Source organism: Thunnus maccoyii, chromosome 11 (assembly GCF_910596095.1).
Source record: "Thunnus maccoyii chromosome 11, fThuMac1.1, whole genome shotgun sequence".
NCBI classification, from domain to species: Eukaryota; Metazoa; Chordata; class Actinopteri; order Scombriformes; family Scombridae; genus Thunnus; species Thunnus maccoyii.
The window spans coordinates 9,554,586-9,664,024 of NC_056543.1; the positions used below are offsets into that span (position 1 = coordinate 9,554,586).

At 38.9% G+C, this 109,439-nt stretch overlaps 4 protein-coding genes across 8 annotated transcripts in view; 2 read left to right on the top strand and 2 right to left on the bottom strand.

The window, feature by feature from the left end:
- Positions 1-2,394, top strand: part of map3k19 (mitogen-activated protein kinase kinase kinase 19) — a 14,530-nt gene extending 12,136 nt beyond the window's left edge. The window contains exons 14-17 of the mRNA XM_042425967.1: positions 596-834; positions 959-1,211; positions 1,306-1,514; positions 1,695-2,394. Of these exons, the coding sequence (XP_042281901.1) occupies positions 596-834; positions 959-1,211; positions 1,306-1,514; positions 1,695-1,827 (834 nt within the window). The 3' untranslated portion in view covers positions 1,828-2,394. The remainder of the gene's footprint in view (positions 1-595; positions 835-958; positions 1,212-1,305; positions 1,515-1,694) is intronic.
- Positions 2,395-3,799: 1,405 nt separating this feature from the next.
- On the bottom strand, positions 3,800-13,663 carry ccnt2a (cyclin T2a). Of its 5 annotated transcripts, XM_042425968.1 has the most exons (10): positions 13,461-13,663; positions 12,727-12,808; positions 12,482-12,610; positions 12,113-12,173; positions 10,526-10,588; positions 9,847-9,892; positions 6,760-6,923; positions 6,530-6,600; positions 4,587-5,928; positions 3,800-4,437 (listed from the first exon to the last, which is right to left on the bottom strand). In XM_042425968.1, the coding sequence occupies exons 1-10, from the start codon at positions 13,616-13,618 to the stop codon at positions 4,364-4,366; spliced, it is 2,190 nt and encodes a 729-aa protein (XP_042281902.1). In that variant the 5' UTR covers positions 13,619-13,663; the 3' UTR covers positions 3,800-4,363. The 5 variants fall into 5 exon arrangements, 4 of the variants coding, with proteins under 4 accessions (XP_042281902.1, XP_042281903.1, XP_042281905.1 ...); XM_042425969.1 differs by lacking the exons at positions 12,113-12,173; positions 12,727-12,808; positions 13,461-13,663 and having other exon boundaries at positions 12,482-12,568; XR_006098740.1 differs by lacking the exons at positions 3,800-4,437; positions 4,587-5,928; positions 6,530-6,600 and having other exon boundaries at positions 6,836-6,923; positions 9,452-9,892.
- Positions 13,664-15,250: 1,587 nt separating this feature from the next.
- acmsd (aminocarboxymuconate semialdehyde decarboxylase) lies at positions 15,251-21,930 on the bottom strand. The gene is made up of 11 exons (XM_042425379.1): positions 21,845-21,930; positions 20,557-20,708; positions 19,227-19,271; positions 18,320-18,416; positions 18,164-18,213; positions 17,605-17,841; positions 17,318-17,411; positions 16,806-16,901; positions 16,542-16,714; positions 15,863-15,961; positions 15,251-15,404 (listed from the first exon to the last, which is right to left on the bottom strand). The coding sequence occupies exons 2-11, from the start codon at positions 20,611-20,613 to the stop codon at positions 15,342-15,344; spliced, it is 1,011 nt and encodes a 336-aa protein (XP_042281313.1). The 5' UTR covers positions 20,614-20,708; positions 21,845-21,930; the 3' UTR covers positions 15,251-15,341.
- Positions 21,718-89,902, top strand: tmem163a (transmembrane protein 163a). Its single transcript, XM_042425382.1, has 8 exons — positions 21,718-22,324; positions 30,751-30,870; positions 71,225-71,268; positions 72,500-72,591; positions 76,131-76,227; positions 83,872-83,983; positions 85,278-85,419; positions 85,649-89,902. The coding sequence occupies exons 1-8, from the start codon at positions 22,123-22,125 to the stop codon at positions 85,707-85,709; spliced, it is 870 nt and encodes a 289-aa protein (XP_042281316.1). The 5' UTR covers positions 21,718-22,122; the 3' UTR covers positions 85,710-89,902.
- Positions 89,903-109,439: the final 19,537 nt, after the last annotated feature.

Consider the following 109,439-nt stretch of genomic DNA (forward strand, 5'->3'; position numbering starts at 1 on the left):
AGGGTGGTGCAATTTGGTAACATTTTAAGAAAAAACAAAAGCGTTGAATTTTTGTTAATGTGCAAAAATTACATTAGCATATTAGGATGTTTCTTACAGTATTTAATTTAAATTCTCATGCTAATATGTAGTTTGACACATACAAATAAACACTGAAAACTAAGAACATTTTTGTCTGGTAAATAATGGTTAAAAGTCTATTTTATTAAGAATTTTGGTAAATTAACAACTATGTATGAACCCAAATATAAGGAGTTTGTGTGCCACAATCATTGAAAACCTGCAAATTACTCCAGAAATGTGCAGGAAATTAGAGAACCTGTAAAATAAAGCGTTACCTGCTTTCTTTTTATCACAAACTTTGCTAATGTTAGGCCATACAAAGCCATTAGTGAGTGCTGTTCTGTAGGTCTGTTGACTATCAGAAGTCCTGCTGTTTAAACCTTTCTTGAGACTTAGGAGAACACTCACAGCTGCTTAGTTACATGAAATTTTGTTATGTATTCCTGCAACTATGCACTGTGGACTCAAAGGCATGTAAAGCAACAGGCGTAGATGCTTGACTAACCCTGGCAAACTGCTGCCTTCTTACCAGGTGTACTGTGGCCTGACCAGCCAGGGCCAGCTGATAGCCGTGAAGCAGGTGAACTTACACGCCTCTGACCCAGAGGCTGCAAAGAGGGAGTACAGTCGTCTGCAGGGGGAAGTGGAGCTCCTTAAAACCCTTAGACACACCAACATTGTGGGCTTCCTGGGGACATCACTCTATCAGCATGTGGTTTCTATCTTCATGGAGTACATCCCTGGAGGATCCATCGCCAGCATCCTCCACAGGTTAGCCTGATTCGAAATAAGTCGACCACTTACCCACGTGAATCTGTTGAGGAATTGAGCTGTAGCAATGCCTCATGTGTGACAAAATATAACAAAAATTGTCCCCTTTTTTTCCGCCCCTTAGATTTGGTCCTCTGCCCGAGCGTGTTCTGGCTCTGTACACCCATCAAATCCTGGAAGGAGTGGCCTACCTTCACCTGAACAGGGTGATTCATCGTGATCTGAAAGGAAACAATGTCATGCTGATGCCCACTGGTATCATCAAACTCATAGACTTTGGTTGTGCACGCCGCCTCAGCTGCCTAAACCACACTGCAAGCAACAGTGGAGACCTGCTCAAGTCTGTCCATGGCACACCTTACTGGATGGCACCAGAGGTAGATATAGAGTTCATTTTGGGGGTCTTGTCATCTGTTTGTTTGACTGGTTGACTGAAGTTTTCTATTCTGACCTTTATCATTGTTTCCTCAGGTTATTAATGAGACAGGGTATGGCAGGAAGTCAGATATATGGAGTGTGGGTTGCACAGTGTTTGAGATGGCCACAGGGAAACCACCACTGGCACACATGGACAAGATGGCTGCCTTGTTCTATATTGGGGCTCAAAGAGGGTTGATGCCCTCCTTGCCGGACACGTTCTCAGACAGCGCCAAGGACTTTGTAAAAATCTGCTTGACAGGGTGAGACCTTTTTTCTTGTTCAGTTCAAGCTCAAATGTGTCTTCTCTTGTTTAATATAGTTAATTCCTTTACCTAACTCACTTTCCCTTTAAATCTATACCTGTTGATGAAAAAAAAATGCTTTTAATGTGAACATGGAGGTAGGTTTCCTAATTTTTATTGATTTTCTCTTAACTCCAGTGACCAGAGACTACGGCCATCTGTGGGACAGCTGCTGAAGCACTCATTCATCCCCAAACATGAGATTGGAGTGAAGTCTTGGGAAACACAGAAAAAGAACTGTTGTAGTCACCCAGATGGGCTGTGTGGTTAACAGGAGTTCCACCATGAGGGACTCAGTTCAAAGGGACATTTAATGACTTAATCTAGACCGCTGACTCCAAGCACAAAGTATTCTTCTATGACCCTCCGTGACCCTAGTGATACAGCAGTAGTGTCAATGACACTTCTGAACACAACACGAAGTAAATCAAGGGTGTAAAAAATTAACATGAGAAGCACTTTAATATATTTCACCTGGTACATTAATATAACCTGCAAAATTAGGAGATAGATGCCAGATTTTATACTAACTTTGGGTATTTTCTGTCATGATTTGTGCCAATCATGTTTTTTATTTCTATAGTGTCACTCCAGGTCTTCGTCCTGTGTAATATATGTGTTTTTGGTAAGATCTGCTCCTATTGCAGCATACATCATTCTCAATTAAGAGCAATTGCTTATGTTTATCTACATGTTTCAGTGCTGAGAATGTGAACTACTTCCTTTTGGCGTCAACTGACATGTTGCTGAGAGGGATCAGTGTGTTAAATCATGTTTAGAAGACATACAGCTGATGACAGTTTTTTCCCATTACTAGGTTATTGCAGAGCAACATCTCTTCATATTCAAATTAGCACATCTGTTAGTTTCTTTACTCTTAGAATCTAGCAAGAAGGATACATGCATAATAAAATGACAGCAACAATCAGAATTTATACTGTCAGGGTAGTAACATCTTTGAGGTTTATTTTTAATAATAAGAGGGGAAAAAAAGGATGTTAAGGGTGGCTTATGCTTTTGTCCACAACTGCTGTTATTCTGACTGCCCAACTGTGAAATCAGGGTACAAAGAAACCAGCCTCACTAAGCATTTTGCACACTAAAAAATAAATGAGTAACCCAATCAAGGACAGAGTGGACTGGGTCATGTCAAGATTTTTAGAACAATATAGTTTAATGTAGGTAACTGATGTAAAGATGTGTTAGGTCAAGAACATGGTTGTAAACGTAAATTCAACTAACTGGACGAGGATGTGAGTGAAACAAGACCTATCAGGGATGTCAACACTGCGGATACTTCCAACATATCCAGCAGGTCATCTTGCATATGGCCTATTAGTCACTGTTCTGAGAACTCTTGTTGTGATTGGAACTGAGGGAACAAGTGTTTCTTTTTTTTTTTTTCTGAATAGTACCCTGTTAATGATTGATTGAATACTTACGTGTATCCCCTTTCCAAGCTATGAAACTATGTCCAATGCACTTCAAAGTAAAAAGGGTTATGTAAACTTTTAATAGCACACTACTACCGTCTTTGTCAGGTTTCTGTTTTCTTTTTGAGGCACAACCTTTGGCATTCTGCTTAAGGTCTACTTAGAGGTCCAAAAAAAACAAAACAAAACAAAAAAAACAATTTTTGGTGAAAATCATATCGTTATGATGATGTGTTGAGTAGGTTTTGGATGTGCCCATGTTGCTGAGGGCATCAACTGACGTTTCCTGTGATGGAAAAGTTCAGTGCAGCACCCTCTGTAGGAAGGCTGTAAGAAGCACACACCACTGGAATGCTGCAATCATTCACCCATGATGATGCCCATATGTTGATCAACAAAATAAGTACTTTATAGGTTTTATAGTTATCTTGTTATACTTACAAGCAGCTCCAAACCTGAGTAGTCATGGTATAGCTTTTTTTTTCTTTAAACATACAAAAACGTATGTACATTTATCTCCACTTTCTGTAAACAGCAAGTGTGTTCTCCTTTTAAATCCCTTTGATGATTGAAACATGCAAATCTTACGCACAGTACTTAAGTATAAAAAAGAAATCAAGACAAGAAAGTAATTGAGGAGATGAAACTTTACACCTAAAAAAAAAAAAAAAAAAAAAAAAAAAAAAAAAAAAAAAAAAATGCATCCATCAACAGTGCTAAATGGAATGCCAGCAAACATAACTTTAACTCATCTCCATCTGGCCACTGGCTTCCTCCATACAATCGCGGAAATGTGATTCAATTTTTGAAAAAAAAAAAAAAAATTAAAAAAAAAAAATAGAGGAAGAAACTGAAGAAAGACATAGAATATGCACTATATCCCCATGTCTTTTATAGTACTTGTAATACTTATGTTTTCTCATATGGAGATCTGAAATACAGGGAAGGACTTCCCTTCGATGTAAATACACACTCATTCCCTCCCCACCACACACACACGCACGCACACAAACACACACACACGCACGCACGCACGCACACACACGAACACACATTCCTAGACCCATTTGAGGAGAAAGGAGAACCAAGCAGCAATTTGACACCAACAGAAAGATGGGACTGAGCATCACAGCCCACAGGTCTGACAGTCAGGAAGCATAATTTTTCACCTTTCTTGTCTCTCAGAAACTGAGAAGTCCAACAATACATTTCATTTTTTGCAGTTTTTCTGCCTTTCAGTAAAGGGTTTATCATCACATAAAGAGTTATTTTCCTAGGGCACTTAACAGGGAGGTGAGCATAGTCTTTAGTTTCAACTGTGGGTAGTTTGTTGCCATTTCCATGTGATGGCCATGGCTGCAGAGTGTGGTGGACTCAGTGTCTCTGCTCTCCCACTTCATGTGGCGATTCACTAGGAGGAAGGTACTGCTGAGAGGTCCGCAGCCCACCTGGGTGTGACAGGAGGGGAGGAGGAGAAACAAGAATAAGGAAGAGGAAGAGGGGGGAGGGAGGTTAGCCATAGAGCTGCAAGCCAGATGAGACACACTGCAGTACAGGAGAGGAGGAGGAAAAAAGGGGGAAGAAAAAGATGAGATACCTGCAGCACCAGTGCCACCCTTGGAGATTTTGCTCAGTTTGGAGCTAGAAGTGGAGGATGAGGAGGGAGGGTGGTGGTTGTGGCTGGCCTCGGCGTATGCCCTCTTACGCGATGAGGATGAAGACAAAGAGGTGGATCCGGGATGACCGAGCGTCGTCACTTCCATGCTGACCAGTCCTGCAGGACCCCGCGGCAGGCTTCCCCCGCCACCTGGCCCCTCTGGTCCTCCTCGTCCGTTTCCGCTGTGTGTGTGGGGGTGACTGTGCTTGTGATGGCGGTGAAGGTTGTGATCCGCTCCACGATGCTGTTTGTCCTTGCTCACCAGCGGGCTGGAATGTTTATTCTTGTTGTTTGCTGCCATGCCTTCGTCTGATGAGCTGTGGCGCTCAGATGATGAAACCTTTATCTTCATCTTAAGCTCATCTTTGCCTGATGGTCCACTTTTATCTAGCTGGGAGCTGCCGCCAGACCCAGGGACAGCCAGGCGGACTTTTAGTGAGCCTTTGTCCCGTTTGTCACTGTGATGACGTCTATCTTGCCCTGAAGCTGAGGAAGGAACTTTACTTTTCATTGGGGAGGCAGTGGTACTGCCAGCACCACCATGGACATGCAGGGACACTTGGTAGGGCTGTGAATGTTTTCTATGGTCTACTTGGCTCATAGAGGATGGTGCATAGGTAGAGGAGGAGGAAGACGATAGATCCACCCTCACATCGCTCTCCATTACTCCATGCTGCTCCTGCCTGCGTTTCTGCCCAGACACAGCCAGCTCTGCAGCATGTTTCTCTCTGTATTTATCAAGAGACAGTTTCTGAGCTGGAGAAGGTTGTGGCAGAGGAGGCTGAGCTGGTGGAGGGTAGGCAGACTGAGGTGGTGGCGGATGCTTGCCTACTCCGCTCCCACCAGCTCCTTTTTGTTCCTGTTTGACGGGGTTGAAGTCTACTGTTTTCTCAGTTCTGTACACCGGTGGATGCTGAAGCAATGAGGAAGCGGAGGTCTGCAAGGACAGTGTCTGCTCTTGATGAGGGATGCTGAGGGGTTCCGTTTTTATACAGGTGGAAGAGTACCCTGCTTGGCTCTGGTTGCCCTGGGGCCACTCGCTGTGGCTGGCTGGATTGTATGTGCCAGCCATGGCGTCCAGAGATAGAGATGCACCTCCAGACTGGCCAGGCATTGGGACAGTGAAGGTGGCGGCCGCTTTGGAAAAACTTGGGTTTGAGGATGGGACTCCGAGGAGCGAGGCATCACCAAGGGAATGGTCTTGGAGCATGGAAGGCCCGGCAAAGGAATTATCTGCCAACTGGTTGCCCTCAGACTTGGGCTTTTTGGCAGCTTGTGTTGCCTAGAGGGGAGAAAGAGGATATTTGTGAAGTTGTGAAGAGTCTGGTTTCAGTAAGCAGTAAGCTCCCTGGGCAGTGGCAGTGGGACAGATAATCATTTCTCTTACAACATCAAATCCTGTTTGAATTAATATATGCGATATTAACACTGGCACCGATATTGACATATGGTTCTTTCTCCATACTGAGGTGTAACATTTATAGTTCCTTTACTACAGACTTGAACTGTCTTCAAAACTGGATCCTGACATGTGAGCTTTTTGCTTGTTTAAAAAAAAAGATGCTGCTTTGGTACCACCGTCTACTTTTATCACAGTTGTCTATAAAATTCTGTGAAACTGAAAGCATTTCATAATGCAAGAAAAAATTGTTTTAGAGAAAAATAACAAAACATTTCTGCCTTTTGCCTTCTTTTTTCATTTGGATAATGTGGCATTTTAATTTTGGATGTGCCCACTCAAAGATTAACAGCTGGTTTTTTTATTGTTATTGTTTTGACGTCGACACTGGCACTATATGAGCATGAGCAAAACAAGCACTGATAAAAAAAGGTTTATTACAGGCTAATCTGTGCATAAAGAGCAGAGCAGCGATGTATCTTACCCTCCAGTTGCGTATTCTCTTTAACCGACTGGGCGTCTTCTCCAGAATCTGCAGAAACTCGTGGGTCAACTCTATAAAACATGAATGCGGTCGTCAAACACCCTCAAATTGTGCTGCTAAATTGACACAACGCAAGCGCATACATAGGAAGAACATTAAGATATAAGAAATCGCTGCAAGGTTAAGTTATTCACTGTAACAGCTTATGGCAAGGTAAAATTCAAACTCACCATCAAGCAGCTCAAGTGTGACAGAGCTGTCCACATACTCCCACCAGTGTTTGCCATCAGTGGAAACTGGGATCTCCCAGTTGGACCACTTGCATGCCAGGTGGATGCACACGCAGGCGATCACCGTGGGCTTGTACTGGAGGCAGAAGGTAGTGAGGTGTAGACTGTGTAGTGTGTGTGAGGGTATGCGCAAGAGGTGTGCGTGCGTGCGTAAGTGGATGTGTCACATATTTTGGATATGGGAATGTGAGTGAGTTGATTCAGGCCAGGCGTGGTCAGGATTGGTCCCACATGTGGAGAAAAGAGAAAGAAAAACACAAGAGGGAGCAGACAGATTTAATTCACTGTTAGCAAAGATTGGGGGAAAAAAAACAGAATTGTTTAAAAGAGAAGCTATTTGCTTTTGTTGATACAGTAAACTCTGTTTGACCATGTATCGTGTGTCTTTCACGTCAAACACAATTCACACTTGGGCCAATTACAGGTGACATTCTCTACCAAATTTATGATTCAGGTATTGTAAGGACACCATTCCCATAAAATATTCAGTTGTATCATGACACAGCGATTCATCTTTTGAGGAACTTTGCTGGTTTAAATGGGTGGGACATACAAACAAAATTGAGGAACATCATGTGGGGCCGGGAGCAGAAGCTAAGTGTGGTCTGCCCATTGTGAAACGCACTGAACCCTGAGGCCACTTGTGACACTTGCATCATGGTACGGTTTCCTCATGAGGAGCTGCTCAGTTTCACTTTCTGCATTAAGAAGGACAAACGCAGTGGGTGCTCCAGATCCGTGAATATGACTCGGCATCAGTGCTGCCGGTGTTAGGGGTACGTGAAATATATGCCGTCAATATTGAGAGATTTTCGTTAACTGAATATCATACCTAATCTGACCACTGCCTCATGGGTAAATCAGCATTTAATGTGTCTAACATGTACCAGTGCAGTTCTGCACCAGTGGAATTGCAAGAGCCAAACGTATCGCAAGTATAGATCATGATTAGACAGTACAACAGGTTCATATCACATCACAAATAACAAATAAAAAGAGACAAATGCTACCATCCAAGTATTCACAGCTGAAATATCAACACATACTGCTACTAAAACATTTCAAAATTACCACTGAAAGATTGGGTCAGTTGTTATTAGGAAGAACAGGTCAACCTTGGGTCAACCTGAGGTAAACATAATATAACTGTCTGTGGTGCAATATTCTGAATGCAAGGTTCACTTATTTTGCTTTTAGCTTTCGACTGTATGCCAGGGTTTTACCTAGGTTGGTGGTTGGCTCTGTGTATGTGTGTGTGTGTGTGAGCTGAGCCCCGCCCTCGGTCAAAGACTGCAAAGAGCAGAGGAGAGGACAGAGAAGCTAACGCAACCATAAATGACAACAAAACACGAGAGATCTCTCAGCATGTTTTTTTCTGTTCATTCGGCTTCGGCGCTGTGAATAAACGCTTGGGCGCTACACCTAAAGCTTCATTTATATGCCCGAGCGGACACGTACACAGACAGCTGCGGACACCAAGGACGAGTGGTTGTTCTGTTTATACTACCTTGTTGGGTCCACTCGGAGGACGCGTTCCACACGTGTGCAGTAGATCACCGTCTACAGGAACACAGCGTTTTGACCCGCAATTTGTTGTGTCACGCAGACCCTCACGGACGCGGAAAATAAAATTTCAGCTTAAGTGTTATAAAAGTAGGGAAAAACCCTGTATGCCATCACCTCTAGAGAAGTGAACCTTGCATTTAGAACAGATGTGTGCTCCCAAGGTCAAGAATGAATCTCCACAGTCAGATAATCTAAATCTGGTAAATAACGGTAAGCGCTGAAGTTGTTCCCTGTTTGCTGAAGTTTGGTGCCACCGAATCAAAGATTCTGAAGGAAAGCCTTGTCCATGTTATGGCTAGATCAAAGTGTTCTGTGATTTTACTATCACTATGTTTCAGCATGCAGCTTTAGAAAAGCCAACTAGCGAAAAAGTGGCAGCACTGCATTTTAAAACATATCTGGTAAAGGCTGGATGGTAACCTTGTACTGCGAGACAAGTACAATGTCTGGAGTGTGCTCTGTCAGATTGCAGCAGCCTTAAACAAAGCTTGCAGTTAAAGCAAATATTTGAAAGGATTTGGCTAATGACTACATTTCAAATAATTTCATATTATACATCTAAAATATTTTAAAAACATGGGTGATGCCTGTCACCGTGATTAAATTAAAATAAATCAATCTCAAAAATCAAACATCCAGACATTGTCAACTGATCTGAAGTAGCTGAAGACAAAGTTAACTACATTAATACCAATTCCTTATGGCTACTTTAAACAAACCCTTTAAGGACCCAGTTTTCAGACTAAAAGACATGTCAAGGAGGAAATTAAGTCCTCACTTTATAATTAATCATGATCACCAAATTCATTTTGATCCAAACCCAAGAGATACTCAATAGCTTAGTGATACGCTTAATATTCTAACACTGCAGGTCCTTAATGGGTCACGATTACGTTTTTCTTGTAACATCTTTTACATTTATGAAAAATATTGAACAGCTAGAAAAAAATATGCATTTAAAAAGACAAGCATACTGCAAAAAGGTGACAAATATTTGAGGAGATAATGCATTTTGAACAAATGGATATGAAAGAGAGAATTTTAAAAATGAATTTGCGGTACTTACCGGAAGGACCTCTACGAGAAATGTTTACATCTCTGATATCTTTAGCTGCTATTCAGGCTACCAAAGTGTCTTTCTTTTAGAATTATGCACTTTTTCGCAACCGAACAAACATGTGGGTTTCAAGCGCACCACTACACTTCACATCTTGCATTCAACCCATCTGTGCCAACACGTGGTCCCTTGTACAATACACCGCACTGCGACTGGGGCCGGTAACGCTACAAGCCACCCTGTCCCGCTCCCTTTGAACAAGGGAGGGGAGCTGAGGGGAGGAGGCAAGCGTCCCAACAACCACCAGCGCAAGTAGGGCCCGTTGGACACTGAAAGGGTACCCTGCATTACAGGAAGCTATGGTGTGCAGTCAAAGTGCAACAAAGGAGGGGCAGGATAACAACCTGTTGGTAGCCATGAAATAGGAAGTCTGTGCCAGATCCTTGCTTGCTGTAAGAGAGAGAGAAAGAGAAAGATATGGAAGGAAAAAAAGGATTAGCGTTGCTGCAAACCAAAAGCATTTCTATCATTAGGACAAGAACTGCATGTTTAGTTTATTTTCAATGCGCTTATTAAGCCAAGGCCAAGACTGAAGACAACACATAAAATGTTGCTGCATTATGAAATTTAATGTACGCTGAAAGATTTTTATGAAGTAAGCCTGGAGATAATTCTGTATTATTGACAAATAACTTGTAGTGTTACCGTATCACGATCATATCTTCATTTTACAAATATTCAGTTTAGCTAATTAATAATTCCAAGTAAATTCAAACTTAAAAGAGGAGTAACACATCGAAAACATGTGATATACAGAATAAGATGGCAAAATCCGGGTCACAACATTTAGCAATAAAAAAAATAGATGTATACAATTCAGTCTGGGACTTGGCTCAATGAGCCTCAGTACATGTTTTTTATGTGCTATATCATATAATGAACTCAAAAGATCATCAAAAAGAACAAAGGTGTGTGTTCAAGTAAACATTAAATCATGAGGATTTTTCACCCCCCTCCCCACCCACATCTGAGGTGGGACAGACAAGAGCAGAGGGCACAAAGAGCAAAGAAGGAAGCCTCTACCTCGCACTAGCTGGGAACATTTCACCACATCAGTGTGTGGGTGATCAATAGTAATTTCAAAGCCTGGAACAAAATACATGACAGGTGAGTTCAACACAGACACAGTTGGGAGGTGACATGTCATTTTATGATTAAACAAACAGATCTATCACTCAATTTTACGACTTTCCATTCAGATTCTAGTAGGTATTTACACTCCGGTTTATAAGGAACACCTAGATGAAACTAATGCAGTATAACCGCTACTATCTAATCTCCATCGAGAGTGTGCTGGCATACTGTCTGTACTCTGTGTGGTATGCCATCTGCTCAGCAGCGGACAGGAGAGCCCTTCAGAGGGTCATCGGAAGATTATCGTCTGCTCGCTGCCCTCTTTGGGGCACTTATTCAGTCACTTATTCCTCAGTAGAGCAGCCAACATGCTGAAAGACCTATCCCACCCTAGACATCATTTGTTTGACCTGCTGCCCTCTGGTAGATGCTTCACGTCCATCAAATCACGGACAAACAGACTTAAGGACAGCTTCTACCACAGAGCCATATGAGAGCTGAACACTGTCTGTCTGTGACTAGTCAGTGCTACAATACTAACAATTACATTTATAGAACACTGCACAGATGTCTGCATGCCAACTGCGCATTTATATGTATATATTCCTAACTGCGCTACTTGTATATAGGGCCACTGCAATCTAGGAAATGTGCAATATCTCAGTTGCAAATAATTATATTTTATTGTCTTGTTTTCTACGTTACAGCAAATATATATATTTTAAATATATTAAACTAGTTTGAACTCTTTTCTAATTTTAATTGCTGTTTGTTATATGTGGCTACTTAATTTTGTTGTACCCCACGCAATGACAATAAAGGAATTCTATTCGAAAGAAATGCCTCTCAGTATAAATCAATACATTTCCAACAGCACTAGAAACTACAGCCTCCTAACTGGCCATAAAATACACACAATCCATCTAAAACAAACTACCTAAAGACGGAATATTATAGCCTTCATAGAGAGATGATATAATTGAGGACTGCTGTATTATACTGCAATAGGTTTATCTAGGTGTACCCAATAAACTGGCAAGTGAGTGTATATGTTAAATAGGGATAGTGGAACTTGATCTTGGTCGGGCAGTTCATTTATGTACGTTCTAAATTAAGTGCAATCAAATCAGCTCTAACCACTTTCACTCTGGATGGCAGGCATTTCTCAGTATTGTATGTAATCAATACATGAGCACAAATTGTTGTGGCCATAAAGTTAAAATGAATACGAGATCAAATTTGCAAGATATTCCAGTGAATAATTCCATAAAGCCTAATCAATAATATGTTTCATGACTAATGTCACCATCAAGAGAATGACATGTCACCTTAACATGACTTATTGAAAATATCTCACAATATACCCATACAGCAGCTGATAAAACATTCCACTCAACAGGCTGTGATGAATAAATTCAACAGTGATCAATAGCACTACTCCCTTACTGATAATGATAAGCCAATGATAATGATTATGATAAACAAAGCGCTCGCTCTCTCTCTCGCAAGTCATCCACTCCCGTCACCACTACTTACCCAGGGTCTGCAGCACTATGGATTCAAGTATCACCAGCTCTTGAGCTTGCTGGAGGTATGCCTGAAGTTTGATAGACAGTCATTACATAACAATTGTAATGAGTCTATTAATCTTACCTAACAACTGATTTCAAATGGCCAAAACTCCAAACAGAGAGGCTCATTTCACTATTAATGTAAGTGTTGGTAGGTGTAGGTCTGTGTTACACACCAACAGCAGGCCAGAGCCGGAAAAATAAGCCCGTTGTACAGGGCATGGCACAGCCAGTTATACATAGGGAAACCATGACCAATGAGCGAACTGGAAAGACAGATGTGGAAAGGGAAAAAACTTACAACCATACAATGTGTGCAACTACCCGAACTTACATTACTTTTTGTGTCTAGAGGCGATTCTTGGGGATTCAGGCAGGCATGTGCAACTTTGATCACATGTTCGAGTTTCCGAGGTTGCTCTTCCACTTTTGCGGCCAAGAATAAGGTGGTTGGAGATATTGTCTGTATAGAAGCATCGACACATTTAAATACAGACCCAAACTAAGCAATGTCCTATCTGTCACAGTCACCCCAACAGGTTACGGATCCATTGTAGTGTTATGTAAAAGAATACTTACATTCCTGTGGAATTTGGTGAAAGAGTGGTGCATATAAAATCTATGCATGTAAACAATAGCTGTATTTATTGTTAATTGGGAGCTGGAGGGTGTGTCAAGGAACATTTTGAATTGGCTGAAGTGAACAATTTAGCTATATTCTATTATACCACGCCACGCCTCATTATGCAGTTTTTTACACATTAAAAGGACTGTTCACAATGGGCAAGGACAGTGAGAGTAAAGAAACGTGTTTAGTTGCGCTCACGACACGATTTATCAAGCCAGGTGACTTAGCTTAACTACTGCTGCGTCGAAATAGCAAGAAAAATGTCAAATGACAGGATTCTACACCATCTTACGCGGTCTAATGGAGCATGTCGTTGTTTGACAAACTAAGCTTTATCGGGAAGAGAGAGTGAGACATTTTTATTAGTTGACAATCGGCTGGAACTGCTGCAAACTCGCTTTAAGGCCTTTTCGCCGTCGACCCTAAGCTAGCTGGTTAGCATGCTACATTAGCGCGTGGCTAAACATGAATCTAATGACATTGAGATTCCAGATTATGATTATTACAGCATGGCCATGTTGCAATCAAATACGAAAATAAAACCATAAAAATCGAAAAGTCACGAATCTTGCTCCCTAAACCTCAGCATGCAGTTTAAAATGAGCTAACGGTGTCGGGCCCGTAACCCCGGTTAGCGCCATGTCTCACTTACTGACCGAGGGAGACGTTTGTTTACAAAGGATACACGTTGAGTCTCTGACCCATGTCTTGGATCAGATTCGCCGCTTGTTGTCGGTAGGACAGCTCCCGGTCTGGTTCTACTCCAAATCGGCGGGACGGTGTGTTTTCGAGTTGCTCCCGGGTGAAAAACCATTTCGACGAGGATCCCCGGCACGCCGCCATTGCTCTCCAACGTTCACTTTGGGCATCGAGAAAGCGGATGTGACGTTTCGGTGTCGCACAGGAAAACCACTTCTTCATGCGGCTGTTAAGCGTATCCATGGAGATATGGAGCTTCATATGTGAATATATCCAAATAAATCAGATAAACTTGTGCCGTTTTATAATAATAATAATAATAATAATAATAATAATAATAATAATAATAATAATAATAATAATAATAATATTTTGTACCGCACATTTCATAGTGAAACTCAAACTGCTACAGTATTATTGACATAGAACACACAACAAATTATAATAAAAAGAGTTAAGATGAAAAAGGTTTTTAGGCCATTTTTTTAAGGGTCTGTGCTGCCCTCACATGGTTAGGAAGGCTGTTCAACAAGTGTGGTGCAGCAGAGCAGAAGGCTCATGCTAGGAGATAGCACTTCACTATGAATTCAATGTATTCACAGTTTTAACATTACATTTAGCGTAGGTCCATTTGCAGGACTGATATTAGATAGCCACAGTTACAATGAACTAAATCGAGTCCGTGCAACTTAAATAACAGAGAATATAATTTACTTCTCTTATCCAGTTTTCGTATTTCTTTGTGTGTACGTCTGAAGCAGGTAAGTAAAGGAGTTTAATTTTCAATTCTGCAAAGAGAGGGTAGGAGGTCTTTTCCTCACAGGACAAGTCATTATGCATAATTGTGTTTGTGTTTCATTTATCTATCTTAAAATTGTACCTGTTGATGCATCTTACCTGGACTTTGTCCATAATCTTGTATTGCATATTAACTGGATATTGTGCTCACTTGTTTGTAGTGTGTGACAGTTGTATTCATCTGTTAATGTTGTTTGTATTTATTGTTGTAAGAATGTTTATGCTGCTCTCTTGGCCAGGTCACTCTTGACAAAGAGAATTTAATCTCAATGAGACCTGTTTAAATAAAGGATAAGAAGATCCTAACTAGACAAGGAAGATAAGAGAATGGTTTATCTCTAAGAGCTGAGTTAATCCTTGCATAACCCGTTCTTTGAAGCAGAGAACATAAATCTATTATTGCAGCTTTTATTGAGCAATTCTCTATTTGCTGCTAAGACGTGAGGGATCACTTTAACAGGGAAGGGTTGAATTGTGTTGTGGATGATATGTACGGCAGCTGTAGCAGCCCTGTATACTTTTGGGTACTTTAACAATTGGATTGACTGCAAATGTAGCCCCATAAACATTAAGCGTTAAGAGTTCTCTCTTTCCAAACCAAAGATTTTGGTGTGGATCGCAATGACTTTGTCGTTCCATAACATGTATAGGAATAATAACAACGCTGCATCTCTGAAGGTAAGTGGTAGCAAATTGGGCAGCCTATCATTATAACTTTTCATTTATGAGCTATAGGATGTGTTCAAGCCAATGGTTTACACACGGCCATAAAAGGACTTAAATAAAAGAAACATTACATATACCATTACAAAACAAAATCTAATTGTGAAACAAAACTATAATTAATGTTGATCACATGCCATTCTAACTGCTTTTATTTAGTTCAAATAAATGAGGCAATTCACAAATTATTGACAGTTAAATATTTAATTACATAATTACATCAAACAGTGATACAATTGCTTAAATCTACTATACAGACTAATCCAAAATATTTTTTTTGAAATCATCCAACATGTGACTAAAACATTTGCACTCGAGTGAAGCAGTCAAATCTCAGATTTTCATGTCACTCAAATTGTTCTTGCTTCAGGCCCAAAAATTCCAGTGCATTTCCAGCGAGCAGTTTATCCTGCAACACAAAAGAGTACACACCGTATCAAATAAGTGAGGCTCATTGACATGTTTTTAATAGTTTTTGGACAACAACAGAGTTCTACGGCACTGAGGAATATGATATATCAGATTTAGATACACACACAATATTTATAAGTAGGATGTGGTCATTGTTGGTTTTGCCGACATTAAGAAAAATATAGAAAACCTTTTTTTTTTTTTTTTTAACAAATTCTGTCATTAATTTACACAAAAACATTTTAAAGGTAGTATTTATGCTGAATTTATGTTATACTCTTTGGGCTACGTCTAACTAATCTTTCGATGACTAATTGTAAAATCTCCATTCCACTGCTGCAAATGAAAGATAGCTTCTTTTCTACCTAGCTATTTACTATTGACAATGTAGAGACAATTCACAACAGCAATGTTGAGGTATCTACATTGCCTAAATAAAGGCAAGGAAAATGTTACCTTCAGTTCGTCATCAAATTCATTCATTGACTCGATCAGGGCTCCAGGCTGCAGCTCACCCAGCGGGAATGGATAGTCTGTTCCCAGCATCACTTTGTCCTGAAAGGAGAATACATTGTGAAACATTTAATGAGCATGTGCTAATATGCACATGACATTGCTGACTGTATGAAACAGTGTAAAATAACTGTTTCTGCTTTTTAACAGTCTCATAGTCGAGCAGTTGTGGGCTTGGTAAGAGTGCTACACATCAGATGAGCACTCTGCAGCTTTAATTAGCCTGGATACACAGTTTTTGGTTCTCAGGTTACTGAAGGTTATTTTGCCTATCAACCCAGCTGGGCTAGCAACAGTAGGTTAGCTCAAGCTCCCAAGTATCTGGTCTTTGAATGAGTAAGAGTAGGATTTAATGGCAGCATACTTGTATGTAATGTCAGCATTAGAGTATGGTGTCACCTGTCAGAGGGATCAGTAGATTTATGAAGGCACAGCCTGATACCCACTGCAGGGCCTAATGATAAGTCAAAAAATAATTTAACATCAATACCGGGCTTCCGAGTGTTCACCAAACTTTATTAACTATTAACCCCAGATCTGTTAAAACTCCCCACATACTGCTCAGTATGTAGGAGCCCTTTCTGACCACCCATAAGACATGAAAGATGAATGAGCAGCTTACTTTTCCAATAATATCAATAAGCAACTTCAGGGCAATGGGATCATGAACAAGGGAGTCAGTGTAGAAAGAACCGAGGTATTTCCGTGGATTGATCTTGTTGTCCACAGCGCACAGGTCAGGACGAACATTGTGGCCATGTTCAATTCTGCCAATGGTGAATGGGAAAGAGCCACCTGTAAAAGGATTAACAAATATCATTAGTGCTTATAATTACTCTGCTGTGACTTTAATGTACTACATTTGAAAAGCACATCTGGTGTTTACCTCCATGAGCAAAGCAGACTTTCAATTTAGGAAATGTCTCCAGGACACCTCCAAATATCATTGAACAAATAGCCATGGTTGTCTCTGACGGCATGCCTTTGAGATGGAAAAGACAGCAAAACACAATGTTTCTTTTCATGCTGTATTTCAATTAAGCGTCTTGTTATTAAGATGATATATGTGGGTTAATATTTTAAGTGGCAGAAGGTTAATCAAAACACAAAATTAAGCAATTAAGCACAAAATTACTGGTCACCATTGACAAAAATCACAATGCATCATGCAATAGGATGTTTAAGCTAAAATACTGGCTTCATCAATCATTTTTGGAGATAGTTGGTACAATTTTAGCTGTGCTTTTTTCTACTGGTTTGGTTTGTTATGTGCTGATTAAATATAGAGCCATTTCAGACAAAAATACTGCTGTTTCATGCAAAAGATGTGATTTATTCTCTGTTGACTAGACCAGGGGGAATATTCAAAATCTCTTCCTCCTATTCCATCTCCCTCACCCACCAGCCAGGGTAGCCAATACTTAGCCATCCTCCCATCTGTCTGCATGTCCCAGGGGTGGACAAATATGGAGCAGCCCAGCTCCTCAGCTGCCTGCATGGAAGACACACTGCAAGGTCAATATTTCTCAATGAATGAGAGCTTGACTTATGAATTTAGAGAAATGTCACTTTAGTATGGCATTAGTCTAACCAGTGAGTTGTTAATACTGGTACATTTTCTAATACAACACACAAAGTTCCACCAGGAACATTATAAGTATGTACTGCAGTATGCAATGTCTCACAGCATAGAAAGGATAGAGTTCAGCAGCGTTGAGGTCCCAGTTGTTTATATGTGAGCCAATCTGCACCCCAGGGAAGCCCAGTTCCTTTACGCAGCGCCTCATCTCCATCACGGCCAAGTCAGGGGCTTGCATGGGCAGTGTTCCCAGGCCCACAAACCTCTTGGGGTGGCTATGCACTGTCTGGGCCAAATCGTTATTTAAAATGACACAGAGATCCAATGTGTCATGAGGTTTGGCCTGAAATGACAAAATAGGATTAAAATGTAAAAGGTGAAATGTATTTTAGTAATATATTCTTTGTTTTAGTGTTGATGCTTTTGAGTTGTGACTGAAGTAGAACAAAGATAGATGCAGTAAGTAGCTTTGCAGGCAAAGATATAAGCTGCTGTAGTATCACACAAAAAAGCCCAACATTTAATTTTCTCACTTTTTTTAACAGGATTGTGTAGGTGCAGCTCACAGTTATTTTTCACACAGTGAACAACACTATATCATTTCACATCTCAAGTATACCACAATGAAAATTGATCAAATTTGCTCTGACATGAAGTGCACTTACCCAATAACTGAACATCACAGGAACAGTAGAAAGGGCTTGGACTGTAACACCTGAATGTCATAATCAGACACATGCTTTTTATGCATTTATAAGACAAAACTTTGTTTTTGTAGTCTAACATTGTTTTCATCTTTAATTTCATGTCTGTGCATATACCATGTTGATCCATGTCTCGTATGCGTGCGTTTGCATCCCAGCAGTTTTCTTGGATCACTCGAAACAGCTTCCCATCTTTCATCATGTTTGCTTCACCCTGAAACACAACATCCGCACCAGTCACAAACAACTACAATTAAAATGTTGCTTGTCTCTTCATTACAGATTTTGTAGTTTGTTTCTCTGCCATGCAGACATGTTCTTGTTCATTTTATCCATTAAGTGTTAGAGTTTTCAAGCTCCTCCTGAGCTTTTTGGATTTCATAACACTTTCACAACCACATGATGGCACCAGACTGCTGGTTCCTGTTTCATGGAAACCCTAAAAGATGTAAACTTGCATTTATACCTGGCATTAAAATTTCATGACAGACAAAATGTTTCTCGAGGTATATTAAAATGCAGACCTTAATACACAAACAATATCTGAGCAGTGTTTTTTTCCCCAGTTAAAGGCTGTTATTGAGTCTCTCATCTTGGGTAAACCTACACTTGCATTACAATGTGGCTTGGAGTCCTGTCAGATTCTTTTTTAACATTGGCATCTGGACTTTAACAGCTGTTCATCACCAGTCTCTGCATAATTTGTATGCATCAGTGTGACACATTTAACTATTCATTCTTATGTACAGTTTGCTGTACATAATTGTATTGGCTACACAGTTGCCAGGCTGTTTTGCATTCTGCTATGTTGCAGCTGTGTTTGAAGTGGATCTGACCACTGATGCAGTGGCACCGTGCTGAGTTCTGCAGCTGCTCACGTACTATACTGAAGACTAGCCTGACAGTGTTCACAGACTGAGGTGCTGCTGGGAGAACCTGCTGCGTATACATAGTACACATCCTTCAGTTGCATAAGTGCTCCTATACCCTGTGTGTACACTCATGCAAAAAACATGTGACTCACCTTGCAGTGATGGTGAAGCTGGACAAACCCATCATATCCATACCTCTGAAACACATGAAAACCACATGATTATGCTTAATAATTGTAGGTTTTTAAAATATCACATCCTGGAAGACACTTATATAGCATATCTATGGTGTATTTGATTTAGAAGTAAAATCTCTGTATAAATGTGGTCATGTTCTGGTATGTCCTATGCTCCCCGCTGTGGAAAAGCCTCTATTGATTGTGTTATCCCATCTGCAGTGGTGGATGATAGTCTAAAGGACTATCCACTCCAATGCCTTGGATAACTCAAAGTCAATGCCATCTGAGGCTGTTTACTCCTTTGCATACAGATGAAGTTGCAAATGATCTATGTGAGCAATATAACCAGTAAAGCCTCATTTCATATCCTGGCAGATCAGCAGTACAGTGTACTTTGTTGATGCCACAAGCTCCTGCTATTCGAAATGCAAAGTATGTTTTACTCTCTTCTTATAAAAGTGTGAATCTATATATTGCTGCAGAAACAGGGGAGTCACCTTCATTAAATGTGCAAGTTCATTTAATGGCAAATAATACATTTTAAGGTAAAAAGAACAGAAAACATATCTAATAGAAAAAAAGTTATTATTTTTGTGGGGTGTGTTGGACTGCTAACAATGAACAAGTAAGGCTAATGTCAACAAAATACAGGGGTTAAAAATGTGTGAGTGTGTTGATTTCTATTTCTTCAAATTTACCACCTGGTCAGAATATCTTGTCCTAAAGTTGTTTCTGTTTGACTAGTATGGCAATAGAGCTGATATACAATACTATTTCAGCTAAGCTAAGCTATTACTTCTCAACTCAAAATACGCTTACATAAGTAAATAAGTAATAAGTAATATAAAAGTAATATACATTTCCTCACTTATCAAAGGAGGAAGAGTGAGGGCAGAAGAGGCAGGTCATCTCCTGTTCAGCACTAAACATGGACAATCATTAGCTAAGGCCAGGCCTCCATAGTGACAAAGACATAAGAGCGGGAACAGATAAGACAGGGAAAAGCAAGGCCAGTGCCACCTATTGATTAAAGTTTAACCACCCATAGAGAGCACAGATTTATGGAGTAAACTGTTAACCTCCTTGCTGACATTCCAATGGGAAACATCTGTACATTTTATTTTACTGGCATTCAGTAGTATTGAATCCAAGGATAGGCTTTAAGCCACAGAACTGACACAGATAAATGTTTGTTTTTTTAACCCAGTGAACTACACAAAATGAGTTCCAGCGTATAGATTGTGAGCTCCAGGCTGTTACAAAATCTCAGACTCTTAATGAGGTTGTGTTTCTCATTGCCTACCTGCTTCAAATCGGGCCATTCCTTTGGTAAAATGTGATTATGAATATCAATCTTCATCCTTCTGATTACCCTCAGGGAACGTGGAGGTCTGCTGCCTGAGATCTCTCGCAGTAACTATGGGGAAATCCAGCAAGTTCACCCTCCGCCCTCAGCTAGAAACCAATAACCAACAGGTGAATGACTGCTGTTGAGACACTCTGGTCATTTATTACATAATCTATAAAACAAGCAGAAATTAATCATTAGTCTGACTAGTTTATTTAAAGCTGTAAGTAGTTGATATTCTTATATATTATTGCCTCAAATTACATTATTTACACCCCACCTCACTACAACCAGCACACACACACACACACACACACACACACACACACACACACACACACACACACACTATAAACAATATGTTAAAGCAGCATTTCCGTGCAGCTGACTGGCTGCCAGCAGTTAAGTTTATGCTGAATCAGAGTGACTTTGGTGCTCACAGTTTTATGAGAGGAGGATGTTTGGATGTTTCAAGATGATACAGTTACATTATGATTAGACCTGACTTTTACTTGCCATTAATTTGCATATAGGCTGAGGCACAACTGAAAATCAGTGACCCACAGCCTGTACAATAGGTAAGTGCCAAGCTGATTGAGATTTTACGTAATTGCTTCTTCATTAATTTATGCCCTCACTTGCCCACAACCCTGTGTTTCGGCGCCACCTAGTGGTTAATTGATGTAGCCTACTAAAGTAATGTACTCTGTGAGTGACCACAGCAGCCCAGCAGGCACGTTGTTTCATTAAAAAGGCCAGTGAAGGTCTGAAAATATATTTCACTAACTTTGATACCCATGTAGTAAATCAGGTGATTTGATTTGTGGCCAAATGAACGAGTTACCATCTCTAATCAGAAAATTGTAAGGTAATCTATAATAACAACGTAACATTTATTTTTGGCATTGTATGTTGCTTTATATATGACTGCTATCTTAAGATCTATCTAAGCTTTGTTTTGTTTATAGATCAAAGCTAGTTTATGGGGAAATTATCATATAATGATATATTATGAGGGAATTATGATGCTTGAGTGATTCAGGACCAATGTCACTCAGTATTTCGACTATATGGGAATTAGGTGCTGAGTTCTGAGAGGAGGAGAGAAGGAGGAAGGGGAGGAGGAAAAAAAAAAACTTGCTGGCACCGCCTGCCAGATTCATAGCAGATCTCAGCAATCTATCGCATCGCCGCATCTAACCCTAAACTGTTTGTAACTGGCTCCGTCGGACAGGGTATTTACATTCAGGCTGCAGAGCTGCCCCTTGCAGTGTAGAGTTGACAGAGAGGGAGTTGTTTCGCTGCTGATGCTGGGGAGATAAATCCTTTATCTCACATCTTCTCTTATCGCCATCTCTTCACCCCCTCCACCCCCCTGCGCAATTGAGTCGACACCGGTGGCATATTGGACGCGCTGGATGGCTGCTGCACTTATCGAACCGGTGTGAATCTTTTTTTTCCCCCCATCATCATCTCCTCCTGCTTCTGATCCTGAAAACAAAAACAACAACTGCAGCAACAATGACAGACCCGGCGACCCAAGAGTCCTACCCTGTCCCAGACCCGACTATTGTGGATCCCTGCCCGGCCCCCATGCGGAACGGCCAGTGCGCCCCGGATGGCTTCACCAACAACCATCACCAGCAAGCCAAAACCCCCGGCCAGACTGAGACGTTCACCACGGGCCAGGAGATGAAAATCACAGACAGTGTAGAGGGAGAAGGTAACTTCATCTATCTCTCTCATGTGTCATTCTGTTGTTTTTTTGTTTGTTTGTTTGTTTTTTAAAAGAAAAGTTATACCCTAGATGTTCATGTTTATGTCTGTGATTATGTGTGCCCGCGCGTTTATGTTAGAGATATGGAAGGGTTATTTTTACCCATGTAAGGTATTTTTAGCCCGCTGTCATTTGAATAATTTATGATAGTCCTACATCAGCAGGATTCAGATTAAAGCAAAAGTTATCAGTCTCATATTACGCTTAAAACATATCTGATATCCCCAAACTTATCCAGTCATTCATTCATTGTCCTTTCCATCCCCTTAGTGGTAGACATAGTTGTGATCTCAGATAGGCTTGCCTCAAGGGAAAAAGCTGCATACTGGAATTCAGTGTTACTTAAAACATGCTCTTAGTGACACATAGACTCAGTCTGCTTTAAAGTTACATTCTGGTAATAGTCACATGAATACCTTATAAACCCTTAAGTGTAGTCTTGCTTGGTTTAGCACATGTGTGTGTTTGTGTGTGGTTTTTCTACTAATATAATCCCATTCATCATCTAATGTGCATAAAACCGGTGACACAAAACATTCCACAGTGGATAATAAGAGGGCCTCAGTTATTCAATCAGTCCTGAGCCTGTTGCTTATAGCCGTTCACTTGGTTTATTTAATCTAATGTATGTTTACTGGATGTGATTTTGAGGGATTACTGACATGTTAATTACACTGTGTGGCTTCCAGTAGCCTGCTAATGATATATGAGTGATTATTAAGTAATGAATACAAAGTGGAATGGTTATTGTAATTAGTGTTGTAACAGCTATATTGTTATTGATATGTACTGGAAAAGAACCAAACATCTAAAAGAAAAAAAGAGACAAGGAAAGGCAGAGTGAATAATGATTTTTGTCTGCTTTATTAAATGTGTAAAAATGCTCTAATTGCATAAATGGCTTTAATGGGAAGATCTGAGCTTTTAGGAGGAATATTGAGCCAGAAGAGATACTGTGAATTAATATTGCACTTTCATAAAGTTTCAGGATTTGTGAAAGACAAGAAAGAGTTATTTTTAAATTGTAAAAATCAAAGCACCAGTGGCTGAGATATCCAGACTTTTTGTGTGGGTCCAACTCGAAAAACAATGGATCCTCCATTTCCCATAATGCAACTCAACAGCATCTTTCATTAGACCTTCCCTGCCTGGTAAACTTCACATGAAGGGATTTCTGTTAAAAAGTTGCCAAACCAAAAACCATGATAACCCTGATGACATCACCATGACATCAGCAAGGATTATTTTCTCAAGACTTGAAAGAGCTCCTGTTTCCTAGTAAAGTGAGTTTTTGTGTGTAAAATTGGTGGAGTGCCCCTTTAAATGTCTGTAACCGGTTGTGTCATTTTGCCTGTGGTGTCAGGTAATTTAAATATCTCGTCTCAGAATGAGGGCCGCTGACAGAGATATTAAAGGCCATATGAGCTGCAATCAAGGAGGAAACTGTACTTAAAAAGTCAAGAAAGTTAAAAAAAAAAGAATCAATCAAGATGTGTAGCAAAAGAAAGCTGCTGGCAAACATTCACACATCAGACATCTCTCTCTCTGTCATCTTCCCCCGCTTTCCTCATCTCTCTCTTATTTACATAAATGTCCCTGCCATCGCTCTTAGAAAACCTTGGCAGTCTTATGAGTATGATTATCCATGTCATCTATCTTTCTAGTCTATTCCTCTCTTCCCAGCAGTATTATGATATATAGTCATGTGTTTTCTGGTCTCTTTTTTTTAATGTAGCAAAAGTTTTTTTTGGCAAGTTTGCAACCGGCCTTTTGAGCTAGATGGTTATGTTAATTATTTTTTGCAAAGGAAGGTGTGACAGAGAGAGAAAGAGAGAGAGAGAGAGAGACATGCATACACCCACCCAAACTGTGTGTGTGTGTGACAGAGAGACGTATGAGGAGATGTTGAGCACATGCCTTCTGTCTGATCCCCCCAGCCACGGATCATGTGAGCAAAGTGATTTAACCATGCTGTCTCACTTCCCCCTCTGCCACACACACAGACACAGACACATGCTGGATTGCTAGTTTAGCTCATATGATTTTACTCTAACTACTTTCAGTTTATTTCCAAATATATACAGTATATTTTATCCAAATATAAGATTATAAATTAAAATAAAATTATATAAAGTTTTTATGGAAACCATAGTATACATTCTTAAAAACTTTTTGTGCATACCCTCCTTTAGGTTCTGTACTGTAATATTTTGAGTTTTTGTGCCTTGTGCTATACATAAAAAGATAATACTTTCATTTAACTTCATTTTGCAATTAATGGGGGATAGAGTGTTGTAAAATTCAACTCACTTAAGCTTCATTTACGATCCTACTATTTCTGGGTTGAAAACTATCCTAATATCCAAAGGAAATCACTCTGGCTTCTGGCACCTGGTTCGGTGTTATCAAAACACAGCTTGTTCTCACTCCCAACCCGTCACATATCGAAGCTTGGTCAGGACCCTGTGGTGTCACTTTTTAATACACTGGGTACTCCTTAAGCATCATTTTTTAACTTGCAGGGTAGTCCAATAGACTTCTGTTGAGCTCCCACAATGTCTGAAATAGACGCTATGAGACCGATGACGTCTATATAAGGGGACAAATTTCAGCCTGGTCGCCAGAATGAAACATTGGCATTGTACGTTTTTGCAAACCACAGATACGTTGAATATGTACATTTCAACACCTGTAATACTGAGCATGTTAACATTTCAACAATACGTATCATATCAACATTTCTGAAGTGACGTACTTCACATGAGCTGACTTTCTTATTAGGAGGTGGAGGGGTTGGTGGATGGCTTGTAATGTTGTTGGCAGAAAGTTGGAAATCAGCACAGAGTCAGTACAGAGCACAGTTCCAAACCTTAATGTTTTTATTTCATTTTTTATTTTGACCCAAATCATGATCTTTCCCTAACCCTAACCAAGTGGTTTTTGTGCCTTAACCTAACCAGACCTTAACCACCGTATTGTCACACCATAAAATATAATTAAAAAGTGATGCTAGGGGGTCCTGACCAAGCTTCCATATGTGACAAGTTGGGAGTGAGAACGTGTTGCAAAACATCACAAGTCATGATATGTGTGTTTTGCAATCAGGAAAAAAAACAATATATCATGCATGTAACATGATTTGTCACTGCTATTTGAAGTCATGCACATTTTGTCATATGCTTGTCTTTCCTTGAATCCAACAAACTATAGACTCGTCGATGAGCACCTTGGTTCCTCAATAAGTAAATGATCCAAATATAAGAGAATTAGTCTTATGATTTGAAGTGTGTCACTGCAGCTAAAATGTTGGACCTTATGACTTGCCCTCACAGTTTATACACACACACACAATACGTTGCACAGTGTGACAGCTGGCTTAATTTGCCAATAATACAACAAACTGATCTTGCTCTTGACCCTGACTGAGGCCTTCCACAGGGGTTTTTTGTGTCCTTTCAGCACAAGCCATGTGATTATCTTTGATTTGCTTTCTTTAAAGAAATCAATTACAGCCAGATTAAATGATTTCACATCAGCAAGATGGTGAGAGATAAAGCTTCATTTATACTCCCAAGCGGACCTGTACATGGACAGCTGCGGACACCACAGATGCGTATTTGTTCTGTTTATACTACCTTATTGAGTTCACTTGGTGGACACGTTCCACGCATGCGCAATAGATCGGCATCTACATGAAGAAAGCGTTGTAACCGCATGGTCACAACAAATTGAAGGTACACAGATGTCTGCAGAGACCCTACGTGTATATCCTCTAATAGCGAAATTTACGTCACACGGACCCTTGCAGACTGTTGTGGACTCGCAGACACAGAAAGTATCATTTCAGCTTGAGGGGTGAATGGGCCTGTGTTTTAAACATGTGACTGTTTTGATGTTTTCCCTTTCATGTCAACAAACTTTACATGTTTAAATGAAACCGATATGAGAATGATACTGAATGACACTGAATGTAAAAAAAAGGGATTCTAGACTACTAAATAGGTACAATATTACGGTAAAGACATTAAGTTAAAGCCCCCATAGTAGTTTTTGTTGTTCATGGCAGTTAAGATACAAATTTGACTAAATGTCAGTTAAAGTAATACATTGATAGTGCAAACAAAGGTCCGGCTCTCCAACAAAAACAAGTGGCCATGTTCACTGGTGGGAAGCTGTTGAAGGATTGTATCCTTGTAGCAGCACCAACTCCCTCTGGATGCTCTGTCCACACCATCTCATTCTGTCCCCACGCACACCAGACTAACAGTGGGAGTTAGCAGCAACAAGGACATGAACTGGCTGCTCCAGACTGTGAGAAAAGGAGGGAAATGCAAAAAAAAGAAAGAAAAAGAAAGAAAAATTGAGGATATAATGGCACAAAAATCAAGATACTGTAAAAAGGGGGGAAATTAAGGCGGATTTTCAACATTGAAGGGGAATACCACCAATTTTACACATAAAGGTCAATTCTGCAGTCATGAGGAGTACAATTCAGTATGGTTGTGTATCTTGCCTCTGGGGGAGCTGTGTCAAGTCTGAGAAATTTTAAAATTTTCATAAAGTCTCAAACCAGCTCAGCTTGAGCTTCGAGGCTTCATATTCTTCAAAGTCAGCCTGCATTATAAACTGGGTGCATGGAGTTTGAAGCATATGGGCATTAACAAGACCAGGACGGCTTAACAAAAAAGATGCTAGTAGTTGTATTATGGGAAACATAAGATATAGCATTTTACCCAATCTAGGGCCTAAACTCAAGATATCCCAGCCTCCGTTGCATCCATTTCTACTATTCGTTTAAATTCTGTTAGTATTACAAATTTAATGAAGCGCAATATTAAAACACAATAGTTCCCCATTGACTCTTAAAATTGTTTGATTTGGCACCACTGAAAATTGATTCAATCATCAGATATGTTCTGTTATGTTCTCTATAAAAGCCTTTTTTAGTCCTTAAAACAATCATGTGACTTTATCGGCTCTCTATCAGCAGTGATTCTCTCTCTGTGACGCACACACACACACACACACACACACACACACACACACACACACACACACACACAGATGTCCTCTTACCCCACAGTCAGTGTTGCCATTCACAGTGATAGTTTTGGGCCTGTAAGTTATGACATATTGTTTTTCAGTTGTTCAGTATCAGGTGGTTCATCACTAACCGATGAATAAAGGAAGCATTCTCAGCCCAATTTTGACTTCATTATATATGCTCCCTATTGGAAACATTATTAACCATCACCATGTCAATTACAATTTTATGCTGATGATACACAGTTGTGCATCTGTCACACCAACTGACCCCATTGCACTGCATGAACTCATTGCCGGTCTCACTGACATTAATGTATGGATGGGTAAAAACTTTTTTAAGACTAAATAAGGAAAAAGAAATAAGATTCTTTTACCCAAAGCATCAGAGAAAAAAAACTTCACTCAATGTTTGGTGGTCTTAGCAAACAAATTAAAACACAAGGTCACGAAAACATCCTTTTTTCATCTCAGGAATATCAACAAAGTAAAACCATTGTTTACTCAGAGAGATGCTGAAATGCTCATTCATGCTTTTATTACCACTTGTTTAGACTACTGTAATTCTCTCTTTCTTCTCTCTTTACTGGATTACCCCAAAAAGTGTACAAGAAAACTACAGCTAGTTCAAAATGCTGCAGCCAGAATCTGGACTAAAACAATGAAAATGGATCACATCACCCCACTGCTTAATACTCTGCATTGGCTAAATGTATCTTTTAGAACTGATTTTAAAGTTCTTTTATTTGTTTATAAAGCTTTAAATGACTTTGCTCCGTAGATTTTCTTTCATTTTATGTTCCAGCCGGATCACTAAGGTCCTCCACCGCTTTTCTATTAAATGTTCCTCATGTGTCCCATAAAAGTACCGGTGAGGCTGCCTTCTGTTTTTATGCCCCTAAACTGTGGAAACGCTGCCTCTGATATTAGAATCTTTTTAATCTGGCTTTCAGTTTGCAGTAATGTTACTGTATAGCCTTAGTATTTAAGTTTTAATCATTGGTTTTATATTATTCTTATCCCTGGTGTTTATTTTATTTAAATATACATAAAGTTGAGATGATTTTGAATGGCATTGAATAACTTCTCAACAAAGGTTCGAGGCTAATTTGTATGAGTTTTGTAAGATTCCAGCTTTTCTGCAGAACAGGACAAATATTTACAATTAAATATTTAAAATGAAAATGACCCAGTTCTGTGGGTTTTCCCATAGGAGATGGAGAGAGATGCAATATTCAGAGAAATTCAGATGATCTGGAAAAAATGGAGGGAGCCAGGAAGAGGTGAAAGTCTTTTGTGTGGAAGCATTTTCAGGATTTTGTGCATAATGTTGCAGCCTGTATAATGTTGCAGCTCCTTCATTTGTTCATCTGTGCCAGTGAGAAAAAAATCAACCCAAGCTTGAGAAGTGGAGTACAAAAATATCTCAATATCACAAAACACTTATACAAATTGTTTTCCTCATGAAATTCCTTACACTCTTTCCATAATTTTTCACATTTCATCACAATATTACATATTCAGTTCATGACTTTCATTCACTAGATTGTTTAATGTACAAATAAATGGCATGCAGTGGCACATAAATGCCCTTTTATGTGTAAAAATCTTAAAATAGAACTCAGAAAATTATACATACTAAGTCAAACAGATCAAAGAGACTACCCCTACATAAGATTCCAAATCGTTTATTAATAAAATGTATCCAGAACATTTGCTTCAGTAGCTTGAAAGGTTGCCTTCTCCCATCATTAGATACCATTGTTTGCTTGTTTTTACAGCCAAGCTAGCGACCTGAAAAGGAAACACCTTCTGTGTCCCAGCTGGCGACTATGATAGTCCCTGGAATACATTTCTGTAAAGAATGAAACTGATAGCATTAAAAGCCCTGTTGGATGTAAAAGTTCAGACTTATAAATATTGCATGAATCTGCAGAGCCAGCTTCACGTTTCATGGCATGGAAACAGCTTCAGGCACTTCAGAGTCTGGGCTGTTTTGTCTGTGTCTTCGGGCAAACACTTCAGGCACAGCAACAGAGCTGTGAGCCATTAGAGAAATGCAAGTGGATGTTTAGACTGAGTGGTGTTCTGCTATAATTCTGTCTCTGTTTAGTGTGTTAGACATTAGAGATGAACTGTGACTTAAAAAGCTATGAACATTGGTTTACAAAGGCAGACTTATCTGGTTCTCACAAGCAATTGCATCAAAAATAATTTTTATTGATCACTTTGACTCACTTTGTTCGGTTTTGTTGGTTTATTTGCTTGTTTCTTTGTATTAGCTCAAGGGACTACTTTATGTATTCTGCAGCTGACAGGAGTTCTGTTTATGTTATGTGAAGGCCAGTAAAGAAAGCTGAACTTGAGAAGCTATGCCTGTGCTACGGCATACCTCACCCATGACCTGTAATCTGCAGTATAACAAGGATCCCCAGGGATTACACAATGTTTTGTGTGGTCCGCTGCTCTCCTGAAAGGCAAAGAAGATTATCTAATTGGAGGATGTATGGGCGGAAGAAGAAACAGTTCCCGAGCAGTGATAATTACCCCTTGACAGGTCTTCTGGGCTTCTAGAAGTGGTTTCATTTTAACTGGTACAACAACAAAACATTTCAGTGGACAGTCGTCTCAAGGAGCATTTATCTGCAGCAGAGCCTTATCTCTTACCTTCTTTGGGGATAACTGAAAACAGACTTTTCCTTTGAGGTTAAATAGACTGGAGAAGTGGGACAGACCGCTGGTTCCAGAAGTCCTGCATGTTTTCCCACTGGAAATACCCATTGAGAGTTTACTTTTAGCCATAACCTAAATATTATGAAATGCAATCACATGGTAGTCTCCTTGATAATTTCAATATACTGTATTACACACATTATAATGTATTATTTGGTCAGTTTTGTATATTGTTTCAAATTACACCATATTACAGTATCAGCCTTATTGGTCATAATAGTCAGGAACAAAACGATGCACCATTTTGAGCCAGAATATGATTACTCATTTGAAATGCTGCAATTAACCAACATATACATAGATTGGGCAACAGAATTTGAAGATCAGCATTACAGGAATGCTCTCTGGGAGTACTGGGCAAGCACACAGGTTTTTATTTCAAAGAGCCAAGTACTGATTAGTCAAGATTGAAGAGAGTTTTATTTCTATCCAAGTATTTGAAAAGTTCAAATGAACACTTACATTGTGTTCGGGAAAAATCAAGACCTCTGGCTGCCTGTTATAATCATTCTGTTGCATAAAATGAATATTGCAAACCGCAGATGAAAAGAAAGAAGGAATTGTCCTTGTAAGTACGTTTACGTGTCTCACTGCAGGTCTCCTCGAGAGCAGCATGCGCCTGAAGCCCCACGAGGCTCAGAACTACAGGAAGAAGGCACTCTGGGTCTCCTGGATCTCCATCGTGGTCACTCTCATACTGGCTGTGGCAGCTTTCAGTAAGCATTTAAAATTCTAAGTCATAATCATACAATAAGTACAAGTATGCAACAAGAACTGCACTATCCAGTAGTGTAAGTTAGTTACAGATTGTGGCAGTTTATTTCCCACTTCCCTGTTGACTAAGAGGGGATGTTGTCATGGAAACATCTGTTGTAGTATTGGTGCAAACATGCTGAAAGTGGTTTTACAAACCTCTCTCTTACAATGTGGAATTGGAAAAGATACAGAAGGATTGAGTTGCACTGTCCCACAAAGGTAAAAAGCAATCACTATAGTTTGTATTTTTATTATTTGTATAGTTGAGACTAAGTTCACATCTGCTATTTTTGATTTAAACAAAACTAACCCTAATTAACCCTAAAACCAAATATACAATTCAATTTTATATATCTGCAGGATAAACAGCAGCTCTTTGTTAGATATTCTGAGCCTCAACAAAGACAGCCAGTGAACAAGTAAATAACAATTGTGTATGTAACTAATACAAAGGCACATGAAAAAAACTGATGAGAAAACAACTAATTGCTTCCATGGTTAACAGTGCATCAGGGACAGATTTTCAATGGATTCTTTCAGTGTGTCCAACGAGCCTCACATTGCGTGTGTAGAAATTAGAAGCCCTTTTTTATTCAGTTATGAAAGTAAGGAAAATTGAATGTCAGCCAAGCACACGTAATGTGTCACTAATTTGAAATCAGCATATTATAAACAGATCACACACAGTTTTTTTGAACTGCATGACGACAAAGAGCATGCGCCTTTTGAACACATTGACATGAAGGTCAGAGGTACACAAAAGCAGATTAATAAATCACGGCACTTAAGTTTGAAAGCTCAAAAGTATCTCTGTGCTTTCATACCTGTTATTTAGAAAATTTGGTTTGGTGCCTCATACAATGTAATACAAAGAAACACTGTTGGTTCATCGGCTGTGTTACATCAGTAGTATTTGTTGGGGCAATTCAAAACAATTGAAATGTTGGAGGAGTGTTTCTTGCCCAAAATGTTAAAAGAAATGCTGTTCACATATTCATTTATTCACATAGGAATATATAAGAAACTCTGCAGCCTCACAGTAAACCTCACAATGTGCTGCCTTAGGCCTCTGCTTTTAGTTACAGTTAACAATCGTGTTGTTTGAGACAATTTGCCGAACTCTTACTGATGATCTAATGTCCAGGTTTATGGTCTATTGGTACCGTTCTTCAGTGGGTGATTGATCCATATCTGAATTTTTCATACTTCCATCTTGAGCTACTATGTCCTAATTTCAAGGCTCCTTGCCATTTAGGTGGGAATAAGATTGATTCCCTGAAGGTAAATGTGACATATACGATGATCTATTTGGTGAGTACTCATCTGAAGAAGGCACAGTGTAGTTGCAAGTAAGAGACAGACATTTTTCATACATTTCAATGGCCACTGTTCCCTAAAAACGTGTAATTAACAATGGTTTGATAGGTGTATATTGTTATACTAACACAAGGACATAGTCTGAGAATTCATCAGTCTAAAATAGGTTTGTCAAACCCCATTAAGTATTAAAGTAAGAGACGGGTGCAGAGCAGCAGATTCCTAGTCTTCATTCAGCTTCACCCTGAGAGCTTTAACACAGAGCTATAGTGTTTTTGCTGGAAGTGTCTGATATGTACGGTCTGATTTCCAACGGAAGTCTTTCACTGCTTTGATGTTCCCTTTACTGTGGGATAAACATGCATGTATTGTATTTTGTAACTGAATCCTACAACCTCGGATCTGGAACAAATTGTTTTCATGCAGAGTCTGCTTGGTGATGCATTTTTAGAGGTTTAGAGGCCCCCTGATGTCATGAAAGGATGAAGCAACAGTTTCAACACACATTTTGTTGTCTTATGATATAGAGGATGTCTATCACGTACTGTACTGCTGTGAGTGCAACACAGGATGTTGCTTTGTCATCCTGGCTAAGCATCAGATTCAAGTCACAATGTGCCCTACAATAATTTATTCAAACCTTTGTCTATGGGCATAAACTTAAGCATTCCAGCTGCCAAAACAAACTACCAAAGAAAGAGACCTAAATGAGACTACTTGCATATTTTAAAAAAAATCACACAATTAAAGGACACAGATTTTTAATTTGGCAAAAAAGTCCAGATGCCATCCTCAGTAGTGCTTTCAGTTGACCACACAGCATTCAAGGGCAAAACGTGGGCTTTAGTGAAAATACTTGAAATGCAGTTTTTTATGAAGGACTTTAGAGAGCCTAGAACCTAAAACGATTTTCACATAGCAACATCCTCGTCCTGCTCAAACTCTAATATGAACACTGTCACAAATGAATACCCTTCTTAGGGGATGGTATGGATTGATTCATATTTTCTATTCAAGTGAAACCATTGCAAGGAAGCATGGTAGCAGAAACACAAACACAAAGTAGACACACCGAGAATGGTTTTGTGTGTAGTTTGGAGCAAGAAAAAGCCGTCAGCCAATATCACCAACAGTGACGTACATGCTGTGCAGCCATTGGCCACTGTCAGAGCCAAGTTTTGCCGATTCCAATAATTTGTAAAACGTCCTATCAGCACCGTTTAATTGGCCAAACTGATTACTCTGTTGGCCTCTAACCCACAAAAATTTGAACCACTGAAACTTAGGGACAGAGACAGCCTGGCTACTGGGGAAAAAAAGGCAAGAGTGAGTGAATGGAGGGAAGCGTGCAGGGAAGTGTAGACAGACTCGTCTGCCAGTCGTAACTGCAGCCTTGAGAGGACGGGTCGGGGCTTCTGGGTTAAGTAATTAATAAATTAATGCAGCATAGGAAAGAAAGAAAGGGAGAGGGGCTGTGTGCGTGAAGAGGAGACAACTTAGTGAAAGAGAGCAGAGGGAGCAGAGAGAGGGGGAAGAGAGTGAGAGACAGATGGATATGGAGGTGTGGCGTGAAGCTCTGAAAAGTGCGATGGTACCAAGGGACGAGGCGGGATGAGTCCTGGCAGGCAACATCGGGGATTTAGTGGTTGTGATGGCTCAACTTTAAAGAACACCAGCGTGCTGTTTCCTTCTGCCTGTGCCCTAGTTTCTCTCTCGCCATCTTTTATCTTTTACGTCTCGTCAGCTTGTTTCCTCTTCCTCTATACTTTGTTTACCTCTTATTTATGTGCTTTCTCACGATATCTCTCTCTCTTTGCCCCCTTTATTTTTTCTCTTTTTGTATTTACAGAGATTACTAGTTCCACTATATTCTAAGAGATCAGAACTCCAAATTAATTGATTCAATCAAACTGTCCAGGGTGTAGGGGAGAGTTTTCCCCCAGAGGACATATAATATTACTTATAATAAAGAGGGGTAAAAGTCAAAATCCTCTTTATCTACTTATATATCTTTCATTCTGTTTCTGCCAACCTTTCTAGCTTTTTGCTCTGCTTTTCTCTTTTTCTCTCTCCGCCTCTCCTTTTTTTCTCTCTGTAAGGAAATCTGCAAAGATCCTCTGCCTTTTTGTGACCAAGCAGTATTTTAACATTTAGACAGGATGTAGTGTTCAAGGCCAATCCTTTTCTCGTTTATAAATGGCTGCTCTGTGTTAGCTCGCAACCTTTCTTGAGAAGGTGTCTTTTGTGCTTGCTTGGCTAGCTATTCACCTGTTAAAGTGGTACATTCAATTTTTCACGCTCTGCTCCTTGGTTCACTCATGACCCACGGAAAATAAAAACAGCTGGACGTGCCCTGGAACGATGCTTCAGACACTCTGGCCCTGCTGTCAATAAACCAGCCTTCCATGAACATCAAAGGACTTACTCAGAGTCCCTTAAAGATGTTTGGTCACAGTTCTACACCAACCTAATTAATAACAATCCTGGCAACCCTAAACATCTTTTTTTTTCACCATAAATCATCTCCTGAAACCACAATCATCTTCATCAATTGAGGCTACAGCAGAGCGATACACTTTCATTGACTTTTTCAGAGCCAAGGTCAACAACATCCATCCTCTTCCTCTCTGCCTCCTCCTGTCATTGACCCTCTGTCTGGGAGCTCACTGTCTCTACTCCATTTTACTGGTGTCAGGTAGAAACACATTGAGGAAATCCTCAGGAAGATGAAACCCTGTACTTCTGCCCTGGACACAAGTATATACATTCCCATTTTCTGCCCCCTGACCACCCAAACTATCAACCTCGCCCTCCAAACTGGTAGTGTTCCATCTGCCCTCAAGGTTGCAGTCATTTGCCCCCTCCCCATGAACCCCACCCTGGACCCAGAAGTTCTTGCCAGCCCTACAGCCCTATCTTTTGGAGATGGCGGTTGCTTCTGAGCTTCAGGACCACCCTAAATGCAACGACCTATTGAAAAATTTCAGTGAGGTTCTCTTTCAGCACACAACACTGAAACAGCTCTGCTCAAGTTTGTGAATTACCTGCTGATGGCAGCTGATGCAGTGTCCCCTTCTCTCCTGATTATCCTTGCATTTGACACTGTGGATCACACTGTCATCTTAGAGTGCCTCCACACCACCACTGGACTATCATACTCTGCACTTAAGTGGTTTCCGTCCTACCAAAAGAGGATGTCTCACTGGGACAATGCAGAGCTAGATCATTCCCTGTCACCTGTGGTGTTCCGCAAGGGTCGGTTCTCGGCCCCGTCCTGTTTAAACTCTACATGCTCCCCCTTGGACGTGTCGTCAGCAGACATGGGATGTCTTTTCATTGCTATGCTGATGATACCCAGCTGTACATCAAAACTGTGCCAAGCCCTTCTGCAGCCAAGTCATACCTCAGCACCTGTCTTCAGGAGATAAAGGCCTGGATAGGCACAAATTTCCTCCAGTTAAACAGCAGCAAAACTGAAGCTCTCCTTGTTGGCACTCCACACCAGATTCAGTCATCCCCCATACCTCATCTCACCCCTTTTCCTCCTCATGCACTAATCTGGGTGTTATGTTTGACCCTCAGCTGACTTTTGATGACCATATAAGACATCTAGCAAAACCTCTTTCTACCATCTCAAAAACATCTCCAAACTCTGCCCCTCTCTAACCTTGTCAGATGCAGAGAAACTGGTCCATGCCTTTATCTCAAGACTGGACTACTGCAATGCGCTCTTCACAGAGATCCCAAGCAGGAGCATCCAGAAGCTCCAGTACATTCAGAACAGTGCTGCCAGGATCCTGATGAGAGTGCGAAAACACAAGCATATAACACCAATTCTGTTTTGATTGCACTGGCTCCCTGTCTCCTTCAGGATTGACTACAAAGTCCTGCTACTCACACACATATCTGTCAACAGACATGTGCCTCCCTACCTACAGGAACTGATCATTCCACAAACCTCCACCCACACACTCAGATCTGCCAGCAGCTTGCTCCTCTGGACCCCCAGTACTAAGCTCTGTACCATTTGCTCTGCTGCACCATGCTTGTGGAACAGCCTTCCTAACCATCTGATGGCAGCACAGAGCCTAGACTCCTTTGAAAAAGGCATAAAAACCTTTCTATTCAGGAAGGCTTTTTCATCTTAACTCATTACTATTTTCTTTATGTTGTGTATTTTATGTTGTTAATATTGTAGCACTTTGAATTTCACTATGAAACTACTACTTCACTATCAAAAGTGCGGTACAAATTAAATGTATTATTATTATAGTGAAGCTCTCACAGTATGTTATCTTTGTTCTGTTCTTTCCTCCTTCCTTTCTTTCTTCCTTCCTCTCTTTTTTTTCCTTTTTTTCTGTACATTTTTCGGTCACTAACTTCTTCTGCGTACTTACAGTGACAGACCATTCAAATATCAAGATGTTCAAGTATTAAAATCTGTAATGGTAAGTCTATAGGAGGAATGTTTTAAAGTTGATATCTCAAAAACTAAATGTGCTAAAGTATTCATATTTTTTGGACAGCTGCCCCTTGTGGAAATGCTTAATTTATTAAAATATGGTACCTATAGTGCCACCATGTGGTCAGTTATTATGTGTTTCATGTTTTGGCTAATAACTTATGAACTGTGAGGTGTGGCAAAACAATATTTTCACAGTTTGTTCCTTGGTTGAAGCTGATTCGACTGATATTGGCCACGCTCATTTGCGCCTGAAAAAATTTTCCACCATTTTTGATTTTTTGGTAAACACAATTCTTGCTTATTTTAGCACATATTTGTTCTAATCATCACCAAACTTGGTACATACCATAATTAGATGACCTTATGAAGGTGTTGCCTGATGCACTTAACGGGCTATAACTCTTCAATGCTAAATGGTTTGCAACCAAATTTGAGAATGTTGTACATACAGTCACACTGCACAAGTGTGTAACATTTCCTACAATTCTACCCACAGGGGTAAAGTAACATTATAACATGATATTTCTGTTGTCTTAAATAAAATGAAACTTGGTACACAATTTCTCCTGAAAGCTGTGAGCTGTGAGCTTTCAATTGGAAGAGAATTTCAAGGAGTCATCAGAAAGTTCACTAAAAGACAGACATGATTGACAAACACAGGAAACCACAAGATGACATCATGTCAGTAAGGCATGTGAGCACACAGATGTGGATCTGTGTGGACAAATGTGATGGAATAAATTAAGGGTTTTGTCCTAAGATTTAGGGAAACATACAAAGACAACTATTTCCTTTGATTCTCTACTTAAATGAAAAATTAAAAAAAATCCAAAGTGATTCTGCAGCAGCACTATGACCCTCACATGTTTGTTTATTTCTGTTGTTTTATGCAAATAAGGGTCTTAGACACTAAATGTTAGTCCCAAGACAATACTCTGTGCTGTTATATATATATATATTATTCTCTTATTCTCTAAAATAATGATGTGCAAGATGCAGGTGAAGAATGGCAAAATTGAAGCAAATTTGCATTATTTTAGCAGGACACCTTGGATTGTATTACCTCACTTATCATGGCCACTTACCAAAGAAGAAGAGTTATTCAGTACATGTATGAACAAATCATTAACACAAACTGAACTGACTATAATGAAGCACTGTTGTCACTGAGAGAATCAGTAGCTTTTAGCAATGGGGCTCCACTCACTGCTGTCTGAGAGCTCAGCCGTGACATACTGTATGTTCTACCTGGTTTTAAAATCTTATTAAAAGACAGCAAAAGCAAGACAAACAATCATGATCCGTTACATATAGGGGGCTGCTGATTGACCTTGTAAACAGTGCACTCCAGCTTTAATGAACAATCTTAAGAATTGCACATTTCCTCGAGTGTTTTGCCTGCCTTTTGTATCTTATTGGAAATTCCAAGTTGTGTTGTACAAGTTGTGTAAGTACATTGAATAGATATTGTTTTTATTACCAGGTAATGTAAAATTGGATTTCTGCATTGTGTGCTTTTGTGTTGCATTTGTGTTGTGCTTGCTAAGCAGCCACTGGAAAAGCTGTACCATATTCAGACTGGGCAAAAGCCTGCACAACAACAAGGATGATTTTCAGATGGCCTTCCAGGCCTTTTAGGAGGCTATAGGAGCTGGACTCTGGACTAATAGGCTGCCACACGATCAATCAGTTGCACTGCCAACAACCATTTAACCATTTGAGCAAGGAGATGGAAAGTGTGTGCTAGGAGGCAATAAAAGAGGGAGGAAGAGAGAGGGATAATAGAGATCAGGAAGGAGAAAAGGGGACAGAAAGACATGAGTTGACACAGGAAAATGAGAGGGAAAATTTAGGAAAAGAGGGAACAAGAAGTACAGTAAGAGCAGGATGGAAACTAAGGGAACATAAATGAGGAAGGAACTAATAAAGACAAATGTGTGAAATAAGAAAATAGGGAAAGTTGGAGTGAGACAGCAGGAGGTTGAGATGGAGATGGAGTTAGTCCAGAGAAATTATTAAGATCTGTAGAGCAAATGACACAGTAGGACAAAAGAAAATAAAGAAAAAAAGGAAGCTATCACTTTTCATCTGACTGCTTTGTCTGGTCCAAAATATCAGCAGTGCTCATTTGGCCAAGACAGCAACACAGAACTTCCTCCTCAACTCTCTCTCTTGTTCTTTCTTTCTCTGTCTCTGCAGTAGAGCTGTAATTAATGTGATTTAACCCAGATACATAAAGTAAGAACCCAACATAGTTATAAATAAACCATCATTTTATGAATATCTATCTGTGCTATGACTTTGTAGCGGTATATGGGAGGAGCTGAGCCAGATAATGCATAAAAAGTTAGCTCTGTGATACAACTTCCACACAAAAACCCGCATTTTTAACACGTGGTAAGAAGGGCACAATCAGCCCTTGTTTGACTTGTAGACTTGTAGACCAGAGGGGCTGTCACAGGTTAATCTCTGTTGTCTCCATTCACACAAGACTCAGATCAGTGACTGTAGCTGCATACATCTGCTACTCTACAGAATTACCTACTACAAATATTTGAGCTAAACAGAGCTTAAAAGTGGTAAAAGTGGTTGTTGGAATGTTTACAGTGGACATACAATGTATATCTGTATCCATATCTTCTTACATTGTGTGTTCATAGCAAGTACCTTGTTGGGGAAGTTTCAACAGTGTTGGACCATAAGATTTTTTGACTTTGTCTTTCTCCTGCTTGTCCTGAACAGAGGTCTTTAGCAGTTGTGAAATCATTATGTTACTGTGACACTTAATTTCTGAACATCTGGATAATTGATTGAATATACTGTCAACCAAACAATTTTTTGTTTGGGCTATTTCTTCCATAGTGATGTATGTGGATTAATATTGTTTCTGGGATGACAAGTAACTAGTGATTTTTAATGGCTTGAGCACCACAAGTTCACTTCACCTCCATTGTACTGTAACAGCAGAAAAAAATGTCAGAGACAGACAAAACCTGTGCCAATAAAACCGAAACCAATCTGGCACTACATACCACCAGAGGAAAGTAAGGAAATGCGTTTTTTTGTAAATGGTTTGACTCATAAGTTAAATGTAAAGATGATGTAGATCACCAGTAGGTGACTTTATTTTAACAGTGGTGAAAATGTTTTAAATTGGATTTTACCATTAAAGGATAGGGTGGGCCATATTCTTATTGACAACAAATCCCATAAAAAGACCAAAATCAACAATGAATAGATCCTATTAACAAATATCTCCTGTGTAGCCTGATAAATATCTTATTTTATCTGTGTCATTACAGACCTCCAGTGTTTTCCAACACATCAATAAGCCACCCTGTTGTACTGGATGACATATTCCTTCATTATGATTAATACCGGAACTGGAAACCGAGTGCATGCCTGTTTGCATGACATGTTTTTTAAAGATTCACGCATTTAGTAGGAACAATTGGGTTTGGGGCTGAGGGCCACAGACAGGAAGGAAATACTGAGATACTGACTAATGCATAGTTGATTTTGGTCTTTTTTTATTGGATTTGTTGACAATAAGAAAAATAAAGAGTAACATCAGCCTCATCCTTAAAAGTAGGGTTTGACTTGAAGTGCTTTCAATGTGTCTTGAATTAGATAGTTTGCTATTCAAAATAAAGATGGACTACACTAGACAAGAATTGACATGTTTGTATCTAAGACGCACAATGTCTATAAGTATCATAGCTCACATGATAATAATTCTTTATGTCATACTGTGATGAAAGTGCTGTAATATTATCGGGATGCATTCGTGGTCATTGGAGATGCATTTGCTGACTCTTACTGCTTTCACTATCTCATTTGCTAGATCTGAAAGAATAACATAGCCAAGGCAAAAACAAATGATGAATCACAGAAGGCAGAGTGTACACAATAGAGATGTTTGCGTTCAGCTGTACAGTGGTATCTGCAGGCCATTCATCATATCCAGGCAGTCGCTGCAGAAACACAGTCGTGCCAATATCCTCCTCTCTCGCACCCTCCCTCGCTTGCCCTAATTCTACCTCTCAGTGCTTCATTCCCCCAATCCTGTGGTCCCACCCGCTTTCCCTCCTTTCCTCCCCTCCGCCCAAACCTCCTCCCTCTTTAACTTCCACTCTCCATCTTCTATTTCCTTCCCCCCTCTCTCCACCTTACTCGTGCACCCAACTCCAACCTTTCCCCCACCCACTGTCTGTCTCATGGTGGAAAACACAATCATTTATTCATTTGTTTTCCCTTCCATGTGCAGTCTATTTTTACTGGTAAATGCCAAGTTGCAAACAAGGAAGAAATGCAAGGCTAAATAGTGTAAAATAATTTACTTACTTCTTATTCTTTTTCTTTTTTTTGCCTTCTTTTGTTTGCTTTGCTTTTGTACCCATTACCATACATCCAGCATGGTTTAATTTTGTGTGTGTGCTTTCTCTTTGCACTAACAGTTTCTGTTTCAGGTGTGTATCATTATTGTGTTTAAATAATTGGATAAGACTTAATTTCGTCCAGTCCAAATGGTCATCATGTGTCATTGTGTTTTTAGCTGCAACCAGCAGCATTTATACAAAAGGTCACTATGTTGGTCATTCCTAAAAATGTCAGAGGTATTACTGCACATGTACCATTGTGGGACAAGTCTATAAGGACTAAATGAGGCTGTAACTTCGAAGTCAGCTTGGCTGCTAAAGCACTGGTTTGCCTCATCTGTGAACCCAGCTTTGAATCTTATGTGAATTACTGTAATATTTTTCATTTTTTCATTCATGAAATACATGCAGACCTGTCGTTGTACGGTTGGGACATTAGTGTACATGTAGGCTTACATAACATATATGGAAGGTAAGCCAAAGTTTGAAACTACCACACATTTTTGAGCATCTGTGTTTGGTTTAGTGTGTGTTTTTGAATATACTGTATGTGTGCGCATTGACAGAACACAATGCAGGACACTGAGTTTCCCCTTCAAACATCCTCTCCGAAATTATGCATTTGTTTACCTCACTCTTGGCCCATTTTCATGCTGTCTGCCTGACAGCTGAGGTACAGGAATTAGCAAGAATATACCAGTTCCATACCTCTGCCAGCCAGTTTCTTCTCTATTTCTTCTCATAACTTTTTTCATGACACTGTTGGTCCAATTATAGGTTTTAGAAAGATTAGTTGAGTTGTTCTCCAGTGCCCCCATGTTGTCTGGTTTAGTAATGGAGACTTTGCCTCCCCTCTCTATGTCTGCTCATGGACACATATAGTTTGATGGAGCCGTTCCGTATTATATATTTTGTCTGATGAGAGGCTATGCCAAATTTGTGCAAATCATTCATAAATTTCTTTGGACAAATCCATCATATGTGTCAAATGTTTCGGTTGTTTATGTGTGAGCATAAATACAAAAGACTGACCTGTCCTCCCAAGAAAAATGACTCATTAGGTCGTAATGTCAGTTGCGACATATAGTTAAATTTGAGTGACAGATGCCATCTAGCAGCCATAGTAATTACGACCAGGAGCAGCGGCGCAGTTCAGATGACATATATAAAAGTTGACAATTTTCCTCATTTGGTGGAGGATGGGTGGATGGATGGTAAAAAAAACACTCCTAGAGTGCACATGGTCAAACGATGTACAGTGTGTGGTCGTTTAATTTGGAGGACTTGTTGAAATACATCTGTGTCTGATATGGAAGGACTGGATTATGGCTCGGTTGTTAACAGTAAGCCTGGCGCAGCAAACTCTCAGTGGATAGCTCCTCTAAATTTCCCATTCAAATGTAATGTTTTGCCATTTGAACTGCTTCACTTTCACTGGGAAAGGTCCCACAAGGTGAATTTTATACACTGCATGTCATTCATAGAGAACCATTTCCAGGATCGTTGTGATTTCCCTCAATTACTGCTTTTGAGACAGATGTCAGATGTCATGAGCTTTCCCTTAACTTATCTGCCAGCTGCCTGAAGCAAAACCTATTATTACGTTAAAAGATGTCTTTTCAAACTGGATCACTGTTATCAGATGGTCTAGGAATTTGCACTAAATCGTCACTTTTCAGTCACAAATAACAAACATACACATTATGAACTTGGTAGATTTATACTGGTTAAAAATCACACGTGATTCTTTCGGTTGCATCGTAATAGTTTCTTCCACATAGCTGCTTAGTAGTAAGTGATTACTCCAGTCATTCCTCAGATTATTTTGATTCTTCGAGGGCTTGCACTTAAACAACAGTAGACAATGTAGACTACTGAGTGGCCACAGGCTGTTTACTGGTATGTTAATCTTTAGTGTTTAAGCATCTCATTCTTTTCTGTATCCAAGTATTGTAAAGAAGTGAACAGGATAATGCCGTCTTTTACAACCCATGATTTGACAGCATGTGCTGAAACTGTATTTGGTAAATGGCATCTATTAGCAATTATATAATGAATGACAATTGGTCTGTGTGTGAGATTTATTGGCTTCAGCATGGAGCATCACTATATAGTATCTTATTGTTGACAGAATGGGGACAAGAGTACTTTGACTTCTCACAGATAGAGTGAGGTTACTGAGGTGTTTGTTGCTCTGCGTAGCTGTGACTTTACGTTCTAAAATACCTGATAAATCCACTGCAGTGTGTGCTACCAATTTATTTAGCTGCTGCTCAAGAACAGATACTCCCCAGTTCAAGAGAGACTTGTTTTATTCATTTATTCTTGATTAATTATAAAAGTTCTTGGTAAAACTTTACCAGACACAGTTGTGAGTACCTGCTGTGGATGTTAATGCAATAAGGCATGTGGATCAGTGCAACTTGCTACAACTACAAATTATGCTTCGGCTTTAATCAAAACTATAATCATACAGTGCTGATACCACACTATATTCTGTAGAAGTACCACACTGTCACAATAAACAGATCCCCTGCTATTCACACTCTATGAAGCTCCGCTGAGCGCAGCAGTGAGGTTGTTTTCCGCGTTCTCGGTTTCTCACACCAGATGCTTCAGTCACATCTCCCCTCCTCCTCTTCAGCGCCAAGTGGACTACGACAAATCACACACACACACACACACACAGGCATACACCCATTTGTCATGCTCACATGCCAGCGAATGACATAGGTTGAAGATAGGAACATATTTCTTTAAATAGCACAGTTAGAAGTATTACCAATATGGGGATAGAATGTAAAAAGTTTCCTGAATATAAAAAGTAGTTCCAAAAAAAAGGCTTAATCTTTCTCCCCTTTCAAGGATTTAATTCGTTTAAGATATAAGCTACAGCCTAATCTTAATCATTAGTGACTAAAGTTTCCTTTGGGTGTTTGCTCTGGTATGTGTGCATGAATCTGTTTGTATAACACTGTGTTTATGTGTGTGTTTGTGCTCACAGGCCGTCATTCTGCAGGTATAGTTATGAAATCTATATAAGGCTGATTATAATGTTAGAGTCAAAAATCACTGTATTCATTTTTCCCCTTTAACTAGAACAGCAATTCTTCTTCTTCTCTATTAGGCTTGGTAATTTCTCTGAAATTAAGCATATATGCTTTTAGATTTTAATGCCTGAGTAAGGGGGCAGGGTCCACCATGTAAATGCATGTTGCAGAGCTAAATATAGTTCAAAACTACAGCAGTTGATACAGAGTATCATTTAGAGTTTTTCAATACTTATGCTGATATGATCCTTGGGTTTGGTAACGATACTAAAACAACAATTTCTTTCATACCTTACATTGAGTAAAAACATTGTTTTTAATTTAGAGTAAGATAATGTATTTTTTAAAATCTTTAAATCTGAACAGAAGTAGCTGTACAAGGACTTTGTTAAATAAAATAAAACCTAAAATTGTCAAAATTCTGATTTAAAGGTTTCAAACATTCACTGATATGTTTAAGGCAGTGAATGTCTTTTCTCTTTTCTCTTGGAAATACTGCAAATACTTAACAGTTCTCTCCTTGCGGGCATTTCCCCTAAGGCTTTGAAAACCGCAGTCATTAAGCCTCTTTTAAAAAAGAGTAACCTAGATCGTTCTATAATTTCCAATTACAGACCTGTTTTGGCATTTGATAGCGTTGATATGTGCTACAGAGACATTGCAGTTGTTTCCAAAATAAATACAGATACCATCTGTGTATGATTATTTTTGGGAGGGGGGAATGAAAAAACAAGACATTCGATGTGACATGGCATGGGATCTTTGATTTGATACTGATTAAAAGAGTTGGCTAATGAGAATGGGTAAATGAAGATGACCTTTTTCTTTCAGGATAAGTATGTTTGAGTTGACAAATGACAAATAAAATGTCTCTCGACTTGTGTAAATAATAATAGTCTCCCTCATGATCACTCACACCAGCACCACAAGCACTTCTTAAAGAGATTAAATGATGGCTACAGCATAGAAATTATAAGTTTCTCTTTATCAAAGCAGGAATGACTCAGTTTGCACTAATGCTCATTTGTGGATATGTCTTTAAATGGAGTGACGTTGGTGAGTGCCTGTCTAACTGCAAAGCTTTTGAACATGTGTGTATGTGTGTGTTTGCTCACACCTGTGCTCTGCTGAAAACCCTTGATGTTCAGTGGATACCAAGTGATTATGCATGGTTTGTTACACAGCTTCAATCATGAGATCTTGTGATTAACCTAAATAAACTACGAATGCTGGAACAGACAGACATAGAGACACATATGTTGACTGTGCAACATACTGCTTACATTAATTTACACGAAGGAGTTGACCTTTTCCTTGAGCATATCAGGGCCTTGCTGTCTGGCTTTTGTTAATCGAGTGTAGGACTTGTTTAATGATACGGACAAATAAAAAAAAAAAAAATTAAAAAAAAACAAACTGGAACTGGAAGGTTCATGGATGGGCTTCATAATTAGAACATGTTTTTTTTGTAATACTAATTGGATTCTCTTCACTTATACATTCGGGTGTTTTGTAATGAGGTTAAACCTTTTTGTTTACACTGAGATTTAAGATCTGCCACTGTTGTCAAGGTCTTCTTTCCAGCTCAGCATCACTGCTCAGCCTCGCACTCATGCTGAATGGATTTCTGTTTAGGTTTTCACTACATTAACTCTCTGATCTCACCTGTGTTGTTTGTGATGGACAATTAGTATTTACAACCCTGCTGCATGCCTCCTGATTTTGATGTGGTTAATGGGCTAAAGTCATTCCAGCCCTTCAAGTCTCCTACACTAAGCATCAGCGGAGGTTTCATTTGAGTACATGACGTTGATGCAAACAGAACAATATGATTGTTAAAGGTTCTCTGTCATTTCTATAGTTATAATGTCCAATATCCATGATAAACATAGTCAGAGTTCCAAAACATGTAAAAATGCTCCCTGAAAATCAAAAAGGCAGTCAAAAGGTAACGATACCCCCATTTCCCCATTGAACTGACATCAGATTGTTCGAGGATGCCCATAAATGGATGTCCGTTCTGTAGTCTTTGTTGCTAAGGTTGTTCTATGAGTTGTTCACATTGTCTACTTGCATATTTCGATTCAGATTCCGGCTCAATCATGTATGGATTTATTTGAGAGGTTGACTTTTCGAGTAAAGAAGGAGAAAAGGAAGTGAAATCATACTACTATTGTTTGTTTACGTAACCAAACAGAACAGAAATGGCTGATTGGGAGGGGGGCCTTAAAGAGACAGGAGCTAAAACATCCTGTTTCAGACAGAGGCTGAACTGAGGGGCTGCATAAAGGGACAGTATAAGATAAATAAGGAGTTTTTTGAAACATAAATCATGCAAAGATATTCCAGTAGAGCCCCAGAATAGAAATGTAGACTCTTGCCCTTTTTGATGTCACCCATATGCACATTAATTTCTTGTGTGAGTATTTAAAAAAAATGCTGCACACAGCAGGCTGAAAAATGAGGTAAAAGCTCTCTGATGGCTGTAACTGCTGCAAAAAATGTTTTCTCCATCTCTGTCCCACTTTATCCACTCAAAGGACAAAATTTGGGTTTGAAATATTTGCGAGTATTTCTAAACTTCAGAAGGTGCCTGTTTCCAACATGCTGCAGCTTTAAAGATGAGGCCATTAATGAAATCCTAGCTACTTGCAGTAATGCTATACTATTGATTACCTTCTCATGAGAAATTGTTTTGAAAACCTTGCAGGGCTGATGCAGGTCAGATGCAGGTTAGAGATGGTTCATTTTTCAACTGAGACAGACACTCAGTTGTTGTGGATATACATTTTTTTTTTTTTTGAATAAAGCCGTGGACCTCTTTTTGTCCATCAAAACTAAATTTTAAAATTCATAATTATTATGTTGAGATGGATGATATGAAAGCACAGCAACACAAAGAATGATCAACAACTGAGCTCATTCACTTTTGGAAGAAATCATTGCAAGTATGGGTTTGCACACAGTTTTTTTTACTTATTGTTTCTCTCACACATACTTCACCTTGCTGTTGATGTGTCAGGGAACTCTTGGTAGGCATTTTTATCAGAAGCCATGGCGTGTTTTATCTGTGTATTTGCTTGGCTGTCAAATCATTTGCATAATTATAGGACAGCCTCTCTAGGCAGCCTCACACCATCTTCTATCAGTCAGCACCACTTGACTATTTTTACTCCTCACTGACGAGCCAAAGAAGTGAGGTGGTGCAGTGTGATCAGATATAAACGTCAGAAGAGAGTGCGAGCTGCTGTGAATGTGTGTGTATGTGTGTGTTAGGGATGTTTCTTGTTAAGTCACACAGTGTGGTTTAATGTTCTACCTATCCTGTGTCGAGGTGTAGCATTTCACAGCTAGTCTCACGTCTATGCAGCTCAGATTTTCATCGCCACTGAATTCATAGACAAAGCGTTTTCTGGTGGGGTTTGGACTTGTCTTGTCTATATAGGGCTGCCAGATCGAGCCAACAATAATATTAAATTGAAGGTTGAGTGTTAATGTGGTAGTCAAAGTGCAAATGCAGCTCAAGCAGTATGAAAGATTTTGATTGGCAGATTAATTTTGGTGGTGTGGTGGTGAGTATGGGATTTTTCTATACTCTCACCTCCTGCGTCTTCAGCTTGTATCGGGTCACTGCTGCATGTGATCTATACATGAAAGGAACAGTCTTGTGAATGTCATTAAATATTTATAGCAGCTCAATTAATTGTACTGTACCACACAAGCCAGCAGAGTTGTATTCAATGCCATGTGAGGTGGTTAATAGCTGAGGGAAATCCATTCTAAGTCTGTAACTTAAATGGTTCACTATTGTTGTGTTTTGTTTTACATCATTTTCTCTGCTAATGGTTGAAAAACAACAAAACAAAGCACTTCACTGATTCGGTATTGTACTTGGGGGATTCATGAGACAGATTAAATAACAAAGGGTCAAAATTGAAGCAGTAGAGGCCAAGATACCCTGACTAGACTTCTTGATATGGGTCCAGTTCCAAAAACTACAATTACCATAGTCCAACTCTATGGCCGCATTTTGTTAGAGTGGAATTCCCATTTAAGGTGTACCTGACAGAAGTTAACCAGTCAAGACCAGTGTCAAGTACAACAGCATGATAAATGATGTTTCAGGATATTAACCTAAATAGGACCTCCTGTTAAATCCATATTCTGCCTGATCTGGTTTTCTGTGTTTTGCTTCTCATTATCATAGCAGCAGTCATTCCACTCCAGTTGGCTGCTCTCTCTTCAGAAATCAGAAAATTGCACTTAACTTGCTGTTTTCTAGTGGCTTTCATGTGTAATAGCACTCCCTTTAATTTATGAATGGTTCAAGGATCGAGCCTTTATAATGGACTCTTATTGAACCACTTGCTTTTCTTGCCTCGTGTAGAGGGGGAACACAAAAGAGCAGGCAGTGAAACTCTCACAGCAACCAACAACTAGTTCCACCGTGATCAATGGTAAATTGATGCTTGCAATGGATCCATTACCAAGAGGCCTGGGCTTCCTCATACTGCAATTTGTTACCTGGGAACAAATTATATGCTGGTGAAGGTAGCCTCAGGGAAAAGGGCCTGGGAAAGCCTAATTTTCCCCTTAATGCATGAATGTTTTATTGAGCCCTATTCTGTTGGGCTGATTGAACGTGTAAATGGGATGGAAGAAGGGGATAATGGGGTGAAAGAAAGAAAGAGAATGAAAGAAAACTAAGGGTAATATCCATTTCTTTCTTCATCTTTTTGTAGAGCAGCAAGGTATTTCTGTTGAAACCAAACCATGTCACTCCATCTCTCTCTGTATACTTAAAAATAGAGATACACATTTTTAGGTTTTATTAGCTGAGAGTAAGCAAACGCAGATGTGTGCACAGGGAGGGAGGGTAAGTAGAAGGTGGGTGAGAGAAAGGCCAGGTAGTGGAGTCAAGTAGACAATAAGAAGTAGAGAGATGAGTGACAGCAGACTGAGAGGCGTTGAACTGAGAGAACGATTGAGTTCACAGTGGCAAAGGACAAGAATGAGAAAAAAAGGGAAGAGAGGTTGCTCATCTTGCTGTTCATGCAGCAGCTAAACCAGAGCTGCTAGTTGGCTGTAGTGCCCCAACACAGTTTCATGCTATTATCATTTCTGTTACAGTTATCTCTCCATATACTGTCGTTGTTCAATCTTCCACAGCATTCAACCAAAGGACAGGTATTGTACCTATTGTACAGTATTTCATTTAAGAGGAAAAAGCAGCTGCAGCATGACCTTCCATTGAATCAGCTTGACCTTCAGTTCGTAATAACAGCGATGAATGCTACCTTTTTTTTTTATCAGGAATAGCATTTAAGCACATCCCCTGTTTACAGAGGATTCAAAACTATCTCAAACTATTTCTTTTGAACATTGTGGGATCACCTGGGTTTTTTTTTGTTTTTGGTTTTTTATTTCTTGTACTGACTCATAGTATCCTCTCCTGGGCCATGACCAGACAGTAATCCACCACCCACTCATTCTAGTTTAGTATAAAAACAAACAAACCCTCCTTTGTGCTCAACCCAGCCGAAGCATTGTCTCATGTCGAATAAGTCAGGCAGACAGATAAAACAACGGCAGTCAGACAGAAGGCGTGACATGAGTGTGTCTTGAATATGTCAGTCAGATAAAGGTTGCAAAGTACGCAGCAATTAGTCCTTTTGTGCATCTTAAGTTTAGATCCATAGCAAAATCCATTCAGTATCTGAGATAATCCTCTTTATGTTTATGTATGAACTACAGCTCTGGTTCCAGGTGAAATTGTACCAGCTTCTTCTTGGATTATGTCTTAGCTGCAATATGAACTTGAGAGGTTATAAGTGTTTTCCGCAATCTGTCTGAATCCCCCTAGTAGCAGTTCATCGGCCACATCAGGACAACATACACGCACAAACACACACAGACAGAGAACTAATTTGCACTCAATTTTCAGCCATGGATCTGCCAGAGAGTGGAGGGTACTTAGATTATGACATTGAGTGCCCGTGTTTGAGTGTGTGTGTGTATGTATGTGTGTCTAAATATCATGATCCTAGCTGATAAACCAGATTTTTTCTTTCCAAATGTATGAAATCTTTTATAACAGTGACTCAGAATGTTTTACTAAATGAACTCCTGCAGGAAGGATGTCATGCTTCACTAAGATGCTGCGCAGATCATGTGCTGTAGATGTGTGTGTATGTAAGAAGTCAGAAATCTAATATGAATGGGTGAAAAATGCTGGCGAGGCAGGAGCTCTCTGTTTACTCTCTCTACCTCAGCAGGAAAGAACACCTCACAACACCACTTAGATCCTAGATTGTGGTTGATGGACGCAAGGGTGAAATCATTTTATAGCTATAAACTGACTAATATAACTGGAAAATATATATAACAATGATATAACTGGATATAATTTATCTGCTTTAGACTCTCAGCTCAAGCAATGCATTGAAACAAAACAGTAAAATGATCTCAGATGAAATTCAAGCCGTCAGTTGTCCGTGAAGAGTTGTGAAGCGTGAGAGCGTCACACTTCCTCCCTGTTCCTTGTCTCATATGTGCCAATCAATTTCAAGCATGTTAGACTGTTTTTGCTCCTCTAGTGAGATTGATACTGACTCTTGTTGCACACAAAAGGGTTGGTTTGGTATTGCACTAAAACAACTTTCAATAGTTATATCAATAGCCAGCAGTTGGAAAACATTCCTTTCTGTCTCTTTTTACTTTGTGTTTTCCTCTTGTGTTTGTAGTGGGAGAAGGGAGGAAATCATCATCGTTGCTGTAATATTAGAAGATAAAGATGACGTGTTTTTATGAATACTAATCCCTTGTTGCTGTTTGTGTCTCTTGCATTCATGACTTCACTTCTTTACCTTGCTTTCAAGTGTCTCAGTTACATCTCTGATGAATAACCACAACATATGGTTCTTACAGTCTATTTTATAGAAACACTAGCTGTGGCTGCCCCGCAGATGTATTTTGCCTTTATGTGCTCGTGTTGGTCACTGATCTACATTGATGCCATATTGTACGTAATTTTTGTAATCAAAGCAATGCCAAAAAGGTGTCAATTTGGTGCCAAAATGAGAAGAAGGAAAATATTTAGAGTGGATGCCAGCTATGAAAAGTGTGAGAGAGAGGGAGGGATGTTACAAAAGTTAAGTTCAGAGTTATTTAAACAGACACCTTATTCAATCAAGCATAGTTTCAAGTTCAAGTTGGCTGTGGCAAGTATTCAGGAGGATGATTGTTGCCATTAGATGTCATATAGGGCTGCAACTATGGATTCTTTTCATTATCGATTAATCTGCCTATTATTTTCTCAATTGTTTGTATATAAAATATCAGAAAATAGTGAAAATTGTCTGTTCTAATTTTCTTAGAGCCCAAGGTGATATCTTCAAATGTCCAGCACCCAAAGATTAAAGATTGAGTTCACTGTCATGTATGACAGAAAAGCTTAAAATCATCACATTTGAGAAGCTGGAACCAGAAAATGTTTGGCATTTTTCCTTAAAAAATGATTAAAACAATTATTCAACTATCAAAATCGTTGCCAATTAATTTTCTGTCGATTGACTAATCGAGCAATCGGCTAATCGTTGTCGTTTTATGCTGTATAAGTTGCTCATCACCACTTGCAGTAGTGCTTTGGCCACACTGCACCTGGGACTACAAAAAACTATTGAGCACACTTAAAACCAAATAGTTGTCAATCATTTTGTTCTATATATGCAAATATATGGATTCCTTTGATCACATCTAATGCTGATGCAACTAAAATGGGGGCCGAAAGTTTCTTTTCAAAGGTGCCTCAATTATTTTTTTTACTCTGTGACATGACCAACTCACAGCCAAACAAACCACTTTCATCTGCTGTCTGTCTTCTACTGTTCACTCTCTCAAGGAGTAGAGATGAGGGCTAATAGAAAGTGACAGCACAGAATCAAAATAGACAGAAATAGTTGCTGGTCATGACTCACACCTCATTCATTTTTAAAGAAGATGAAACTGTATTGGGTTGTCTGAACGAGTGGAAATCGGGCTGCAGCTGCTCCATGTGAATGTGGGTTAGCTTTGCAGTGAACATGAAACCTCAAACTGAGCATTAGAAATCACTGTTGGATAAACCTCTCAAGGCAAGTCCTTTTTCAGACAAGATAATTGGTGGGATATTTCAAAACAGATGTCTGAGATGCTCAGTCAGAGCCGTGATGCCAGATGAATCACAAGAGAAGTTTTGCCTCCATACCTTAATCCCTAACTCCAGTATGTTGTTGGATTTGTTGGATGCAAAACACCTTCCCCCACTATATAATATATAGTATCTTCATTGTTATGTTTTGTTTGACTTTCCTCAGCTACCACACACTACTGGATCCAACACATCACATCATGTTTTCAACTGAGAAGCCTATCAGTGCCTTCTGTGCTCTTGTTACCATGGTGAATAATGATGAAACTCAAGGCCTGTTGTCATGACAGGACTGCTTGTTACAGTGTGCATCCAGAAACTCTTAATCCCCCTTTTTTTGTAGGATGTATTATTATAACCAGAAAAATGATTGGTCTGGGGAGGCACCTCAGCTAGAAACAATGCTTGTCCTTACATCATCCACTGCCAATGATGACATAAAAGGCACTACTGTATGTTTCCAGATCAGGACAACTTTGGTATGCTTGATATGAGTGATATTATGTGTTTGCAGACTGGACTCACAAATTCACAATTATGAGTTGATGGTATGTGATTCATAAAGCCCCAACGGATGGTTAAAATTTTGATTGGATGTAACGCTTGGGTAATCTTTGCAGCTGTAGCTTTTTTCTTAACATCCTTGACAGAACATTTCTTATACTGACTAAATAAACCAGAAAATAATTTCAAAACAGCTCACATTCATTAAAAAAACCCAGTGAGTATCCACTGAGGTATTTTACCCCTCCTTTCAACAACTCACATGGCTTCTAACTGAAGTAAGCTTGTTGTTTTCAAGTCTGGAAAAGCAGAAAAAAAAAAGATGTTGTGATAAATGAATCACTGTGACTCTGATTAGCGGCTGGTGGTGTGTTTGGTTTTCAGGTTTATTTATATTACATGTCATAGCGAGAGAACAGCAGGGGGAATGAGAAAGATTCTAATTTTAATGCTGAGGATTGAAAGATGCAATAGAAGCTATTAAAGTGTGCTCTTTTAACAAAAGTCAAAAGCGGGAATGAATATTAACAGGACTGACATGTCTTGGTTTGTTTTATAAATGTCAGTATTTAGCCCATATAGTTTCTGTAGTCTCAGATTTTACATAATTGTTGCATTGAAGCTAAATGCAGAGGGTAATTTTTGCAGGAAAAACACTGTTGTAGAGATGGGTTCGATGCAGTGTGAAGGGTTATTTTTTGTCGCAAAGGTCGTTCCATGGGGTGTACACGTCCACATGCATATTTCGGTACGGAAAGTTTCCATTTTGAATAAAGATGAGGAAAATAAGTGAAATCCTACTACTAATGTTTGTTTATGTAGCCTCCAGAACCGCCAGAAGTCTGCCAAGGGGCAGACTTCCTGAAAGCTGGTCAATCAGAGCAGAGTGGGCTCATTGGGAGTGGGACCATAAAGAGACAGGAGCTAAAAAGGATGAACTCAGGGGGCTGCATAAAGAGCAAGTATAAGATAAATACGGAGGTTTTTTTTAACTGTAAATCATGCAAAGATATACTAATAGAGCCCCAGAATATAACTATAGATGATTCGTCCCCTTTAAGGTGGGGTAGATGTGGTCTGGGTTAGGATGTGAGTGCAACCATTGGATCCCAGTATTTCTGAGTGGTTTTTAGTGAGTTCTTGTGTTTTCTTTGACTGAATTACAACAGTATTTGCCTCTTGTTCTCTGTTGCTTTTGATTGCATGGCTACGTTACAGACACAGACTCCACAGAGGCACACACTTACAGTAGATGAGAGTTCACTCAGCTGTAAACAGAAAATGATCAGATGCCAAATATTTCTTTCAACCACTGTGATTTTGATGCCTATCATGAAAAAACATCACAGTAATTGGTGTTTGACAGCTGAAGTTATCTTTAATGGCAACCTCTTTTCAGAGGCCACAGTGTGTTCGTGCGTGTGCGTGCGTGTGCATGTGTGTGTGTGTGTGTGTGTGTGTGTGTGTGTCTACTATCGTGTGGCCACTTGTGTAAGTGTCTCAGGGATTTCAGTCTGTCTGTGTCTCAATTTGATTATGCAGAACAGTCTCCACAGAGTTTAGGAGTAACTGTGTTGTGGCCACAGATGCAGAGAAGACTTGCACTGTGATTTGATAAGAACTGAAGCCTTCATAAACAAAAACAAAACGCTGTCTGCCTCACTATCTTGTCTTTTTACTCTTCATATGCATGCAAAGTCATGCATAAGGATGCATAGGTAAAAAAAAAGAAAAAAATCACATTTTCGCAAAAACACACCCACAAATCACTCTGTTGTCAGTTTCTCATGTTTCTTTTTCTGCCTCGATTTCTCTATGTGCTGAAAATGAACCCTCACTTTAGTTATGTCTGAATCAGCACCTCCTCAAGGTCAGAGAGATCTACATACTGAACAGTAGGGCTAGTCTTAACACCTGTCTCTATCACATTTCATGGTTTCTTTCTGTTTTGTGTAACTAAGTAAACAGAAAATGAATGAATGTTAATTTTTAATGGGGAAATACTGATGTCATCACTTCATTATACTCTGTATGGCTGCAGGCATTCAGACTATGAGAGAATCAGAGTATTAAACTGAGTATAAAACTGGCAAGACAGCGCCCCTAAGACATTGGAGAATATTTGTAAGTCAACAAATTGTCCCTGGATCTCCACTGAGTCCTCAAAGTAAAAGTAAGGAAAGAGAAAGACAAATCTTAGAATTTTTTAGATTTTAAACATGATGGTGTCCTCTATCTAACTTGCCAAATAATAAATTTCTTTTTCAAAGGATCCATGCATAAATGACAAATAATGCCATTTGTAAGTGCATTCCACAAGAGCTCATATGAGCATTTAGCTGAGATGAAAATAAAAATAAAACTTGTTTTTAAAGGTGACTTATGCTTTTTTTGATTTTGTTATTTTTATACTGTTTGATGTTGAGTGTCTATGTTAAAGACGGTCAAAGTTCCAAAACATGAGGTGAACGTATATAAAAATGCACCCTGAAAGTCAAAAGCCAGGGCTTCGTTTGCAATGTTACCTCTACTTCCTTCTTGTGGATGACGTCAGATTGTTGGTACATGCCTACAATTGGCCGTCTGTTCCATAGCCTTTGTTGCTAAGGTTGTTCCACCAGTTGTTCACATCGTCCTATCGCATATTTCTTATCGGATTTGGGCTCAAACATGTATGGAGGTATTTGAGAAGTTTCCATTTCAAGTAAAGAACCAGAAAAAAAGTGAAATCCTCTACTGTTTGTTTACGTAGCCTCTGGAGTTGATGGAAGTTGGCCGAGCCAAAGCTCAACCAATCAGAACAGAGGGGGCTCATCAGGAATGACCCAGAATATAAATATAGACATGGAAATGTGCATAATATCCCCCTTTAAATGTAGCCTGATGGACTTTGAGTAGTAACAGTTTCATAATATTTGAGGGTGACGAGCATCATCATCTTTAGTTAAGAACTTGCAGTTAAAAGCGAAACACTTTGCAATGTCTGACAGTGTGACATTTCAAAACATTGACCCTTGTCACTTGTAACAGAGAAACATTTGTACAACTCATTGTATCTTAAATTTTTTTCTGCAACATAGACGAAAAATGTAAAAAAGGCTAGAGGCTGAGATGTTGTTGAAATTGAAGGCTGTGATACAAAAAGTGCCTGCTTAAGTACTGTTGCTCAAGCGCATATACAGAGAGAGAGAGGGGTAGTCTAGAGGCTCAGGTGTCTGGCACGACTCACTGCAGGGCTGGAAACGATAGCAGTCAGACATCAGACTCAGGTGAATCCATTCTGCCATAAGCAAAATATTTAATGCCAGTAGTCCGTGTTTTTCTGCGTGTTCGTGTGTGTGTGTTGTTCATTTGGTCTCCTAACACTAGTGTGAACCTCATGTGGTGTAGACTGCGTATCTGACTTTGTGCCTCAGTGGCCAATTTGGTTACCACCCACTCACACCGTAGTGAAACTGTTTAAACACAGGTCAGCAGCTGTCTAGTTTGGGATACTGAAGTGGCATGATTTCGGCTAATTATCGCTCACTGTGCCGCTGGAAGTCTTGAAACATATCAAAGCAAATAAATTAGTTAGGTAAACAGTCAACAGTGGGGTGATTATTCTATGCTGCCAGCTGGAGCTCTGACGGACCCCGAGGAAGTACTCACAACACTATACTTGGGTTTGTTTGTTTGTTTGTTATAATTAAATGGGAATGTATAAGGGCTGTTACATACAGGCATTCAAATAAATCACAAACAACAGAGTTGGGGGAGAAGTTGCTTTCTGACAAGAAATTTGGAGAAAGAAAGAAGGGTAAAAAGGTAAACAGTGTGAAAAGGCCTTTTAAAATTAGTTTATTAGTTAAATAATGATGTATAATGATGCAGCTAATGTTGTGCACAGTGATAAAAGAGAGTATAGTTGCACCGTCTCTACTCAATGCACCTTACTGTGACGTGAAATCTCTCTTTAGGCTTTTTTATCACTACATAGAGTCCTGCAGTTATTGTTATATTGAGCTGTGAGTACTGTCAAAACACTTATAAGTGTACATCAGCACTATGGATGAACAGATTCAGTGTAGACAGATGGAGGACTGCTGACTGTACTGCTGACATGCTGCTATGGATATACATCTGGTTTAGAGGAGATGTTTGGGAGACTGGAGTTGGTTTTAATCTGTTGTATATTTTACTGTTATATTCTTCAAACTGCAAGGCTACTTGACAAAACAATCTCAACTCAAGGTCCACTTGTTTTGGAGCTTTTCACAAGGCCCTCATCAGCAGATTTTGCTTAGTTTCCTTGTACCCGAAGATGTCTGAACTTTCCATGATTATGAACACTTCTAAGACATCTTAACCATGTTCATAAAAATTGAGCTTGATAGGTCAGTTTAAAAAGCAATTTCAACTCAAAGTCCACTTACTCGTTTATTTCGGAACCCTTACCGTACCACATGGTCTTCATTTTTGCTTGTGCATAAGGGAGGAAATTTTCTATGTGCAAAACATTGCAACATTGAATACTGCATGTAAACGGTATACGTTTTAGTTTTCTGTCTATCTGTACATGGTTGAAATCTAGTTGTCATATTATTCTTTGTATCCTGTATCTGAAAATTCCACCATTTCTCAGTTTTTCTTTTGTAGTCAACTATCTTCTGTGGTCAACTGGTCCAGCATTAGTGAAAGATGTCCAAATTGGATACTGAACAGCATCATATTTATGGGTTTTTTCCTAAAAAAAAAACCCCAGAAAACAAAAACAAAACCCAAAAGGGTCTATTTACTGTAGAAATCTGCAGTTTTCACAGTTGGAGGCTCAGTGTGGTCAGAGACTTGAGCTCAAGGGAGTTCCTTCAGCTCTACAATTGTATCTCTGTAAATGTTTGGCCAGAACAGTAACACTGAGTTGGAATGGGAAGAGAAAACATTTTGAAAGTATTTGAATATATTGGATTTTGTATTTGTATTTTCCAGTTCATGCTCATTTGTGACTTTACTCATTCGAGGCATCTTTTATTTCTGCCTTGGAAAAAAACGAACGATGAATCAAGAAATTCATTCATCATTTCTGCACAAAATCTTTTCAATGAAATGTTATATAATTTAGGCAGAGCTTCTTTGATGTGTGTGTTCATGAATTGAGATGTCTTTGAATAAGATCCGCTTCAGTCTCTTTCTCAGTTTTGCCTTGAACTACAACTTGAAGTTCATTTTTTAAATTTTATGACACATACAAACCTAAATAAAGCAGCGTTTTGGCCTAGAATACTTTTATGATTGAAGCTTTTATGTTCATTTGCACTTGCTTTAAAATCCACAGGGATTCATAGATGTTGTTTATGTCATATTGTAATGAGGACAGCGAGGCACAGACAGCCATGTTACATTTTTATATTTTTGGCATCATTTACATAGTAGATTATCCTCCTTGAGAAAGCTGCATTTAAACAAGACATGTATAAATGAAAGCGAAAAGAACGCAATCACAACTTCTGATATATGATGCCACTTGGCTGTATGATATAACCTTGCTCTGTCCCTGTATTGAATTACAATAAATGACTGAATCCTAGTGTGTAAACTACTCTAGAAGCCAGAGAAAATAAACCACAGTCATTTTTAGTTAGATTATCCTTCCGACAAACAATTCGGTCATCCTTCAAATTCTAAGAGAAACTAATACCTGCCTTCAGCTGAAGTACTGCACTGGTTGCCACTGTGATGCAGCTGAACACAACAGCAGTCAGGACCTTGAAAAGTATTTTGTCTGCCGCTAATAATTTCCTCATAATACTGTCACACTGGTCGCCACAAGATATCCTTTAGCTAGCAGCATCACAGTAAATCTTCCTGCTGTGAGGAAATTAACAGAAAATGAATAGTCAGTAGAAATTACTTTCATACCAACATAACCCGTTTATGACTCTGCTGGGTTTTGCTGAACTGTAATTCCTGCCAAATTGTGAAGCATTATATTGAAAAATGTGATTAATAATGAACCTTGTGTGCTTTATTATTTATATAAGTATATTACTCTACTTTTACCTGGTGCAACAGAAGATGCAGCACTGATATGAGCAGAGTGACAACCCCTGATGTAGAACTCCACTCATGGTTTCCTATACTGTTAAAACGTTTCCAGAATGAAGCTCTTTAAAACCTGCAGGTGTGTAGGAAGCATTAGTCAAATCAGCCGTGTGTTTGTCCTAATCTCTGCACGAACCCCGGTGAGTCCCTAGTGCCAAGCCTCTCACAGATGGCAACCCCCCTCGCTGTGCCCATCGACTGCAATTCTGCCCTGCTAGAAATCAATACTGCTGGGCCACTGTGAGGGGAGAGGGCTGAGGGAGCGTAGGAGCGAGGGAGGCCATTCAAGGGAGGGTAAAATGGTGGAGGATATAGAGGGTTTTAGGACTATAGGGGTGTTAATGTAGGAAAGAAGAGGAGTGAGGGGATGGAAGATAGATTAAGAAGCAAAATGAAGGGGACTGAAACAGATAGGGTGTGGTAGGAGAGCGCAAAAAGAGCAAGGGAGAGAGGATGATAAACGGTAAAACAAAAGTGGGGTGAAGTAGAGAAAAAGATGGGAGGATTAACAACTGCACCAAGGAGGACAGAGAGAAAGACAGGGAAAAAGGGGACCGAGACGGCCACCCACAGGGAACAGAGAGAAAGGAGGACAGAAAAAAAGGGGGAGGTTGGAAAGAGGGAGGAAGGAGGGGAGGGGGAGAGGAGAGAGGAAGCGTCCCATTAGGGTTTTCTGCAGGGTGGACTCAGCCAGAGTGTGAGGCGCGGTGCAGAGCTGAGCCAAGCTCAGCAGTGGATCCTGAATTATTAAACACAATATTTTGCAGCTGAGCAAACGGCTGCAGCCATGTTGGATGTGTCTGCTGAGGGGGCAAAGATTGTGTTTATCTGTATGTGTGGTGGTGATGCCATGTGTTTTAATGTCCCTTTGGGATAAATACAGTATCTATCTATCTATCTATCTATCTATCTATCTATCTATCTAGCTTTACGTGTGTTCTATACTCAAGTTGTAGTATTATAGCTTTTTTCTTAATGGTCTTATTTTTTGTGTGTGTACAAGTGTTTGTTGCTGTTGTCAGCTTGTTTTTGTGTGTGTACCAGTGTGTGTGTGTGTGGCTATCAGGGGGAGTGTATGTATGCCACTTTTAGAGCCACTAATTAATGAGGAAGTAACATCCTGAAAGCCTTTGTGTTAACTCCCTGCCCCAGTGGAGAGCAACCAGCAATTTAAGACACACACACACACATGCAGAAACGCACACACACACACTTGGTAATGGGTTTGTACACCCTGACACATACTGCCCATCTACACTTGTCTTGCACAACTCAGTCTACTTTACTCATCAGAAGAAATAGCAGTTTAGCTAGAACGCTAATAGCTACTGTATGCATCAACTAACACATAGATGAATCATATTAATGAAGTATGAGAGAGACAAAAGTTTTTAGTCTGCAAGGACTCTCATTCATGCTGCTCCATCACCGCAAATATCTCTCAGCAGTTGCACTGATCAGAGATCAAATAAGTGCTACAGCAGCTCAGTGCATGTGTGTATGGAAATTGTTGGAGCCGCTTTGTCTTGTGGCTTTAATGAGGAAGAAAGAATGACAGCTTTTTAAATGTTACTTCAGCTCCAGTTATCACAGGGGACAGATCTTTTATAGATGATTTCCACAGATGTAGATACAGTGAGAGCATAAAGATTACATCTTGGTGAGATGGATGAATTTACACTTTGTGGATATCTGGCTAGAATGTGTTTCAAACCAGCCCCCAAAGTCCATGTTGAATGCTTCTTGGATGCATTTACATGTATGATCTGCCAAAGATACAAATGTAAATGGGATCATATGATTATACACATTCATGGAGTATTTGCAGGTAATTCCAATATTTTTTACAAATCATTATTCTCTTTTCATGTTCAATATGAGCCATTTGAATTAACCTATCAAAACTTTAAAAAGCTGCACTAGGTCACTTTGATCATTGGCAATCAAAAATAGCAGTGAATAACTTCCCTGCAGTCCAGATTTTCCGCCAGAGAAATCTTGGCAATGTGGTGTTCTATTTCATCGCAACTCTGTTGCACAATTTCAGCACTGACAAGCGTATTTGCATAAAAATCTTATTTAATCAATCTTAAATGATGCATAATTGCTCCCCACTGTCTGCTCTCATCCATCCGTGTCCCCTCCTCCGCTCTCTAAAACTCTCCTTTTCCTTCATCTCTTCTCTGTCCAGCTCTCTCGCTCGTCTCCCTGCCTCTACTTCCTTACCTGCCTCTGTTTACCATCTCATTTTCATCACTACATTGTGCAAATAACAGCTCCACCACCGTCACCACATACCGCAGAAATAAAATGAAGTGCTTGTGAACCTTCAAACACTCTGAATCCTTTCCCTCATCTTGGGACCACTAAGTGGTTTTCCTCAACTTCAGGAAATGTGTCTATTGGGAGTTTTTTTTTTCTTTTTTTTTTAGAGCACTAACACAAATAAGTCAACCTGATTAGATCAAAAGTTGAGAGAGTCACTTGATTGGCAGCGCAAGAGTGGCTCCTACAATCTTCCTCACTACCCTCCTCCCTTTATTTCTTTCTCTCTCTTTATTAATCTCTCACTCTGACAGTTTCTCCGTCTCTCTCTCACCCACAGTCTGTCTCACTCTGTAGCTCTGTTTGTCTGTCTATCTACAGCCCTGTCTGCCTCTTTTTCTGTCTCTTCTGTCCATTCTCTTTCTCCAGGATTATTCCTTTGCTCATCATAATGTAATTGAATTTCACATCCCTGAATTGAGCTCTTGCCCTTGAGGAACAGAGAGGTGGATGTAATTACATTTCTGTTTGGCTGCAAATGATTCTACTAATTCGATATGGACTCTGTTTTTTCATACAGTCAACAGGGAGGGTGGTTTGATGAGTGACTGAATGGAAAGCAGTTCATCTGTCTGGATTAACTGTACCTGTTGGCAGACAATAATTAATTAGACAATAACACAATCATGAGTCCAGTTTGTCAGTGTGGATTTTGGTACAGGGGCGGATCTAGGAAAATATTTATGGGGTGGCAAGAGGGTGGCATGGAGGCTTTAAGGGGTAGTAGAAATATATGCTGATTTAATCACAAACAATCACATATATCAATATTTGCCGGGAAAAGTCTCCAAATGAAGATATTTTAACTCAAAAACATTACATTATTGTGGTGCAGTAAAATAGTAAAGCATTGAGTAGAAATATTTAAAGGTGGCATTAGAAATCAATTGTTTTATTTCCAAATCTAAAATGTGGCAGTTTTTAAATAATTTAACATACGACTATCACTCAGCCTATGTGGCCAATGATGCAAGATATCCAGTTTTTATCCAGTAATGCTGATAAAATGGCAAAAGTCCTTTTCTCTGAGCTTCAGTTTGAAAATGTGGTGAAAGTACAAACTCCATCAGTGTTACTTTTAAAAGTAACTTGTTACATCACAACAATACAGTAACTCATTACATTAAAGCATTACCGACTGATAAAAGTAACTTATTAGAGTACTTTTGCGTTACCAATAGAGGAGACAGAGCAGTACGTTCATTTGTTGTTGTGTTTCTTGTTGTTATTACCAATTAATATTACCAATGTTATTGCGTGGAGAGATTATCAATAATGTTACGTTATGAATACGACTGCTCAGGTGGAGGTAAAAGGCAAACATTCGGAGATAAATCAACATTGTCTCTTACCGTTCATCCAGTTCCACAGCAGAGAAACAGCTGAATCAATGCCAGGAACAAACTTATTGAAGGCCAGCAGATGAATATCAGCCTGAACAAAGAAAATCCTTGTGAGTTTCACTCACCAGAAACATAAAAAAAAACAAAAAAACAAATATCTTTTATTTTGTCTTAAGTTTTCAACAAAGTTAGTCAGTGAGTCACTGCTTCTTCTTCTTGACTTCCCATGAAGTCAATGAGTAGAAATAGGGACAGTGCCACTCTGCCATTGCAACCCACATTGTGGTCAGAGGAGGGATTACATCTGTAGTGTTAAGTAAAGGGTAACTCATGTGATGGTGACTAATGTGGCTCTTTGTTTGGGGCTTAAAGTGAATGACTTTAGTGTTTTTTACACTGGGTGCTTTTGTACATTTCACTCGCATGACTTATCTGAAATTTGGATGTTTGTCTGCAGAATGAACAGTTTCAGAGATGCTGGTAGATGCAGGAGACGCACATAAGCACCAGTGAATATTTGTGTTTAGTCAGGTTTTATTTGTCCCTCATATGAGACACTATTACTAAACAAAACACACTTCAACAAAACAACCCCCGCCACTATCCATCTGTGGCCATTCTGTATTTCTACAAGTGGAAGCTGGCAACCCTACACACATATTTAGTAGGAAAAAAAGCCATTAGTAGTCGTTGTGTGCGGCCCGGGACCAGGAGAGGTTGCGCAGAAAGCTGCCGAGGTCGGGAGAAAACAGAACTGCTGCCCATTGCAGGAACGGCTAATGGCGCCTGGCGTCATCTCTTGCTGCATTCGCTTGAACTCGGACATCAAAGTTTCGCTCTTGTAAATTTCCAACAAGCCACACATTTTCATACAGTATATATATATATATTTGAATTAGATTGCCCAAAACTTGGGTGTCAAGGCATTTTGTAGGAGTGGCAGCTGCCACCTCGTGCCACCCTGGTATATCCGCCCCTGATTCAGTAATATTTTTATTTCATTATTAGTTTTAGGCCAGTTGTAGTCATTCATAACCATAGCACACAGTGAAAACTATAGGGGTTTAACTGTAAAGACTAATTTTAGTTTAAGAGCTGTTGAAAAACCAGTATCATGACTGGATTAACCTCATATGGAGCCCCAGAAATTTCTTTTTGGGTCCCCATTGACCCCCACTATACATGGTAGTACTCAAGAGCAAAAATGCCCAAATAATCACTGGCACTAGCCTCTTAAATGTGAATATTTGCTAGTTTTTATGGTTTTAGATGAGGATAAACTCAACGTCGTTAGGGTTTTTGACTGTTGGTCGGACAAAACAAGGGGAATTATTATTATTATTATTATTATTATTATTATTTTTTATTTTTTTTTATTTTTTTTTTTTTCACTATTTTCTGACATTTTATACACTGAACAATCATACTGATAATGACTGGTTATAACCTTATAGTGCTCCTACCTCGCCAGCCTTGACCAGTACAGACAGTAACATCATTGCAGTGGTTCAGATACTTTACTATCTATCTCATTTAAGGCTACTGTACATGATTTACTTTTTATGTAAAGTTGGCACATCATTCCTCGTTCTCCCTGAACCTAACCTAACCTCATCCTTGACTCTTATGTTTAACATAACAAAAGGTGGTGCCTTTCTCACCCTGTAAGTTAAAACTCTTTTCGATAGGTGAGGGCAGATGTGGAAGAAGTACTCATATCCTTTACATAAGTAAAAATAGCTATACCACCCCATAAAAATTATATTTTACAAATAATATTCCTGCATTTAAGATCTTGCACATGTAAAAGTACATAAGTATTATCAGCAAAGTGCACTTTAAGCATGAAAAGTAACAATAGTCATTACACAGAAAGGCCCCTTTCAGAGTGATATATTATGATACATTTTACATCAGTAATCAGTGGATTACTATTATTGATTCATTTACATGTAAGTAGTATTTTAATGTTAGTTAGCTAGTCGAGCTGGAGCTCATTTTTGCTTTTGTTATGAACTGCTGGGTAGTTTAATTCATAAGAACGAATCCTTTTAATAAGATGATCATACGCTGTTTCCTCTGAAATGTAGTGTGGTTGTATGTTGAAGCATACAATGAAAACACTCGAGTAGAGGTAATTAGGTACTTTCCACCACTGGGTGACTTTTTGCTATTATCTGTGTCTCTACTGACTTTGATGTGCCAGAAACTGCAGGAAATAAATGACAAAAAATGACAAAAGCACCGCCAACAGTTCAAAATCTGGTGCGGGAATTGATGTCGGATCAGATGCCGCCTCATCTATCATCTGCTTATAACCAGTGCCAAGTGAACGCTGAGGAGAGAGAGAGTATGGGTGTTAAGTGTTGGCACTGGCCTCGCTCTTACATAACTCACTGATAATTAGGGTTTACCGCTGCCAAGTCGTAACCATTGCTACAGCTATGCAGATGTTGGCAGGACATCTGAGTGGACTATTGGGAACATAAAATAGAATAGATGAATTCAATAGAATACAATAGAATAGAAAGACACTATGGGCTTGTGTTTGACGGCTGTACACTGATGAACCAAGCTGATGAGCACCAGGATTAGCATTGAAACACAATAAAGGCAAAGAACTGACAAACCTCCCAGATACTTGGGTACACTTTTTAGTATATTTGCACACACCCGTTGTTTTGGAGACAGCACACACTAGATTTGCATGTTTCCCCTTCCTTGTCATTTGTGCCTTCCTACTTCTTGCTCCTCCTCATCTTCTTATACTTCTGCCTCCCTCTTCTACTCCTCCAGCCCCTCTTTGGTTATCACATCCACCTATTTCTCAACTACTCTTTCTCTTTTGTCTCCTATTCTCCCTTTCTCTTTCCTCTCTCTCCCACTCCATTTGCGCCACCTCCCACTCTCTCCTTTTTCTCCCCTGTTTCCCCAGTCTTGTTAGCACTGGTCACGCATGCTTGCCTTCCTGATTAACTAACAACCCAAAGGATGTTACACCGAATAGTGTCTGCTCTCCCCGAGAGAGGCATCGATTTGCTGGCAGGCGGTAACCACACAGACGGCTGGCACAACAGAATGAGCTTGAGAAACTGGAAAAATGAACAACAAATAAGCTTTCCAGGAAACAAAAGGAGAATTCAGTGTTTTTAGCCTGATGACCGTATACATAATAACTGTACTGCTGTTCTTTAATAACTACATGTTTAAATTTGGGCAGGCGTGGGCTAAATTAAAGCAGCAATAAGCTTAAAGTGATGAAGCTGAGGAACACGAGTCTTAAATGCTTCCCTACCGAGTTTCTAGACGGATGACACAGAAGGAGAGAGAGGACATCTGTTCTTTCTGGAACTGAATACATTTTAAACATAGCAGAAAAAAAAAAAACGTGTGCATGTGTGCTCAAAGTGCACCCTCAGTGAAAGTGTTGATTAACATTCTGGCTGACTCACTGTACTGCTTTTGAAGACAGAGAGGGTCACATAAACGATTTATTATACAGTGAGAAATTCAGAGAAAACTTGCCAAATTTTCCCTAGAGAATTAATTTGATATTTTTCTGCTAGTTTATTCTCTTTTTTTGCCGTTATCTAGTAAATTATTAGACCTACGTGCAGCTTGAGGAGTTTTCGGTGATTTTAAAAAAGCACAAAAAGTTTTGTATCGTTCTTGTTATTTCAGAATACACAGTGTGAGCTATTTAATTTTCTGGCACAAATCACCAAAACTAATCACCGACATTTGTAAACTACGTCAAGATTTGAATTTTCTTCTGTAAAGGAAATAAACATCTATATAAATATTCTACTAATTAAACATTAGTAGGCATGACTTGGGAGATTTATGTGTTCTTGAGGTGTGCCAGCACATTAAACAGGATGAAAAACACAAAACTAGGTTAAACCCATGACAGTTTATGGGTGAGTGCTTCTCAGCAAGCAAGTTTCAGCTCTGAAGTCTCATATCAGAGGCTCTCTTGGAATGTAGACAGTCACACATGGAGGATTTTAGACCTAAGAGCCAATTATCCTCGAAGTCAAATTACCCCTCATCACTGGATTTACCTCTAATGAAAGAGAATTCATTAGTTTACTTAATCCTTTTTTTTTTTAAAGGGAGACATTTTAAATAAAGCATTAACAACAGCCCACCAGAGCAGGATTATAGTTGTCCAGGTTAGATCTCTAAACCAGAGACTTACAAAACAGCCATACTACCTTAAACCTGTAGTGTAGAACTTTTATAATAAATGAACGTCTGGAACATTCAAGCCCTTGCCAAACGAGTTCACACAATGCTGATTAAGCCTTTCATCGCAAGATCATTCTCTCTGTATTTCACAGTATACTGGAGCTTTTAATCTGGTGCCGTGTTTGACATTCCCGCGCTGGCCGGATGAATGCATGCTAGACACCTCCTAGGCTAGATGGCAAAAAAATGGACTTAGCTGCAGGAGACCACTGTTCGCGTCGCGTTACCAACAGTTAGTGTAATGTTTCCAATCGTGAGTCAGGACAGTTCTTTTAAAAACCGTAACTTTGATCGTTGTGGTGTTTACTGTTGCCATGACGATGAAGATTGCGTAACCCACACCACATTTCAAGTGATCATTTTAACCCAAACCATGATCTTTCCCTTATCCTAATCAAGTGGTTTTTGTGCCTAAACCCAACCAGACCTTAAACACAGTGTTGTCATGTCATAAAACATAATTATTTTTTATGATTACTGCCGATAGAGGCGGCATATTATAAATGCTCCTATGGGTCGCTCTGGAGCGCAGGTACAATCAACCTGTGTGGTCATTTCGTTATGAGGATGTGTTGCCTGATCACATTTTTTTGCTCCTCATCCCGATCTCAGACTGCCGAAGTATCATGTGACCGCTGTCTTGTTGCTCGTCTACCAATTTTTACCGATAATTTTTACCAATGTGTACAACAGCGGTAGGGAAATAGTGGCCCCTGGGTCAAATGCAGCCCTCCAGTAAAAAGTTTTGACTTTCAGAGTTTACACCAAAACTGAATACTTTCACAAATCTACTGTAGATAACAAAATAAATACAAGGTTTATGTAAATCTCAATAAATATAATCTTTGATACATCTGATACTGCCCCCACACAAGGAGAGGCATTAAAACCATGCTATTTGAAATATGCACCTACCAGAAATGAAATTTGAATGTGTGAATTATGACACTGTTTTAATTACACAACATTAGCCTATGTGACCAGAACAGATGTGTTCTTCATACACACAAATAGGTGGCAGTCTTAACAGAAATGGAAGTGTTGATGCCATTTTTTCCTAAAGGCAACAATAACTTTTAATCAGCCATAAATTCATAAATGAAACAGGCCACTGTATATGTGTGGATAACTAATAAGATATGTATAAAAATAAGCTGTTAGCAATCACTTACTAATGGGGAAAAAAATGACATCTGCTCTCAGATACAACCTTTAACGGTGTTATAAATCAATGTAATTTTAAATTAATTGAAAGAAATAAACAAAAACTGTGAAAAAAAGTGGCCCATGGTTAATTGGTGACCTTTGTTGTACACCAACAAGTCTGATCATGAAATGTGTGAGAGTTGCTGGATGTGAGACACACTATAGAAAGCGCAGCCAGCAGATTAAGCCTATGTGATTAGCTCAAATCAGAATGACAGAAATCCAGATTATCTTTCTTTTATGCTATTAGTTGGTGTAGAAATATAAATTTCCTTGATACTTTACTCTTTGCTAATGTAGTGAGACACTATTGTTGGTGGTATTAGGACTTTTAATATACTATGTGAACCCAACAACAGACATATTGCTCCTTGAAGTATTTTAGACGTATTGGGGCTGAGTTTTTACAATAGATAAGAAATGATATTTGGTTTTAGAATACAGTGTCTACGAAAAAAATAGGCTCTTGAATCATTATTAGAATTTGGCCGTTGATATTTTTCTTACTGTCAACAAATCTCATGCGCAGAGCCAAACTAACAATGAACTCATCCTACTTACAAATATTTTATGTGTATCCAAAGTCATCTATGTGCTTGTGTTCTCTTTTGGTAACAAAGGATCTCAACATAAATAAAGCATGTCTTTGTTGCTCGTTACTGATAATTAACTCATTTGTTCTTTGCTGGAGCCCAGACATGCACAGTCCAACAGTACATTCATAGTACTGAAACCTAATAAAGTTTATTGATCAGCTGTCTTGCAATGTTAAACTGCATTGCCTGTTATTAAATGTTGGCTAATCTTACCTGCAGCAAGCAGTTCACACCTTAATTTGACAAAACAAAATATGTTAAAGCATTGTGACAAAAGTGCAGTAAAGTACTGCTTGTCTGATTTCTTTGTGTTTGGTTCTTGAGTCAGTGCTATGACTCATGGGTAAAAGCAGACACACTCTGTGTTCGGTTCAGTGTCTTGACTCTCCAGATGGGTCGGAGGCCTGGTGGCGCTCCAAGAGATTCAGCCCACCCTCTGTGTGTTAGAGAGGGTGAGAGAGTTTGTACAAGAGGGGAAGAGGGCGACTCTGGGTGATGCTCTCCTGGACAAAGCGACACACAGAGACAGCATATGTGTATTTGTGAGTGTGTGCGGGCTGTCATGTGTTACACAGCCAGCCTGACTAGTGCCAGCTGTCTTGTATCAGGGTTCTGGCTGAGACTGTCCTCACCTCTGCACTCTCTTTTTTTACCTTCTTTCCATCATTGTTTTTTTTTCTCCTGTTCAGCTCTCTTCTCCCTTTTCATTACTTAAGTTACAGCTGAAAATGCTCTCTTTCACATACTGTAAGCATCAAAAGAATTGAAAAGTTGTGTATCCAGGCAAAATGCAACGTCACACCATACCTGCCGCTGCTGCAGTGAGGTAAAAGACAAAGCAGCCCACCACTCAAAATTTGACAAGAGACACAAATATACGGAGGATGAGGAAAGAAAGTAAGAGATACTCGCCAAAGGAAATCAGAATCTGAGAGAAAAGGGATTTCAGAAGAAGAGGGCAACAAAGACAAAGAATGAAGGGAGGAGAAATAGAGAGAGAGAGAGAGAGAGGAAGAAGATGAAAGCTCTGTTGAGTTCAAACCAACTCCCAGCATGCCCTCAAACCTCCTGTTACCATGGTGATTTAACTGCCGATATGGTGTCCCCTGAGACTCTGTCCTGAAAACACAGGGGTAGAGAGATAGAGAGAGAAAGAGGACGGTCAGAAGGGCAAAATAGCCAACGGGAGCAAGAATGATTGTAGTTGCTGTGCCTTTCATGAAACCTTCAAGCATCTAACCAGGCATCACTAGGTTCTTATTAAATGTTTTTATAACAGAAAAACATTTACTTATACTTAACTTTCAACCTTAATGCCACTGTTGTGTTAATAAATGTTGTGGGTTTAATCATGGGAGTAATTAGTCTTACTTATGGCAAGCTGCTAATATGAATTATCTACCAACAAAAACACTGTTAACACACATTTAGCATTTTATTAGTCTATATTTGATATATGCTTTGTTTTGTATTATTTACTAGTGCTGAGAATTTTTTCTTTTGATATTCGTAAACTTTATCATGCGTATATTTCTTGTTGTACACTCAGCGAGAAGAACTTAAAGCAGATTTTTTATTTATTTATTTATTTATTTTTTTTGGCCATTTGGGGGCCAAGAAACAAACTGCAAACACAACGTCAACATATTACATTAAACATTAAAGTTGTTATGTCGAATGTGTTGGCAAAGAATTGCCTATTTACACATCCAGCAGACACAGAGCAACTTTACTGTAGTATTCATTTGTAGATATGAATAATTTCATCTTCTTTTAGCTCAGTCTTGCCTGCCCCAACCAAGGGAAATATCTAGCTTTTTAGCTACATACTAACTTTGCCTGCTGACTGGTGATGGGTACTGGGGACGGGTAGTGTACGGTGTGTGTAGTCATTGCTGAAAGCTACGTTGGCCCCTAAGGACAAAGCAAATACAGGAGTGAAAGGGAAATGTGCTCCAAATCAAGAATTGCTACAAATACAACACATACAAAAAGGGAAAAAAATATGCAACAACCACAACAAAAAAAAATTCTACAAAGCTAATCGCTACAATGGAAATGCTCCAGGCTGCTAAGGGCAGTTTTGTATGTGTTTTGGTATTTGTAGCTCTGGATTTGGAGCACATTTCTCTTAATGTTGCTTAATGTGCTTTCACTCTTGCGTGTGCTTTTCCTCAGGGGCCACCATAGAAAACAGCTGCCTGCTGCAGTTTGAAATAAGACTGATGAGAGCTGTGAGACTGAACCAAAACAGTAGAGTTGCTGGCTTTAAAACCAGAACAGTGAGCTGAAAGACACTAAAACACTCTGTAGAGCTGAGGGGAACTGTGGGTTTTTTTTGTTTTTTTCTGCATAACATACATATATATATATATATATATATATATACACATAACATAAGATGTCTGTTATACATGATGTATTGTATGAATAGATAACTGTTTATGCAAACGGTTACTATGACATCAACGTGAATAGTATGTTATAGTCAGTCAAATGACAGACATCCTAACCCTACCCATATGTCAGACGAAGACACCTTGAAGTCTGAAAACTAATCAGTCAGCACTAACTGCTCTCTCTCTCTCTCTCTCTCTCTCTCTCCACAGCTGTATCGTTCATGAGACACAGCGCGTCAGCCTTCGGATTTGCTGTGAGTTCCACCTCTTCCCTTCGTTTACATTGATCAATTAGTCATAACTTTGGTCTCAGTGATTTATTAATGAATACCAGTGCCAAAGTGTTATTGGTCCCTTTGTCTCCAAGGTAACAAGGCAGAGAAGAGGGACTGGGCATAGAGCTCACGTTGTGTCAAACTGCCTTTTGTGTCTGCTAAACAGACGTAGCGGCTTTCACCAAAACAAAGCTTCTTATTACATCTTATTCTTTAGAGGAAGTGATTTGGAGTGTTATTAGTTAAACAAAATCAGACGTAATAAGAGTGAAGTGACAATTAAATCACCCACACCCTAGGTGAGGATGAGGGAAGATGTGATTAGCATAATTGTATTAAAATATTGTAAACCATAATCTGCAGTGCTAGCTATCTCTTTATTAAAGATAGGATTTTAATTAGCCAGTTTTAATAAAGTAATAAGAAGATCCAACCTGATGAAATGCGATTATATAACAGCTACTGATCATCAGTAACTTCAGCTACTATAATCATGGAAGCTGACGTTTTGTTTTATAGCTTATGTGATTTAAAAATTAAATGATAAAGATCGTGCCACATAGGATTGATAAGAGTTTCTTTAGTCTTCTTTGAGAAAGTTAAACTGAAAAATTAAGATCAAAATCATATATCATGTAATAATAATAATGTTTGTCACTTTAATCAAATATCAACCACAGTCTCTTGGTTATGCAATTCATTTTAAAGCATTTGTACTTCAGTACCTCAGGATCTTTAAAACCACTCATACGTATCATTAATTGATACATAACTGAATAAGTGCTTAGAATAATATATTATTAAGTGAACCCCTTAGGTTATATCATATTCTTTCCACCACACAAGACTGTAATTTGAGATAATCCTTACCACACTGGTGAAATGATGTAGTCTTTTCATTTCCAACATAACAGATAAGATACAGTGATACTTGACAAAATATACCTCAAGATATTTGATAATTTTGAATGTCAGGAGGATTGAAGTGATATAAAACAATATGTCATTTGTCATTGATATTTTTGAGAAATGCAGTAATGTTTTAGCGTATCAAACACAAGATATGTTGATATGTTAATACAACAATAATACACCCAACAGTGTATTATTACAATGCTGCAGCTATTGTAATTACTACAGTAATAACTTCCAACTCAACACACCTTTTCCCTTTCTTTCTTTCTGTCCTTGGTTCGAGTTTCTGCTGTAGTTTGATGCCACGCTGGACGTCCTGTCATCAGTCATTGTCCTCTGGCGCTACAGCAATGCAGCAGCTGTGCACTCTGCTCACAGAGAGTATATGTGAGTACAAAACAACATGCTGAGTTTAATTACTGTTTGATTAATGATAAATCTACATAATGTGATGGAATTTTGGCTTCCTTTCTACACCTGTGTCAAAGCAAGCTGAGGGTCTGCACTCTATGTATTCATCTATTCACCGAGCTCTCTCTATTATTCCATTTATCTTTTCTCTCATGTTTGTTTTTGTTTGTGAATCCACCCGTATCTTAATTTATATTTACAAAGATGCAAACTCAAACAATTAAATCTAGCCATGACACAACAAATGGTGAGTGAAGTTTTAATGATGTGAAGGCAGCATCTGCTGTAATTGTTGAAGATGAATAGATGGGATAGATAGAAGGGAGGATGAATGGATGCAGAGAGAATGAGGCTCAGGTCGGGGGGATCTATCTCTCAGATGTTGTTACTCCAGTCTACCTGAAGTCCCAGACTGTCACAGTCTGCTCCTCAGTCCCTCTTTGCAGCCATACTCTCTCATCCTCCCCAGCCCTCTGCATTCGTCTCTGTCTCTGTCTTCAGCCCCTGCTCACTGCTCCCAGGTTATGTACTTTCCTCCGACTCCCCAGATCTGCCATCCTCATGCTGTCCACCAGTTGCCCTTGGACTTTCCCTCCTTTCCCCATCTACATATTTGCTCCCATTTCTCATCAGTCCTTCACTTACCTGGCCTACTCCGCTCACTCCTCACCTGCAACTCATTCCTTCATCAGCCACTCACTTCACCTACTGACTCAGATCCTTCGTTCCCTTGACAGATGTAGTTGTCATGTTGCTTTTGTCATCGCCTACCTGGACTTGTATCGTATCTGCACCTGCTTGCCTGCTTGTCTTGACTTTTCCCTGTCTCATCCCTGCAATTCTGTGGACTAAATGTAACTGCTGTTTGGACTTGTCACCCATGCCTGTGAGCTTTTAAACTCTCTCTTTTGACAATAAACTCACTGAACTGTCCCCGCCTGCCTCTACTGTCTGCACTTGGGTCCATCTGCCGGTACTCCACTGTGACAGAGACGGTGTCTAAAGAAAGGAGGAGAGGAGAGATGAGAGACATAATACAGATGGACATAAAAGGAAAAAACAACATAATAATGTGTCTCAATAAGGTGTTGGGCCACCAGAAGTCTCCAGAACAGATTCAATGCTCATTTTCAAAGAAATAAACATTGTTCATAATCTCTCATACATGTTTTGATGGTGGTGGAGAGTGCTGGATACTATAACAATGTCAATTGAAACACATATAGTTGTTCAGCTGAGTGAAGGCCATAACATGATTTGTATGGAAGCATCTACTGTACATTTATTCAGGTGTTTCCTGTTAATTTGTCACCTGTGTGTATGCCCAGTATTGAATAAAGGAGGAGAGACTGAATGGAATGAAAAGATGAAGGGATGTGTTAAAGATTGGGTAAGGAGACAAATTGGAAGATATTTGGATGATGGAGGGGGAATAAAGGGTTGATTAGGGGTGTGGTTGAGGTGTTGCTCTTTGTATGCATAATTCAATTTATTAATCTCATTTATAATCACCCAAAAGGATAATTTCCATATGTAACTCAAACTTTTCATTTCTGTACATTATATGGAGATATTGTAACTTTTACTGATTTGGAGTTTAAGTGTGGATATAATAGAGAGTTGGTCTTGTACTTTAGTGTGTAAGTACTTGGATCCTTTTTATCTTATTCTTATTAATTACCATATACATATTTGATTTTCCTGACTGGAATCTAGACATGTCCTAACGTCCTCCTGAGAAAAAATACAGTATATGAGTCCTTAATGGTTAGTTTTAGCCCTAAATCCAGTTTGTTAAAAAAAAAAAATCTGCAAAGTCATTTTTTAAACTCCTGGTGAGAGAGCAATCAAGAGCATATTGGATGGATGAATCACTCAGATCGGTCAGCTAATGGGATTGTAACATATTACTGCCATCTTTAGGTCTCTTTAGGCTTTTCAGTCATGTTGGGCATACTCAGCCGGACAGATTAAATCATTTCTGTTCAGTCTGTTTCTTCATGGAAGGGAGGGGAACAATATGTTCCTAATTGAACAAAGTCACTCACTGTATGACACTGTGCATCACCACTAAACATATCATCAGTTTTCAAGCCAGCTGCAGCTCACTTTACTTCATCAAGTAGCTGTCAGGTTACACCGAGCCTTATTGGTCTCACAGCAGCGCATCTGCTTCGCTCAGAGTTGTCACAGATGATAAAAGACCAAGCTGCCACTCTATCATCTGTTAACACACACAGACACACCTGGGTATCATTAACACACACACACAAATCCAATTTCACTTCCTCCATTTTTAATTCCAATTTCTTAGAATGCAGAGGAGAGATTAGAAATTACCCTTGTATGTGCTTTAAGGCTATATTTGTATTTATTGGGTATTTTTAATTTCATGCTGTCTGTGCTGTCTGCTGTCTGCTTAAAACACTTAACGCTTGAAACTCAATACAGCATTGACTCATCTCTGAAATTAAGTTTAAAGAAAAAGTGGAAAAAAAAGTGAAAAAGGGGTGTCTTGGGCAGAAGCATTCCTCAAAAATATGCAGACATTAAAAGTGGCAGTATTATCATGACCAACCTCTGTAAGAATCAGTAAAGGTGAAACACCACTTCACTGTACTTGTCAAGATACTGTGTCTCTGTTCTGTAATGAGATAGATGGGAGACAGATATTTTAATCCGTGCCAAGCAGATGTGTCAGACGAAGACAGATTATGGTCGAGCAATGGAGAGGCATTGATTAAGCTTCTTATTCCACTTCTGTAAAAGCAGAGGAATGTCAAGTAAATTCCAACCCTGTGTGTTCATGTGCTTACAAACACATGCAAGCAGCAAGCAGCTCACAAAACATTCATCTCATTATATCCCTTTTTTTTCCCATAATCAAAGTCCCACCCTGAAGCACTCCCAACAGAAATTGACAAATTGTTTATTCTGCTAGCGCACAGTTCCCCAAATAGTCTGTAAACAGTATTCTGACTTCTGCGTAACACTGGGATTATGCTGTTTGAGAGATTTGGTTTTGAGATCAGTTGTATGTTTTATCAATGAGATCAGGTAAGAAGAGGTGCACTCAGTAGAATGTGGCTACTTTTATCATCAGTCTGTGAAATTAACTTCAATGTTTAGTTTAACTGAAGGGAATTGGTGCTTTAGTAGGTTTATCACTACACTGCCATATTACTAGTAATGTCATGACAAGAGCAAGGCTCTGTCTGTAATTCAAGCCATGGAAGAAGTTTTAATAGCAACATTTTTTTTGACTGTTTCTTTAATATTTCATGGAGGACGGTAAATATCTTCCCATGGTTGCAAAGCTTCCAAAGGCCAGTATCATTTATGACTGTTTGTGTCAGGTCTCTCTGAACTTTTGTTTAGGTGTTTGGGTCAGGAAAATTACAAATGATCCTGATTCAAATGCAAAAGAAAGGAACAAGAACTTGGGGCGATACAGTCTAATCCAACCTGACCCTCAACATTCTGCTCTCTCTGTCTATCTGTCTGTCTGTCTGTAGAGCATGCGTAGTCCTTGGGATTGTGTTCGTTCTCTCCTCCCTCTGCATTCTTGGAAAGGCCATCCATGATCTGGCTACCAGGATGCCCCCAGAAGTGGTAAGACAACACACACGCACACACACACACACACACACACACACACACACACACACACACACACACACACCAGCCCACGCACCATATTGGACAATACTTCAGGAGACGATTCATGCCCAATAGCAACATGAAGTGCCAATACAAGAATTGGGACATGTATATAATTTTCTCAAAGGTGAAGGTAACATGTTTGTCTTCTGTGCCACGGATCCTGTCTCACACCAATAATAAATTGTTTTTTTATATTTAATTCCTAACCACAATCTTTCCCCAACCTAAACCAAGTAGTTTCTGTTGCCTTAAATCAACCACCATGCACATTAAATTACAGAAGTAATTAATTACAGACATCGCCCTTGAATATTATCCATGATTATATACAAAATCACTCTCCTTGTTCACTCATGCACTGCCCCCTATAAAATAGATACTCAGTAGTTTATTGAACAGTTAAACTGACCATCATTTTGAATGTCATCATTTTGTGTTATCACTGGCAGGTATATTGTCACATGAATGTAATTTCACATCTAAAAATTCAGACACATTAAATTGTGAGGTTGTTGGACACAACTTTTTTTGTTTCATTGTATGCTAAATAGAGATTGATTTAAGACACAGCCTAAGGTTTTGAAAAATTGTCCATTCTTGGCTTAATTAAGCCAGGATAAGCCTGTGCCCATACTTTTATAATGTCATTCTTGGTCCATAGAATACTTATTGCAATACAACATATAGAGACTATAATGGTTCAGTAAAAACAGGCTTGGACCCAAAAGCACAACTCTCAAACAATGCTGGTAAAATGAAATGCTCAGCTTTAATCAAAGCCAAAACCAGGAAAAAGTCCAAAACCAGGCAGGGTAACAAAACTCCAGAAAGGCAGGATAGGGGTCGTAACAGGCAGGCAGAAAAGACTGGCAAGAAAAATGGCTGTGACGCAAAAGACTGATTTAGCAAAGAATGAAAGGGAATGGACCAGTATAAATGCAGCAGGATGAATGGGAAAGTGGAAGCAGGTGTGCAGAGGAGCAGGGGAAGGTCAGGTGATGGGGAATGACAGGAAAGGGTGAAACTGCAGGGCAGGAGGATGTGGTAGAATATGGAATAACAGGAGAGTAAGGTTATGTTCACAGTACATGCTTAAGTGGCCTAAATCCAATTGACGGATAACTCAGATCAGTTTTTTTTGCACAGAAGTGTGAACAAACAGAATCCTATTTTTTCATATCAGATCTGGGCTACTTGCATATGTGGTACTAAATCTGATTCATAGTCAATCTCTGCTGTCAGAACAGCCAGATCAAAATTTGTGTGTTTGGTTTTTTTTCACCTCTCTGTGCATGCGCATATCACCTGTTGTCATTATTAAGTGTCGGCACCTCACACCCCGGTAAAAAAAAACATGTCGCCTTCTCGTTCTCATTCCCTTCCTCATCATTTGTATTGTCCGCCAACCGCCACAAGAAATAATCCTTAGTTCAGCCACGCCATCCATGTTTATGATTTGACTGTCACACAAAAGACATTGCTGTTATTCTTGTACGCATGAGGCTCACATTTCAGTTAAATCTGCACATGCGTGGCAGTTTAGGACCTCAAGAGCCGAATACATGTCACTTACAAACATGAATGTGAACCATCAACACAAAAAGATCAGATCTGACCATGAAAGCCTGTGATGTAGCTTTAGTTCATGGCAAATCAGAAGGTGAACAGAAAATGAAAAGACTGATGTTGTGACAAGAAACACAAATAAAGGGAATATTGTGATTTTGCATTGTTTTGCAGACACAGTTTTGAGTTTGGGAGCTTAGACTCTGCATAGGACAGTAGTTTATTCATTAAGTGCTGTTTAATTCAAGGTTAAGACTTTTTTTACCACCATCACCAATGCCATGACAGTGTAGCTGTTAAAACTTTGCCTCGGGCCATGTAATTTTCCACAGTACTATATGAAATAGTCAGAAACTAATTAACTTCTGGAGTGTATTTCCCCCAACAATATAAACAATGTGTTTATGAGAAGGAGGCAAACACACATGTGTGAGAGGAAGTGCTTCATGGCACTAATTATCCCTCATACACATACGAACACACACATTTAAATAAACTGGCATAATGAATGAAAATTCATGGAGTGAATCAATTTGAACCAATACACACGCATGCAGTACATGTGCACACAGAAGGAACACACCATGCATCGTTATGAGCTAGGTATCTTTTTATAGCCCTGTGGCGTAGTTCTTCTGACGTCAGTCTTTGTCTCCCTCCATCTGACTTTTATTCCTCTTTCTCTTCAACAGAGACACGCACAGACGCGTGCACACACTTTCTTTTTACTGTCAACATCACTCCACCCCCCCCCCCCACCCCCCCCCCCCCCCCCCCCCACCCCCACCTCTCTCTGGAGGTGTTAAGACTATGAATAAGGTCCTAAAATAGTCCCATCTTTCTGTTGCTGGGGCACGGCCCAACTCTTCCATCATCACACTGTTTGGGGAGTGCCCATCTCATCCTTTCCAGATCGATGCTTTTAACTCTCTTATTTGGTTTGTAACCAAATAAGAAGCCCCCATCTGTCCATTTCACTAATCAGTGAAGCCAAGACACAGAGGGAAGCCAGACTTTTTAAAAACAGATATCCCTTTAGGTTTTCTGAAATGTAGCTGCAAAGCTTTAAGATATACTCCTTGATTTTGTTATAGGGCCTGATAGCACTCCAAAATCCCAAAATATCTTCACATTTCACTATTGATGCTTTTAAACTCAACACAGTTCACACTTTAATTTTAAAACAGCAATAAGCTTAGAGGAAATTTTACTATTGGGTCCTATAACAAACTCAGGGAGTCTATCTTAAAGTTACCCTATGAGGTTTTCTTGTTAACAAATAAAAGTGCATTGCCTATATACTTGAGGCCTAATAGTTGAGTCAGATGCATTTCTTTCTTCATAAAGCATTTGCAAAGCCAGTTTTTTACATTTACTGACATGAGATATAAGCTCATAACAACATTACTCCTCATAATGCTACAACTGGTCAAAAAACTCCAAACAGCACCTTTAAAGAATGCAGAAAAAACAGCTTTTATATAGTTTAATGTAATGCATCTACAGTATACTTTATATGTTAGTTTTTGTAATTCCATGGACCTGTAATTGATTTGTATTATATAATATTTCCTGTTGTGAATACTATGTTATGTCAGAGGCCATTTTGCTATTACAAATTTATATTTTAAACAGTTGAAGGTTGCATTCACAACCATAGTGTACAACTGCAAGCAAAAATGTTTTTAACACATGTTTTCATGGAAAAGCATTTTTGGTCATGGACTCACCTTAATTTAAGTCTCTCAAAGCTTCACTTCGATGATAAAGGAACTGTGATTAATAGCAAAAAAAAAAAAGAAAAAAAAAAGACGTATCCAAAAGAAGGTTTTTGACTATAAATTTAAAATATGCAGTTAGGATGTGAGATTGTTTAAATATCTATATGAGACAAACCAAGTCTGTCCTCTTGAGAATTTTAAATGCATGTTTGATGTTGTGAAAATTAAGTCACGAAAGCTCCTTTGACCGCTAATAATAAAAAAAAGGCATAAAACCAAGAGACAAAACAGGCAACAGCTACTCTGTAGACTGTGTTTGATGTGCCGGTACCATTATGTTAATAAGAAACTGTGGGTGTTAGGTCTCAGAGGAGCTTCCTGACACCAGTAAGAACCTACTACCAGTGTCTCTTTGACATTCTCTCTTTCTTTCTCTATTTTTCCTACATTGTCCCTCTCTTCCAATCTATGTTTGTTTCCTGCCAACACTCTCTGTCTTATCAAACTCCGTTTCATGCACGATATGCACGATTGCATGCATGGTAAAATAATACAAACCTATAGAAATGTCCTCGGCCTCCATAATGAACAAGATAACTACACATCCTGTACCATCCTATGGTATTAATCTTAGCATGTAACCTACATCTAATGGATTTTCAGTTTGTTCAAGAGTGATCTCAGCCATCTGGCTATGTCATTGTATGGAAAATACACTAGGCTGTGTGGCTGTGTGGAATTTGTAGAAGCAGGAGTATTGAATGATAGGTTCATCTCATTCTCTGCGTCATTTATCCAGTCTCTCTCTACTTTCTTCCCCCGCAACGATATTCATTATCTTTTGCCATTCTCTCTCTGTCCCCTCCCTCCATCCTGTCTCTTTCACCGTTTCCCTCGCCCCTCTTTCATCATCATACCCAGCTCTTTCTCTATTTCTTCTCCCTACAAGCTCACCATGTCTGTCTCCCTCCATTACCATGTCTATCGTCACTACTTTGTCGTTTTCAGATTCTTATTTCTTTCATTCATGGCCTCTCTTTCTTTCCCCCCACGTTTGGGCTTTTTGGTAGAAACAGGCTTTCTCAATGAAGTCTTCATCAAATAGCAGTCAGAGGTGATTTATCATACCAGCAGTGATCTTTTTATGCACCCTGTCCGTGGGGCAGTGCATGTGTGACAGAAAGGGCCAGATGCAAATTAGGAAGAGAAAATGAAAATTGCACATTTAAGAGGGAATGAAGAACCTGCGGTCTGAATATTATATTTCTCAGTTGATGATGTTATTGACTCGGCCAGAGGATAACAGCAGTGGTACATTATAAATAGTGCACAACGTTGCCACCTCATAGTATTGGGCTGTAAAATCACATTGAGTTGACGAGGGGTGCGAAAAATCAGGAATCCTGATTCGCATCACGTCCTGGGTTGCTGCTCTCATGGCAAGCTGTCTGATTAAACACAGAGAGCTGAGATTGGCTCCCCTAGCCGCTGTGCTAGAGGGAGGGAGGGCAACACACACAACATACACAGCCACACTGGTGCAAGAAATATACAGTGCATACATGCAGTCACACATTTTCTCTAACCTTGCTTTCATGCAGTTTGTTCTCAGATCTTGATCTCAATGACATCAATAAAAAAAACACCTAAAAATCTAAATAAGGAATCACCTGTAAAGAAGAGAAAGGGTTCCCTCTCTTGCCTCTTTCAGCCTAATGAAAACATACAGTACATGTACAGCAACAGATAAAAGCAAAAGAGTATTACATAATAAGACAAGTACAGAGAATACTGTAGACAGAGTGATACTGAACACCAGTAGCGGTCAGCCAACAGAGGCTGCGTATACATGTGAAACTAAATGGAATATGATCAACTACAGTAAATTGTATTCAGCTTATTAGGACCCAGCTGTGTAATAAACACAAATTCAATACGAGTGCTTTCTTTTTCTACAGCCATCTAAGCTCAGTAAATGGGAATAGAAAGTGTCTAGGGGATTAGTAAATTATTAGCTGACCAGCAATCAAGAGCTCAAACCCGAAGAAAGCTGATGTTGGCAGCGTGTTCATGTCAGAGAGAGAGAAATATAAAGACCAAGGGTGTGTCTAAAACAAACAGCAAATACCACAGCTTGAGGCTGAAGCCAATGTGAAATTACCTGAAAGTGGAATGCCACCAACAGATGCTGGCTCTAATTGACTCCCATTCAAAAAGCATCAACTTCTCTCTAGAAATACTAAGTCAATAATTTTTTGTTTTTGTTATGTCATTATGGTCTCAATCGTTACATTCGGTCCCAATAAGTGTGTTGGTGGTCATTTTGGAAATTATTGCGCCGTTAATAAGATTTGAAGACTTATAGTAGGCTTTGATGTTATAGCACAATGTAGCAAAAGTAGCTAACATTAGCCCAAGTGTGCAGTGTTTGGTGTTTCCAGTAAGCTAGTGTTAGCATCGGTCTGAGCTAGCAGACTGCGTTATTTGGAAGGTCCTGGTTCCAAACGGAGAAGATGGCACCGACCATAAGCAGCAACTCTGGGCTTAAAACTGGCTCCAATGCAAACCAATGGGTGACCTCACACCTCACTAGGTCCATGTTTATATACAGTCAAGTCTGAAATCACTCCCTATTTACTAGATGGCTCACTATATTTACTTTGTGCCATTTTATTTGAATGATCGAATTCTGAGTGTGAGTATATAGTGTGCACAAAAATTCCCATAGTGGAATGAAAAATGTAGTGTCCACGGCATATACACTACTTTCTGCTTACTATCCCACAATGCATCACATAACATTTTATAGATGTGAATAACCGCCACCTGCCAGTGATGCAAAATGATGATGATTCTTAAATGCCAGCACTCTTAGTTTTCTGCTTATCAGAGTTAACTATTGAATTGTAGAGAATAGTAAATGAATGAACGAGGTCATGATTTAATAATTACAGATTGTTTTTTTTTCACAACAGACTTGTCATAGTAGGAAAAGCACGGGTATTACTAGTAACATTAAAAATGGCTCCGTTCTATTGAAGTGTCCCAGTAAGCTGTGACAGTGTGACAGTGAGCCAGCACATACAATACCGGGACCCTGAAACTGAAGCAGCTAAATGGCATTCAGACGTCATTCATTTTTTTTACTTGCATGCACGTTTCCTACTGTGAAATATCAAAAATGCCTATTCCACACTTAGATAGCCTGCACATCCAACTCATCCACTTTTGCGGGTTGAAGTTTGATGGATCAATTACATGATCTTCATCAATCAATATGAATGATAAAGGTGTGACTTCTTCCACCCAAACAGGTGCAACAAAAGTCCTGAAAAAGACTCTAATTACGCAAAATAAGTGAGAACACCTGTGTATTTTAAAAAAATAAAAACATAGTGTTGTTAGGCTTTATGATAGTAATTCATGTTAACAAGTTCATTATTCAATCGAACAGATGGCGGCACCGTGACATATAGGAGAGACCATAAGCTAAAATTATCAACGGCATCAAATATGGTAGCAGAGAAATATACACTCATGTAAGTTCCTTTTGTAAAGAGGAACAGAAGAAGAAAAGTTCAGGTAAAAGAAAAAAAATCAGACAAGTGTAATCTCACAGTTCAACAGCACAAACGTTTGGAAACAAAGTGTGTCAGAGCTGTAGCTTACTTTTGTGCTGTTTCTTGGCAAAAGAGTATTTTGACTACAGCACTAAAGGTAGTAGAGGAGCCACCACTGCTGTGCGCTGGTTGGTGGGTTGGTCACAAGGTCTAATTTTATACAAATGTGTTGCAAAAAGCTGACAAAAGGTCTAGTCTGGAAAGATGAAGTCTGATAAAAACAGTAGTTGTTTTTTTCTTCTTATATGTGTCGCTTACTGTCCCAGTTTCCTCCGCTCTCCTCCCTGCCTTTGTGTCTCTCCCCCCTGTTGGGCTAATTAAATCTGATAGCTAGATGCTCTGGGGTCAAGTGTTAGTTTTTGCTGAGTCTGTTTGAGACTCAAGTTGAAAACAGCAGACCCTCACTTCACTTAGAGGCGTCATCTGGATGACCTTGGGTTGATGCACTCAAGTCAAGCCTGTATTTATTATTAATGGTTGAGCTGAAAAAAAAAAAAAAAGTTTTGTGGGTCATTCTGTCTGGCTGATGATGTTGGTGCTGCCTTTTTTACTGTCTGCATCACACTTGCTGTGCACAGCTTTCTCTCACTGTCCTTTCATTTAATCCAACATATGTTTTACCACAGATTTGTCATACAAATAATCTGCTCTTTCCCTCCTCTCCTCTCTGTTTTTTTTTCCTTTAGGATGACTTCCTCTTCAGCGTGTCCATAGTGAGCGGGCTCACATGTGCTGTGCTGGCTGTAGCCAAGTTCATGCTGGGAAGAGTGCTGACAAGCCGGGCACTTATCACTGACGGTAGGACACACACACACACCCACACACAATTAGATATAAATAAAGGTTATAAATAAATAAATAAATGTTTTGTTTCTCATAACTTATCACTGTTTCCATTTCTTAAGCCTTTCTGTGTTTATAGTCATTGTCGTGTCTCTCTCCTGCTAATAACGGAGAGATGCTTCCCCTCTCTCATGGGCTCAGTTTTTAATGACAAGTAGTTCAACCGGATCAGTTGCAGAACTGACTTGCCTTCATTAGCTGTATTAGTTATGAGGGGGAAAAATATGGCATTAAAAGTTAGTGTTGAATGATAATTTATAGAGAGAGATAAATAGATGGTGCCCAACAGGAAAAAAAGAAACTACAATGTAGTTGAAACCATTTGCATTTAGTTTCATACAGTAATATAGTATCTGAATATGAATTAATAAAATTCTAATTGAAATGTTTTAATTACTTTCAAGTAATGTTGAATTGATTTTACAGAGAGTGGTGGAAGATTCTGATTCTTTAAGTATAACTACATAGTAAATAACACAATGTACAATGTTTTAAGTAGAAGAACTGATGTATTATCAGCCACATGTACTTAAAGTATCAACATTAAAAGTACTCATTTTACAGCAGAAGGGCACCAGTCAGTGTTATAGTATTTTATATTATTGGAATATTGTTACTAATATATTAACATGTGAGTTTAAATGCTGTATGTTGAGGGGGAGGTAATTTTTACTACTTTATATTTACTTTATGTTTTCATAATGAGCAAATAAACAAATAGGTTATGACCCTCTGGCTGCTCATAGATACATACACGTGAACAAAAGCGCAGCAAACACACACTCACAAACACACACTGCTCTTCCTAAGTCTCACAACGCACAGGACATCAATCCAATAAACCTGAGGTTGCTGTTCTTAGAGCCTGGATTTATTTCCCACAAGACTTTGCACTTACTGCAGGCAAGACAATAACCTACTGTGCTAGCCTTCACACAAGGAGAAATGTAATTATGAAAAAAGTCAGCCATTATACAGAAAAGGGTGATTCAAACAATAGCTATAATCTATGATTATTTACGATACAGCTATTTATAATTGATAGTTTCAAAAATAACTGATGAGAATGTGTCTGATCTAACGCTCCCATGGTAAAGATCTGTGTAAACATCGGCTGCAGCTACATGATTAAGGCAAAGAAAAGATTTCTATCATGGTTTTTTTGTATTGGTTTTGCAAATGGTCAGTCCCTTCAGACATACAGCACATCAGCAGACATAACACTCTCTATATGTTTTCTGTTTTTCAGGGTTTAACTCTATGGTTGGTGCCATCATGGGATTTTCCATTCTGATCAGCGCTGAAGTCTTCAAACACCACGCTGATGTCTGGTTTCTGGATGGCACCATCGGAGTTCTCATTGGACTCATCATTTTGGCATATGGGGTCAAGTAAGAGATAAACTGATTTGTTTGACCCGTTGACTGATTTTAATTGAATCCATGTGAGGCTCCACTTGTTTCCTTTGTATGCCATGACAACTTGACAGCTCTGTGCTTGCTAGGATGGTAAGAGTTAGGAGCCTAAAACAGGCTGAGACAAGACTTAGACCCCCTGCTGTATGTATGTATGAAGCTGTAAGGTTTGCTTTCTAATAAGACCTTGTGTCTGTCTCCACAGACTTTTGAAGGACATGGTGCCCCGTGTGAGACAGACGAGGAACTACGAACGCTTTGAGTGAGAGACCTGTGTGTTGACCAGACCGGCAGGTTCACACAGACACACACACTCACACACACACACACACACACATATACACACACACACCTGGCTGCCTCCTGCCCTTCGCCCTCTTCTCTCTGTCTTTCTTACACAAAGTACATGCACATTTCACCCGCATATACATATGGACGCTACACATTCATGTCGTCACACACACTGGAATATATACACATATGCTGTATATACTGTACATAGCATATTCATACATTCAGACATAAACAAACACACATGCATGCACGCGCACACACACACACACACATACACACACATCTGAGAGACATTGAGGAAAAAGGACATAATTGAAGACCTCCCCCTGCCAAGAAAGAACTTCAGTTGTTTTGTTTTTTTTCCAGTCTTCTCTTCTCCACTTTTTCTTCATGAAAACCACAAATTAAATATTACACAGAGAATAAGGAAAAGGGGAGATGCAACATGGATGAGATGCTCCACAACTGAGACTGTTGTCTTCTAACAAGAGTTATGGATTTGTTCAACCTGGACATAGATGTCTGCTTTCACACAGTTTTTCCTCTCCAGGAAACTACAGTATGTTGATCGGCTAGGTTCATTCATTCATGAAGATTCAGCTATTGTTGTGGGGAGTATATGGGGGATCAAAATGAAAATCCACCAGAATGATGTAGATTTTACGGGAGTTAGGTGAAGTCCCACATGAAAGATAAAGTATGCGTTCCCATGTTACTCACTTGGGAAAACATATACAAGGAGTCTCTCTATCCTGTCTTAATTAAGAATATGGAACCTTCATTTTTAACTTTTAATGTTATCAATTATTAAGTGCAGATGTCCCTCTCCTAAAACACAGGAGGTCCTGGCAAAATCTCAAAGCCTGAGACTCACACAGAGAGTATATAAGCAGCACTGAGTCAGCAAACACCACTTTCTCTGTGCATACAGGAAGGTGAAAAGCATCAGTGCACAGTCAGGTCAGCCTTGATCTGGAAACTCTACAACTAAAAGCAAACACAAGTAAAAAGTACAGGAGACAATTATTTGCCAATTAATGGCTATAAACCGAGGTGCACAAAGCTAAAGTCATTTAACCAGTTTATATTACATTGCATCACATTATATGTGATGTGTCCAAGCACAAATTAGCAAACTTTCCCTCCAAACATTGGTGTTTGTAGCTGACAGTTTAGTGCAGTTCCAATTTTAAACACAATGATGGTTAATTCAGGGTATTTAGCCTGTTTTGTCTTAACTACTGTATCTGACTTTATGTTTCGTTGCCATATCTTTGTTCATGTTTTTGACTTGTTTACAAACACACATACCTTAGTCAGTTTTTAAAGGAAATCCATTCAGTTACTTTTGTTTTTTTTTTACTTGAAATATTATTAAAGTTGACAGGGTGTGCTGGGCAATAGCTAACAAGTGAAGAATAATTAATCAAATCAAAGTTGTAAAGGTGAGATGGCTAAAAAAAACACAATGTGGTTATCTTGTGTTTTTGCTGTAACACCTTTTCAGGCTTAGATAAATAATCAATGTAAAAGCACTAAACACCAGGAATGTTCCCTGTACTACTTGCTATTATCTTGTTATTTATCATTTGCTCAACAGAGTGTTGAACTGTTGTGGTATTTATTATATTTGTTTTAGCATTTCCCTTTTTTTTTTTGCTTGTTTTGACTGCAAAGTTCATTTGGAAAGTTGGAAACGATTAAGTCTCAAGCCTTAGATGAAACTAAGCACAATGACAAAGATAAAGCAGCCTGTGGGAATATCATTTACATTGCATATCATTACAGTTTTTCAGAGACAGTGTTTTCTTCTGTGTCTGCTTACCAGCTTATTTGTTCTGCATGTGCATTATCATTATTATCATTCATTATGATGTGCAATGAACAGAATGTAAATACAAACCACACAGTCTGCTAATATGTATATTACACTGTTTGGGTGCATCAGTAACAAAAGTCACAAATAGTCATAGTACTTTATGGCAAAACATAGTGGGCTTTTTTGGAGTAGACAGCTTATAGTTAAAATACAGGATGATCAGTGTTGCATAGTAAAAATGTTTACTCTATAGTGCTTATATACTGTAAATGTTGTTTTACATATTACTGTAGATTATTGGTGAAATGAAATGACAAGTCTTACTGTAAGTTTTTGCACTGTAAGTGAAAAATCTCTGGTTGGATGTAGGTGTGATCTGACAGTGCTGTCCAAGGCTCAGCTGTGTTTTACAATTTCTCTTATATCACTTATCAGCAGCTGTCAAGTGAAGAACTGATCGCCAAGCCAGTCACTATTTATATAACTGACACAGGAGTTACATGTGAGCACAGCCATTATTGTTCCCGCAACAGTTTACCTGATGGCACAAATCAGTATTATTTTACTGATCTTTGGAAACTGTGGATGACATAAACCCATATGTGAGATCATCCATTTGATTTAAGAAAAACATTGAACATTTAAAAAAATCAGGAAATAGTGAATATTGTGTTATTCTACGTATCATGTAGATTTAGTGACTTGATGGTCATCCTATTGGAGGATATTTCTGTCTAACTCAAAATAAGCAATTACATAAAAATAAAATAAATTCCGTTCACAGATTGGTTTTATACAAAGTCATTGTCATGAATTAAATTAGAAATAAATGGATATAAATAATTCATAGATGCTGTGTTCACAAATGGACCTGTTTGTGGCCTGGTCTCCTCAGCTATCCACAATGCTTGTGAGACACCTTCTGGTTGGAAACCACATCACAGGAGTTTTAATCAGTATTCAGTGCACTTGATCCTAGGGAGAGAGTCTAAATTTATCCCGGGCTTAAAACCGCTACAAAGCCTTGGACAGTTATTCTGAAGGGGGCCTACATCCGCTCTACACTGTAATTATCAACTCCTGAGTTGACATACCGGACAAGGTGCAAAGTTATTGTTATTATCTTTAGTTTCATTGTGTGAAGAATAAGGATTAGCTATAAATTGAAGGTGTGAATCAATCACACCTCTTCAACTCACCAACAGCACACAGATTTGTAATGTTTCCCTCTCTGACGCATAGAAGACAATCTTTACAATTACTTTTACTAGTAAAGCACAGTGTTCATGTGCTGAAACCAACACATAAGGCACAGAACACACTAGAAGAATCATCAATCAGTCTCTGTAACTGTAAATGTATGCTTTACTAGCTCTATTGCTTGTATGGTTAACTATTGTGTTTGGATAAACCAGAGACTATTTTGATCTCGGCAAAGTCCTTTCTACCTCTCTTCTTTGCACTTTGTTTTATTTTCATGCCATTTCTCTTGTACACATTCATGCTACTGTAATCATGGCCCTGGCCACCTTTACACTCCTTAATAATGGGTGATCTTAGAAGCTGTTGTACTCACTGTAAATGACTGTAAGTGCAACAGCTGAATACCAAAAAAATCTGTAAAATGTAACTGTACACCCATGACCACCAGAGTTGTGGTTGCATTTCATTCAGCTAAAATGTGATTCCTCTGATGCCTCATGAAATGTTTCAACCCTCACACTCCATCTCACTAGAAAAACTGCTAGAGGTTTGTGAAACAAAGACATCTGAACATGTATTTCTTGTTCGTACAAACACAAAATCTCTCATCACTTGAGAAATACAAAGTGGTATAAAATCTTAATCCATTTCATTGTTTCATGGAAATAGCTCAGAAACCTGTCCAATCAATTATACAGCTTGATGAACTGTGCCAAATCATTGAGACCATTTATCCACTCTTCTGACATGTGCATATCTTTTAATTGTGCTTGTGTTGATGAATGGATTTATCATTATCATCCCCAAAACGGCACCAAACCATTCATTTTACTCACAAAATTATGACAGCAATACTAACCACCTCTCTGTTGCTATAGGCTTTGCATGGGCTTATAAAAACCCTTCAGTGGTTACAGATGCATTGCGACCACTCTCTCACACACACATGGAAAGATGTAATTGAATTTCCAATAAATCTGACTATGTAACAGAATTATTAATTGTCTGTTTGTACAGTAATAATAACAGTGGTATTACAGATGATGTAAACACCATTTATTTATGTAAAAGAACAATGAAGCATCTCTTTGTCAAAGAGCAAAGTTTTATTGATTAATAAAGTTTTATCCTGCTTATTCATCAGCAATCATTGAGACATGATTCTTTTTTTTTTTTTTTTTTAACCACACAACAACCGTCATGGAAGGCTTTTTCCTACCACATCAGTAATACATAAAGCGGGGACATACATCTACGGAGTGAAAAAGAAAGTAGATGGTGAGTACCATGTGAACAAGCACAAATTCCAACCCACCCACTCCAAGTCACAGGGTCAATATAAACAAATATATTGTATCAAATTTGTCAAATGAGTCGCATCATTTCTGTCAATCAGCTGCTGTGTCTATAATATAAACATATATAAACATTTAAACTATAAATATGGGGTGTCTCTTATATGCACACTACTTTGTGTGTTTTAAATGTCTTCAGGCAGTATATGTCATTCATTTTATATTTTGACTGCTACTGTGAAAGTGTTCTTTGTGCACTTATGGTTCTTCTCTCCTTAACCTATAGTGTTGTAAATGGACTGCACTTATATAGCGCCTTCCTAGTCTTCCGACCACTCAAAATGCTTTTACACTACAAGCTACATTCACTCTTTCACACACACATTCATACACTGATGCAAGGGGCTGCCATGCAAGGTGTCAACCTGCGTATCAATACGAGCTAATCATTGATACAGACTTTCACACACGCAATTTTGGGGTTCAGTATCTTGCCCAAGGACACTTCGACATGAGGACCGGAGGAGCCGGGAATCGAACCATTGATCTTCTGATTAGTGGATGACTCACGCCACCTCCTGAGCCACAGCCATCCATGGAAACTCTTACAATCATAAGCAGCAATAAACATCAGTCAGCTACAGTGTGGAAAACACACTGGTAAACAAAATGTTTATGCTTTCCACCTATAATTTTTAAGAGTGTTTCTAGGTTTGAACACATGAATAAATGCTGTTGTTACATAAGCAAAACAGTAATCATATTGAATCAGTCACATCAGTCTCAGTAATTGTAAATTACACTTAACATGGATAAAATACTTTGTTTTCTTCATTATTATATGAACATTCAGCAGTTGGACATTGGCTATGTGAATACCTTAGTGTAATGTGTCTTTAATGTGCATCCAAGCTGCTGCTGACAAGACAATGTTAATTACATCTCAAGGAGATGACTAGAAAGGCGCACTCATTCCCCTTACCTTCTTTTCAGGTTCATAGGAGACTGTGAAACACCCAGGACATCATTACCAGACAGGCAGTGGCTGAACTGTTATGTCAGGATCAGGCTAATGCTCACTCCCATTGAGTCAGCAAATTAAGTGGCTGGAAGGAGTGGATGAGTGCCCAAAGGCTATGCATATAGCAAGTACAGCTGAACTTGGTGTAATGTATTTTTTTGAAGTCAGGTCCAGTCCAATCAAAGAGTTGAGTCATCTCGTATTGGCAAAAAAGAAAAAACAGAAAAGAGGAAACTGAGCTAGCTATTGTTAAATATGTGCACAGAAATAGAACATACTAGATGACTATACTAACACTGTTAAATAAATGCTGTATCAGAAAAATTGTGATAAAGTGGAATGAACATTCATAGGCAAATTGTACGGATTGGAAACATTACTTCCCTTGACAGAAGTTATCTTGTACTCAACCTGAAGGAAACGCTGTAATAGCATAATTCTTGTCCATAAATGGAGATAACACCATGTGTCACATGTTGCATTTGTGAATAAAGTTATAGCTTCAGTTTGAACACCATTTGAAACAGTTTGTAGTAGCCTACAGCTGTCCCTTTTGAATGAAACAAAGGTTTCTTATCCAGGCAATGGGTGACAAGTATCTGCCTCATTTTACACTGTTTTAAGTCTTCATTCACGTTCACGTGCATTGAGGATACCACAAACATCACCCAATGTCTGTGCAGGATCAGTTTGTGAGATCTGAGTGTAGACAGTGCATTCTTGTCATCTCAAATTTGTGTGACTTGCAGAAACGTGGAGAACTTCACCTGTAAAAGGCCAAGAATCAAACCTGCATAGAGACTTCTTGCCGTGAACAACTGAGCCAGTTGGAAATGGCCATGATGTCATGAGGTGCTGCTGTACTTTGATCCCAGAATTAACCTTTATGTGCAGAATAACTTACACATGTTTGCTTTCTATGCAACACTGCGCATGCCTTGCATAAGGCTATCAGGTTCCTATCGTAGTCTCTACAAGGGGCAGGTGTGAATTGGGGACTAGTCAAATCGTACACAACTGAGAGGATCAGACAATGTTTACTATTGTAGTAGACTGGGAGCATCAAGTGATTATGAGAGAGTTTTTATGTTTGACAATCTACACTGTAGCTGGAAATAGAAAAGAAAAAGAAGAAATCATCAGAAGGTGTGTAACATACAAGATCATCAAGCATGTTATTCAAATGGTGATGCAGGACCTCAGCAAGTTAAGGGGCTATATAATCAGAGATGAGTGGCTCTGAATGAACTCCATTGCACAGGGGCTCTCACTCAGAATTAAGTCTGTAAGGTTGTGCTAACAATATGGTTGTGTATGGAGACCGGTACAAAGCTCTGGAGGACAATTTTCCTCAATTCAGGGGCAAATGCACCAATCTGGTTTTTGGTCATGTTCTCTTTGGTGCTCCTCTTTCCTCTTCTCCAACTCGACAACTAACTCTGTGACCAGCTAAAACTGGTTTAAAAGTGTATGTTTATGGGTTATTTTATATACCGGCAAATGGTCAGCTCAGGAATGAAAGGCTGCACTAAGGCAAATTGCCCAAGCACACAGGTAAAAGGTTTCCTGTGTAGGCTGTGAGAGCCTCGATCTTGATCACAGAATATTTGTGTTTTCCATTAAAAAAAAAAAAAAGAGTCTAAATAAAATAGTGCAATTCAATTTGAAAAACAGTCCACTTTTAATGCGGCACATTATTACGAGTTGAAAAGGTATACTGTGCACTTCATGGTGATATTTTATTAAAAAAAGAAATGATTCAACTATAACATTAAAGGGCATAGATTCATAGTGAATCCAATACTTTGTTGGTAGCATCATAGGTATTTGGAAAAATATAAATATTTTATAATGCCTCTTATAGTATATTTATAGGTCTGTGTTGATTTGCCTTTTTGATTCAGAGTTGACCTGATTATACTGTAGATCACAGATCCAGTTTCACAGATCTACCCCTCCTCTGACATGCTTGTTTACAGGAAGTGGCTGCTTCTGACTTCACAGCCTGGAGCATGCTCATTGGAGGAGAGAACAACATGAGAAGAAGGGAGACTATTTCTTCTAGTGCTTTTCTAATTACAAAAATGATCCTCCACATCCTTTTTCCAACCCTTCAACCCACATTCCTCCAACTTGTTTTTCAATCAAGATGTTGACTCTCTGGAGCATTCCTTCACAGGTAAACTCAAAGGGAAGGTAAGGCTCAATGTGAAATATACAAAAGGTACTTCCAGTGGAGTGGAGTGCAATGAAAGTACAATGTATGGACATTTGTGACAAAGGTGACATATCTGCCATTTGTTTACACCTTCCAAATTATATACATTTGTCGTCTACCATAGTCAGTGGATTGATTTTACTGTTTGACCTACTAGCTCATCATTTGATTCCTTATTCATTTGATTGAGGTTGAAAATAATCTGTATGGTGTGCTAGGTTCTAGGGGTGTGCCCGAATACAAATACATTATTCTGCAAAGCACAAATAGTGGGTTTTATACGAATATTTGTTTCATACAAATATTTTAAAAATTATTTGTTGGGGGTGTTCCCCAGAGATAAAGCTACTGAGCTACTGACACAAGCAAAGTGCTTTTAAAGACTCTATATAAACTGTTGTTCTCCTTCTCCTTTCCACAAAGTTAGGTTGTTAAAAATAGGCAATAAATGAAAAGTGCAAAGCAATAATTGCCTTTGAAGTTCCTCCCTACATGTTACATGGTGTGCTGTCTCTGTGTTATGGGTGTACAAATAGATAGGTCTGGCTACAATGAGGCGGTGAGTAAAGTTTTATCTCAGTAATCATAATAATTTTCTAAAATTAAAAGTGTAATAAAAACAAAAACAGGATTTTTAAGCCTCTTCCCACTTTTATTCGAATGCAAATACAGATACAAATAATTTTGCTGCCTCAACAAATACAGATACAAATACAAATACTGGGATCTCTGCACATCCCTAGTAGGTTCTACACAGGAAGACTATTAAACTTTGATGAATGTTAGATTATTTTAAGTGTTTCAGTTTAGAAAATGATGCCTTACCTCTCTAGTGTTGGGCTTTCCCCTGAAGAACTGTGAGTTCAGGGTCTAACCTGGGATACAGGAAAGCACAGCCATTAGCTAAGGCCTCCAGATGGGCGGGGTATTCATATGGGAAAGACAACCACACAAAAACCTGCAACAGACCACAGACACAAAGCTGTTCAAACTACCCTGACGCTGAATACGCACCTACCGTATGCAGGTCTATATGATTCACTCATGCACTTCTTTTTGTCACCACATGGTGCCAGCCAACACCAGCACATAAATGATGCATCTTACACTCCAGTACTGCACCTATGAGTAAAAGCTTACACAAGGTGAGTTGTTATTACTTTCTGTGTGGACCCACACTTTTCAAACCCATTAATAATTATTTTGTGTGGAAAAAAAATGTGGGTTTGAACAATTTTAAATTCTTGTAAAGATTCCAGTATATCCAAATATTAAACATGACATGCTTAATTGCAGGGAAAAGTGTATAAAACAATGACCACACATCTAGAATATTCTAATGCTGATGTAACCTAGTAGAGAAATGGGCTCTGTAGGATTATTTTATTTCAAGTATTATTTTCTGTTCACTTAAACAATGCGTCAGTAAGAGGTATCTTCTCAGACTTAGTTCTTATTAGTTATATCAGATAATTCTCCTCCTCTCCGCTGGCCTTCTCTCTTAACCTCCTCTCCACTGAATCAGATCTTCATTTCACTCTACATGATATCTATCTTTCTAACATTATAGTGCTCAACTCATATGTGTTTGTCCGTGAGAGTGAACATGGGATAAATTTTATTTAGGGCTTGAATTAGTCATTTTTGTAAAACTACACAACATGATCATTAGGGGGAAACATTGTGCATTGTGTCTTTTTTGACGCACTGTATCTCATCATTCTGTCCCTTCACTTACACGTGTCATTTGCAACATATTATACACCATTAAAGGATTTCGGTATAATTTAGGGAAATTATGCATCTCGATACTCTCTTGGTATCTTCAAAAAGATAATAAATGGGCAAATGAAGGCACCATGATTATGTTAATCACTAATCCATTCTGGTGTAAAATAGACCTTAATCCAATGGGGCCCCCTTCAATTTCTGTAATATCAGTGAATGACAGTAAATCACTTAAAATATACTTTTAAGAAAATCTTCCTTTTGAAATTAGGTTATGAGTCATCATAATTACTAATGCTGTATGTTCCAACATTTTAATATTAAAAATAACTTCAATCAACTAAATTACACACACACACACACATGCTCATACACTCACTCTCTCTGTAGTGCTGTCTGAATCTGTTTAAGGTCATGTAAGGTCATGTAAGGTGAAAATGGTAACATAGAATGAGAACTGTGAAAATGATTGCACTCCACTGGATGTATTCTCCAAGGGGGCCTCCACTGAAGGCAGTCTCTGCTATGTTAAGACCAGATTCATCTATCACCTCACCAGGATGCACCAGGATCTGCGGGCAATGTAAAGAGTTCTCTCTCCTTTGTTTCATTCAGAATTCAACCAGTATGAATTATTTTAAGGCTAATACAGCACCACACTGTTTCTTACTTGCTGGCAATATTAATAACAACACTAAAACAAAAAATAATATTATTAGATCTAATCTCAACTAATATTAGTAGGTCAGTTTTCATCCCTTTGTGAGCGTTCCACAAGTTAAATGGACTGAGGCTCAAATAATAATAATACAAATTAGACAAGAGCTCAGAGATATTTCAGCTGTAGGATTACTATAAAAATGCTCGGCCCAGGAGCAAATATTTTTTTTAGATCTCAAAGCAATGTGGCCATTGTATCCTATCAAAAGCCCTTCAAGCAGCTAGGAGGAAATGGCCTCATCTGATGACTCATTCCCTCCTTCTAAGGTAATTGTGTATTATTTCTGGTAAAACTGTTTCCAATCCCTTACGTAGTTTTGGCTATTCTCTTCTGATGAAGAGTTAGGTCTATGTGATTCATATTCATTTCTGTTTCTATTTTCACTTTGCTCTTTCCAAGTTTCCCAAACTGGGCTGAACAGGACCACAAATCATCGCCAACATCACCATGACAGTTTGTGTTAATTATGCCACTTTGCCATTCTCCATCCAGATCAACCTTCAATTTGAAGATTCGGAACAGGAATTTGCTAGTTAAAATCTGGTCCTTCTTCTGATCATCAATCAATGCAATTTATAGTAATACAGACATTTAAGCGATATTGTTATGTAGGCAACTAATGTGGAAAATGAGCTCAAGGGACAGTGAACAAAACTGCTATAACTGCTATAAACAAAACAAAAAAAACAGCTGGAAGCACAGGACACAGGGGGCATATTCATAAAGCTTCCTAGTACAAAGAGTACAAAGAGTTGCTCCTGGTGACGAAATTGACAAAAAGAAGCTTCATAAAATTATGATGTTTTCTAAGAATTTCCCCTTACAGTTAAGACTAGATCCTGATAAAGATAAAAGTTATTCACAAAGCATCTTAGCCCTTAAGAGAGCTCCTACGGCTCCTTGCTCAGAGTTTCTCTGAGAATTTTTCTAAATCATTCGTAAGCTAGGAGAAATGTTTAAGCTAGGTTAAGAGCTCTCTGAGAGTTTTCTCAGAATGTTTGTGAATATGGCCCCAGAACTCTATCTTAACCTAACAAGAGGGAGCAGTTACACCAACATACACTTCACACTTTATCATATCTGTGAATTTCCAAAATCTCACTGAGATAAATGAGGATGGAGCACAGAGACCCATTCACCACATAACTACAGTATCAAGGTCAGTCTTCATCCAAACCACAGAGGGCCACAACAACAACAACAACAGCAAAAAAACAAACAAACAAACAAAAAAAAACAGCAGGACCAAAAAGAGCAAAAACAGCTAACATGCTCACAATGACAGTGTTAGCATGCTGACGTCAAGCAGCATGCTAACATGTTTATGATGTTCACTGTCTTAGTTTAGAGCGTTTGCATGCTAATATTTGCTAATTAGTGCACAACATAAAGTACGTCTGAGGCTGATGGGAATGTCATAAACTATAGTTTTGGACAAATTAAAACTTTTTACCTGACGGTGGCACTAGAAGAAAAGTTAGAAGATCAAAGTTATTAGGCCAACAATTTATCCTGAGAAGGACAAGAATGTTCCTAACAAATTGTTGATCCACCCAATAGTCGATGAGATATTTCACCAGGGGATCACTAAAGACAGTAGAGCCTCTTTCACATATAGTTCCCATAAATTACTGGGGTAACTTTTCAGGCACTGCTAGTGATTTTCACTATTCATACTTGCAGCTACATTCAAGAACTTTTCCATCTTGCGACTTTTCACATATGCCATGGCAATGCTGGATTAGATGGGCAAGGAACAGTCCAGCAGATGGCAATAATGCACTTATGAATGCCAGCATCTCTAACTGTTCCAGACAGCTGCTTAACAATTTCACCCTCTGCACAGACTGAGCACTTGTATTGCTTGTTAGTTATCAAATCACCTGTGAAAGCATTGGCAAGGCAACCGTAAACAAGTTGTGGATTCAAATACATCATCAGCAGAGTCTTGTGATTGGTTCACTTGCTCCATGTGAAAGGGTCTTTTGTCAGATGGCCATAACTCTTCACATGCTTGGTCCTGCAATGTTACAGCTTTGATTCACAACACAGTTGTACTGGCATTTTCCCTGGAATGTTACTAGGTCTTGAGGTGGGATATTGGTGGTACAGATTTCCCTTAATATCAGTCCCTGCTCTCATTCACACATGACCTCATGCAGGAAAAGTTCCTGAACATTTCAGGGATAGACTGCATGTGTGTAAGGAACTTAGGATTCATCCTCTGGGCACCAAGAAATATCTGTCTGTATAATGTTTAATGGCAACCCATCCAACAGTTGTTGAGATATTTCACTGGATATGTGGAAACTGGCCTGTTGTTGGCACAAGAGAAAAAGTCAAGGTCACTAAAAATCCTTAGGATTAATTGTCTTGAGACCATGGATATATGTACCAAATTTAATTCCAATCCATCCAACAGGTGTTATTTTAAATAAAAAATGAAAATGTCAACCACATGGTGGCACTATTGAAAAATTCAGTTAGGATCACCACAGTTAGTAGAATTCATCATCTGGGGACCATAAATGTCTGTAAAACAATTTAATCCGATAGTTTTTGAAATATTTCAGACTGGACCAAAGTGGTACCCAACCAATAGACCAATATTTCCATCCTACAACCATGCTGCTAGCATGGCTAAAAATCACTGGATCTACAAAATCTATCCAGATTACTGCTGTTGTGGGAAAATAACTGATCTTTTCCATATTTTTACCTCTTTGTAATACATCACATTCACAGTATGTCAAGAAACTAACTCTGTTTTGTTTCAAATTATATGGTGTGATTAAATAAATTATCATTATTAGTAATATTTTCTTATAAATCTTTACCAATGAGATTTCAGTGGTAAATTGCCAAAACAATAATATAAATGTAGAATTGTCAGTCAGTGTGTCTACCCATGCGTGGCAGTAAAGCAGTTTTCATCCTCTTTGATTTGATTGTCTGAGAAACAGACAGCAATTTTCCCTGCAGAAAAACATCTCAAGATGTTTTCTGAGGTACAAGCCTGTCCTTGTGTTTTAATCTGTGATGATTTACTCTGACGCTCGTCTGCATTTTGAGTCCAAGTAGTTAGCATCGAAACTAGCTGGGAGAGATTTTAACTAATTTCCTTCTGAATAAAGTATAAATGAAGTGTGAAATGATGTCACCAATGTAAATCAAATGAAAATTGTATTTTCATATATCTTAATGAACTTTCAAGACATGTTGAAGAAGACGACCTTGTGTTGTTGTGTATGTTTTCACCAACTCCTTGAGGAAATATTGCATGTATGTAATTGAAAAAGATTCAGCCCTCTTGTAGCGTCTAGGCTGTCCCTTTAACCAATCTGTAAAACCTCCTGAAGACACATTGATTGACTAGAGAGCAGTAAGTCAGTTATTAAGTTTTTTTTTTACATTTCAGGAGTAGTTGAGGGTGAGGTAGCTCTGCTCCAAGTGATCCATTTTTACTGCGGGTCAACCTCTGAAACTGGGATCTAGCCTAACAAACAGGTCTATACTATCCAAGTAACTGCTAGAATAACCATCAAGTGTGGACGGCTATTGTAGCAGGTTCCACTGTGGTTTCACACCACTTATCACCTCTGCATTGATTTATCAAAAAGAGGTGACCTTTCTCTCAAATCAATCACAAAGTGACACAGTATGTAAATACAGCATTTGTATACTGTAGACTTGTGCTATGTCTTACATACAGTATATATCACTAACCTAAAAAAAAAAATTCAGCTTTTTAGTAATATCAAAAGGATTTTGAATGTGTACGACTATAGATATTGTATGTTTTGACAGCTGAGGGAATCTTGAGAGAATAAGCTGTTGTACAGGATGTGATCATGGACACACGTCCAACACAGCTGTGGACTATCATGCAGTTATTGGCTGTATTTATCACTGTGTAACTTTGTGACTGATATGTCTTGAGAGAGGTCAAGTCTTTTTAATGAATCGTTGCAGAGGTGATAAGCGTGTGTCGGGAATTGACTTTTTTCCTTGGAATGGATCTTTGATTCCCTGAATTGATTCCCTGCAGCACAAAAGAGACAAACAAGTGGTGGGTGTGTTGCCTTCTATTCACACCACTTTCTACTGTAGTCTACAGTGACATATGTCAGAGGGTGCACGTCAAGACACAAATACTCTGCTAGTTTTTTTCTGCTAGTTTTTTTTTTTTAATTGCAAACCTACATGTGCTGTGCTCTAAAACTGCCCACAATACAGCTCCTTAATCATCTCATCCCTCATTATGTCCTTTCTCTTTCTCTGCCTCTAATTTTAATCTGGAGTGTAATTCTTCATTGTAGTGCTTCAAAGGAGGTGAGAGAGACACTGAGAAATGAGGAAAATTATTCCGCTGCTCTGAACATAATTTCAAAATCCTTGCATCTGAAAAGAGCAGCAATCAGCAGTAGTATATAATTATTTCTCATATTCAGAGTACTTAGTTAGCAAATATCAGTTGTGAATTCCTTTTTTTTAATAAGCAAATATGATTTTAGCAGTAGTGCTACTTGAAAAGACATTAAAATACAACAATTATATAATAATAATAATAATAATAATAATAATAATAATAATAATAATAATGTTTTATCACAGTTGTCAGAAGATTGCACTATGGTAAGGTGATCATCTTCAAATTTCACAAGGCTCTTTATTATTTATAGGAGAGGAAAGGGCAGGTGAAAAAAGAGGTTAAGGAGAGAGAAGACAGACAAACAGAGGTGAGAAGTGAAGGAAAGAGGGAGCAGAGATTGTGATTATATTGACGAGATATCTCTTTAATAAACAATACTTTGAGCCAGAAAAAAGACTATTTGGCTCTGGTTGAGAAAATAGTTTCCACAAAAAGCAGAATACTGTGACCATCACCTCACTTAGCCATATTCACAGCTTGTTACCCACAATTACCTTAACTTCACCCTCTATTTCACATCCTCCTTTATGAATAGCTTCCATTTGAATTAGGGACCGAGCCCAAAAGGCAGAGGACTACTGACCCTATTGTTTTTCGTGCGTTTGTTTCTTTCTTTCTTTATTATTATGTTAGTTAAACCCTGAATTTGACCCCCTAAAAATGCTCAAAAACTCACCAAATTTGGCACGCACATCAGGTCTGGTGAAAAATTTGATAAAATGTAAAAATTAACCCCTAAAGTGCCAAAATGTGCTCTCTAGCGCCACCTAATATCCCTCATTTTTAAAAAGCAAAATGATCTGATCCTGACGGGCCAGAGTACCAGGTCCCGACACCGCTGCTTGCAGCTTTAATTTTCTTTCTTCTTTGAATCTCTCTTATTTGGCATCTGCTACTGTAACTGTAATGCAAACTTTGTCCCTTAATTTTTACAATATGCATTTTAAAAACAGGAGGCTTAATCATTCTCTATTCACATGAGCTTCACTGGTAAATAATGTATCTAAATGAAGTTACTAGGACTGCCCTGGGTGAAGAAGGTGTATGCAACATTAGCTCCACTGTAAGAAACAGAAAGTGTGTGATTATTTTTTTGTGTAGTCAGTATCTGTATTTCTATTGAATCCTGCTTCTGCTCCATCATGAACGCCCTTTTTTTTACTCTTGACTCCTCTCATTATGTCTTTATTTTCTCACTTGCTTGTCAGCGTTGCTATACACGGTCAAAAAGCTGACAGCAAAATGCATTTTTGTCCATTTTCAATATAAGCAAGCTGCGGTTTCGTTCATGCACTTTACTCAGGGTCCACTAGAGGCCAATTTTAATGTTTGTTTCTGACAAATGTTTAGAAGCCTGAGACTTTTAAGCTTGACATGTCATTTTTCTTTTATTTTCATGGGAAAAAATATCATAGTCCAACAAAGATGGGTTGAATCATAATGTGAAGACAACACTATGATGTGTTTGGGGATTTAGAGCAATAAGCCTTCAGTGAGCTTCTTGTGTTTTTTAATATGAACTTGTCTGTTTACAGTTGGTGGTTGTCAATTGCTTGGTATGTGAGGTTAAACTTGAAAAATGAAATATGAGTGTCATGGCATGGCATTTCGGCTTTATAGCCAGCTATATGGAATATACCTGGTTTTATGTATCTGGTGCAGAGGGCAGGGTGGTGTGTCATATCTGGCAGAGTTGAAGGAAAGTTGGCTGGAATTACCTTTATTTCTGGCATGTTGCTGTATGTCTATTCTCCCTAAAACATTTCACTGGCATTTCCCACTAGCCAGTCCCAGCTACATCTGTAAATAGACACATTTTTCTAGTCTGTATTGTCACTGTCAAGCAGTGTGGTAAAAGTCTAGTTTGCCTATTGTCAGCTGTGGAGCCAACGAATACAGAGCGACAGCCAGGAGCAGGAATGGTGTTAGCATTGCTGACATTTTATAAAGTTTTTAATTATTTCAAAAGTTCACATGGATTACCAATGTTGTTTTTTCTTCTTCCAAAACATGGTAAAAGTTGTCTACTTTTGCTTTCAGCACTTATCACACAGATGTGTAGCTTGCTATTCCAACCATCCATCCCCATTGTATTCCAGAGAGAATTTCATTTCTGTAATTAAATGTCAACACCAAACTTAACACACCACTGTCCTCTGACAGCACTTGGAGGAGTGTTGCTCACTCAGCTAAATCTGTTGAATTGCATAAGTAACTGGGATCACAATTATTCATATTTTCATTTGCTGAATTCTTGCTCTAAATGTTATTTATAACATTTGGATTAACTACTAACAATGTAAAAAGAACATCAAAGTTCAACACTTGTGTGAGCAATGAAAGTTATATCTAACTCTAGCATGCTCTACTGACTTTTAATCACTTCATGGACAAAACACACATCAAGTACCAACATGATGAGCAATTACAGCATTTGCAGAATCAGGCAGAGGGAAACCTTACAAATTAGACAATCTAAACCTAGAAGCACGTTTACTGAGTAACATTATGTGGATACATTTGCTCATTAAAAACAGAACTAATGATGGTTTGTCAGCTGGTAAGTCCACTACTTTGGTGTAGATTGTATTATCTCAACAACTATTGGACAGATTGCCATGAAATTTTGTACAGGCGTCCATGATGTACACATTTGCAGAATCAGGTGGAATAAATCTTTGCAAATTAGATGACCTCTTCTAAGAAGCAGGTTTTGTAACTTCTCTGGGTAAATTTGTAACACCCAGAACTCCCTCAAATCTGGAATGTATGCAGATGTGAAAGCTATGTTCTATTTTTTACTTAACAAAGTCATTCAGATAAATCAGGGAACCAATTTCTTGGAATTGGCCCTCATTATAAAAAGACAAGACACAATAGAATAAAAATAACACACAATGAGAATACAGAAGCATAATGTCCAGGTATCTTAGAGGCTTGAGCCTGTATTTTCAATGAAGAGCCAATCACTGAGAAAGACCAGTCTGTTTTTATTTTCTGGTAACAAAAGCCACCCTCTTTTGTTGTCCTAAGAGGGTAAAAACCCTTTCACGATGTGTTGTGGTTGCAGGTGCAGGTATTTCTTACTGTTCCTTGTTGCCCAGGCTGATGTAAATGCATTTTTTTTTAATCTCACAGCACACTTGATCACGACAAACAACACTGCAGGTACAGGGCTTCAGTCAGGCATCTAGGACACCTCTAAAGTTGACATGGCAAAGTTGTTACTAAGCAATTTATACATCCAGCAGACACAAAGCAACATTAACATTCATTGGGAGTCGTGTTTCTGGCCACCTGATGAATGTATGTCTGAGTTTCTCTCTCCTTCTAGCTGTTTCACAATTTTTCAAGTCGGTCTTAAAACAGTCAGGTGCCCATATGAACACTTCATTGATTTAAATCAAACACTATATTATAGTAAAGTTGAAAACAACAATTAGGTGACTGTAAACATAACATTTTGTAGTGACTAAACATTTAGACATGGCTTCAAATATAAACTCCACATAACCATTATTTCATAATATAAAAAAATTCAACCTGAAATTCTTCAAACATTATATCTTTAACCCTCTCAAAAGTGTATGTGTATATAATATGTAATAAATGCACCAAGGTTAAAGCAACAGTTTATTTGAAATGAATGCAGTTTTATGAAACAACCCATACTTGTTAGTGTTAAAAAAGACTTCGCTATACCAGTCAACAGAGGGCAATGTTGTCACATGGTGAAATATGTAATAAAACTGAATTTTAATATGTCATCAATGGATTATCGTACAGATATCAAAGTTATATCATTATTCTTGAAATCTAAGCACCAATTTCTGGCTCAAGTAATGATCAGGTCCTTGCTTCACATTAATTCAGGCATTGGCTTAAAGAAAGGCCTAACAGGGAATCTACTAATGTCAAGTTACTCAGGAACGTACTCTAAAATTTACGGCAGTTCATGTGTAGATAAGCGCGACCCAAAAAGGGAGTTTTTCTAGTGGAACTGACTTGGCAGAAAAGGAATATAATATTTATAAGTATGTGCTAATTAGTGTATAATTCCATGAAGATAAGAATCGTGTTTTTGTTTCCTTAGAATAAGCCCTTTATATCAACGTAGAGAGAAGGTCCTCTTCCACGGAGCCCATTATGTTGCACCGCAATATTTCTACAGTAGCCCAGAACGGACAAACTAAACACTGGCTCTAGAGAGGGCCTTTCATATTTTTCACGAGTTTCTCCTACACACTTGGAAGGGGAGGGAGAGAGGAGGTGTATTCATTTGGTTGCAATCTACAACCTCATCGCTAGATGCCACTAAATCTTACACACTGGTCCTTTAACATTCCAGTGGTCCTGTTTGTTTGGAGTGATCTGGTCCTTTCTCTGGTTCAAATGACCCCAAAGGTCATTTATGCTATAGTTCAGGTGATAATTTAGTTAGCCATCTGGCTCTTCCAAGAGTTTTGACACAGTCTTCGATTATCATGTTCACAGACACCCACTAGGGCCAAGAGATCAGTTCATGTAAGTCTTGGGTGAAAATTAAAGAAAGGTTTGTCCCTGAAACAGGAAAACAAGTCTGTCTTCCTTTCTTAGGAATAGAAATATTAGTTCAGAAAAACAAGCAAGCTGTCCTCCTACATTTGGTATTACATGTTTTTCTCCTCACAGAAGAGACGCCTTATTTTCTCTCTGGAAGTGGGATGCTTTTTTTCTTTATGATTGACAGAATGCCCGAAATAGATTGTCGTTGTGACTCAAATGGATGCACTATAAGAAGTGGAACTCAGACTCCAAAATGTCCCCTTCTCACTTGAATGAAAACTGCTCACCGAGTGCATACGCTTCCATGTTATGCAACTGCATTGCACATGGGTATTATGAGGTTTTTTTTTCCCCTACTGGCACATGTCCATGATGTCCTATTTGGCTCATAGACTTTACATTGAGATGACCTCACATACAGAAAAAATGCTTTTCTTGGCCTTGGGAAAGTTTTACAAATATAAAACCTTCATGGTTTAAAAAACAAAAACAAACAAAAAAACGTTATATAAGGAATAATAATAGATCTTTTGTGCAGTTCAAGGTGTCCTGCCAACAGTTTCTATTTTTTTTTTTTTTTTGGTAGTCTTGTGAAAGTGAAAATGCTTTTTGGGCCACTGGGTATTTTTTTGTTTCATGACGTGAGTGGCCACTAGGACAAATAGGCAGCAAGGCTGAGTGGTAGCTCTTAATACATCCATAGACTGAACATTTAAACCTAGCACTCACATTTTTACAAAAAAAAAAAAAAAAAATAGTTTAACATTCAGCATATTTTAAAAAAATATAGACCTCTGAACTTTTTTATGAAATGGTTTAAATTATTGGTAAACCCTATCCCTAAGCTACCTGGCCATCTGGTTGAAGCCACCCTCCTTTTTTTTTGTAGCTCTGTTTGTGCTCCATTGGTTTTTGAGAGAGCCTGGCTGTTAGGTAAACAATAGTCCATTGAATCCAGAAAAAGGTGTGTGAGAAAGGCTCTTGTCAGACCCATTTAAAAGCAGGATGTCACCAGGGTGTGTGCATGAGAACATTAGACAAAAGGATGAAGTGGTCTTATTATTTCCACTACACTGAAAGCAGAGTGATGTGAGTCTAACTATGATTTTTGAAGAGAGGATGTGCCGAACAATTCTGCACCTGCAGATCTTGGTGACACTCAGCTGTATGTCTTGGACTGAAGATAAGACAGAGGTTACTGTTTCCTGTCCAGAAAACCAGAAGGCCTTCGGAGGTTCCTGCTATGAGTTTGTGGATCTCAAGCACTCTTTTTTCAGTGCTCAGGCTTGGTGTGAGCAGAACAGTGGACACCTTGCATTTGTTCCAAATGAAGACACTCAATATTTCCTTCAGAGACACCTGGACCCGAAAAAGGATATATGGCTTGGGGTAGCACCCCCTGCTTCGTCAGAACTGCAAGATTCTCCAACTGGTGAAGGTAGGAAGGCAAAAATTTGAAACTGCACTCAAGCATGTAATTGATTGTTTCTATCCACCGTAGACAGATGATTTTAATATGACAAATATTTGCTGCAAGTTACTCATGAGTACGTCTCTAGCACATGACTGCAAGCACTAAAACACAACAAAATAGAATCTCATTTAGTGGTAAAAGCCAAACAAAAATCTTACAACAGCTTTCGAAGCTTTGTCAGCAATGAAAGCATGTACAGTATTTCAGTAGTAAAAATGAATACATTATCAAGAATACATTTTTATGGCACAAAACTCATTTTGCCTCCTTTTGGGAGCTGGGACAGACTTCAGACAATTATTTCTACATATATATTTTAAAGGATAAAATCAAGTAATAATGAAAACCTTCTGTGACTTCCCAAACTGGCAGCGGGAGGTCATTGTCCACATAATCCTGTTTTAATTGATCTTAAATAAAAAATCATAATGGCTAGAGCATTCATTCTTTTTGCAGCTGAGAGCTAAGGCTTCTGTCTTTTGCATCATCACATTGTACGCTTGTGTCGCAAGTTGATGACGTCATTACATTACTTTACGTGCGGTGCAAAAAGTGGTGACGCCAAAGGAGCAGAGAAGCGGGTTGATAGTTCATGTCAGAGAGAGATAAGGCATTTTTCAGACCAAACAGTTAAACATCGGTGACTGAGCTGAAATGGCGGCAGCTAATAGTGTTAATAGAGCTAAAGGTGCTAAAGGAGCTAACAGTGCCAGTGCTAACAGGGGTTACTCAGCGGGGTGACATGGGGGGGAACAGGGGGATGGGCACTACGCTTCCGCAACAATGCCATCCTGACCAACAGTGGTGGGATGGCATTGTTGCGTTGAAGCAGCACTGCTTGCCAACGCAGCCCGGGTAGTGCGCAGTGCAGAGCAGCGGAGTGTAGGGGCCCTGCTTGTGAAGTGGAGACCAAGGAAGAGTGAGCCTCACACATCACCTTCCCCTAATTTGCCTCACCTGGGGAAGAAAGGGGAACATCCCCTCTGACCCAGTTGGGGCGCCTCTCATGGCTAACAGCGCCAATACCTGAAACATGAGTGTGTAACGTTAGTGCTATGAAAACTCTCTCCGAGGCCATGTAACAGTTACACCCTTTATTGATGCAAAAAGGTTGCTGGTGCTGGACCACTGAGAGGCACAGTGCAGCACCCCAACACTTCACGACAGAGGATACAGCGGCTGGCACCATCTTTCCCAACACCCCCTGAGCATCGGCACACAAAACCACCCCTGTCCAGGGTTATGCAAGGTTAGGGTAGTATAGATTTTAGGGATATTTCTATTGCAGATGAAACTATCAAAATGTCTTTGCACTCTGCTCATAAAGATGAGCATCTCTCAATAACTAAAAAAATGTACATAGTTCAAATAACTTATGGAGTGTTAAATAATTTGTTCATGTTTCTACATTCAGAATTGTTTTGAATCAATATGTTTTGTGTGTTTATTTAGTAAAATTTGATGAAAAAACATGTCTGATTTTTTTTTATTTATGACACAATATTTCAATACTTTTATCAATTATTATGTTTTATTGATTTACATAACCTTTTTAGCTTAGGTTGTAGAGATTTTAGGGATATAAAGCATTTGAAGATACTCTAAGAAATGACATCACAATAAGCAAAAATACCACTGTAGGCACTGGTGAACCATTTCTATTGTAGACTTCAAAGGGTTTGTACCAACAAAAAGACACAGGAGGAGCACTTAAGTTTTATTTTTGGTATTTTATTTTTCTTGCCTTGTGCATTACATTCCATCAAATACTGAAATGTGGTGTACCACTGAAGAGAATACAGTTAAACATTGCAGATTTCATTATATTTGGTGAATTTGTGTATAATTTATTATCAGTTTGGTCTGTGTCTCAGAAAATATTCCTGTGCCTACTGAGACATCATTCTCAGTTTCCACTGCTCAATAATTACAGCCTCTTAATTGGTGTTAAGCCTTTTTTTTCATCACAGCAGAGGGAGAAATGAGTACGTACACTCATAGTTTTGATCTATCATGTTCCTATTTCTCTTTTCTATTTGCCATTAAGGTCATTGTTTAAATCTCCCATTTCGGAAATAACAACCAACTCAAATACACAGTTCATTAAATATACATCTCCCGATATCAAAGTGTAGTAGTAAAAAAGATTTACAAATTATTGTTGAACAATTACTAGGGATAGTTTGAAGTGAAGATATTGTCCTGACTTCCATTAATTGGAGTAGAGTTTGAATTTTATTACCACAAAGGTCAATGTACTTACTGGCACATCAACTTAAATTAGATAATGTGTATGTTATGTTCAGCAGTGGTTTGTTCCATCCTCAGGTCTTCTCTCTTGGCTGGATGGTTCACATATCACCTACTCAAACTGGGTGAGCAGCCCGCAGCCAGGAGCAGCTTGTGGACACATACTGAAAAATTCAGGTCTCCGATGGAAAGCTACAAGAAACTGCAACCAAAATCTGCACTTTATCTGCCAGTTTGGTATGTTTTCTGACTCAAACTGACTCAAAAAAAGAACAGCATAATGAATCACTGTATGGTGAATCACCATTTTGTACTGCTTTTGTATTCTTGCAATCTAGAGTCTGGAAGATCCATTGTGTGTGCAGGTCGTAACACCACTCTGCAATGTAGTTCTGGTCAAGTGTTAATGATAGATGGTGGTTTCTATGGTCGTAAGCACATTCACTACTGTCGAGCCACACCCTCTGCAACAACAACATCCACACAACATCAGTGTGGCTGGGTGGATGTTTTGGATTCATTAACAGGTAAAATGTGGTCGAATAATTTTCTGTGTGCAATAAAAACATCAATTATTCCCTTAGTATTTAGTTGCTATTCTCTATGATAATTGATGTATGCATGAATATTATACTGTCACCTAATACAGCAAGTTAACTGATATGATCTGCACAATAAGCACTCTTAGCTTCACAATGGGTTCTGAACTAATGTGCCTTACCTAACAGGGAAACAAAAGGAACAGGAAAACAAACGCTTGTGTCTCATGAAAAGGTTCTGCAATCCACTTTTGAAGGAAGGGATTACTAGATATCACAAAGCATATATTTTGTGTCACTCCAGGCCATTATTTGCAAAGAATGACTGCCCAACAGGGCAAATTTGGAAGATAAACCACACAATGATAGCTTAAGCGCTATCAATTTTAGAGTCAATATTGACTCATGAATTTAAGCAGTGGCAAAAGCGCACTTCCTTACTCACTTATTGTGTTCA

Excerpts from the sequence above, each read along its gene's own strand:
- acmsd (XM_042425379.1), bottom strand. The coding sequence starts at position 20,613 with ATGAAGATTGATATTCATAATCACATTTTACCAAAGGAATGGCCCGAT. Across the intron at positions 19,272-20,556 it reads AATGGCCCGATTTGAAGCAG|AGGTATGGATATGATGGGTT; the intron begins GTAGGCAATGAG and ends CATGTGTTTCAG. Across the intron at positions 17,842-18,163 it reads CTGTGATGTTCAGTTATTGG|GCCAAACCTCATGACACATT; the intron begins GTAAGTGCACTT and ends TTGTCATTTCAG.
- tmem163a (XM_042425382.1), top strand. The coding sequence starts at position 22,123 with ATGACAGACCCGGCGACCCAAGAGTCCTACCCTGTCCCAGACCCGACT. Across the intron at positions 22,325-30,750 it reads AGACAGTGTAGAGGGAGAAG|GTCTCCTCGAGAGCAGCATG; the intron begins GTAACTTCATCT and ends GTCTCACTGCAG. Across the intron at positions 76,228-83,871 it reads CCAGGATGCCCCCAGAAGTG|GATGACTTCCTCTTCAGCGT; the intron begins GTAAGACAACAC and ends TTTTTCCTTTAG.
- ccnt2a (XM_042425968.1), bottom strand. The coding sequence starts at position 13,618 with ATGGCGGCGTGCCGGGGATCCTCGTCGAAATGGTTTTTCACCCGGGAG. Across the intron at positions 6,924-9,846 it reads TATTTCATGGCTACCAACAG|TCTACACCTCACTACCTTCT; the intron begins GTTGTTATCCTG and ends CACACTACACAG. Across the intron at positions 6,601-6,759 it reads CACACTTGAGCTGCTTGATG|AGTTGACCCACGAGTTTCTG; the intron begins GTGAGTTTGAAT and ends CATGTTTTATAG.